Raw genomic sequence first — 144,179 nt, forward strand, 5'->3', positions numbered from 1 at the left:
TCGCATAAAGCTGGACGTGATAATGAAAACCAGTGATTGCGGTGCTCCAGCTGGAAGATGGGAGGCCGAAACGGGGAACTCCCCACAAGTTCACAGCCTCGTAGTCTGGAGTATTTGGAGGCAAACAAGAGACCCTGTCATAAGCTGGAAGACGGTGATCAACATGGAGGCTGTCTAGTAACCTCTCACACACTGTGGTACTGTAGTGTATACATACACATCACATCACACATATCACATCACATACAACACACATATCACACAGACACATACACATCACATGCACACACACATACACATCACATACATACACATCACACACAATACACACACATATCACACACAGACACACATCACACACACTACAGCACACCCCACACACCACACACATCACACACATCACACATACACACCACACACTCACAGACAGAGAAAAACACACACACAGAGACACACACAGAGACAGAGACAGAGAAACACAGAGAGAGACCAAGAAACAGAGAGACACAGAGACACACAGAGAGAGAGAGCAGGCTATCTTTAAGAGCCCTGGAGAGCTCCTTTCCCGCTCCTGCCCTGACGAGGCCACAGTGGAAGGACGGCCTTCAGTAGACCAGGCAGTAAATCTGCCAGCACTTGGTCTTCTCAGCTGTCAGAAGCGTGAGCTGTAAACTGGCTGGTCCATGGCGTTCCGCTGCAGAAGCCCATTCGGGACAGGAGTATCAGTTAAGAAACAAGCACTTCTCTCTGTGTCCCTTCCTGTTTTCTTAAATCCTCTTTTTTTTTAATTTAATCTCTCTGTTCTTCCCTTCTATTTAGGAATTTTTCTTAGATTACCTTCCCGCAGTTAAGGTCCCGTTTGCACAGCTCAGGCTGGCCTTGAGCATACAAGATATCCAAGGATGACCTTGAACTTCTGATTCTCCTGCCTAAGCCTTCTGAGCGTGGACATCACAGTGAGTGTCACAATGTCGTTTCTGTGGCACTGGAATGTAACCCAGGGCTTTGCCCGTGCTAGGCAAGCACTCTACCAACTGAGCCACAGGCACAGCCCTCACAGTAACCTCACAGTTCTGTTGAATTTCTGTTGAATATTTCTGCAATCATCTTTCAGTTTCAAGGGCATTTTTGGTTGTCTTAATTTCCCCTTATGCTGTTTCCATCTCACACATATACCTCTCATGTGTGTCTGATAGAGCAAACTTTAAACTAATAGCTTCTCTTGCCTTTATGCTCCTTTATTTATGCTTTAGTTTAGGTGTCTGTGTTTCTTACTGGAGGCTGTTCATGCTCAGAGTTGCTGGTGATTTGCTCATAGTTACAGACGAACACAGCACTTTGAGCGAGCTGGTGGGGATGCTGACTGTCACAGGCTCTGCAGTGTGGCTGATGGGCCCATGAGGGAATCTTTAACTGTCCTTCTGTGTTGCTGGATTTTCCAGAGAAATCGTATCTCCAGCATTCACCTTCCAGCTTGGTTGGAGGCATTCTGGAGCCTGAGGAAAGGACGCAGCTGAAGGTCACAGTACGCCAAAAAGAAATGTTCACTTTATGCTATTTGTATTTTGGCCATCTTCAACTCTGGCTGGTGTCTGTCACGTCAAATATCTTCTTGTCTTACTCCCTTCAGAGAGGAGCTCTTCAGACTTCTTCCTGAGCACGAGAGAGGCCACGCCCAGGTACTTGGGAGGAGAGAGTTGACTGTTTTGTAATTTCTGCAAGCTGCTTTCCACCCTAGTTAACAAACACCTGAGAAAAATCAACCTGAAAAGAGGGAAAACGTCTTCTGGTTCATTTTCAGAGGTTTCATTTCTTGGTCAACACTATAATGTGCTGCAGAGAGTGTGCTGTGGGTCACAGCCACTCACCTCATGAGCAGGCCATGAGGAAGAGAGAAAGGGGGCTTCAGAGCCTCTTTCTCTTTCAAGGGAATACCCCAGTGACTGGGAGACCCGTTGTTAGGCTCTGCCCCTTGGCTTTCATTTCCTCCTGTGCTGGTTAGTTTGGTAAACTTGGAGCAGGCTGGAGGCACCCTGGAGGAGGACAGCCACAGCTGAGGAGCTGTTTCTCTCAGATTGGCCCGTGGACCACGTGTGGGGCATCTTCTGCATTGGAGAAGGCCCAGCCCACTGTGGGTGAGCCAACTGTGGGCAGGTGCTCCCGGGTTCTCTAAGAAAGCAACCTGAGCAAGCCACGGGGAACAAGCCAATAAGCGCACTCCTCCGTGTCCTCTACTTCCGTTCCCACCTCAGGTCCCTCTGTGACAAACCACAATGTGTAAGCCAAATACAGCCTTTGTCTCCGAAGTTATCACAGAAATAGAGGGACAAACTAGGACACCTCACCACACCTTGCTGGGAACGAAGGCTTTGATCTGTGGAATTTTGGGAGGCTTTAAAGTTCCAAACTACAGCAATAATTTTGATACAAAGTACCATATACAATTATAATGTACAAAATTAAGTAACTCATATAAAACTTATAGCACTCACGACAGGAGGATCAGTCAAGAGCAAGCCTTCCTAATGTCCCTTGAGTCTGTTCGCTTTGCTCTTTCCCATTTCATTGTCTCCAGCACCCTCTTAACCACAGGTAATTTTCGTCTTCTATTTGATATTCACAATTTCCCTGTTAAAAAGATGGTTCAATCACATTTGTAGATCTCTACAAACAATGCTTGCTTTGGTTTTGATTGACATTTATGAGGATGCTATCACACAGTTGGTACACGTGTATGATTCACCCTTTCTGCTCTAATGTGCTTCTGACAGCAACTTGCTTGTGGGAAGGTGTTTGGGTCTCGCACAGGCTCACGTATTTGAACACTGAGTCCCCGGCTGGTGTTTTTCAGAGCCGCTTACGAGGTGGGTTTTAGCACGAGGAAGTGGGTACTGCATGGTGGGCCTGAGTTCACCCCCCCTCTCTGATCTATCTCCCTCTCTCCCTCTCTTCCCTCTCTCCTTCTCTCCCTTCCCTCCTGCTCTCCCTTTGTCCTTCCTTTCAAGCTGCTAAGACGCACAGTGTTCCAGTGGCCTCCCCCTGCCGCCATGAATGAAGTGTGAGCCAGACACCATCTTCTTCCTGCTCCTTTGGTCGGGCATCTTGCCTGGCTGAGGAAAGTAACCAGGACATGAGAGCTCAGTCAGACAGGACCTCCTGCCCTCAGTTCCAGCCTCCTTCCCACTTCCAGAGTGGTCTGCTCATCAGTCCCAAGCCTTGTAGGCTGTCAGCATCATCCGCCTGCCTTACCAGGTCTCCTGCTGCTGGCTTTGGGCTAACGTTTTGTTTGTTAAGTCACTGAGGTACGACTCTACCTGTTTTGCAGTTTCTAACATTTTTTTATTGTTTTGTTTTTACGTCTTTGGGAATCGGTGCCTTGACAACCCTTTTGCAGTGATATTAGCAAGGCTGGGAGAATGAGCAGAAGAGGAACTGTGTGTTTGATCACTCCTTATTTGGAATTCTTTATTCTCTTCCTTTGGATTAAACCACCCAGGATGATCTAATCATAGCAGGCTTTAGTCATCCCTCTACCATCTGCACTTTTAGAGCCTGCTCTGAAGATGGACGTGTGTGTGTGTGCATGCATACATTTAAGACAGTGCAGCCATATGCACGTACAAGCATGCCCGGAGACCTGAAAGCTACGGCTTTGCTGGGTTCCCTGAGAATTTATTGCAGCATAGCAAATTGGTGTCATGTGTCACACATAATATATGCACAGGGGTATAAAGCATAGCCATGGCTTTGCCTCCAAGAGTTCATTCCACAGAGCAAGAGGAAATTCAAACCTATAGGATCGCACATCGTGGAATGAAATGGCTGTGCACCAGGGCTGGGTAGCATGGGGTTGGGTGGGGGCCGTGGGGACACTAATTTGAAGCCTTTGTTACCTGTGTCATTTCACCTGTCTCGGCCTCCATTTCCCCACCTGTAAGGTGGGGTGGGGAACCTCCTGACTGTGACCCCAGGGTAGCCGTTTACACTACAGAATAAAGAGGGTCCAGGATAGGGGTATAAGAGATGGCTCTGGGGTTAAAAGCATTTGCAGCTCTCCCAGAGGTCCCAAGTTCAGTTTCCAGCACCCATGGTGAGTGATGAAAACTGCCTGTAACCCCAGCTTCACAGTGTCTACCTGTGTCTCTGGCCTCCTCTGACAGCTGTGCTCACATGTGTGTACGTATGTGGATGACAGAGGTCAGCCTTGGTGTGGTTCTTCGAGAGCCCTACTCTTGTTTTTTTTTTCTGAGGCAAGGTCTCTCAATAAACCTGAAACTCACAAATTAGGCTAAGCTAGTTGTCCAGCAAGCCCCAGGGATCCCATGCTGCCCTACCCCAATTCTGGGACCATGGGTCCACCATAACTGTCACCTCAGTGCTGGGACCACAGGCCCACCATAACTGTCACCTCAGTGCTGGAACCATGGGCCCACCATAACTGTCACCCCAATGCTGGGACCACAGGCCCACCATAACTGTCACCTCAGTGCTGGTACCAGAGGCTCACCGTAACTGTCACCTCAGTGCTGGGGTCATAGGCCCATCCTAACTGTTGTTCCTTCTCAGTGCTGGGACCACAGGCCCACCATAACTGTCACTTTACCTCAGTGCTGGGACCACAGGCCCGCCATAACTGTCACCCTACCTCAGTGCTGGGACCACAGGCCCATCACGATGCCTGCGCTTTTAGTTTTGTCAACTTACCCGAACCTAGTCATATCTGAGGAACCTCAATGGAGAAAGTGCCCCCATTGGGTTGGCCTGTGGGTGCGTTTGTAGGGCATTTTTCTGATTAATGACTGATGTGGGAGGTCAGTGCCACCCGAGGCAGGTGGGCCTGGGGTGTATAAGAAGATGAGCTACCGTGACCTGAGAGCCAGCCAGTAATGCTGAGAGCCAGGCATTGCTGCAGGGCTCCTGCCTCTGGCTGACTCCCTTCTGTGATAGGTGTGATAGATGCGTCAGCCAAACAAACCCTTCCCCCAAGCTCTGGTCATGGTGGTGAGCATGGCAGCAGAAAGCACGCTAGGACAATACGGCTTTTCCTGGGGTGATGGGGACCGAAGCAGTGTCTTTGTGCTTATGTGGCTTTGCTGGTATTTACGTGTCTTGCTGGTGGAGCCATCCCCCAGGCCTGACCAAACAGCCCTCCTGTGACTCAGTTTCCTCACTGCTAAGATGGGCTTGAGCATGCTGGCATTTTCAGATTGGTTCTGCAGAACAATACGCCAGAGTCAGAGCTGCTGCTTGAGATGCAGATGCCCGGGTGCTCCTACCCCAGAGGGAGTCTCTGGCAGGGAAGGAACGGCAGTCTGTGCTGCAGTGGCTTCCTGGAACTGTGCCAAAGCCTGCTGCTATCATGTGGCTAAGACAGGCTCAAGAGCCAGTTAGCTTGTCAGTGGAGACAGCTACTGGGGCCTGGAGCAAGGACTGGGGGTCCTGGGGGTTCTGGGGTGACGATGGCACAGCTTGTGGGGTCTTACTTCACCGGTTGTCCCATAGCCGATGAGGGAAAGGTCTGGCTTCCTTAACCATCTCAGGAGACACAGGTCGGCCAGGGGCATCATTTCCTCTTATGTCCACAAGGGGTCAGTAAAACATTAGGCCTGTCTTTGTTTAGATTTCAGAACAAAAGAATTTTGGCAGTGTTAGACTGGCCAGATAAGCCTTGTTTACTGCTGGCTTCCTGGCTTCTGAGAGCTTCCAAGAATCAGTCTTCATGGGAAAGTGCATTAGCCCACAGATCTGAAAACTTTCAACTTTGTCTAAAATCCCTGTCCTGGGGGCTCCAGGAGTCACTTTAAGATAGAGAAAATTCTCAGCCTTGTGTTTCCTGAAGGTGTCTCTAATTTAGAGGAGCTCAGGATGGCTGAGCAGCCACCGAGGGCCTGGGGCTGCCAGGAATTATTAGCCAGACTTTGAGATCCCTGGTGGAGGCCATAAGGGTCGCAGTACCTCGCTGAAGACACAAAGTCGGGAACAGAGCAGGACTCTCTCGGTACCTCATCGTCTGGGCCATCTTCCCAAGCTGGGCTTCAAGCAGCCTGGTCGGCCCCAGTGTTCCCTGAGTCTGCTACCCTCTTCATGCCACCTTGCTTATATATTTTTTAATTTTTATTTTTTAAAATTTATTCATTTTATATCCCAACTGTAGCCCCCTTCCTCATCCCCTCCCTGTCCCACCCTCTTATCCTCCTCCCCCCTCCATCCCCTTCCCCTAGTTCACTGAAAGGGGGAGTTCTCCTCCTCTGCCATCTGCCCATAGTTTATCCAGTCTCATCAGGACTGCCTGGATCCTCTTTCTCTGTGGCCTGGCAAGGCTACTTCATCAGGGGGAAGTAATCAAAGAGCAGGCATTTGAGCTCAGGTCAGAGACAGCTCCTGCTCCCTCTTTTTTATTTTTTTAATTTTGCTCACTTTCCCCTTCACTTAGAACTACAGCCACTGGGTGAACAGGGAAGAACCTGCTGGAGCGTTCCCTTCCCAGGCTTCTATGCCTCCCTGACAAGATCTGACCACACTGAGTGCACTTCAGGGGACTGCCTGGCTCCATGGAGTTCCAAAGTTCCCTCCTGCCCCTCCCCCTGTAAGCAGGAGCTCAGGACAGAGTCACTACAAACCAGCTGAGGGCCAGGCACTTGACTCCCAGAGCTCATAATGATCAACACTGGTGAATTCATCAATTAATTAATCAGCTTGTTCACCAGACCTCACAAGAGCAACTCCCACACACTGGGCATTTCCTGGGCACAAGTGTTCCAAAGATGAATATGATGTGGGCTTTGCTATGAAGGAAATCCATTTCAAGCAGAGTTTCCAGCAGAAAGGGTAAAAGATAAAATCGATGGCCCTGGTACACCGTGCAGAGGGCTCTGGTGGGAAGACAAAAGAACAGGCCAGGGAGCCTCTCCCACCTGCTGGCTGTTCCTAAGCGTCTCTGAGAGAATATGGTGGGGCTGGTCAGGGGGTGGGTTGAAAGACAAGGAAACTTCTGTGTGGGCACACCTTGGCCACACTCCCTCACAGAGTTCTGCAGCTAAGCAGAGCCATGGCCCAGCCCTGCTGGACAGGAGGGCGTGTGTGCGGGCTCAGTGAGATGGGCTGGAGCAAACCTTCCAGATGGCACAGTCTCTCATTGCCTGTTCCTGTCTCAAGGGCCCTGGAGGTTCTGAGGAATCCTGAGCAGCAGTGCCCCAGCATCCACTCCCAGCCCCTCCTGAGGATTCGGGAAGACCAGGTTTGGAAAGGTCTAGATTGGTCTAGGTCCCTTTAACAGAACATGTGCTGGGGCTGCCTCAGAGCTGCTCAAACCACGCAAACCTTTGTCTTTTTCTCTTTTACTTTCTTCTTAGGGAAGCAACTTATCCAGGCTTGCACAAGACCATGCTAGCACTAAAACGGAAACTCTTGAGTCTTAGGACGCCCTCAGTCTGAGCCAGCTGCCATGGCTAGGGATTCTTTAGTTCTCCCATTCCATGTGTCTCGGTTCACACCGCTTTCCTGTCTTTTTCCTTTGCTACAAGCAGAGATATCTTTGATCAGGATGAGGGTGAAGCTTTGCTCCCCAGGTCTGTTCTGCAGTGCTCACCTCTGCAACCCCCTTCTTGAGAGGGTCCCTGCTCATTCCCCCTGTGGCTTTGAATTCTCTGTTGTGATTCTTCCTCCGGTGACTGCAGTGTGGGTGGCATTGTAGAGTCTCTCTCTTCTTCTCTCTCTCTTCCTCCCTCCCCCTCTCATGGTTTCTGCAGAGAAATTGAGTACCGATAAAGGCTGCCTTAACACAGCCCCACAACCTGGAAGCTTAAACAAGAGTTTATTCTCTCACAGCTTGTGCCTAAATCAAGGCATCCCTGGGGTACCTCCCCAAGCTTCTGTGAGACTCCAGCTCTGCCAAAGCCACTAGGCCTGTCTCCTTGACCATTCCTTCTTTCTATGAGGACAACTGTCAGCAAAAGGCAGTTTTCCAGTTTACTCAAACGTGACTTCATCTCGGCTGATCTCATCGGCAATGGCCCAGTTCCCACAAAGGTCATGCTCTTTCTGAGGTGTCTGACTTTGATATATCTCTTGGGGGATACAAGTCAACTCATAACAAACAGCAAGCTACTTTTTGTTGTTGTTGTTTTAGGGTTTAGAACCCAGAGCTTTGCACTGCTTTGTTGAAGATGGTTGTGTGCGCTGTAGGAACAAATGTTCCCGAGTCTTCCTTTCTCTGACCACTTGGTATGCTTTTTGGGGGTCGGGGAGTAAGCTCTTTTTCTTATCTCTTAAATTATTTGTTTCTGTCCTTGTTTGCTTTCGTGAATTTGATCATGTGAATTTCTTTTCTCACACCCCACTCCTTTCAATCACTGTTAACTGTGCTCACGCACTTCTTGTCGGAAAGTCCTTTCTCCTGAAGCTCCAGGGCCTACCCAGTCTTTGTCTCAGACAGATGCCTCACCCGGGACTCACTCACCTCCTTGCCACACTCTGTCCTGGGGATCTGAGAAAGAATAGGGAGAGAAGGATGTGGTGATGAGGCCAGCCTCCACCTGAAGTGTGACCAAATAATGAAGAGTCTGTCTCCACAGAAATCTGTCTGTCTGGTTTCTTCAACTTGTTTTTTCTTTTTTTCCTATACGATTTCATGTGGGAAAGGCCTTCCACTAAAGAGTAAGGTGTCTGAGTTAGAATTTTGACGCCTCTTCCCGCCAGGCTGGACATCCATGCTGGCAGAGAAGTGAACCTGGAGGTCTCCAGTGAGGATCTGATTGAATGGCCGCTGTCAAGCTGGCCAGAGGCGTTTGCAGCCACCCTCTCTCCCCTTCACCACTTGGGAGCTAGCGGTGGGGAGAAACTCCTAGGTCACACGGGCAGTCCACGAAGCAGCAAGCAGGCTGACCAAAAAAGTAGCGGCAATTACTTTGAACAAGCCATGCCTGGAAGCACACGGGAGAAAATGAATGTGCAGAAAGATTCTATATAATTGGAACAAGCTCTTGCTGTATAGTCTATACCAGCCTTGAAGTCAGTAATCCTCCTGCCTTAGCCTCCTGAGTGCTGAGATTACAGTATGTGCCACCATAGCTGACTCACACATCACCTTAACCAGATAGGGAAGGGGTATAGGCCCTTATATAGAGAGAGTGATTTTGGGGAATGACGGAGAGGCCCTGAGAGTGGACTTACTGCACAGCTCCTTCCAGCACACCATCTTACGGAAGCTCATGTAACTTGTGCTTTGTGCTGGGTGAAGACGACCTTGAACTTGCTTTTTCTGCCTCTACCTCTCAGGTGTGTGAATCCAGCCATGCGTTTCTGCCTCTACCTCTCAAATGCAGGCATGCACCATCATGCCCTTCTTATGGTGCTGGGGACTGAACACAGGCCTCAAGCCTGCGCAGCAGGTACCACCTAAGCCACACCCCCAGCCCTTAGGATCGCATCTTGTGATGAACTGGATGCCTCCCTGCTGTGGAACTTAGGGACCAATGACAGTTGAGTCCCTTTTGGAAGATCTGCCACTCAATGGATGAGTTCAGAGACAGTCTCTCCCTGTCCTGGCTGTTTTTCATGTCTTAGGCTCAAAATAACTATTCTACTGAAGCCGTGCCTTTGGGGTAGACTGTCATGAATGCTTTCACAGCTCTGCTTTGGGGTTTTCAACACAGCCTTGTGGAATTTACTCCACATTCTCCTCCTCCTTTTAAAGCTAAGAAGATGCCCAACATGGAAAGCCAATCCACATGGTGGATCCTCTATTACCAGAAGTCCTGAGTCTGCCCTGGCTCCCTTTCCTCCAGCCATTGATGAAGACTGGGAGAAGAACTCTTTACATTTTGGTCCTGATCCAAGCCAGGCTCAAGATGAGATGAAGATGCCCAGCGAGGAGCAGCCTCTTGCCCAAACCCCACAGGGACTGTTGGCAGTGTTCCCAGAGGTCTAGCGCTTTCCCATGGTGAAGGCAGAGTTTGGGCTGCCAGCCAGGAGAAGACAGGCTTCCTCTTGCTTTTCTGTCTGTCATTCCTAACCCTCAGCCAGAAATTTCATCCTCTTGCTACTCCGCCCAGCCATCCTGTTCTTTCTTATTGTCCAGTATTTAGTGCAAACATTCTTTTCTCTGTGGCCTGTCATTCAAGAGCTCACACAAGCTTAACTCTTTCCCGGTCACACAGTCCTTTGACACCCACAGGTGAGTGGATCTCATGTTCTATCGTATGTAGTCTGCCTTATTCCAAGATCTCAGGCAGCTTTGGCTCCTGTATCCCAAGGGTTCTACGAAGCAGCTGCAACACCAAGCATGATGTCAGTGATAGTAGCCACTGCCTTTAGAAGAAAGGCAGATGTGCAGTTAGCTACAACTAAATGTGTATTCTAAGCCAGTATGTGCCAAATACTGGACATCAGCCAGGGATGGTGTGCAAGCGGAGTTCCTGATTTTGCGGGGCTGACGGAGCCTCGTGCTTCTGTACCAAGCAAGCATCAGCTCTACACCATGTCTACACAGCAATTTCCTGCTACTGTGCCCAGTGCCAGTGATGTCTGCCTGAGCTGTTTACAATCATACGTTTAGTACCTGGTAAGCTGTCTTGTGTGGGGAAGGCTCAGTGTGGATGATTTTATAGTTTAAGCCTAGTGTTCCCTGGAGGTGACATTGGAGGGCTCTTCAGAGGTAAGACTTTGGAACAGAACTGTATCCTGGGGGCTCTGACCTCATGAGTGGATTGATCCATATGGATTCATAACTTATGGGCTGTTGGGGGGCGGAGGAAACCTGAGGGGCTGATGTCACTGGAGGAAGTGGGCACTGAGGCTGTGTCTTTGAAGGGGATGTTGTGTTCTCTGTCCCTTTCTCCCTCTCTCTGCGTCCTGGCTTCTGTGAGGTGAGAAGCTTTCCTCCTCCACTTGCTTTCTGCCTGCCTCATCTCAGCCCCAGACACAAGCCACCACAAACAGAAATTGTGAGCCAAAAGGACCCTTTCTTTCTTCAGGTTGATTTTAGTAGCCACCTTGCAGTAACAGAAATCTGGCAAGCACAGATGCGCGGCCTGTCTCTGTTAAAGCACCAAGCAAACTTTCCTCCTGTCCCTGTCCCGGATTATCACACCTGTGCGTTAGCGTTAAGTTGATATCAGTAACAATAGCTAACATTTAATAAGTGTTTAGCAAGTGTTAGGCACCATCTGATCACTGACGGTGCATTATTTTACTAAACCTTTACAGTAATTTTCAGTAATTTCTTAAAACAGACACATCTTTTGTCTGCATTTTACACTCTGAGGCAGGCAGAAACGTGGAACAGGGCAAAGGGAGACAGCAAGTTGCTCCATGTCGGTCCTTTTGACTCCTGTATGACTGAACATTGCTTTGGTAATTAATCTTGGCTCCCACTTGCTGGAACTGCTATCTTTGCAGTGCCCTGCTTGGGGCCCCTCATTTCTCTTCTTTATCTTCCTACCAGTCTATCTGCAGCTCCCTCTCCAGTTGCAGCCTAGAGACCAGGCTGACCTCCAAACACTCAGTCCACTTCCCGTCTGTGAGGTTCCTCTTTATTTCTTCACCAGCCTTGACCGCCACAGCTACAATCTGCTGACCTGTTGGCCGTGGCCATTCTGCAGTATGCAGCATCTGGCCACTGCTTTTTCAGGGAGCTGTGTCTACCGTTGTCGAGACAGCAGCAGCATCCATGTTCCTGGTAGGTTTAACTCCGTGACCCAGAGCCTCTGCTTTCCCCACGGAAGCGCGGTTGGTCTCTCTCAATGGAGACACATGGGTCTCTCTGTCTGTCTTCATCGATGTCCTCACCAGAACCCCACTGCAGGCCTTGAAGAGCATAATCCCACTTGCCTAGGCTTTTGCTTCCTCTTCACCTCACTTCTCTTCCTATGAAGCCCATAATCCTCAAGAAACTATCTCACTGGTGCATCAACTATTATACGCGGTTTCTAGGCTCCAGAGACTGTGGAAGTGGAGGTGAGCGGCAGGGAGAGGAAGCGTCTTTGGCACTATATTGCTGAGGAACACCCCTGGTTCAGAATAAGAGCATGGGTTCTGTATATAGCAGGGCCCTAGCATTCCTCTGTCCAGGTGAAACGCTGCAGGAAGAGGCTCTCAAAGCCCAGGCCCCGGCTTGGTCCAGGACTCAAGTTGTTCACAAGATCGTGGGTATCTGTGGATCATATTATTTGCATAATGGGGAGGTCCTTGATAAAAATTCTCATGCCTCACTTCCTTCTTTGGAGATGAACTGAGGAACCTGAACTTGAAATAAAATTCTGAATGTTTATCTACATGGGGCTCAAGGACTCATTACTTTTGGCAGGCCAGCTATGTCTCCCCTACAAGGAATTAAATAATCACTTCCCACACCCACCCCATGACTCATCCCAACTTGGATGGAGTACCTTGTCAATCAGTCATAAGTTTTCTTTGAAGCCCCTTAGAAACCCTTTCTTCCCCAAAGGGCCCAGAGTGGGACAAGCATACTTGGCTCAGGAACAAACAGAAACTTTGCACCAAATCCCCATCTTCCCCCAGGTTAACTCCTCTTCACACTGAGAAATGGCACCAGTCCTGCCTCCCTCCATCCTCCTCCCTCTCCCTCCATCCCAGGGGCTGTTGGAGAAGTCAGAGCCATCAGGAAGCTGATTAATCTACAGAGCAGGCACCATGAGACAAAAATGCAGTCTTTTTTAACTTCTAAAGCCTGCCTCGGGGATGGTACAGTGACTGGGGACTCCTTTTACTGAGGAGAGCTTGGTAGTTCTACTTATGTTGAGATAAGTCAGATCAATTATCATCCCCTAGGAACACACAGTTTCTTTTTCTGCTTGGACTTCCTGATCACCTTCTCTGTCACCAGGGCCTCTGTCATCTCCTCTCAGGGCTCCAGAGAGAGATATTTGCTGTTAGTTTGGTGGAAACTGGTTGCTATTGTTTGAAATAGCATAGGGAAAACCAGACTCAAATCTAAGCTTACTCTTTCCTGGTATTTCCCTCAAGTCCTCAAATGTATGTATGTATGTATGTATATGTATGTATCTATCATTTATGCATGTGTATTTACAGGTGTGTATATGTACACGTGTAGGTAGAAATTAGAGGACAGCCCTCAGATGTCATTCCTTAGGTGCTATCCACAATTGTTTTTATGTGGCGAGGTCTCTCTCATTGGCTTGGACATGCCAAGTAGGCTATACAGGCTGGATAGCCAGCCCCAGAGACCTGCCTGTCTCTGCCTTCCCAACCCTGGGATTACAAGTGTATGTTTTCATTTCCAGCTTTTTAAACAAGGACCCTAGGGCTCAGATCTAGGCTGTCAGGCCAGTAAGGCAGGTGCTTTACCTACTGGGCTACCTTCTAGGTCCTCTGTCTACTTCTCTGTGTTCAAAATGAGGGGGTGTACTCTTCCTCCCCTTCCCTGGGGGCTTTTGAGGACTACAGACTCGTTTTGAGAAGGCCATGATGGTGACGAGTGTGACCTGTCAGTAATGTTGACCAAAGGGTCTCTCAGTGTGGTCTTCAGCAGGGGCTCCACCTGCTCACAGGGTCCTGGAGGGCCTCCTGCCACCTGCAGTGGCCACTGAGAGCAGAGTGTGGTCGTGCGCTTAGACACACATCCTCTGATTCTAGTGTAGACTCAGCAGTAGCCTCACAATTCCACTGTGGGTGGCCCAGGAATCCATGCATCATTTCTAAGCATGCTGAGGCAGCGAAATGGTGGGATACTTTTTGAGAGAGAAGGAGAAAAATGTCCCCTCTTGGGAGGCAGAGACACAGACTTTGAAGTTAGCAGCTCAGTTTGTATCAAGACAGCCATTGCTCCTCCACTTGTTGGTCTTCTGGAGCATGCTGGGGCTGTGTTTGGAGCCGGGCAGGTTGTCACAGATGTGGCTTGGGACTCAGCCCATCCTCCTCTGGGTCTTCCTCACCAGACCCTCCCCATTTTGGGTCTCAGGTCCACATACTGGGAATGACCACTCTCTTTGGTTAATTTCTTTGAGGTAGCAGGGCTGACCCTGGCCCACAGGGCCTGATGCTTCCTGCTTGCACTTTTAAAGGGTCCATAGTTTTCTTGCTGGCAAGAATTACAGGAGTCCAGAAGCCCAGGAAACCGGAAGAATTTGCGTTGCTTTCTCTCCCAGTCTCTATGGGCTAGTGGCCCTTGTGCAATTCAAAGCTTGTGTCTTTATGCCACTTGACGTGTTCTATGAATTTCCCATCAGACCTGAACACATTTCTGGCTAGGTGTGCCTCTTTCCTGTACTTCCCTCACATCCCTCTAGCCCCTTTCTTCCTAACACTGGTCATCTCTCTGTGTGTAAGACAGAGCCAGCAAAGCCTGTCCCTGGGCCTGTGCAACTATTCTCAAGCTTCTACGTTTCTCTCTCTGTTTACAGTGCCGGCTCCTTCTTGCCCTCTGACCTCTCCTGTTCTCCTCCTCCTCATCATCTTCCCTAAGGCCTCCCTGCAATATCGCTCTTTCTATCACTGGATCCTTAGTCTGTTCTCTGCCCAGTGCTCATCACTGGGGCATTCTTTCTTTCTTTTGTTCCTCTGTCCTTCAAAATGGAAACAGTTCATGCTTGGCACCGTGTCTGGCCCCAGCAGAAACTCTGCAAATACTTGCTGATTTTGTTTGTTTGAGACAGGACCTCACATGGTAGCTCAGGCTGGCCTCAGACTCTTGGTGATCCTCCTGCCTCAGCCAAGGATTGTAGGTATGAGGCACAATGCACAGCTCCCTTGCAGCCAATACTACCTTTAACAATGGGGAGACAGCTCAGCAAGTAAAGTGATTGCCACACGAGCATGAGGGCCTGACTTTGGTCCTAGAAACAACTTAGAAGTAAGGCATGGTGCTCCGAGATCACAGTCCTCAGCCGGGCAGGAAGAGGGGAGGATCCTTGAGACTTACTGGCCAGCCAGCCGAGCTGAGTGGGCAAGCTCCAGGACAGTGCTAAATCCTGTCTCAAAACACAAGGTGGGTGGCATTTGAGGAATGACAGCCAGCGTTGAACTCTGGCTTTCACATTTATGTATTATATCCACTTCTATACCCATAGGCACACGTACTGACAGACAGACAGACACATACACACACACTTACATAGACACACACACACACACCACACACGCACACAAACACACACAAACATGTCTTCCTAATCTCAGTACTGCCTTCACACCATGGCCTTGCACACTGCTTTTCATTCTCTGGGCCTCACAAGAGTTAGGGTCACCAGGTACTTGCACAGATGATTCTGTCCCATCTTATTCCTTCTTGGAAGTGAGCCAGACTTCTCCAGTCACACGGCTAGAAGGCTTCTCTGAGCCAGGGCGCAGATGCTGAGCATGGGCATAGAGGGCACTTCTAAAAGGCAGCCAGAGCGTGGGCCTAGCCTCTGAATCCTAAGCAGGAGCTGAGCGTCCCCTCGTACTGTCAGGCCCTATATTAAGGGAATGCAGTGGGCAGACACAGGGACTCCTGGATCGAGGCTGAGTTAAATGTAGCTGGAATTTACAGTGGAATAAAGGCTGCCACATTATTTGGGCTTTAGATTGGAATCTCTGATGTCTGCTGGAGATCTCCATCTCTAGCCCAGGACTCCCCGCTGGAGAACTGCGGGAGCATGAGTGACAGGCAGAGACTGACACAGGACCTCATCAGGGCCTTCACTCTGCTGGGCTGAAAGTCAAGGGTACCCCGTGCATTTATGTGCTGGCCCGGCTCGCCTCTGCTAGGACATGCCATACATCCCCACTCCCTCTCTGGAGGCCTGAGGAGCAGTGACAGACAAGCCTTCCAGCACGCTTTAGGAAGCTCCTCCTCTCTGCTCTCCTCTCTTCCCTTCACAGAAGAATGCCACAAACAGGCAGAATGGCTGGGGCTGGTGAGATCTCAGCCCACCCTGGGAGCCCTCTGGCATTGTTAAGGAACAAGGCATAAGGACAGTACACAGAACTGAGTTCCCGCCTGCTTGAAGATGGGGTATGGGCAGCGGTCCCTCCCCTTCTTCCTTGGGGGGAGGGCTCTCTCTAGCTCAGGAGTTCTAACACCTGAGACTGAGAGACAGATCTGCCCACTTCATCGTCACAGCCATCTTTAAGGCAGCAGGAGTGTGATTAACCTTAGGACTGAAACCGAAGTCTGCATGGGTGGGGGTAGCTCAGTTGGTACAGTATCTGACTGACACACACCAGGCCCCGCCTCCTTTCCCAAGTGCCACATACACTGAGCAAGGTGCCACACGCCTGTAATCTCAGGACTTGGGTCATGAAGATCGAAGTATCAGGAGTTTAAATTCATCCTCAGCCATAAAGAAAATTGGAGGGTAGCTTGTGCTATGTGGAACCATGTCTCAAGACCAAAACAACAAAGCGAAAGAAGCCGGTTTCCAGCATGGTTAGGAGGCACACCACAGTAGTCCCTGATGGCCAGGAACTCTGCCTTCCTTGCGGCCTCAGCCTCAAGCTGCTGCTGTGTGGAGGAACCAGTAGGCTGGAATGCTGACAATGCTGGGCTTTCCCTGCTGCTTCCAGCCCGCTGGCCGGGCAGGAGAAGCAGCGCTGGAGTTCAGAGGGATGGGCCAGCATGGTCCTGAGTGTGGTCAGGGGTTGCCAGTTTATCCTGCACTTTCACGAGGCCTAGAAATATGGCAGCCTTGGAGTTCCCGATTTGGTTTATTTAAAGCCAGGTGGTGTTTCTGCAGCAAGCAATACACGCGTCAGCACGCAGCTTCCTCCGTGATGGCAGGCACTGCCAGCTGTACCCTTTGTCCTCCCTCATGGCCCTTATGCAGCAGAATCTCAGAGGGATGCCAGTTCAGGACACCAGGAGAGGGCAGTGGAGGTTGGGACCCTGCGATGAGCGTCCAGTGCCAGGTGTGCTGGTCCCTTTATCATCTCCCTGGCACTCCTGCCGTCTTCCTGCCGTCTTCCTGTCCAGGCTTCCTGTCCAGGCTTGGAGCACTCTGGCCCTGCCTGAGCTAGCCTTCATTAAGCAGCTTTGGCTAGAGCCTTTGAAAACATGCAGAAGAATATTTATGTTCAACCTGTTAGTTTTTTTCCTAAATGTCAACAATTCAACTTATTTTTTGGCTTTTTCTTTGCTGCATGAGGAGAAATCAATTTTTCTTACAGACAGCAAGGTGACCTTCCCTGAGATGAAGCAGGAACATTTTTCCTTCCTGTTAGCCATTGTGCTTCTGATTGCTGAACTCTTACCCTAAAGTAAGAAGAAAACCCGACTGTGCACATTTATGCGTGTGCCCCTGTGTGTGCACATGTTTATGCGTGTTCCCCTGTGTGTGCACATGTTTATGCGTGTTCCCCTGTGTGTGCACATGTTTATGCGTGTGTCCCTGTGTGTGCACATGTTTATGCGTGTTTCCCTGTGTGTGCACATGTTTATGCATGTGTCCATGTGTGTGCACATGTTTATGCGTGTTCCCCTGTGTGTGCACATGTTTATGCATGTGCCCCTGTGTGTGCACATGTTTATGCGTGTTCCCCTGTGTGTGCACATGTTTATGCGTGTTCCCCTGTGTGTGCACATGTTTATGCGTGTGTCCCTGTGTGTGCACATGTTTATGTATGTGTCCCTGTGTGTGCACATGTTTATGCATGTATCCCTGTGTGTGCACATGTTTATGCGTGTTCCCCTGTGTGTGCACATGTTTATGCGTGTGTCCCTGTGTGTGCACATGTTTATGTATGTTCCCCTGTGTGTGCACATGTTTATGCATGTTCCCCTGTGTGTGCACATATTTATGCATGTGTCCCTGTGTGTGCACATGTTTATGCATGTGTCCCTGTGTGTGCACATGTTTATGCGTGTTCCCCTGTGTGTGCACATGTTTATGCGTGTTCCCCTGTGTGTGCACATGTTTATGCATGTGTCCCTGTGTGTGCACATGTTTATGCATGTGTCCCTGTGTGTGTACATGTTTATGTGTGTTCCCCTGTGTGTGCACATGTTTATGCATGTGTCCCTGTGTGTGCACATGTTTATGCATGTGTCCCTGTGTGTGCACATGTTTATGTGTGTTCCCTTGTGTGTGCACATGTTTATGCATGTGTCCCTGTGTGTGCACATGTTTATGTATGTGCCCCTGTGTGTGCACATGTTTATGCGTGTTCCCCTGTGTGTGTACATGTTTAGAAAAGCATTAAAATTGCATTCAGATATCTTATGAAAGAAAAGAATAAACATTTGGTATACAAGGCAGTGTAAAATGTGCTATAATTATGAAAAGAAAGGAAAGATGGGCAATTAGTGTTTTAAAATGTGTGTGTGTGTGTGTGTGTGTGTGTGTTCATACATGCCATCATGTGATCTGATTCAGTCTGTCACACTGGGCAGTAAGAGCCCTTACCTGTTGAGCTAGTTCCAAGACAGGACTCTTGGGTCAGTAATTCTTCTAAGCTGGCACATGGCTGAGTACCCAGGGTCTGGGCAAGGGGGAAGAGGAACAAATATGAGATGTGACTTAAGAATCTAGGAAATGGACTGGACCTGTCATTCCCTGTGGACTAAGTTCTCAGCAGCTGAAAGGACTAAGTGGATCCTACTGAGGTCAAGGTGTCTGAGCATTTGATTTCTCAGTTGTTTCTGCCTCATAGTGGATGGAAATAGTTTCAGTTCCTACTGTAGTGGCATAAAGAAAGCTTGCAAGTTGGAAGAACCTAATTACAGGTTATTTTATAATATAATCTTTTGTTCATGATCTGCAATTTGTCCACAACTTAAGTAAAAAGCTGCAAAGGTTCTTTGGTATGACTGAATAATAAAATGTTTGATTTGTGTGGAGCCCAGGGTTTGATTCCCAGCAGATAAACAAATCCCTAAACCAGTCAGCCAACTAGTCAACCACCAACCAGCCAACTAGCCAATCACCAACCAGCCAACCATCCAACCAGCCAATCACCAATTAGCCAACTAGCCAACTAGCCAACTAGCCAACCAGCCAACCAGCCAACCAGCCAACCACCAACCAGCCAACCAGCCAATCACCAACCAGCTAACCTGCCAACCAGACAACCAGCCAACCAGCCAACCAGCCAACCTGGTTTTTTCCTGTGTCCTAAATGCCGGTGCCCCTTCTCCCCCCATGAACATACACTAACGATTGGTCACCAGCCTGTGGTGCTACTTGGGTGTGATGGGAGTTGGAGTCTACTGGAGGGAAATTAATCACAGAAGTATGGCATTGGAGGGGGCATGGGGGCCTGGTCCTTTCTGTTTTTTTCTTTGCTTCTGCTTTATCATGAGAACAGCTGTCTCTCATATACCATGATATTCCATCTCATAACAGTCCCCAGAGCAACCATGACAAGGCATGTTCATGTGTATATAGACAGGTGTGTATGCTCGTGGATTCCTTGTCTCTCTCTGGGTGTATGTGTAGAACAGAAAACAACTTCACTTTTTCCCACTTATTGAGCCATGATCTCTCTTAGAACTCTCCAAGTGGGTTAGGCTAGCTGGCCAGAGAGTCCCAGGCATTTGCTCATCTCAGCCTTTCCAGTAGTATAAGCAGCACCTTAGATGTTTGTTTGTTCATTTGTTTTTTTTAGCCTGGGTTTGAGGGCTAGAACTCAGGTCTGATTTCAAGGCAAGCACCTCGTGACTTGAGTTATTTCCTTTCTCTGCCTTTCACCATGAACCGTTTCTTTAGGTGAGGGAAAGTGGTTGGGCTGAGCTTGTTAGGATGCCAGGGCAAGAGTCTGACCTTAGGAACTCTGGTAACAAGGCGTTCAACAGGGAGGAGGGAAAGAGAACTGATTGTAGAGGTACATGGATGCAGTCAAGGCTACAGCTCCTTCGAGGAGCATTTGGGTGACTGGGCAGCAGGAAAGGAGCAGTTGCTGAGGAAGAAGGCATGGATTAAAAATTACTCCAACAGTCACGTGCTATGAAAGAACACTCTATGTCAACTTCCAAAGCCCCATGACAAAGAAGGCCATACACATACATTCACCAAGCACACTGCTTGGGAACTGTGTGGACTGGCTGTAAGGGAGTACTGACTCTTCTCCAGAGGCTGCCGATGCTACCTCTGTTATCCTGAGGCTTAGGGTTGATGGAGTCTAAAGGTCCATGCAGGTTAGTGATATTTTCCCTTAATTCCCCAACAGCCACAGAGGTTGAAAGTGAATGATTAAGCCAGGGGTGGTGGCACACTGTGATCCCAGCACTCAGGGAGGCAGAAGTAAGAGGATCTCTGCAAGTTTGAGGCCAGCCTGGTCTACAAAAGTGAGTCCAGTACAGCCAAGTCTACACAGAGAAACCCTGTCTCAAAAAAAAAAATAAATAAAAGAAATAAAAGAAGGAAAGGAAGGAAGAAAGGAAGAAACAGCTGTTAAAGGCCCAAGATAAGTGTGGCTCTCAACTCCTCCATGACAGCACATTGTTCCACACTCACGATGTCCTGCAGCCACGGTCTGTCACACGGGGGGGGGGGGGGGGGGCGCGGCCTCTGGTTCTCAATGATAGATCTTCTAAGGCAGATGTTTAGAGCCACCTTGCCAAAGAAGCACTGAGTCCTCCCTTGGGCCCACAAGACTACCAAAGGCAGAGTAGAAGCCTGGCACCTGTACCTCCATTTTTATGTCTGTCTCCTGCAGACACTCGACTGTTGGATTGTAAAGCATTCTGTTCAGACCCCCAAAAGACACCTAAACCTGAGTCACCATGGATTCCAGGAACAACAGGCTGATTGAAAATCTTTTTGACGAAGACTGAAACTATTCCCAAGCACTGGTTACCTGACAGGCTACCCCCAAATGAGGGCTTTTATCTATATCAGTGAGGCTGAACCCTAAAACAGTAACAAGCTTATGGGAATCAAATTGCTCCCTCCAAGCAATAAGGATGTAGCTTTCCTGTTGCAATTCTTCCCGTGTTTAAACCCAAGGCTCAGGTCAGCACTCTACAGCACATGAATGTTTTCTCAGTGTGGTGAGCCCAGTTCTCAGGAAGGTTTTCTGGCCTGATGTCACTGTGCTCTTTAGTCCCCAGTGTCCTGTAGCATGGTGTCTTTCTGACTGACTGCTTTGTGAGTGGGATTACACAGATATTATTGTCTATGTGTCCGCTCAGGTGTGGGGTCATCCTCCATCCTCAAAATGGAGGAAAACTGGATAAAGTGGAGTTTCTCAGACAAGCCACAGTTTGAGAAAATACAATTTTACCCAATATGGAGTAATTAGGTCAGGGCACAACCTGATCTTAACAGTTACTACAGCACATGAAGTAACTAAGGCCCATCTCCTGCTCAGTCATACAAAATCAGTGAAGTTATGGCTGGGCTTTCCATACACATGTTCTCGACCCAGTCTTCCTGAGTATCCTGAGTCTGTTGTCTCATTGGAGAGTAGCTCCCATTGGGCCATTGGCAAGATAAAATGAACTGGCATAGCGGTAGCTCTTTGAGCCATGCTGGGTCCTTAAGGAGTACTACGGCTTGCTATTACTGTTTGTGGTGGTCTGATCTTCTCATCCCACATGATCTGTGGGGAAGGAGGCCTGATGGGAGTTGGGGCTGGAAGCAGCATGCCACCGTTACTAATCGATTGGGCGACTTGGCAACTTAACTTCTCTGAGCTTCAGTTTTCCTCCTGAAAATGCAGATGATAATCGCTCCCACTGCACAGTCTGATGGAGATCAAACGAGATAATGTGCGCAGAAGCACTCTTTCAAATTTCAGACTGTTGAAGACCAGTCACGGGGTTAACACCCTCTCCCAGGCCTCTCATACAGAGGGCAGGCATAGCTCTCTCTGCTTGACAGAGAACCCAGGGTAAAGGGACTCTGGTCCACCCCAGTTCTCCTGGGTGTCTGGGGTTGAGTCTAGCCTGGGATGCTGTTTCTGCCTCAGCAACTTCTTCAAACGGCCAGGTCAAATGTCCTGTCCTGTTGTGCTGGCTTTGAAGCCGCATAAATCAAAGCAAAATCCTCTTCCTGCCAGATTGCTGGGGTCTAATTGCCTCTTGTTTCAGAAGTACAAATAATTAAAGCAGGAGCTCTATTTTAACAGACCTCAGGTCAGGCTCAGCATTCTCATCCTTGGTCAATGTCCCCACCTCTTCTTAGCTAATCTTGGAAAGAGGAAACTGTCCTGGGGTGGCTCATTTGCATCAAGACCACTGTAATTTGTTAGCAAATGGCATTTCTTTTAATTGCAGAGAAACATCCTGAGTTGAGAGAGAAGACTGGCAAAAACCCTTTCCCTCTCTCCTCCCAGGAGGAGCCCTGCTCACACCTTTTCAAAATATAGTCATAAGAGTTTTCTCTAGTCAAGGGCATCTCTCCTTGCCTACAAGGCAAGGGGAGTTACTTGAGGAAGAATTCTCATCCAGCAGACAGGACAGTGCATTTGGGAAAGCTGGCCTGTCAGACCCCGTCCTGGCCATGAGCAAGTTCACTAGCCTGGAAGGAAGACAGCGTCGTCACGTGTGTGACAGAGCAGACAGGGTGTTGTAAGAAAGCTGCAAAGTTCTTCATGACCCATAGTCTGCACTGCTTGCCATGAGCATGCTGTGCCCAAAGCACAGAGGAACAAGTCTGTCTTTTCACAGTGTCAGAATTTATTGAATTATGATCAATTCATAATTAACTGTTTCTATGAGAGCAATTTGTCTAAAAGCCCCCCCTGTTCTGGTAGCCTGACCAAGGCAAATACAAGTTCTTTATTTCAATCTTAATTGATAATATTAATTCTCCTACCACAAAGCACACAGTGACTGTTTGTGTGTGGGTCACGGAATGAAGAGAAGTTAAAGGGGTTGGTGTGGAGACCAGGAGGTTTCTGAGAAGGCTGTGAAGAGTCCTGTTGATGAGATCAATAACCAGGCCAGTGCAGGAGCAAACTGCTGCCAGGACTCCTGGTGGGGTTGCTGGAGACAGGTGTGAGCGCCAAGTGGCACAGTTCAGTTGAAAGGTAAAAGGTCAAACCAGGCCTAGACTGGAGATGGGCCAGGAGTGAGAACGGAGGGTCAGGTCCAGGCAGGAGAATGGTGCACAGGCAGGAATTTGAGTGGTCTGCACCAACAGCCGGGACCATGACAAGTCCTTGTCACATGCACTGGGTATCAGATGATAGGTTGGTTTGAGCCACGCCATCACAGTGCTGGGTGCCTATCATGCCATGGGGTCCCAGGCAGGAGGTTAAATCCTTTCCTCAGTCTGGTGTGTTTGGTAAGTTCTTGAAACTCATTTTCCTGATATGATCTTAATGCACCCAATGCCCTTGCAGTTTCAGTTCTCCACAATAAACTTACAGGATGGCGCCTTTCTAGTCCCATGAATTAGCCACACATCAGTCTGCTGGATCAGTAGATCTCACCTGTGTACAGTTTGTGGGTCCACTCACAAGCTGCATTGACCTTTCTCCCCGAAAGTGGAATCAAAAGCTATTTGTAAAAGGAGTCTCCTCGTGTTAGACATAGACGGAGAAGCCACTGTTTCATACAACATGGGGTAGGTAACTCAGAGGAGGGCATAAGCTGTTCTCAGTGTAGTTGAAAGACAAGGAAAGAAATGGAGAGCAGACACAGGCTCCGCTGAACCTCAAAGGTTCACACGACTTCTCCACTGCTCCGCACCCCATCCTCATCCCACAGCCCACCTTCTGCTCCTCTGCTCACATCCTGGTCTTGTATTGCTGGGAGTGAGTAGCCAGTAGCTGTGAAGGTCACTGGGGATGGACCCTCCCTCATCAGTAGAGTGTATACTAGAGCTGGGCCATCAGGACTTTGATTATTGGCCAAGTAAAATGGGCTCTGAGTCATTTCTGGCCCTGGAGGGAGACATGGCATTCTTCCCCAAAGATCATAAGATTATTTTCCAGCCAAGGCCTTTCTGGTAAAAAGCAAAGATACAACATAGTCAGAGGTAGTCCAGGAGGGACTGTCAATCATCAGCACGGAAAGCTGACTGTTCCGGAAACTTTAAGACAGTATAAAGTCTACCTAAGCATTGGTAGGGCCTGGTGGCCCCTTGGCCATTGTGCATTCTCATTTCTTGAGGATGCTCTACTCTGCTGTGTAATAAGCTGTTTTCTATGTTAGTCTGTTGTCATTTGAATTCTTTTGGTAGAGAGACCAGGGGAAGGCAGGGATCCTGGTAACAGAATCTTTCAAACTAGATCCTTGCTTCTTCCGTGTTTCCTGGAGCTCTGCACTCTAAAGAGAGCAAATTCATTGCATCACCAGCTCCCACTCTCCCACTTGTTTGCTGTGTTCTCTCTGCTTCAGCTCTTCCCTGAATGACAAGGGTACACGATCTACTAGAAGGTTACAGCTTGGGGTGGGTTGGGAACCCTGTGATGTAGGAATGCCAGTAAAGCCTCACATATGTCATCTGCAAACTGTCAGTGCACTAGCCTGAAGGTGTGTGTCCCCCCCACGCTCACATGGTGATGACAGGAGTTGGGATGTTTAGGGGATGTCATGAGGGTTCTGCCTTCCTAGAGTAAATGCCCTTTGCAAAAGAGGCCTGCAGGACCTCAGGTTCAGGATGGGGAGGAGGAGCACTCATGTAGAGTCTGTTTTCTCCTCTACCTCTATGTGGGTTCCAGGGATCGAACACAGGCTTGGAGGAGTTTGGAGAGGAAAGGGTTTACTCGACTTACACTTCTGTATCCCTGTCTAAGGAAGGAAGTCACAACAGGAACTAAGCAGGGCAGGAAGCTGGAGGCAGGAGCTGATGCTCACTGGCTTGCTCCTCATGGCCTGCTCAGCCTGCTTTCTTATAGAACCCAGGGCCATCAGCACAGGGTGGCTCCTTTCCCGATGGGCTGAGCTCCCCTTCATTGGTCACTAATTAAGAAAATGCCCTCCCTGTTTGCCTACAGCCTGATCTTACGGAGGCATTTTCTCAGTGGAGGTTCCTTCCTTTCTGATGACTCTAGCTGTGTCAAGCTGACATGAAACTGGTTAGTACAACTGACCCCTTGTCAGCTTGACACACAAACACATCACGATTAAGTCACCTTTCTTTTTCATTCATCCCAGGAGCTCACATTAAAAACAAGTAACTTTAAAAGTTCCCCAGTCTTTACAAATTCAAACACATTAAAAATTCAGTCCAGTTTCTCTTCAAAATCCCAAAGTCTCTTTTTTAAAAGTTTGAAATCTCTCAACTATGGGTTCATGTAAAAATTCAAAATTAAGGTAAATACTCCTTACTTCATGAGGGAAGAACCAGGGCACAGTCACAGTCTGAACAAAACCAGACCAAACTCCAACTGTATAAATAACCCAGTGTCCAATGTCTGGAATCCACGCATGCTCTTCTGAGCTCCTCCCTCTGCAGCACACACCTTGTCTTCTAGGCTCTGGCTGGTTCCACTCCACTGCTGGTGTTGTCCTTGATGGTTGTCCTGTGGCACTGGCATCTCCAAAATACTGGCTCCTTTGCTGCAACTGGGCTGCACGTTTCATAGGCTCTCTTCAGGGTGCTTAGCCTCAACTCCTCTAAACTTTAAAATTTGGGACTTGGACTGCCTTTCCTGGCCTATCAGAGTGCTAAACCTCAGCTGCTCTCCATGACCCTTTCATGCTTTTAAAACCAGTACCCCCGGTTGACGTTTTAAAGACCAGAGTTTGGCTGCCATAGAATAACTGTGGCTGCCTCAGGAACACAGTTTCGGTGCTCCCAGGAAACACTTCCCAGAAGATTTTGTCTCAGTGATGCTGGTCTCTTCTTAATCACCAGCTTTAGCAGACTAGCATCAAGTATCCCAGTAAAGTAAAGGGTTCACTTTAGTGTTTGCTGCTCTGTTAATCACAGCTGATTCTTCAGCCCCAGCTAACCACAACAATTCTCTGAAACTTCATTAGTTTTATTGTCTGCATTGTCCTCAAAATTCTCATCTTCCAAGCTCCTACAGAACAGCTCACCAAACATTGAATACTCAGTGGCCTTTTTTGTATAAAATTCCAAAGTCCTTCCACAATCCTCCCCAAGACAACACAGTCATGTCTGTCAGAGCCATACCCCACTTCTGGTACCAACTTGTTCTGGTTGGGGTTTCTAATGTTACAAAGAAACACCATGACAAAAAATAGCAAGTTGGGGAGGAAAGGGTTTATTTGGCTTATATTTCCCTATCACTGTCAGAGGAAGTCAGGCCAGGATTACCAGCTCAGGGATGGCACTGCCCACAGGTGGGTGGGCTCTCCGCAATTGATCACTAAGTAAGAAATGCGCTACAAGCTTGTCCGTAGCCGGATCGTAGGAGGAATTTTCTCAGTTGAGGGTCCCTCCTCTCTGATGGCTCTAGCTTGTGTCAAGTTGACATAAAATCACCCAGAACATATTGTCTGTAATAAATAACACTTTTCGTTTTGCATATAATGTATGTGCTTCTCTCCCATTAAGCTTCCCTTCTTTGTTAGTTGTTTTTGCAGGTTCAGGTGCTGAGGAGCTTAAAGGGCAATATCTGTGCGCCAAGCCCACGCTATTTCCTGGGCTTGTGGGAAGACGTTTTTTCTAACATTTGGAACTTAGCCAATGATAAGGAATTACACTTGTCACCACTAAACATTGGCGTCCAGTTTCTCACATCCCCAAATAACCTGGTTATTATTTAAAAAGCCTTCCCAGGTTCCTCCCACAGGTTATAGAGTTCCAGTGACAGAACAGGGAAAGGAGGGATAAGAAGGAAGAGAAAGCTTGTTTTTCTGGAATATTAAGAGTAATCATTGTTTTTCTCTGGGAAAAATTATCCCTTCCTACCACATAGACTGGATGACAAGCCTTGCCCAAGGCTTCAGAGCACCAGGCATGAGCCTCTAGGCTACCACAGCAAGAACAATGCACTGGACAACATCCAAACAGCAGCTCTTGAAGCTGGGATGTCTCGGATCGAGTTCAGTCATCTTGGTAGTCTGGAGTTCCAACCTGTCTGGAAGCACCTTGTTGCTGTGTCCTCGTCCTCTGTGCCCCTTATCCGTAATGACGTAATCACTTCCATAGAAGGCTCATGGGAAAGGCATGGTTGCAGGTGTGTAGGGCATCCACAGGCAGGAGCAGAGATGAATGCGGCAACTTGGCTCTCTTTCTGCTTTTTATTCAGCGTGGGGCCACAGCCCACAACATGAAGACAAACATTCGGGGTTACTTTTCCCACCTCAATTAACCCAACCTAGAATGTCCCTCAAAGGGGTGCCCAGAGGCCTGTCTTCTACATGAGTCTGGATCCTGTTGACAATATTCATCAACTATGGAAAAAGTGACACAAATGTGATTAGCTTTCCCTGCTCCCGGTCCAGTATCATATTCCCTCCACTCCCCACCCCCAGCTCCATCCCACGTCTACACACAGCAGTGAGCACCCTGAGCTTGCAGGGTGGTGTTTGCTGTCCCCGGGCCTCTCAGTGAGAATGCCAACAGCATGGTTCACTCTTGCACTGAAGGACCAGGGTGGTAAGCATTTGTACCACTCAGACATATTTGGAGTCAGGTGTTGAGGTCGGTCCAGGATCCTGACACTGCGGGCATCCTCCAGAGGTAACACAGGCGTAGGGCTTGTCTTGATGTGGCTGCACATGCTTTGGGTTAGGCACATCATTCAGATGAGGTGCTGAGCATGCTCCAAAGGGAAGGGCACAGGCCTCATGCCTGTTTACTTGTGGTTTCATGAACTTTCCTTGTCTGGGTAGAGGCAGAACTGGTTAAAAGTAGTTCCTTCTAAAGTGGGGCCAGGGCCTAGTGACCAAGGTGAGCCTTCGCTGAGCATGCCTGCTAGACCTGACATTGTTCTAGACCCTTCAGTAGTTCAGAAACTCAGATACATTTCCCAATTTAAGCAGGTCTCCTGGCTCACGGGAGACAGCTGGAGGGAACCCAGGCAGTTGGATCACAGATCTGCACATACTGATGCTCAAGTCCCCACCTGTGTGTGCCTGGCCTATCTGTGTGTATCTATACTTGCGGTATAGCAGGGAAGGGCATGAAATAGAAGGAAAACCAAAAAGGTTTCAGTTTCCGTGCAGCTTTTCCTTCAGCTGGCTCTGCCTTTTAATCAGGGAACTTTGCCTTTCTATGAGGTTAGAGTAGCAACATGAGCCCCACTGGGGACTGAGTCACGAATGTAAAAAGCTACAAAGGCCCGTTGTTATTAAGCCTGTTTTCATTAAGATGATATTCCAGTTACTATGGATACCTAATAAATTAGTCTAAAACTTATGGACATCAAAGAATTATTTACTATGTTCTTACAACCCACAGGGCAGGAATCTCAGTAGGACATTTCCTAAGTTCAGGGTCTCAGCTGGAATAGTTGGTGAGTGGGAGCAGAAGTCATCCATGACCCACAAACAGTAAGGGGCAGAACCCTCTGAAGACCTGCCTCCCCGCAGTGAGAAGACCTGTCCTCTCAGTGAGGGCACAGTTATCGGAAACTCCCCATCTGTACCATGGGGCTGCTGCTGGCCCCGTAGAACCCAGCCAGACGAGAGGACCGAGATGAGTGTGTGTGTAGCCACTGCATACGGCTTGGGATCCTCATGACTTTATGGTAGAAAGAGAGACAGAGACAGGGAGAAGGAGGACAATAAAGCCCCCCTTTGTGGGAGAAATTTACTCTGTGAAATGGTCCCTGGTTATGAGGCTGCCTCTTCTCTATAGGAAGGAAGATAAGTCGAAATTATTGCAGACTTTCTTCTGTGGTGCTGGGGATGGAAGCTCCTGGGGCTTTCCACATGATGGGTGCACACTCTGCAGACAAGCTGCATTCAAACCTTCAATCTCTAGCATTCCTGATAGTAGAGCAATTGGCAGACTTGAATCTCCACAGTCCTGTTGACCTGGCTTTCTCTGGGTACTTACAGAAACAAAGGCGGCAAGAAGCCCAGGACCAAAGCACCATTCAGCAACTCATACTCCACGGGCCCTGCCACACTAACACCGACTTACTGTTCTGCAGAAACAACCTACTATGGAAAACAAGGAGGAAGCTACAGAATATGCTGAACTTTTGGCTAAGAGGATGAAGGAAGCCAAAGAAAAGCACTGAGAATAGATCACCAGGAGATGCGGGCTGTTCTCGGCGAGACCTTTCGCTTCTGAGTCCAGTCAAAGGTAAGTCTTTAAGAGTAACAAATAAATGATCATACCTTGAAAAAAAAAAAAAAGAAGAAGAAGCAGACTTCCCCTCACCTTCCTGCTTTGCTTCAGCAGACTGGTGTTTAAGGGAATTCAAAGCAAACTATGGGTTTTACGTGTTTCTCTAGGTATTTCCGTACATGTGTGTGTTTTAAACTTGTTTTCCCTTGTTAATCTGTCATTTGTCACCAGAGTCTGGTTCAAGTAAGATTTAAGCAGCGTAGAGAGAAGAGTAAGAGCCCTAGCTCATTAGTTTGACTCACATGTTTTTGGTGTTGTCATTGTGTAAAGGGTAACGTCTTTCCATTTCAATAGTATTCAGTAAATCACATGCACTGTGAAGCATCTTATCCTAGAGCAGGCTTTGTGTGAGCCGTGTCCCAGCTGAGCACCGTGTTGATGCTCTGATCACAGTCAAGGCTAAGCTCGGACATTTGGTAAACTAGATGTACTAAACTGCATTTTGCACTTAGTGATACTTGCAAGTTATGATGGATTTATTGGGATACAGCCACTGTAAACTAAGAGCTGCCTGTATTTTTCATGCATTACATTTTTCTGTTGTGAATTTGTCTTTTGCTGACCTGGTTCCTGGGGCCTTTGCGGGATGTGAGACAGGCAGAGGAAACCTTCCCTCCCTGGTGTTTTCTAGGTTTGTTTCACCTCTTACCATTGGACCTTGCTCACAGCCTTTCTCCTTTCCACTTCCAACTGTGTTCAGTTGCTGTGAAAAAACACCTGACAAAGCAGCTTAGTGGATGAGGCTGAGCCAGTGCTCACTTACGGGGGAGGGGAGGAGAGATGGGCTCTAGCTGTGGCGACAGGAGTGTGAGGCTCTGTTACCTCCACAGTCAGAAGCAGAGAGACGGATGCCGATGCCCAGCCCCTCACTTCGTATGTGGCCCAGGACCCCAGCCCAGGCATGTTCTCACCTCAGTGAAAGTTCTCTGGAAATGTCCGCACGGTCAGGCATAGGAGGGTACACCCTCGCGGTGATTCTAAGCTCTGTCATGTTGACAGAGAAGACCTTCACACTGTGACCAGCGTCCCTGTCCTCGCCAGTTTCTGACATTAAAGCTATGGTCACAAGCCTGTTTTTCAAGATGTTTATAAATCCCCACCCTTGCTTGTTAGATGGCTCTTCTGTGTGTAGCCACTGAACTGAGTGGCTCTCAATTCTTAAAAACCTCTCTTATTCACACAGCTGGGTGTTTGTTTGAACCAACTCTCCCTTCCAGGGCTCACTTCAGTATGTAATTATGGCCTTATCACTCCTGTTTTGGATAATCACAAATTTCCAAATGGAGCTAGACTTACAGACAGTTTTGAGCTGTCTAGTTATCAGCCCTAGAATGATGTAATTTAGATATCTGTAGGGGTCACTGGCTTCTTTGCAAACTGTTTGTATTCTTTTGTACTTGTTTTTCATATAATTTAAGAAATATGAGAACAAGTTCAAGAAATTTTCAAGTGAAAATTTGATTACTGCCCTTTAGAAAATTGAATCCCATTAAGTTTTACTCATCTCTGCACTCCCTTAATTTTTAATCCTTTTTCTTTTTCTTAGATTATACAATTTCCTTTATTAACTCACATCTCAGAGGTATAAACAAGAACATTTTGCAGATAAAAACTGAAGGTGTTGAGTTGCTAAAGCATTAGTGATTATTGCATGAGAGTTTCCCTGGGTTTCATGACAGTGAGATCATGATGAGTTGTGTGGCTAGGTGTTCCTAGCTGGGAATAAGGAATCATATTTCACCTTACTCCCATCAGAATGGCTAAGATAAAAAACTCAAGTGACAACACATGCTGGAGAGGATGTGGAGAAAGAGGAATCCTCCTCCACTGCTGGTGGGAATGTAAACTTGTACAACCACTTTGGAAATAAATCTGGCACTTTCTCAGACAATTAGGAATAGTGCTACCTCAAGATCCAGCTATACCACTCCCAGGCATATATCCAAAATATGCTCAAGTATACAACAAGGACATTTGCTCAACCATGGTCATAACAACTTTACTTGTAATAGCCAGAACCTGGAAACAACCCAGATGTCCCTCAGTTGAGGAATGGATACAGAAATTGTGGTACATTTACACAATGGAATACTTACTACTCAGCAATTAAAAAACAAGGAAATCATGAAATTTGCAGGCAAATGGTGACAACTAGAAAAGATCATTCTGAGTGAGGTATCCCAGAAACAGAAAGACACACATAGTATATACTCACTTATAAGTAGATATTAGACATACAATATAGGATAATCTGTACACCTAAAGAAGCTAAGTAAGAAGGAGGGCCCTGGGTAAGATGCTCAATCCTCATTCAGAAAGGCAAACAGGATGGGCATCAGAAAAGGGAGAAAACAAGGAACAGGACAGAAGCCTACCACAGAGGGCCTCTGAAAGACTCTGCCTTGCAGGGTATTAAAGCAGAGGCTGAGACTCATAGGCAAACTTTGGGCAGAGTGCAGGGAGTCTTATGAAAGAAGGGGTAGATAGAAAGACCTGGAGGGGACAGGAGCTCCACAAGGAGAGAAAAAAATATCTGGGCACAGGGGTCTTTTCTGAGACTGATACTCCAACCAATGACCAATCATGGAGATAACCTAGAACCCCTGCACAGATGTAGCCCAAGGCAGCTCAGTATCCAAGTGGCTACCCTAGTAAGGGGGAACAGGGACTGTCTCTGACATGAACTCAGTGGGTGGCTCTTTGATCACCTCCCCTGAGGGGGGAGCAGCCTTACCAGACCACAGAGGAAGATAATGCAGCCACTCCTGATGAGACCTGATAGGTTAGGGTCAGATGGAAGGGGAGGAGGACCTCCTGGATCAGTGGACTGGGGGAGGGGTATAGGAGAAGAAGGAGGGAGGGTGGGATTGGGAGAAGAGGAAGGAGGAGCTACAGTTGGGATACAAATTAATTGCATGAGAGTTTCCCTGGGTTTCATGATAGTGAGAATCAGGATGAGTTGTGTGTAATAAATAAATAAATAAATTTTAAAAAAATAAATCATTCCCAAGGGAAAATTCCTCAGCACTCAGCACGAAGAAAGCAAGAACTTTCATGGGTTTGAGAGGCGAGAGTAAGTAGACAGTGTTGGAAAAATCTCTGGCCTTCCTAGCTTGAGTCTGTCCGAAGTGACATTATCTCTCAGGGATCGGGGAAATGGATGTAATGCGACTTCGCCATCACATCCACATTGTGGGTCAGGATAGATCTGTGCCCACCTGTCTGACATGGTCCCCCATCCCTCACTCATATGAAGATTATCTGAAGCTTTGCTTTTGCATAGAGGAATCTGTGTAGTGCTCTGGAGAACATGTTTCTCCCCAACTTTCTACGCTTGTTCTCCACATCCTGATGTAGCCCACCTCCGTGGTGTGGGGGTACAGAGAACAAAGAACACCAGCGGCGCATGGGAGGTGGTCATGCAAGCATGTGTTCTAAATGGATTGTCCCAGATACCTGAGAGTCTGTGTGTGCTGCCTGTGTTCTCTCTCTTTCTTTCCTTCCCTTTCCCTCCCTTTATCCCTCCCTTCATCTCTTGCTTCCCCTCCCCTCTATATTTCTCCTGGAGACTGTGCAGTCCTACCTGACCTAGATCTCACACTGTAGACCAGTTTGGCTTCAAATTCAAACTCACTGGCAATCCTGCCACTCTCTCTCCAGTGCTGAAACTACAAGTGTGGGTCACTACCAGCTCAGTTACTTCTAACAGCTGTGTGCTGAGAAATGTGCCGTCCAGAGATCTCTAAGGAGCTCCATGAAGCAAACCCAGAGCTGAGCTGGATCACTCTCACTCTCCTAGCTGTGCCCCCAATGCCAGCAGGTGTCAAAGGGTCCATCGTGACTTAGGTCTGCAAAGGCCACCATCCATTAGCCACACTGTACTGAGCTCACATTTAATTCTGACAAAGAACAAATCGAAAGAATGGCGAGCTTGATGTTTTTTCTGCACTGCTGGAGAGGAGTGTTGAGCATACTGTTTTGACACAGCACCTCAATTAGGCCTTGAGGATAGGTAGTACATGCTCAATGAAACAGACCGTATGATGACGGGAAGAATTCGGCAGCATGGTTTGAGGTTTAGTTTGATGTTCCTCCACCAGGGATCCACCAGTCACAATAATTACATTGCTGTCTTTTCATAATATGATTTATTTAGATGTTGCTTTATGAATTAATTCCTTCTAATTGCTGCTCCCCTCGCTGTAAATCAAGGTTTCTTGCTTTCTGTAGTATGGCAAACATGATCCTACGGTGCAGTAATTAGTCCAATTAGGAGGCACGGCAGATGTGGAAAACCAATTAGTTTCAGGTCTATGTCCCTGTCTGTGCATCCCAAGCACTGTTCAATTGAAATTTAATAGCAACTTAATAAAACATTGTTTTAGTCACAAACTGTCTCCTCCTTCCAAGCTCTCATTTGTTTGTTTATCTGCTCATTTTAAAGAGAGACAGTGCCAACTTGCTTCATGCTTCACCAGTCTCTTTCTGTGTGAAGATTACTGTTATTGTTTTCTCCCTGTGATTGAAGTGGGGGGATCCAGGCTTGAAGAGGGAAGCAGACACTATTGGTCTTGAGGAAAGGATGAGGCTTGGTCATCTCTAACCTTCTTTTCCAAAACCCCTGGCTTGATCCAAAGACTTACACCATGAGAGTTGAATGTCATGTTTTATACAAACACACATAAATGAATGCATATAAATAAATGCAGATACAGACACATGTACACACTAACACAGACATGCCTATATCACACATGCATGTACACACAGCCTGTTTGCTGCCTATCTTAGACCATGCTTAGACTCCCAATGTTGTCTGCCAGTCCCACTAGGTCTTCTCTTGCACAAGCCTGAGCATGACACAAGGGACATCTCTAACACTGAACCTATCCAATTTGGAAATTGGCAGCAAGTGAACCATTAACCTTATAGGTTTCAAAGATAACAACTTATCATAGCAACTTTGAAAGTATTAACTCACAAATCACCAACAAAACAACATGGGTTACCAATCCAAATGTTTGTGTTGTAAAGTGAAATTTACTGTATATGACATCAGCCAGTGACATGAGGGTTATCTCAGGCCTCAGGCTGGCGTAGAACTTGTGATGGTCATCCATAAAGTATCCTGTGCCCTTTGATAGAGATCAAAAATGATCCAGGAATGGGAGAGGGGCTGACCGGCTGGTTAAGCCTTTAGTCCATCTCCCTTGCAAAGCATGAGGCAGAAGAAACACGTTTCATCTCGTGGAAGGGCTACAGAGAGCAGAGTCCAGGAGAAAGGCTCCTTCCACTTCCTTTCACTCCTCAGAGAAGGAGGAGCAGAGCTAAAATCAGCTTCTTTGGAGAATAAATCTCTAGCTCTGGGACATCTACATATGAGAATTATTCTTTAAAAATCTATCAGCAAACAATTACAGCAACCAAAAACCCCTCTTGTGGCTCGGTCTGATAGGTGAGTTACTGAACTTTTGATTTATGTAACTCATTATCATTGCGCAGTAGCTGCAGCGATACGCTCCATTTATCTCTTGGATCATTATGTGGCTGGCTTTCTCCGTGTTCTGGAAGCAAGACCTTGATAATAACCAGCAAGGGTAATGCAATTAGTAAGAAAGTGGCCTTACTGTGTTCAGTCAGCCCTTTGGGATGTGTGCATGTGCGTGTGTGCATATGTGCCTGTGTGTGTCTGTGCGTGCGTGTGCATGCTGAGCATAGGGCAGGCGTGAGGACGCAACATACAAGAGCTAACTAACCCTCTTTGGAGACTAGTGACTCCCTTCTCTCCTGAATCAGCAGGTTCTCTGTAGATGCTGGGAGAGTCCAATCAGATGCAGGCTGCAGTGTGGGGAGCAAAGGACAAGAAAAAGTGTCACCATGGAGAATGGATTGCCACAAATCCATGGTGGGTTTTAGAGGATGGCTGCCCCTGTGACCTGGAAGATGAAGCTATTCATCCCAGCTCACAGGACACGATTATTGCTCTTCTGATTGTCTCTGTTCCTTGGGGACACTGTGACAGCGCTCAGGTTATAAACAGCCGGCCACCGGGGGTGGCTGGTGTACCAGCCTCAGGTGATGGAGAAACACGAAAGCTGGAGCTGAAATTGGACAGCAGCTTCCACTGTCCTGAGCTACTCAGGCAGACATACTTTACAGGGCTGTGGAAAAGACAATTGCTAATCAAAGCAACGAAATTTTAAAATTAGACTGTCAAAAAATTCAATGAAGTTGAATTTGAGAAATATTTATTGACAGACTCCAAATAGTTTCAGATAGTGTTGTTCAGACAAATAAGCATACATTGTACTCGAGTGTGTGAATTACTTCAGAATGGCCCACAGTTACAATCTCCCTGGGCCTAAGTGGGGGTTCTAACCGCCTGGAAGACAGAATGGATGAGGGACTCGAAAGGAGCTTTGTGAAGGACAAATGCATGGGCTCTTTCTGGAACATGGTGGGCAGAGGACAGACCCGTAGGGCAGGCACGAGGGGAGACAGAAAGTGCAGGGAGGCCGCTGAGTGGTGAGGTTGCTCTGGACAGCTGGGTCTCCAGCTTGAGTCTCAGCACATCAGGGGGCTGTGAAAGCAGCTGTCCTAGCACGAGGGCACTGGGGTCTGTCTGGGTAGAGCCAGGGCAGTGCCAGAAGCCTCAGCCAGCACTGTAGTCCTATAGGGGGCATTTTCTTTTCTTCTTTAAAAATATGTGTGTGAAGATGTGTGTGTCTGAGTGTCTGTGTGGGTGGGTGTTCATGTTGAGGCCCAAGGCCAACATCAGGTGCCCTCTGAAATTGCTCTTCATTTACTTAGTTAATTGTTAATTGTCTCTCACTGCACCTGGAGCTCACTGTTAGTCTAGGCTGCTGAGACCTGCAGGTATCTGCCAGGTCCTAAGGAAACTTGGGACAAATGGCTCTTTGTGGTGCTTGTTAGCGGAGCAGAGGCTGGCCCTCACACCAGCTCTCCCAGCAACATGGGTGTGTGGCATGGAGGCCTCGCTGGCACCCCATCTCTTCTCAGCCCTTCTCACCCTGCCTCCTGCCCTGAACGTCTTTGCTTGCAGGCTTCCCTCTGCCAGCTTCTCATTCTCCATAACCCTGATACTTTGACTGCCGCCCCTAACCCCCTCTCTCTTGTCGTCTTTGCCTGTTCTCTGTCTATGCCTCCACCCCACTCCATGGCCCAGTCCATGTTCAGTCTGCTGCTTTCTCTGCTCTGGACTCGTCCAGACGCCTCTGGCTGGACTCTCCCTTGTATCTACAGTTAAAAGTTTCCCCTTAGCTGTTACTTGGCGAGGTCATGTGGTCAGCTCATACAGCATCCTCCTGTCTCTACCTCCCCAGTCCTTACCTGTGCCTCCAGCTTTTATGTGGGTGCTGGGGACCCGAACTCAGGTCCTCACCTTTGTGAGCGGACACTTCCCTACTTACCCACCTCCCAACGCCTGTTGCTATGTCTTCACCTAGACCGCCTTCTTGACCCTCTGGTGTGCTAAGCGATTGCTCTGGAAATGAAATAAGTCACCTCTCTTAAGAGCCATTTATTAGCATCTATCTACTAAGATAGACGGGCCCAGGAGCACACACCCTGTGCAGTCTTATCTACAGCAGCAACGCTGAATTATCCCGAGTCCAAAGACTTGCAGGCTATTGCTATAAGGTAAGTTTTGTAATAACAGAACAGTGTGTTTTTTCTCAGTTGCTAACAGGGGAGGGGAGGATAATAAAAATAGCAGTGATTTAGGTTTTCTTCAGGGGGCCCCCGGGGAATAAGGTGTCCACACTTCCCCACTGATCTATTACCTGGGAAGAATGGGGGCCAGGACAAAGGCTGGGAGGCTCTTTTGCTGCTTTCCCCAAGGGCTTTCTCCGAGAACCGCCTCTGGGGCATCTGCTTTCCCAAGCAATCAATGCAGCCATGAGAGTGAGAAATGAGTAACAGCAACTGCTTAGCACCCATTCTTCCTTGTAATTAATACCACGTGGCTCTGCAGCCAGCCCAAGCTGTCTGCCGGAGAGATGCTCAGACAGGGAATCAGGCAACAAACAAACAAGCAGAAAAAGGCTGTGTGCGCATAATCTTGCAAAATCCGAAAAGGCAATAGTTTACCTCCAAGTTGTCTGTACCCAAAAGTTACCACTGGGGGCTTAGTTTGATCTTTTCTTCTGAAAAATCATCTTAGATATTTTTTGCAACCAGGAGGAACACACTCTTAATTGTTCCATTAAAAGAAGTGTTGAGATGTTACTAATTGCCAAATGCAATTAAGTGTGGCAACATGTCACAGGTAAATTAATGAGAAGAGGCCAGGTGCGTGGTGGGGGTGGGTTCAGTGCTCATGAGGTGGGAATAATTGTGACTCTTCCTGGGGGCACTCCTGCTTGTCTGACTGTGCTGTCACCCATGCCCTGCACTGGGCCCGTTTTAGCTTTGAAAAATGCCTCCCCCCTTTTTTTCTTTATTGTGTGTGTGCATGTGTGTGCAAGCACATGTGCAATTGTGCACATGCGGAGGTCAGAGGTCGGGAGACTGGATCTGGCCCTGTCCTGACTTAAGTGAGATCACACGGGCTGTAGGGCTTGGCAGCAGATACCTTGGGTCCGCCCCTCTGCCTTCCTCTCAGTTTCTAAGGACTTCTGATTCACCAGTGACAGTGGCTAGGGCTGGTTTTAGCTGCTCCCCTCAGAGCTTCACAGTGATGTGAAAGGAGTTGAGGATGTGAAAAGGAAAAGACAATTATTACAGCCCAGAAAAGGGGGATAGTATTATGGTCACAGATGAAACCAAATGCAACCTTGTCAACAGTTCAATGCCATGGCAGAGGAAGAGCCACCATGCCTGAGTGTCTTGGGGGGATACTCTGTGAGACTAGATGTCTTTCAAGATGATCGCCAATGAGCTCAGTGGCTGAACTGGTGTCGCAGGTTAGCTATGATTTACATAGCTTCTTTGGTTTTACATCTCTCTGTCTGCTCTTCTTCCATGCTATGCGTAGCATAGGGTATGATGAAGACCGTTTCCACTTAGCTAAATCAGACTGTGTGCCTGGTTTTAATGAGAACATCTCCCACAGGTTCTGGCATTTGAGTATTTGGTCCCTCGTTGGTGGAGCTGCCTGGGGAGGCTTAGGGGCTGTGCCCTTGCTTGAGAAAGTGGGGGAGGGGTTGAAAGTTTAAAGACTCAGGCCATTTATGTTGCCTGTCTTGGCTTCCTATATGTGGTTCAAACTTATAGATACCCTGTCCCCAAGTCTGTTGCCCGATGCCATACTTTCTTATATGATAGGCTCTTATCCCTCTAGAACTGTAAGCCCAGGGGTGCTGGATAGTTTTATGTTAATTTGACACAAGCTAAGTCATCTGAGAGAGGGAACCTCAGTTAAGAAAATGCCTCTATAAGCTGGGGTTGTAGAAAGGCCTGTAGGACATTTTTAAAATTAGGGTAGATGGAAGAAGCCCAGCCTGTTATCTGCGGTGCCATCCCTGGGCTGGTGGTCCTGGGTAAGGGAACATTAGCCAGCCCAGGCAGGCTAAACATGGATCTGGAAGGACTTGTCTTTCTCTCTGATTGCTGAAAACTATTAGATTACATATCTAAAGCCAGCCTCAGGTCTGTTCTCTGATTTGGCCACTTCCTTCTCTTGAGGCTGACTACCAAGGTCCAGCTATCAAAAGCCCCCTTTTGGCCACCCTAATTAACATGCCTAGTCAAAATTAAGTACTTAATCCTAATATGGGGGTTCCCCCTTTACCTTTATAAATTACCATTTGCCTATGGGTCATGTCTGTCTCCTCTCTCCAAAGGCTGTCCTTTGTCCCTCCAGGACAAATACCCCTTCCCCAATCCCTTGTTCCTTTCCCCCTTCTCTCTCATTTTCTATCTCCTGTCTTTCTCTCTTATTTCCTCTACTTTGTCCCTCTAGGGCAAATAAATCTCCTTTGTGCTGAGAACTTGGTCTTGGGGTGTCTTGTGCTGAGTATCAGTCCTTTCACTGGGTTCTGTAAGAAAGCAGGCTAAGCAAGCCATGGGGAGCAAGCCAGTGAGCAGCACCCTCCATTGCCTCTGCCTCAGCTCCTGCCTCCAGGTTTCTGCCCTGTTTGAGTTTCTCTTCTGACTTTCTTCAATGATGAACAATGATATGGAAGTTTAAGCCAAATAAACCCTTTCCTCCCCAACTTGCTTTTTGGTTACGATGTTTTATTACAGTAATAGGAACCCTAACGGAGACACCAAATAAACCCTTCCTTCTATAAGTTGCCTTGGTTGTACTGTTTTATTAAAGAAATGTAACCAATTCAGAGCCTTCTGGCAATGGGGATAGAATCCTGTTTTTATCCTTTTTTCCTCTCCTTTTCTTTGCATCTCCAACACCTCACACAGTTCCTGGCACATGTTCAGAACTCAGTATTTAATGAGTGAACAAAACACGATAACTTAAGTGGAGAAAGGGAACTGCTTTGTGGGAGGAGAAATGCTGGAATTGCTTGCAGGAAGTAGAGAGGTGAGTTAAAGACTCTGAGAAGTAAGCATGTTAAAATGGATATTAGAGCCATGATGGAAAATGCACCAGACAGCATGTTCTATGGAAGGTTCTAGAGACAGCAGAGTTACACACATTTTCAACAGCAGTTCATGGGGGTTCCTAACCGGGGTAGAAAGCCTGGCTACCAGCCATTACATCACCATGCACCTGGACTCCCCTTGAGAGCTTGGACTGTTAGATTCGCTCAGGCAAGAAGGCTCAGCTTTCTGCTGATAAGAAGAAAGATCTAGAACCAGATGGACTAGAGAAGACAGTCTACTCAAGGACCTACACTCCTGGCCTCTGACACAATGGCACCAAAACATTTTCCAGCTCACACATGGACTCCCTGTGGCATGCTGGTAAAGGAAAGCAAAGCAAAGTGAAACGAAACGAAATGAAATGAAATGAAACAAGACAAAATAAAACAAAACAAAACAAACCCCCTTGTTTTGGTCTAGATTTGGGCGCTTGGGGAGTGAGACAGCAGAGCTACTGAGTGACCAAAAAGATTAAAAATTAGCAGCTATTATTAAGGCCTGAACTATGTGGGTGGAGAAGTCTAGTAATGCCCTGAGGGGAAGGACCGCCTCGCTGCGTTCTTTCCCCACCCACTAGAGATACAGTTGCTAGGAAACTGGACCCTCCCCCTAGGGAGGGACACCTGGGCATTAATGGTCTGGAAACCTTCCTATAGCCAATTGATTCAAAATGTAACACCTTGACCAATAGATGCGTGCCAGGCAGGAATCGCCCCTGCCTTGGGCATGCTGGAATGGACCAGAATCTATAAATCACCCCACTAACCTGGGTGCGGCGGGCTCAGCTCCCACCGCTTTGGCGGTGGGGCTGTGTAGGCCCAGGCTGCAGCTTGTAATTAACAATAAAAAGACCCTCATGTGTTTTGCAACGGAGTTGATTCCTGGAGATCTTTTGGGGGTTCGCGAACTGGGTATAACACTACAGCTCTCCCCAGGGGTGAACTTGCAGGCCAGCAATGAGGGAGATGTTTCGGTGGAAACGGCTCTGGAATTCTACCTAGACATTTACTTACTGTGTAAAAATGACATGAGGTTGGGTTGTGTACATCATGGACCATGGAGATTGAATGGATCAGTTGGCGCACGAGGAGCCCTGTAGAGAAAGAAAGGAAGGTTTGAGGACAAGGGGGTATGGGCTAGCAGCATGAGACGGGGCATTGGAGAGGAAGGTCTGTGGTGTGAGGATCTTTGTATCTCTTTTATCCTGGGAGGGAGAGATTCTATAGGACCAGGTCTGAAAGGCTTGTTTAGGGTCTCTTACCAGCTGACCCTGTGTTGGTGCAATCAATAAGTGCATTTGACCACACTGTTGATGATAAAGGCTGTGACTAGGCACAGAGCATGGATCCCCAAGGTGGATTCATCTATTGTCACTGCCAAACAATAGTCTGTTAGCGCCTGGGCTCACAATTCATTAGCTTCCTCAAGGAAACCAATCAAACACTGTCTGGCAAGCTGACTTTCATTTTGGAGAAGGCAACATTTTATATGTTAACCGGCATAGACTTAAATTCCAGATGTGGATTTGCCTTTCCTGTCCACAGGACTGCCACCAGCATCACCTGCTGAGGAGCCTGTCAGGCATCCAGTCCTCGGGGGTAGACTCCCCCATAACATGGCATCCATCCGAGAACCATCATTTATGGAAGAGGTGAACTGCTGAGGCTTTGACTACCACACATGCGGTCATACCACACATGGCACCAGCCACACAGTCGATCTGGTAGAGTGGAATGGCCTGTCCTTTCAAGGGATGGGGCACTATTGCTCAGGAAACAGTGCATACTTTAAATAAAAAATGTATATACGCCTGTGTACCTAGTGGGTGGAATGCATAAGTGCAGAAGCCAAATGGTGGAAACTAGAGCCTTGCTCTTAGTGAACCACATGGGGAACATGTTTATTACACACACAACTTAGGGTTCCCATAGGCCTGACTTCCCAGAGAGGAAATGCTACTGCCGAAGGGCCCAACAGGAGCCTGTGACTTTTAAGCTGTGACTCTATATACTCAAAACCTCTTGTGCTTGAGGACCAGGAGGAGGCAGGAACAGGAACCTCCATTTTGGCCGAAGTGAAGTGATTTACCCAAGGCTATTGCAGGTTTGACACTCATGCAATTCACACTGCCTTGCTAGATGCCTTCTGGGCTGGTTTTAATAGGAAATGGATGGGTACAGCAACCCTGCATAGCAAGCAGGAACACAAACCTTTCAGATGTAGGGTTTGGCTCATGCCACAAAGTAAGAATGGCACCAAGAACAGCGAGGGTATCAGGGGAGGGAGCTCCTGACACCAGCTGTCACACAAACGCCAGCTGCAGAGCATGGGGGGGGGGGCTGCAGCTGTTATCATTCTACCGAGTCCTCCCCTGAGAAAGAAGGTCTCTACAAGTGTGGAGAACCTTCTCCTAGAACTTGGATGAAGATCAGATCAAAGTGGCCCAAGAGGGGATGTATGAATGGACTGATGCACCCCCCATGTGGTCATCCAGTCTCTCAGGGGAAACTGTCTGCTAAAGAGAATATGGTTCCACATTAAGCACTTAGCCTCAGCCAAGGAACAGAGCCTTGCTAGTGGTACCCATAAAAGATGTACTACCCTGAGGGATGGAGGCCCCACCTACCTATCCCTAACTCACCATACCCCTAAAGGGCCATCCAAACCCCAGGATGGGTTTCTGGCTCCAATGAGGCTTTCATTGCACCAGTATTCATTTCAGTTCCTCCTTCCACCCAAGTTTGTCTTTTTCCTCTCTCTTCTACAGGAGAGCAATCCTTCAGTGATATCTAGGTATTCTGCTTAGCTTGCTGGGGAATTCTACTCCTTGATAAGTCTTCCAATTGTTACCACAATTACTCCTCCTATCAATTATACCTCCTGTATTAGTAGACGCTTTAGTCTCCTAGTTTGTTGTATGGCTTACCCTGTACTTTCAGGCTTTCTTCACAATGCCATTACCTGGGAAGCTTCCTTGCTTCTGATTCATTCTGCCATGAGTTCAAGGCCCCTCCTTACCATCTTTCCACATCTCTGCGTTGGCCTCATTGCATCTTGGTGGCTGTCAGTGGGTTTATATTTCTCCCTCTAGTGAGCACCCAGGTGTTAGGGACAGGGTCCTGCCATTTTTCCCCAGCTGTACTATCAATACCACTCTTGGCTTATCTTCAGCTCTCCATCCTCCCCTGCTTGCTGAAGAATAGAACACGTTTAGTTTTACTGCTGGGAAAATGTGCACAGGTAATCTGAGATGAGCTGTCATCATTGTCTGATTATTCTGGAGTATGCCCTTGTCTGCCCCACGTAAGAGAAACCTTCTCGGCACTGCAGAGCAGGCAGTTTTTTGTTTAAAGTTTATGTTTCCATCTTTCTGTAGAGCCTGATATTCTAACCATCGCTTCCCTCTGAAGGAACTTGGTGAAGTGTTGTGTAACAGTTTCCTCCAAGATTAAAATATAGAAGGAACTTTTTAAACAGGAAGGTAAACAGCTCAAATTATCTTCAGGAACCCCCTAAAACTGACCAGATTCACTGGGCCTTTCTTGCCTGAGTAAATAATAAAAACAGCTAAGAGTCACTTTTGGAGGAGGAAAGCTGAGTTACATAAAACACTCTCAGGTAAATCACCCATGCTGGAAAGACTGAGAAACAAATCATCTGCCTGGAAGAGGCAGAAATGGACTGCCTGGAAGAGAGTTAGACCAACTAAGGCACATGAAAAGGGCACTCTCCAGCCTGCTGAGCTGCCAGTGGGCTCCTAGCTTTGTGAGCTGTCACCCACATTGATACGGCTTTGCTGTTTATGAGTCATTTCTGCGCCTGTAAGTAATTCCAATGAAACTCATTGGTTCACCAGGCTGGGCCGGCTGATATCTGTTCTTGCTCTGTGTGGGCTCGCCTGGAGTAAATAGACATGTTCAGTTACACAGCAGTGAGCACTGCAGCTGCCACCGCACAGAACAGGGGACTGGCCTGCGCGGTCCTGGGAAGGGGCCACCAAAGCTAACACACCTCCTTGGTTTTTTACCACCATTAATCTTAATTTGTAGAAAGTTTATTTAGCTTTAAAGTTTTACTGCAAGTATATGTTCCGTGTTAAACATATCTGCCCAGGGCTGCCCTGCTTTGCCTTCCCCACAGTTTCCCCTCCTGTTAGTGTTTTCTCTTTAGACTGTTTTGTATCTCCTTCCATGTCATATATGAATACATGCTTTAATGTCTCTATATAAAATCTGGGAACCACAAATGAAATAAACCATCTGATATTTGGGGTTTTCTTCAGATTGGCTTAATTAATTTACTACAGTTATTACTAGTTGTAACCATTTTCTTACAAATGACATAGCTTTGCTAATTTTTTAATGGATGAGAAAAATTCCATTGTATATATGCCCCATTTTGCTTAAGCGTCCCTTTGTTGCTGGATGCCCATGTCAGTTTTATAGTTTAGTGGTTGCAAACAGCCTTGCAGTAAACTCTGGTACGCAGGGGTCTGTGAGGTGTCAGCTGGGAGCCCCCAGGTGACACCCAGGAATATGGCCACCCTTTACTCCACAAAGTCAGCTCTGGGAAAGAAGGCTGAGCTGGCCACAGTGTGTGTGACTACCACAGTGTTCTCTTCCTGGAGGGTTGCTCTTTGACTCTCATTTTTAAAGTAAGACAATGGAAGGTTCTATAGAAGGTCCAAGAAACTATGCGCCTACTGTAAAGACTCTATTTTCGAAAAGATCTTCAAGAATCCTGCATCTGACAGAGGGCTAATATGCAAAATATATAAAGAACTCAAGAAACTAAACACCAACAAACCAAATAATCCAATTAAAAATGGGTACAGTGCTAAATAGAGAATTCTCAAGAGGAATCTTTAATGGCTGAGAAGCACTTAAAGAAATGTTCAGCATCCTTAGTCGTCAGGGAAATGAAAATCAAAACGACCCTGAGATTCCATCTTACACCCATCAGAATGGCTAAGATAAAAAACTCAAGGAACGGCACATGATGGAGAGGCCGTGGAGAAAGAGGAACCCTCTTCCCCTGCTAGTGGAAGTTTTTGTTCAACAACTTTGGAAATCAATCTGGTGCTTTCTCAGAAAATTGGGAATTGTTCTACCTCAAGACCCAGCTATCTCATTCCTGGGCACAAACCCAAAATATGTTTCACCAAACCACAAGGACATTTGCTTACAAGGACATACCAGCTTTATTTGTAATAGCCAGAAACTGGAAACAACCCAGATGCCCCTCAACTGAAGACTGGATAATAAAAAAGAAAAGTGGTGCATTTACACAATGGAATACTACCCAGAAATTAAAAACAAGGGCATCATGACATTTGCAGGCAAATGGATGGAACTAGAACAAAGACCCAGAAGGGCTCACATGGTATGTGCTCACTTATAAGTGGATATTAGCCACAGAGTACAGGATAGACATCTTACAAACCACAGACCCAAAGAAACTAAGTAACGGGGAGTAGGGTGGGGATCGGGTGTGGGGAACGTGGGGATGGAGGGTGAGAATGCTAGGAGAGAGGAGGGACATTGGTGTTGAGCATCTCTGGGACAAGTTGAAGACCTGGGGGAGGCTCCTGGGAAGATATGGGGGTGACTCTAGCTGAGACTCCTAGCAGTGTGTGTGGGGGATCCTGAGACTGAAATGGCTACAAACTGTAGCTAGGCAGGACTTCTAGTAGAGGGGAGAGGATGCCAACCCACCCCCCAAACCCTCAACCCAAAATTTGTCCTGCCTACAAGATGTGCAGAGACAAAAGAGTTTGAGGAAATGGCCAGCCAATGACCAGCCCAACTTGAGAACCACTGCATGGGAGAGAGCCAACCCCTGACATTATTAATGACACTCTGCTATCCTTGCAGACAGGAGCCTAGCATAGGTGTCATCTGAGAGGCTCCATCCAGAAGCTGATAGAAACACAGAGACCCACAGCCAAACATTAGGCAGAACCCAGGAAGTCTTGTGGAAGAGTGGGGGGAAGGATTGAGGGAGCTAGAAGAGTCAAGGATACCACAAGATGACCTACAGAGTCAGCCAACCTGGGCCCATGGGGCTCACAGAGACTGAACCACCAACCAAAGAGCTTGCATGGGATGGACCTAGAACCCTACACATGAATCTGATGGGCTGCTTGGTCCTCTAGTGGGTGTCCTACCAATCGGAGCAGGGGCTGTCTCTGACCTGGACCCTGTTGCCTCCCTTTGGATCCCATTCTTAGCAGGGCTGCCTTATCTTGCCTCAGGGAAAGAGGAGACACTTAGTCCTGGTGGAATTTGATGTACCAGTGTGGGTTGGCACCAGGAGGAGAGGAGGGTGTGGTGTTGGGATTGGGATGTAAAATGAACAATAAATAAATTTAATGAAGACTCTTTTTGTTTTAAATTACATATTTAATAATTTCGTGATTGTTCTCTCTGAACTTTATTCTTAAGGAGACTAGGATTTTGGCTTTTGTTATTAGGATTGTTTCTCAGCACCAAGCACTGAGTCTTCAGTTTATCAACAGTGCTGAATACATGTTTATACCTCATTAAACATGGCAGATATAAACCTGCTTATAAATAATCATCTGGTGGTTGGACGTGTGTCTTAGGGAGGAGAGGAGCGTGACCCCTCCATTCTCGCTCTATGTCTGCTCTAGGCTTCACCCCTGTAGTTCCAATCAACAGAGGAAAGGGTGAGAAGGAAGGGAGGGACACACCATGAGGCGAAAGAGAGGCCAGGGAAGAGCGTGTGTGCGCTGCTGCAGATACTTGGTGGGAAGAATGCTAGAGACGGCAAGCACAAGCCTTGGATGGCAACTGGGAGGCCCACAGACACTGTGGCTCAAGGCCAGAGCTATTCTCTCAGCCAGGGCTGGGAGTCTAGGGTCAAGGTGCTGTCATTGTCATGGCTGGTTTTCTTGAGGCCCCCCTTTTGGCTTTGGATGGCTCCTTTTCTTTGCTCTCATGTGGCTTTCTCTTCTTGTGTGTTTCTGTACCGATCCTTCTTTTGAACGGATGCCAATTATTGGTGGCTTAGACATTATTAGACTCTGTGTGTGTGTATGTGTATGAGTGTGTGTGTGTGTGTGGTGTGGAGTGCATGAATGTATGAATGTGTGGGGGTGGAGGTTGGTACCAGGTGTTTCTTTGGTTACCCTTTACATCACTGCTGAGGGAGAGTGCCCAGTGATTCTACGGGCCTTACTGCCCAGAGATCCCGTCCATCATTTTTGAGCTGGGATGATTGGCAGTCCACCACTCCAGCTCAACATTTCCATGGGTGCTGGGACTGCAGCCCTCACATTTGCATGGTAAGCGCTTGATCCACAGCATCTCCCTAGCCCTGACTACATTAAATATAGTTACCTCTCCATAGGCCTAATCTTCCATGGTCTGATGAACCGGGTGCCAATACCATAGGAGCCTGCGGGGAGGGACAACACATTCATCTGTAGTGTCCACTCAGACCAGCTGAGGCCTCCAAACGTGAACCCCGCAGGAGAAGACAGTAGGGTCTCAGAATTGTTCAAGCAATTGTGGTTACAGAAGCAAAACGGAGCAGTTAGGAAAGCCCCTTCTTGAACAATGGTGGGACATTTCCTTGAACATTCCCAAGGAACAGGTGGCTGGTTTGTAATGGAGATTTGGGGTCAATCTTTTTAGATCACAAAACAAAAACTCAAATTTCACAGTGGACAGAAACATAACTTAGCCACAGACTGAAAATGACTGGTTATTAAATGGAGACAGGCTGGTTCTTCAGATCCTGGAGCTGCTGGGGATGTCATGATTTAGGCAGGATGAACAGTCTGTACCCTGAACAGCAAGAGTGATTGTGTCTGTCTTCATGGGACAAGAGCCCCATGTTCTAAGACCTTGTGACTTCCCTTTTTATGACTGAGTAGGATCCAGTGCAGCAAAATGGCCTCGTGCTTAGTAAGATGTCTGTTTGCTTATTGGGATAGTTGAAGATAGAAAGACATTCTTATTATGCAGAAGTTACTATTCTAATTATTAAGACCCAAAATAAAGCAACACAAAAGAACATACAGTTTATAAAACTGTGCCAAAGGGAGGAAGGTCTGTGTTCAGAAATGTTCAGATTCAGCCTGGGTGATTAACCCTTTGGTACCTTGTCAGGCTTTGAGGGGTTTTTCTTCTATTTTTCCCTCTCCCTTCCTTCCTTCCTTCCTTCCTTCCTTCCTTCCTTCCTTCCTTCCTTCCTTCTTTCTTTCTTTCTTTCTTTCTTTCTTTCTATACTCCTCATCTGTCTTCTGTAATTAAGGAATGGTGGTTCAGTTCTTGTCACCCACCATTAAGAAATAGTAGCAGATAGTTTCATAACATCATCTTCTTGCAAACCTTTTAATTATACATAAAAAATCTGGCAGAGAACCTGACAGTTCGTTTGGAACATGGGATGTGGCTACTGACAGGGCACTTGGCTTCAGGACAGAGAGGGAAGGTATAAGACTGGGGTGGGCACTCTTGGCCCTCTTCATCTGGGTGTGACTGTGTTGTGCTCAAAGCAAGGTCAGGTCCATGTCTTCTTGATAATGACTAATTCTTAGGTGCATCCTCTGATGAAAAGAACGTGGGTCAGATGTATTCTGTGTTAGAGTCTGCTGTTAGTGTCTGCCCTGCAACATTTCTCATATCCTATCCAGATATCCGAGTCCTGGTAGAGAAACCGAGGTCCTCCTGACTGAGGCACACATTTGCCTTTAGCAAGGTCATTTCATAGTCCTATGGTGATTTGTGACTGATGCCCTTTGCCCACCAACCTGCCTGGCTCCCTGAGCTTTGGTCTTCTGGGAAGTGTGTCTTCTTGCTCTTCATTCTCTGTTTTTAGCTGTTGACCTAGTATGTTCTAACTTGTGGTCACAGTGTGCCTTTCTTCCAAGAAGTGTCTGGTTCAGTGATGATTCTGCCCTGTGGCATCCTCCACAGATGCCTGTGTGGGTGGGACACCTCTACTCTGTTGAGATCTGGTACTTTGCATCTCTTGGATCTGACCTCACAGTCTTGCTTCTGTTTCCCTGGTGCTGTTGTTCCTCATCTTGCTGTGTCCTCCTCCCTCTCAGGGTCAGTGGGAGGGACCTGTAAATGGGAGTGATAAAAAGCAAATTATCAGGATGAAAATCAGATTTATAAAACAGGTCCACACAGGAGTTCACTCAAGCAGAGATTAGATCCCAGGCCTATGTATCATCTTAACAAAGGGTGCTGATGTGCAGAAAGGAGGCTGGGTGGGCTCCTGCAGGGGAAGTGGTACAGGAAGGCTGCGAGTATGTATGGAATTAGTAAATGCTGTTCTTTAGTGTAGATAAGGGGTCATCGCTGGAATGACTCTCTTCCTAGAACAGAGAAGGAGATGCTTTTATAAGTGGAATTTTCTGTTATCTTAGAAAGAGAAACTTAGGTCTAGTTTTTAGAAATTTATGGGATGGGGAGCGTTTCTCCCACACCTAATCTTTATCAGCTGCTTTCAACTCAAAATGATCCCTTTGTCATTGGCCTATGTGGGGTGCATTGCTGCCCTCCACTACTCTCAGAGAAGTGAATGAGAAATGGTTTTGAGTCTTAAAAACTTAAAAAAAATGCATCAATTTAATTTATTTATGTAGACTTGAGGGGGTCAGAGAACAACGTTCAGGAGTCAGTTCTCTCTAGCTTGGTGGGGTTTGAACTCACATCATCAGGCTTGGTGGTAGATGCCTTTACCCTGAGTGGTGTCCCTGACCCTGGCTTTGAGCCCAAAGAGCTCTTGTTTGTAGCCAGCATTTGCTACTTTGTGGGTTCCTTTTTCTCTCTTCCATTCTTCTTAGCCCCTAACACTAGGTAGGAGAGAAGAAAGGATGGAGAGGAAAGGGGCAACGTTATCATTAGACTATTTCCTGTGATTAGGGGTGTCAGGCTCCTTGGGGCAAGTTTGACCTTCAACATCAGGATATCAAATTTCTTCTCTTTGTTTGTTTGCACACAACTGCTTGACAAACTGCAGCCAACACCAACGGCATCCAACCACCAACCAGCCAACAACAGCTCACCTCTCATGGTTTTAGCATTTATATACCCTCTGAAAAGTTCCCAGAATTCCAAACATCACACACTTGTGGAAACTATCTGCAGCTAGAATAAGCACACCTCTGCTAGAGCACAAGTCAAATCATAGTCATCTGCTGTGAAGCAGCCCCATATCCCCACACCTGGGATTAAAAGAAAACATATTCCCATAATAGTTTTGTATTTCTTTTAAAACCAAAGTTCATAATTCTCACCACACTTGTTTTTATTATACTGAGAAGCATCACTTAGAAACTGATGTTAAAATGCTTGTCCTCAGGCCCTGCCCTGCTTCTTCTGAGTCAGAGTCTGCATTTTACAAAATTCTCAGGCAGGTAGCAGGTACATACTACCATCTGGGGCATGGCAATATTCAGAATCAGCTTTTGGATGGCACAGTCACCTGTCAAGCCCCTTGTGGTGGGTGTAGTTAAGTTGCTGCCATTGCTGGCATAGGCTTGACTCAGGGCAGGAGCCTGTATCTAATTGCAACAGATAAAGCAACTTGGGTTAAAGCCAGGCCTTCAAGGAGGACAAAGGGGAGTGATGTGAGCATCTGAGGTGAGGCTATTAGCAGTTGGATTATAATACAATGTGCTGTAATGGAGCAGTAATGAAATGCAATTGATACAGTTCTGCTATAAAAGGGGCACTGTCTTCATTCAAGCATCCATCCTTCTTCACAGACAGTGATGTGGGAGTCAGGCAGTCGGAAAATCAGCTCTGCTGTAAATGTCGTAGTTTTGCCTTTGGCTGTTTTTTTCATTCTTCAGTTGGGTATGTCCTGGCATACAGAACTCTTACTAGCCACAGCTCCCACATGCTACATCAGCTGGACATTTATGCTCCTGGAAGAGATATGTGGGTAATGAGGAACCAAGTGTTGTCCTGCTGGCCCCTCTGGAAGGTCTTGGAAACAAACTACATGAACTGCTGCTGTTAGAGCCACCAGCCACTGAAAACCTTTTTAAAGAATCCATGTCTCTTCAGTGAAGCTGATCCTTTGTCACAGATCTGCTGGGCACATTGCTCTTCAGGAGGAACAAAAAGGTTTAATAGCTTCACACAGGAGTTCACTAAACAAACAAGTACATAACTCAAGCAAGAGGTTAGATACCAGACTTATATATTATCTTAAAGAATGCTGAAGTGAGGAGGTCAGCATCAACACCAACAGCATCAGCACCAACAGCACCAACAGCATCAGCACCAACAGCATCAGCATCAACAGCATCAGCATCAACAGCATCAGCACCAACAGCATCAGCACCAACAGCATCAACACCAACAGCATCAGCACCAACAGCATCAGCACCAACAGCATCAACAGCATCAGCACCAACAGCATCAACAGCATCAGCACCAACAGCATCAGCACCAACAGCATCAACAGCATCAGCACCAACAGCATCAGCACCAACATCATCAGCACCAACAGCATCAGCATCAACACCAACAGCATCAGCACCAACAGCATCAACGGCATCAGCACCAACGGCATCAGCACCAACGGCATCAGCACCAATAGCATCAACACCAACAGCGTCAACACTATCCCTCCTTAATTTCAATTGCTATCTCATCTCTTCATCATTTTTCTTGATCATTCTTGTGTGCTCAAAACTTATTTTTTTTACTTGCTCATCACCTGAAGTTTATTTTTAAAGAGATTTGTTTATTTATATTTTATGTATATAAATGTTTTGCCTGTGTGTGCATGTGAACACTTGATTATTGTGGAAGTTAAAAGTGGGCACTGCATCCCCAGGAAATGAAATCACAGATGGTTGTAAGCTACCATATATGTGCTGGGAACTAAGCCTGAATCCTTTGCAATAGCACTACGTGCTTTTAACTCTGGCCCTGCAAAATTTCCTTTTTCCCAGTATTTTCACTTGTTCCAAAAGAAGTGGTATGGAAATTTAATTAGCTTTCACCCTGGAAAGGATATTGTTAATTTTTTATTTTTATAATGTTTATTTTGAAAAAAAAAAAAAACATAATAAAAACTCTCAAGTGGTTTAGGCTGAAATCAGAAATGATTCCAGCCCAGTGCAGCCTGGAGACCAGGGAATTTATAGAGTTACTTCCAGAAGCATGGGCAACATCTCTCCTCCATAAGCTCTTACCTGCCTGTAAACTCTTGCCAAGGGGTGAGATCCCATGAGCTCCCAACTCTAGCAACTATTAAGTATCTATAAATAATTGATAGAAAGTAGTGCAGCAGTTTTGTGTGGTTTCCTTCAGATAATCACAGGCTCGGACAGTTCAGGGGGTCAGTGGGCACATCACGCTGAGCTCATGGTGTCCCAAAGCAGCTGGGGCTCCAGTGGGGTGCCTCTGTTAACTGTTCCATGTAAGAGTGGGGAACCAGGTGATGGAGAGGTGCTAGAGAAGCTTATCCAAGGCCTTTTTGCTTGATACTGAGATGAAAGTAGGGAATAGCCTTCTTGGGTGTGAAGACTCTGCAGATACTTGCTGGCTCTTCTGTGTGTGTTAATCCTCTATGCCAGCCTTCCATCATTGAGATAAAAAGCTGGAGAAAATCAACCTAAAACGGGGAAATGGTTTCAGAGGGGTTCACTCCATTGTCACTGCTTCCTTGTTCTGTAGCTTGTGGTGAAGGGAGGAGGGTGCAGTGGGACAAAGCCACCTACTTTAGAAGAGCCAGGAAATGGGGAGGTAGAATGCAGGGTCTAGCCTCTAGCTGCCTGAATTTCCGTTATTAGGCCTCATCCTGAAAAATTGTAGCATCTTCTGCAGGCTAGAAGCTGAGGATCACATTTGTCCTCTGGCCTGTGGGGATGCTCTAGATCCAAACCCCAGCATATTGTCTGGCCCTCACACCAGCAGGAACTGAGGGGATGGGGTGAAGGTCCCAGTGCCAACTCCAGAGCAGAGAGCCAGGCCTGCCTCCCAGCTCCACTGTTTACAGGCTGGTCCCTCACCCTCTGTCACCTAATCACCTGAAATGTCAATTGCATCTGCTAATGGCTGGGAGCATTAAATTATTCTGTAGTCAGGAAGCATGCAGCGTCTGGCTCTTCAGAAGCCCTTGACATTAGTGTCGTTATTCCTGCTTGACAGATAAGGAAATTAGGGCTCAGAGAGGTTAAGTGGCTGGCCCAGAGTCTGGTGGCCAGATCAAGTTGGCACCAGATCTAATCTGACCCCTGTTAACTACACACATGCTGACTCAGAGGCTTTTGGGCGGCTGCTGGCTACCACCATTGCTTTGGTGGGGACTCTTCCCAGATCTCCAGCTTGGTGAGTCCTTTGAGTAGCACCTGCTTTCAACATGATGAGGCAGCCATGTATTTGTTTCATCACCCATGTATGTGTTTATCTACGTGCTTACTACAGTTATTCTTAGCTACCTATGTCTCAGATACAGGTGAACACAGCAACACTGAAGTCACTTTCTGCCAAAGTTTTTCAGTGTTGCGTCAGCGCCAGGGTGCCTGTACCTCTCTATGGGGCTTCTCTCACCTCAGAGGGTTCCCCGATGTAATTTCCCCGTTTCCCACCAGGTGTCCCACCCTCCCCCGGAATCTGACAACCAGCATGGAAAACTTGGAGAGATGGAAGGTAGGGATGGAGGAGGGGGGTGGGGAAGATGAGGATGCCGCTTGTTATCTCCAGACAAAAGGAGCTGTTTGCCACCTTCTTCTTCTTTGACGCATTGTTGGCTCTGTCCAGAAAGCCCGAGAAATCACCACGATTCAGGAAGCTTCTGTTTCTGTTAGGGAGCTAGTGTGTGTCTGACCAGTCCCTTTCATCTCTGAGTGGAGACTGTGGCAGCATTCTTCTTCAGAGTCCCTCACAGCCTCCCTCCTTTCCTATGCACTCCTTTCAGAGTCTGATTTTAAGAGAGAGAGAGAGAGAGAGAGAGAGAGAGAGAGAGAAGAAGAAGAAGAAGAAGAAGAAGAAGAAGAAGAAGAAGAAGAAGAAGAAGTCTCTCACTATTCTTTGAATCAGGGAAGGTCAGAGACCAGTATGTGACAGTGGCAGCAACAAGAGTTCCTGCATCATTAGCCTAATTCGTCCTCGTTTTTCATGTTAGTATGGCAGAAATACTCTCCCGTTCTGAAGCAAGACTGTCACATGCTTCTGCAAGCAGCAGAGCTGGGATTTGGATGAGCTGCCGAGCTGCCGTGGCTGGAACATTCGCAGTTCTAAACCTCCTGCTCATCCCAGGCAGGTCAGGAAAAGGATAGCCTGTGGTCTTTCTCTGGAATGGTACTGTTTGTCCTGGGGCTCTCTGGAGCTGTTCTAGCCTCACAGCTGACACTGGAGACCTCCGTGGCTTAAAACAAGCAAATAGAACAGCAACAACAAAGAAAACAGTGGGTCCTGCAAGCTGGCAGGTTATCTCTGAGCTGGTGATCTGCTGAGGGTGTGCTGGGTATCTTCCTTTAGTGCCGGCTGCAGAGGTGGCGGCATGGCCTGTTCCCGCCATTGAAAACCTGGATGTCCAGGACGCGGTGCTAAGGGAGTCCCCAGCTCCTGTGTCCTGCACCTCATTATATGCACAGCTTTTAATATTCACGGAGTTTTTGCCAATACACATTTTCATGTGTGCTGGGAACCCAGAGCCCAGACACAATGTATTATTGATAGGATTGTAATTTACTTCTCTTGGGTTGTATCTACAGGGTTCGCCATTAGCACAAAATATTAAATTACCAGTGGTTGTATATATTTGTCTACTTGGGTTTGGCTCAATGATATTTGCTTTTCCCCTCGCTAAAAGATCGTGAATACAGAATGCTGGGTGATATTATTTTTTTGCTGCTGCTGTTTCAAGGGTGTTGTGATTAAACTGTTTCCTCAATAGTTTGTGCTGAGCCATACTTTGCAGGCAGGACAGGAGACACAGAAGGTCAGGGGCCTGGAGGGGAGGTGGACGGGCAGTTCTCTCCAGTTCTCGGCTCACACTGCTTCTCTGGAAGCTGCTCTGGGCTAAGAGCAGGGGCTTGTGCTTCTGCACAGGGGACCAGCAATCTGTGCTGCCAGAGGGAGGATGTTTCAGACCTCGGCGCCAGGCACGCAGTGCCCTGTGTCTCAGCTGAAACGTGACATGGGGCTGGAGTGGTGTTCAGGGTGTTGGGGCAGAGACCTTGCAGCTTCATGCCCTAGATGGCTCTGCAGTCTTCTCTAGTCATCACTGGCCGCTTTGGTTCTTGTCCCTTCCTGAGCTTGGTTACATAGAAACACACAGCCATGTTTCCTTCTCTAGAAAAGAACCCAGGTTATGGAGTTCAAGCAACACCACCCATGGAAATATCGCATCATGTCTGCCTGGTGCTTTCTTTGTTCTAGCCTATGAATTTCTTGTGGAGCTCAGGACAGAAGGCGTTTACTAGTTAGCTAGCTCAGTACCCAGACCAACATGGTCCCTCAGTCAGATCCACTATGTAATTTTTATGAGTAAACATGTCTCATTTCTAAGTGCCTGTGGCCTGGTCTCCTCACCCCTTTGTGGGACTCAGTATGCAGAGGTGTGGGGGATGGGCTGAGTTTGACATTCATGTTAACAGAAGCAGGAGGAGAAGACATTACAGATAAATGCTTTTTCCTATATTCAGTGGGAGGCCCTCATGATTCCCTGGGTCATGTGTTTCTGGGGAGGTGAAGAGGCCACTTGGGGCATTCAGTGGCCCAGGACTCAGGGTCAAGGATACCAAAGTGGTCTGCGTGCCCAGTTCCTAGGAAAACCTGCAGTGTGGGCTCTTCTGAGCCTGGCCACACAGGGTGTCTTGCAGAGGTGGGCTTTGTTTAGTGTCTGCCTTTGTTTCTAGCCAGGGTGGCTCCTCGGGCAGACCCCTCCACTGAAGAAGGCGGCTTTCTCTGGGCAGAGCCTTCAGACTAAAGGACTTCTTTTGGACTTCTGCCTCCTGCCACAACCATACATCTTCTTCCCTGAAGGAGAGATGTGGTGTTTAAAAACAAAACAACAGTCACTCAGGGTGCACAGCCAATGAATTCAGTGCCAAATCTATCAAAGCAAATCATAGACCATGACAACCAAGAAATATTTGTCCCTGTCCCACGCCAGATTTCTACAGAGCCTAAGTGCAGAGGGACCATGGAAAGGCAATTACACTTGGTGAGTGATTAAAGTCGGATCTGGCAGCTTTATGGGTCAAATATGTTTAAATGCATTAACCTTTATGGAATTTACACTTCCTGCTGAGTTATATCCTGCAGAGTGTCAGAAAGATCTGAATCTGCCTTCATTTAAGTCTTTTTTACATTTATTTTATTACAATATAAATAGACTTAAATAATTTTAATAGAGATTTCCTCCCCAGTTCTGCAGGTCTCTCTGGCACTGTGGAGCATCAGAGGGCAACAGGGTCCCTAGATGGTTGCAAACAGTTTCACCTACCAGCCCAGAAACCCTAGAGAGAGAGGGAGTCAGGGAGCTGGCAGACTCCTTGAGCTCCTGTGTGGGACTTGAGCCAGCAGGGGAGCAGACCTGGGAGATGGACAGCACAGGCCATGGATGCAGGAAGGCTGGTCAGCAGGTGGCAATGTTTAATGTTTGCAGGTTTCGGAAGAGAGGCCATACAGCTCTCATCGGCAGTGTTTCTGTGTCTGCACGCCTTTGCAGAAGGGCTCGCTGTAGATACCCTGGTGACTGGATTTTCACAGAATGCCTGTGTTCAGATGCTGTGCTTTGGTCCACTGCTGGCAGCTCCATGCCTCCTGAGCTTCACTCCACTGAAATCTGGTTGGCATAAGACAGACTCCGGTGGAATGAAGGACAAGAGGACCCATGGATCGTCTGGGGCTGTTAGTCTACCAGGTTTCCTCTTGTAGTGCTGTGTGTGATCTGGACGAGAGCTGCAGGATCTGCAGCCATACTCTCATAGGACGGGGAGGACCTGAAAACCCTCCCCAGGCAGGCATCCTTGCTCCAACCTCAGAGCTAGACTGTGCTCGGTGGAACAGCCAGTGTCATGGAGCTGGACTCTGGGATGTTTCTTGCCAATAAAGGCATACATCCAAGTGCAGTCTCCTCACTGTATACCTACGTAGGATGTGGGCTGTCCTCCTCAGTGCGTAAGCCATATCAGAGCTAGGTGTGTTTCGTGATGTCTAGGGAAAGCAGGTGCTCTGCCATTGCTTACCACAGGGTGAAACGCAGGTGTTCTTCTGAAAAAGCCACTGGGTGAGAGCATGAGCAGCCCAGTCCAGGCCTGTGTGCTGGTATGAGCAGGATGGGCTGAGGAGGAATGGAGGAAGGACAGGGACTCTGCAGGAACAGGGCCATTTATGGGGCGGTGGATGGTGGAAGAAAGAGCTCTTAGTCCTCTTCCCACAGACTTGTCTGGGAAAATCAGCCTCCAGCGGCCGACACCTTTCCCAGGTCTGCACAGAATCCATAAATGGCTTCTCCTGGAAGCCTGGGGTAGGGATCAGGAGAGGGAGCAGAGTGTATACTCGCTTTCAGAGATTGAGCTACATTGGGAGGCCATGTAGTACCTATGGACTTTGTCCCTGCTCCAAAGAAAATGCCCAGCCAGCAGGAACTTTACAGGGACTGCCCTGGCCTCTTCTTTGCTGTGTTCAGGCATGTCTGCTGCTCAGGTTAAGCCTCATAAAAGGCTGCTCTAAGCAGAGACATGCAGACTGGGTGGGAAGGGCTGGTCTGCCTTGTTTGGAATACTTTCTTCTTCCTGGGCCTGTTCTGACCTGACAGAGAAGCCCCACCTCTCCCATCCAGGCCCCAGGGCACCAGGCCTCTGAGAAAGGCTCTCACACAAAAGCAGGGGATTTTAGTATGGTTAGGGAAGAATCTCACTTTCCTGGGTCCAAACTAAAGCATATTCCTCAGGGTGTGTACACACCAGAAGGCAAGGCGCTGTGTGCTGAGGGCAAGAGGCCCAGTGAATCTTCTACCACTCGGCCTTCGAGTGAATACTTACATCTCAGTAGTAGGAGGTGTGCTTTGCTTGTGAGAGAGCGTGAATACTTAAGCCCCCGCATTACCTCTGACCCCCTTCGGAGGCTGCTGACTCTGACCACGGAAGGCAGGAGGCTGTGGGAGGTAGTTCTGGAATGGAAGGAGTCTTGCTTCTTTTTGGACTTCAGCTTAGATCTGAAAGCAAAGGGGTCATGGTCAGCTCTCCACCCAGGCCCTCCTTACCCAGTGTTTAAGATAGCCCATGAGATTCCTCGAGTCTACAACTGGACTTATCCTCCTTTGAGATCCTGACCCTCCCAGCGTAATCCAGGAATGAATGAAAGGCTTGATAATGGTGACTGGACGTATGAACATGGGGGGGGCACTCAGGAGAGTCTCCCCTTCCATCGTGCTCCTCTGTAGATCGTTGCTCAAGACCCTGGACCCTGAGACCTGGTCCACCCTGAGCACCATGTCTAGTTTTCAAGTTCTCCCAGTCTCCACCAGTGCAATCCCAGTGGCTTCTGTCTTGGCCAGTTGCAGTGTTGAGTTGGGTCAGAGAACCAACAAGACTCATGTTTTAGCCAGTGACTGCTTTTCCAGCTGTCTTCAGGACTGTTCCCTAAATGTCTTAAAAACCAACTCGGACTTGAATACCATAGAATGGAAGCAGATCTTACATTTCCTATGAGGGCTGCACTCAGCACCCAGCGCTAGGCAGCTCAGCTCACATTCCTCTGGTCAAACCAGACCCCAGGGAGTTAGAACTGCAGTTGTGCAGCATTTCCATTACTACCGAGATTTACTATCCACCACCTCAAAATCATTAGAAAAACAAAGAAGGAAACTGAGGATTGACTTCTAGCAAAGACTGCCCTTCCCCTTCTGGCCCTAGGAAGGATCCCAGGGCCTAGGCACTCACCCACCAAATCAGGAGGTTTCAGACTCACCTGCAATTACAGAGGAGTACCTATACTTTCCAATATCAGCTTTGACTTTGATGCAAAATAAGACTTTGTTTTCTGTCCTAAAGGAAGTATCAAGCTGGAAGATGGTTAAAGAATCCTGGGTTAAAAAAAAAAAAAAAGGAATTTGAAGTCATGGGAGTTCTTTTGTGCTCAAGAATTGAGGACTGGAAGAAGAGAGGCACAAGGTACCTAGGAAGCAGGCAGAGCAGAAGTCGCTCCAGGAGAAAGAGACACGTGGTCCTCTCTTCGGCAAAAGACAATAGAAAAGTAGGAGAAAGTGGAGAAGGGGCTAAAGGAAGCTGGAAAGGAGAGGGGGTGGAGTGCAGTCAGAGGCTCCAGAGCCACAGACAACAAAAGAACTGGTTCTTCCGAGGCAGGATGAGGAGGCGGCACCAGGCTTACTATTTATGCACCTCTCAGCCGAGCTTCTAGTTACCTGCTGAGCCCAACCAATAGGGAGAGGACCTGGTGGCTGGCTCAGCCTCCCAAAACCACACCTCTGGAGGTGGGGGCAGGTGTGCTTGCTGAGGCCTTTCTGCCTTCTAACCATCTTCTCTCACCATTCTGTAGGTAGGCAGGGGTCTCTGTCTGCTCTGGGGGGCCTGCAGGTTATCTCAGCCTTGTGCTGAGAGCTCCAGTCCCTGCAAAATCAGAGAGAGAGGGTCTGTTCAGATCTTATCTTACCTTGGGTCATGGAGGCTGTGCATACATGTGTGTCCACATGCCTATACCAAACAGAGCTGTGTACAGAGCAGGAATCAAAGTTCTTTCGCACCGTTAGCAGAGTGCCAGGCCACCCATCTATGTGGAGCTGCAGGGAGAGGTCTGAGGGTCAGAGACTCAGGGACCTGTGGCTTGTCCTGGTTTATAACCCAGGAGGCCCCCTGACCTGCTTTCCTTTCTTTCCTAGTGGGATGTGGGAAGGAGGGCTCTGCTGTATACAGAGAGGAAGTTGGGAAGACAGAAGGAACTGGGGAAGGACCTGGTAAACTGTTAGGTTGGTTTGTAAGCCATTGTTGGTTCTACCTCCCCATCTTGCTTCACTTCCATTGACCCATCCCTCTATCTCTACCTCCTTCTCCTCTCTTGCTTCCTTCTTCCTAGTTTTCCTAGAGGGCAAGGGATATGGAGGTCTCTCTGAATGAATCCTACAGGTCTGATGTCTTCTGTTTGTTCTCAAAGTAGACTCTTGCCGGGCAAAGGCAGAGTCCTCCCCTCTCAGTGGGGAAATGCAGAATTCAGCGTGCAGAGCACGTTGGTCCTGCCCTGTTCCAGAGCCCCTCACAGGACCAGCTCTAAATCTTCTTTGCCATCTGCTAACTCCTACCTCTTCCCACTGCTGGGAAAAGAGGCGTTTGAGGCACAGTTCTATAGCCGATGCTTAGTCAAGATGTGTGTCTGCCCAGATCTGTCTGCTTTCACTGCCTTCACTGAGCCCTCACTGTCTTTCTTGGCAGTTCCTGCAGACTGTGTGTGGGAGGGCCTGAACCCCTCCCCTCATGGCCTCACCCCATGAGTGGGGTGCTCTGCATCCTTTGTTTTTATCTTTGAGGCTCTCCCATGTAGCTATCCCACGTGAACAGTCATAGAATCAGAGCGGGAAGACGTGATGAATGCCCTCTGAAAGGACAGTCAGCTTCCATTCTGAGGTCTGGGAAGGGTCCACAGAGAAGGTTCCTTTGGGATGAATCTGAGAGGGTAGACAGAAGAGGTTGGGAGCTGTTTGAATGAAGCCCTCAAGGAAGCAGACCTCTTAAGTGTTTAGAGCTACCCTGGGGTACTGTATGGAGAGGCAGTGGAGGTGGAGCACGGACTTTCTGGGCGGGGCCTGTGGAGTGTCCCAAGTCTTGAAGCAGAGAAATTAATGGCCAGAGTTGTTTCTCAGATGCGTAAGACTTGGAGGCAGTGAAGGAATGCTGAAGAATGTGACTGGCCCCATAATATGGGGGATGAGGGGTGGGAGACGCTAGGGGGAGAAACCAAGCACAAACCCTGCAGGCCTCAAATCTTTCCTTTCCAAGTGTCATCTGGGACCCTGAGCATGGTGAGAACACAGACTAAGTCTGCACGTGGCAGGCCCTCAAGCATTCTTTGTTGACTTCCAGCACCTGGAGAGGCAGGACCCGCGCGTGCGGGAAGCCATCTGCCTTCCACTCCTCAGTCCAGCTCCTTGCCCCAGAGTCCCTGAGTGCCCCCCTCCCCTAGGTCTCTAAGGGGCATTGCTTTCCCAGATGCTTCAGGGCCACACTGGCTGGGGAGAAAAGAGAAAGGAATTTCGGGGGGGGGGTGAGTGGGAGGGGTTCAGGGCTCCCTCCCACCTCCAGTTCAGTGTTTCCATAGTAACAATGATTTTCACCCCAGTCTTGTACCTCACTTTTTGTTTCATGTGCTGTCTGTCTTTCTTTGGCCCTCATTTCTCTTTTTCCTGAACACATCCAAGCCTGAGGTTCTTCGCAGTTAGAAATCTTTGGTCTCCTGTGTGCCTGGTTTCCAGGAAGATGCTGCAATTTTCTGCTGGTTCTTCCAGGTCCGTGCCTTGCTCAAAGTAAAGTTTGTAACAGGTCTTTCTGTATTAGTGAATACTGGTGATAAACCCATTTTTTTTTTTTGAGACAGGGTTTCTCTGGGTAGCCTTGGCTGTCCTGAACTACCTTTGTAGACCAGGCTGGCCTCCAACTCACATCACTCCAGCTGCCCCTGCCTCCTGAGTGCTGGGAGAAGCCATCAAACTTCCTCAGCCTGCTGTAACCAGCATCTGAAGTTCTGCTAATCTGTGAGGCCTCTGAGGCCCAGGGGCTGCCTCTGTGCCACACGAGGAGTGGGCCAGCAGGGTTAGGGTGACAGGTTGTGCTCTCAGGAAGCTGCCGCAGACAGCAGGCTGGAAGACTTCTCTCAGATAGCCCCTGCGTGCTCCGAGTTGAAAGGTAGGCACACTCATGCTTCTTTCAACCCTGACTATGTTCCGTGCTGGGACCCCGGAGGAAATGTGGAAGTGTAAAGCCAGGAAGATGTGGCTCTTCTGCAGAGTGTGAATGCAGAAAGACAAGATGCCTTTTGAGCTTGCACAGGACTTCAGAGAACTGAGGATTGTGACGTGGCTGTGAGAAGCACAAGCTCTTTCTTAGATTGCACTCTCAGAAGTATGCGGCAGGGGCCAGGGTGTGGCTCAGTGACAGAGTGCTTCCTTGCACGCACAAGACCTGACTTCTATTCACTGTACTGTGAAAACAAAATGAAAAAAAAAAAGAAAGGAGGAAAAGAGGAGGAAAAAAAGAAGGGCTAGGGATGTAGTTCACTTGGTAGACTAACATGTACAAGGCCTTTAGTCCAAAGCCCGACACACAGACAGACAGACAGACACACACACACGTGCACACTGCTCTAGGGATGTAGCTCAGTATGTGGAAAGGAAGAAGATGAGACCATGAAATAAAAGTGATGGCAGCCCTCCACATTTTAAGAGCAGAATCTATCAAACTGGAAAATGAGATTCAAGTGGGTAGTGAGGTGAGGGGTCTGGGAACAGGCCACCTTTGGGGGGCGAATAAGAAGCTGGGTGTTCAGTCAGCAGGAGTGGTGACTTGGGGAGAGGTGACGTAGAACATGATGGACATTTTCAAGTCATAGCCACATGCCACATTTGTCCTTTGCAGCCTGGTGGGTAGCAATAGGGCAGTTCATCACATGCTACCAGATGCTCAGGTGTAAGCACAGCGACAACCATAGCAACAGGTGATGCTGAAGCCCACTCATTGTCCCTGAGGGCTGTGTCTCTGGAGCTGGCAAAAGGACAGCAGTGTCGTGAGCACTCACCCTGCCCTTGTGGGCTGTAGGACACCAGAGCGTGGCCAAGGGCCTGCCCCTCCTCAGCACATCCAGCTAGTTCCTTCCCCTTCCTTGAGGAGTCTCTGCCTGGCGCCTTAGTTGCCTAGCCTGTGTAAGACCGTGCAAACAGAAATGGAGGTGGGTGACTCTCCAGCAATCCAGCCTTCACCCACCCTGCAGTGACCTCTGTGACTTCTATGAGCCAGTATCCCACATCAGACGGCAGTTCCCCATCACTGCTCGGTGGGCTGCTGCTTTGAAGAAAAGGCTCCATACGCCAGCACCTCTGAGGTGCTAAGAAACAAAAGGGTCAGAGTCCACAGAGGAGCGGGAGTACTTGGAGTCTCCCTGACTGCTCTGCCCTGGATCCCCCTACTCTAGCTGAGCCAGAAGCCAAGATGCTTAGGAGTTATGGCCCATGCATTCTTGCTCTGAGGACCCCCAGCCATTCCACCCACCCCTGCCTCCAGGGTGCAGCTATAGGCCCTTCCTGAGAAGAGTGCAGAGGGAGGTAAGCAGGCTGCAGCCTGCCCTGTTTACACTTTCCTTTGCTGGCCCTTTTTTTCAGAGGCTGTGCTCCCTCTGCTGCTTAGAAGGACCCAAAAGACCACCCAGCCTTGCTGATGACAGAGAGAGGCCTAGAGGGCCTCGAGGACTTGAAGGCAGAGCCAGCTGGGGTTACCCGGTTCTGGATGCTCTGCGTTTTCTTGCTCCTCTTTTGCGGTAGAGCGGAGTGCACCGAGCTGCTTTCCAGGGAGCTTTGTGCTTCTCGCTCTGAGACAGGGGCTTGCACTTCTCCTGGCGCAGCCCATGTGTGGATTACAGATCTGCACACCACAGTGGCTCTGTTTCAGCATTCACAAAATCCTAAAAAGCAACGTCTTCAGTTGCTCATCGGCCTGGAAGTGGGAGGTTTCACCTTCATGCAGAATGTTTGTTTGGGATTTTATTTTTCTAAATCAACATGAAAATATTGCAGGACTGCTAAGTGTGTAGACATCCCAACAGAGGCTGTTTATGTGCTGAGACCAGATGGAGACCAAAATGCTGGACACATTTGCACCTCTGGCCTTGACCTAGGTCTCAGGATTTGGAAAATCAGAAAAAATAACAAATACTAGGGAGGAAAGACTAGCATGGTCTGTGCCTTCCTAGGGTCACCTAATACTTACTGAGCAAAGTCTGTGAGCCAGGTGCAAAGTGTTAGGGACGGGCAGTAATCAAGTCCCAGCCCTTGGGCCCAAAGACTTTATAGTGGACCCGGTGAGGAAGGCGCCAGAGTGACACACGAAGCCAAAAATGAAGGTGAATCCAGTGGCCCTTGAGTTGCTCCTCAGGGAGCAAGAGAAGATGGCATTGGCCTGTAGGTAAATCTGCTGGACGTCTTTGATCAGTGATTAACGTGGGAGGGCCCACACACGCCACGGTGAATGTTGCCACCCTGGGTAGATGGTCCTGGGTTATGTAAGAAAGTAAGCTGGTTAGCCAGGGAGTACAAGCCAGAAAGCTACCCTCCTCCACAGTCTCCGCTTCAGTTCTTGCCCTTTGTGTCTGCCTGACTTCTTTTCATGAGGGACTGTCAGCTGAAAGAGCAAATGAATCCACTCTGCCCCAAGCTGCTTTTGGTTTAATAGCAACAATGCCAATACAAACAAACAAACAAACAAACAACAATAAATAATAAAGAGAGAGCTAAGAGGGAGGTGGTAGGATACATGGAACTTTCAAAGAATAAAAGATTTTACTAGAAAAGAAAAGCAAACAAGGGTGTGTGCTGAGAAGGCTGGTCAGAGTGGATCCTAGAGAAATACAAAAAGGTACGTGTTCCACTTCGGGCCTCAGATACTGCCTACGGGGTCCAGAGCGAGGGGAAGGAAGCCAGGAGCCCACCCCGCCTGGGTGAAGAGCCTACGCCAAGTCTCCCCTCCGCAGAGGAGCTGCAGGGCGGGTCTGCCCAGAGTTTGGCAGTCTCTGTTGGCTGCCGCGCAGCGTTCTTTATGTGTTTCATGAGAAGCCAGTTAAAATTTGCTAAATAAAGAGGGAAGGTTGGCAAGAGGGGCAAGTTTTAATGGGGAGAACATGACCGGTGAGTCGGCTGAGGGAGGCGAAGGGCTCTAACGCCATGGTGGCTTAGCTCAGCACCTCAGGGCCACTAGCAGTGCTCAGAGTCGGCTCCTGTGTGTCCACGTGTCTCTCTGTGTGTGCACACAGCCAATACCCAGTTAGCTGAGGGAGGGGAACCTGGGTGCATAAAATGGATGAGGTAGAGAAGAGGGAAAGATTGGTGCAACATCTCTGTGTAAAGGCTCTGTGGAGCACTTTCTGAGATCCGGGGTAAGGAAGCCATGTTTGGGTCTCCCTTCTCCTACCTTCGTCCTTCAGACAATAAACAAGCAAACAAACACCACCCACCTTTGCAAATCTTCACTGGCAGATGCATCCTCAGACCCTGAGCATTGGCTTCTTGTCTCAGACCATGCTTGTGGCTGCCAGCTCATCCGTCTCAGCAGAGTGTGGAGAAGCTTAAGTGCTGAGGTCGCAGTTCTGAGCAGCTAAGCAATAAGCAGTGGAGGAGGTCTGTTGCTGCAGCAGAGGGAGATGAGCCTGCAGCTTAATAATGGCCTGGGTGGGCTGCAAGCAAGGAGATAGCCTGACTGGAAGGTGTCTGGGGGTTTAGGACACTCCATGGCCCGGGATGCGGCAGAAGAGAGCTTAAGTCCGCGATGCTTCTCCAAGCTTAGAGGGCTGTGATCGTCTGTGGCATCATTTGAAACTTGGGGTTTGGAGAGCCAGGGAGAACCCGTCATGTTTGCTGAGCAGGAATGAACTAGGAGACAGACCCTCTGGGAGCACAAGGAGAGACTGGGATTAGGCTAGAGGCTGCTGACACTGGTTTGAGCCCAGGCTCCACTATTTGTTGACTATACTACACTGTGATCGTCACATGGACATTGTGGGTTGTTTTTTGGTTGTTTTGCTGCTGCTTATTGTTTTGAGACAGAGTCTAACTGTGTAGCCCAGGCTGTTTTCAAACTTGAGAGTCCCTTTCCTCAGTCTGAACAGTGCTCAGACTGCGTGGGTCACCGTGTGTGCAATCTACGGACTTCTCACCGGAGCACTATGCAAAGCTTCACACTTGCTATTCATTTTTAGCACAATGTTTTGGGTGTAAGAACTTCTGGGTGCCTGGTTTCTGGTCTCTTTGTTGGATCTGAGGACTCAGCTGGCATTCCTGGTTTTCCTCAGCCCCTCTCCTGAGATGGATAGCAGCTGGCTACTTTGTGCTTATAAGACCTAACAACTAACATGTAAGCAAACAATTTGTGGCTTAAACCTGGCCCTGAGGGGACCCGCTTTGTCAGCCACAAAGCAGAGCCGGTTGTTAAGCGTTTACTAGCAGAGCTGCTTCTCCTTTGCTTCTGTGTTAGTTCTGCATGTTATGTGAGGCAACCAGGCCTCCCTTGGCCAGGTCCTCTGCTCAGTACACTGAGGCATGGATTGCTGAGGGCCTCAGAAGGCCTCTGGGGCTGGCCAGTACCCCAAGTCACTCGTGACTGCCTTATGAAACCCAGGATACAGTTTATGTGGTTTTCTCTTCTGCTCTTGCTTATACTCTGCATGCATGCGCTCTTCAGCCTGACCGCGTCTGTCTTCTGCGGTAGCTTCTCTTCCTGGTCTCTGCCTGTTCTCTCATTATGAAACATCTTTCCTGTGTGTGGACAAGCAAGGTACTCTTTCGCTGTCACTGAACAGAACTGCCTCGGAGGCTTGGGGCCCTCTGACAAGCTTGTGCCAGGCTCTCCTCTTTTTTGTCCTGTAATTCCCATAGCATGGAGTCTTTACAGAGAAGCGGGTGGAGTTTGCTTTGTGTGTGTGGTTGATGGACCTAAGGTGTTAATTTCCACGTGAGGACATTTTCTGGGTATGCAGACCCAGGCTCCCATCCTCTTTCCTGGGCACCACCCCGCCCCTGAATGCTGTACTATGTATGCCCTGTCAAGTTAATACCTGTTTGGTGAATTGACTCAAACTTCCCTTCCTGCAGTCACATATTTTGTCACAAAAATGTGAAGAGGATTAAGGAGGAATTAGAGTACGATATTGCTGCTATGAAGTCAACCTGCCCTTAGTGAAGCCTGAGTGAGTGTCTAAGGCAGGCAGGCACAGTGCCCGAGTCTTCCTAGGGGCGGAGTGAAGAGAGAGCCCTGCCTGAGATGAACAGGAAAGAGTGTCAGCTAACACTGTGCACAGCTCCAGGCTGCGGGACCTCGCCCAAACTTTAGAAAACCGTCCTCCTCCTCCTCTATCCAGAAACAACCTTCTGTTTCCTCAGTTTGAGAACTGCTTCTAGAAATTCCCCTTCTGGTCTCGAACTTACCTATTCTATGGTGGCAGGGGTGGGGAAATAATAAAGAATTGGGGATAGTAAGGCTTTCCTCTCAACAAACTCAGGACTTGCTTTCACAGGACTGTACTCCTAGTTTCTGGCCAGTTTGGAAGGAGGACACCCCTCCTCCTGTGCTCTCTGATGCAGTGGCCAGGAAGCGTGTGACTCCACCTTGCTGCCCGTGGCCAGCAGGATCTCCACTGCACCTTTCTTTTTCCCAGGGAGTTTCTGCCAGGACAACACAGGTAAATTACAGGTTTCCTTCTGGCCAGTGTTTTGAAGACCTATGGCATTTCTCTTCTTTTCCAGCTAAGCTCTGATGTATGTAGACTCCCTGTAATTATGGTATAATTGGATTTAACTATTGGGGTAGAACCAGTTTTCAACACAGTCCCTTCAAATAATTTGTTGCTGGTAAAAAAAAAAAATAAAAAAGACAGTCTTGATGGTTCTAGGAGCACACATGTCTGGCCCCTCACTTTTTTTATCCCAAGACAGGAGAGTTGCCAGAACAAACACCAGCCTGCTGGCTGATTTATAGCATCTCATGCTAGGAGATTCGTTCTTCCTAAAAAGGACATGAGATGAGGCTTTCTAGGGTCCCAGTGTGGAGTGCCCCAGCCCTCTTCATCCTATAGTCGGGCAGACCTTTGAAATATCTAGAGTTTGTAAATTGGAAGTTCAGCCTGGCTTCTGGCTTCTAGCTTCTGTAATGTTTACATTTGTGTATCCAGTTCCCAAGTTGGGTCACTTCACACAAAACATTGGATTTCAGTCTCTATTCAAAAAAGAAAAACAAAACAAAACATATCAGATCTTCATTACAGCAACGATGCTAAAGTTTCTCCTTTGGGGGGGCAACTGTCTCTGATCTAGCAGCTGGTCCTAGTCTCTCATCCATTTAAACTTCTTGACTCTGAGGGCTTTGAATTTATATCTCCATTCTTCTGCCTCAAATGAGAACTCATTTTTACTGAGTGTGGTGTGACATACTACAAAGATGCTATCTTCCACTAGTCACAAACTTTGGATGAGCAGCTTTGATGACTGTTTCCAAATCCAGTGGGTCAAACAGTCATTTGTTGTGGGCTGGTGTGAGTCTCACATAGCAAATACTCTAAAATTGTTGGTTCGTCATTCTCTCGTTCAGCTCCAAATGAAGCTAAAAAACGACCTTGGCATCAATTAAGACAGCGATTTCTTTCATGGAAAGGCAGCTAGAGAGTTTATTTTTTGGCTTTTTTTTTTTATCTCAACTTACCTCCCACATAGGCAATTGCAGAGATGCAAACCTACTTGCTAAATGTCACTCCATGAATCAAAAATTCACGCAGGTATCGGCAGCTCTCAGCCCTGTGTTCATCTCAGTATGAGCAGATCGCCAGACCCAAACCCTTCAGCTGGCTGGAGATGGAGAGAGAGTGGGATTTTTATTGCTTTGAGTTTGAAAAAGGTTACAGACAATGTGAAGTTTGCATGTCTAAGACAAAGCATTGGGGAGTGACTTGAATTAATCATACAGTTATCATAAGGTAGGACCCAGGAGTTAATGAGCTCTGCTTACTGTTTCACTCTTTAATAGGGTGGTTTATGCAGGCTTCCCTTCAATACACCTCACCTTCCTTTGTGAGGTGACTGTGTTGTATGGGCGTGCCATCTGTATGCAATCATCTTGTTCTCAAAATGAAAGAACAGCTGGCCTTATTGGGACTCATTTCCTTCCCACCACCATGGTCCTTTGTGGAAACCCATGTGGCCATCAGCTGTATGTCTTCACTTGCAAATGGCTCAAGGGTGATGGTTTTAGGACATAGTTACGCTTTCTCCCAAGGTGATTCAAGCTGTATATGACTTGGGAGTTTGGACTTTAGCCCGCTATCAAGGACCTTATATGACCTTGGGTAGGTCACTTGGCACCTCTTTTGTCTTTATGACAAGGCTAGAGAGCTACCTTCAAAGGCTCCTTCCATCTCAAAGTCTTAGATGACATTTTGTTTTGGAGATATGGTCTAGCCCAAGTTGACTTCAAACTTGCAATCCTCCTGCCTCATCTTCTTGACTGATGAACTTAAGATTTCAGATGTTTTTAGAAGTAGGACTTGAATTTCTTAGATGGTTATAGGCTCTGGAAAGACCCATATCTGACTGCTATGAGATGGGAGGAACATTTTTGATGCTGGCATGGTAGAGCTCAAGGATATATGGCATGTGGTGGCAACTTTTGGAGTCCCAGTGGGCTTGAAGAATGCCAGTCTGCTAAGCCGGTGTGAGTGTAGTTTGGGAGTTGAGGACTGTTCCCAGGAGGCCTTGGCAACTCCACTCTGAGGTTTGCCAGTCAAAAAAGGCATCTTTAAAAAATAGGTTTCATTCAGACTTACCTACCTCAGAGACTTGTGTGTGGGAAGAATAAGTCAGGCAGGATGAGATTTTAAAGAGGGTCATTCTTACCTGGTAGTTGAGGTCAGACCAGAGGGGTGGTGAATATGGTTGTGAAGTTCTCCTTCAAGATGCACTGAAAGATTTGTACGAAAGCCTTTATCCCCCTTGGAGCTCTGCAGTTAGTGTCTATCTCTGGGCTCATCACATTCTATTCTTGCATAATTCCAAGTTTTTAGAGAGGAAGGTGTTTTCTAGATGCAAAAATTTCGACATTTAAAGACAGTGCTGGCTCAGGACTATGACAGGGTAGGAATCAGAGTTGATCTTGCTTATATCCTAGCAGGATTCTTAGACTTGCTTGATTGAAAACTCAAGAAAGGAGCAAATCTGTTTGGAAAGCAAAACAGTTGAGGATTGGGCTAGGCTGTATTGGCTTGGTCAGAGCTCTTCAAAGGGGAAGCTGAGCTCATCGGCCCACCTGTCTTGCTTTCTTGAAGGTTTAGCTCATGGAGCACCCCAGGGATCCTTAGAACACATGAGTCACCTATTGTTTTCTGTCTTTAGCTGGCATAGCATGTGGGATTTCTTCCTGCTGTCTTCCCTATATGCCTTAGCCCAAGAGGATGTCTTAGGTTCTGATCTGTGGCTGTGGCAATTTGAGCCCCTCAGTTTTGTTCTTAATTACACATATGTGTGTAGGGGCGGGGGAGTAATGTGTGCATGTATGCATGAAGGTGGAAACCAAAGGTTATTGGATGTCTTCATCTATTGCTTTACACTTTATTTTTGAGACAATGTCTCTCACTGAATCTAGAGCTTGCCAGTTAGGTGAGGCTGGCTGGCTGGATTGTCTACCCATGAGCCCCGATGTCTGCTCAGTCTGTGACAACATGAGGGCAAACCTCTGTTAACAGGGTTTTTATGTGGCTGCTGGCATCTGAACACAGGTCCTCTTGTTTGCATTAAGAGCACTGTGCCCTTTGAGCCCTCTCCCCAGCTCCCTACACACTGTTTTTTTATTGACTGCTACCTGTTTCCTGTGCCTTACTTGCCTCTTTACAACCTCTGCACATTACAGAGTCCCCAGGGTCATGGATCATGTCTTCTGTCTTTTTCAAATAGCCCCGGCTCCATCTTCTGGCATCACAAACAGCATAGTCTCTCACGTTCACGTCTTTGCGTTAGATGTGTTTCTTATGGCGAGTTTCCCCTTCTACACTCTCCCTAGCTCCTGCTTTGTTGCTGAGATGAACCTCTCTGCACACCAGGGGCCCTGCAGTTGCCCTGGCATGTTACCCACATCAGCTTGAAGAAAGCTGTCTGTAAGTGCCCTGGTGAGTCAGAGGGCCCCTCCTCAGACACAGGAATTCCAAGGCCTTGCAAGCACACACTTGCCCATCAGAGGAACCATTCCAGAGCCACCCCCAGCCCTGTCTCTGGCTGGGAAGGGTCCTCGCTCTTACCTCATTTGGGTAGCTTCTTCCATCATACCCTGGTTGCCCTGACTTGTCAGGAGGAGATGGCAGAGCAGAGAGGCAGCCCTGGGGCAGGGGCAGGACAAGATGTCACCTGCAGAGCTGGAGTGCTGCTGGACTCTGGCGAGCTTAATTTGGTAAATGCATAGGAAGAGAGAACTATCACTGATTCTCTGTTTTTCTGAGGGGAGATCAGGGCCGTGGCCTGGCTGCTAACTACTTTGCCATCTCCTGTGAATACCCCCAAGCTCTCCTAGAAGTGAGGCTGTTAGATTTAAGTGGCAGTTCTTAAACTCGGAGAACAAAGAACACTTTATCAAGTGAACTGTGATGGATTCTGATTTCTAAGGAAGAGATGGCTGTTCCAGGTTCTGAAGCTGGGGGCAGGAGCATTTCTGTTCTCATTGTCTTTCACATTTCCCCCTGAAATCTTTCCAGGTCTGCCCAGGAACACAGCTTGAAAGCACTAAGAGTGAATGAAGCTCTCTGTAGCCAGTTCTAATGTGTTCAGTGGCTACACTCCTGCTCATTGTGGCCCTCACCAGCAGCAGGCACCAGGACCCTGTTAGGTGCCATCACATCAGGCTCCGTTTGAGACCTACTGACTCAGAATCTGTATTTTAAAAGGCCGACCAGATGATTCCTTCAAATGATCCAGAGACTAGGTGACCTTAAGACCTAGGGGCCATTGTGCCTGTGATTTAAGCTTATAGGCATAGCCATTTCCTGTGCTTTGGCATATTTCTTGTTTGCTGGGGGAAACCAGGAACAGGAGCAATAGGGTTCTTCCTGTTGCTCTGAGGAATGGGTGTTGGTAAATGTTAGAGACACAGCTTGTGTGGGGCAGAATGAAAGCATCAGAGACTCTCCTGGGCTCTTCTGCTGCTCCATTTTCACTTCAGCATTAGGGCCTGGGAGCTGGCTTAGACTGCCAAGACCCTGTATGTTGGTCTTAAACCTGGCCTTCTCTGTTATTACAGTGTGTTTCTTTGACTCTGCCAGTCTGGGATGTAGCAGAACTTTGAAGGTGCACTAGAATATACGAAAATGGGACCAAGCAGGCAAGTGGACAGGAGCCTACTGAGGATCACTGCAGCTGTGTCCTCTGGCCATCATGTGTCCCTTTACATTCAGACATCCTTGAAGCTGCAGTCAGGTTGTTCCTACTATGCAAGGAACAAAAGAACAAAGGAATGTTCCCACACGTGTGTAACTCAGGGGCTACATCCTCAGGAGGTGTGACATCACTACAACATCACTTACACTGGGGTTTTGACATACTTTTTAAGAGGGATTTTGTGGAAGATCATGGGAAGAAGTGCTCTAAAACAGAGACCTGGTCCACTATGATTTAGGTTGGGAAAGGGACCATCTTACCATCAATATGCTACTACTTCATAGTTACAAAAGCCTCTTCAAAATCCACAGTGTAGAATTCCCTTCACTTCCCACCTTGAAGCAGCCCACTCCAAGTTCACTGGAGTATTTGTTTTGTTTAGCTTTGTTGAATAAAATTCTGCTCAAATTATGTCTTCTTACTGGATTCTTTCCTTTAAGGAGAGGAAAGGAAGAGAGAAGAGAGAAGATGAGGGGAAAGGAGAGGGAGGGAGGAAAGCAAAGACACAGAGGTGGAGAGCAGTAACAAGAGCTCTCTGCAAACTAGACAATTCTAAACTCAGGACATGTTTGTTTAAATTCTAGTCTTAAACTCCCAGAGTTTAGCTTCATCTAGACTTAGTGCTCAGTGCTTGTTTGTGGCTGACAGACAGCTTTTGGAGTTAGCCTATACATTTTCTGATGTAAGGGTTTCTGTAGGGTCACCAGAACTTGGTCAGTCAAGTGCTGGTTTGTTAAAAAGTGTTTTGGGAAACTAAAGAGATGAAAAAGGAAAATCTAAAAGAATTTTTAGAATTAAAAAATGAAAAGACAATTGGCCCATTACTATTACATCTCTGTACTTAGGAAGTTCTGGGAGTGCCTTCTTGGCTAGGTTTTCTTTTTTTCAGAAGCTGGGATGAGGCAGGCTTTGAGTCAGCTCCCACAAGGAACCTGATGTTTCTCTCCAATTAGTGTCTTCATGGCCATTTCTGGGAAAAGTACTTCCTGATATTCTGAAATCATGCTTAGGCTATGGGGGAGGATGAAAATTCATATTTTTCAGTACATTTATACTGTTAGATACATTTAAAATTCAGACTTTGGCGATTTTCTTCTGACTTATTAATTTTTCCTTTTCAAAATTTGAAATCTTCCTCAGCCAAAAACGTCTTTAACTAACTTTCCCCTTCTCTCCTTCTTCCCTCCCTCTTTTCTTCTCTCTTTCCCCGACTCCTTTCTTCCTTCTCCCCTTCTCCCTTCCTCCTTTGCTCCCTTCCTTCTACCTTAAATTTAATTTTTTCCTGCCTCAGACTCCTTAGGGCTAGAATTGTAGGTGTGTAACACCACACCTGGTTTAAGGACAAGTGTTTACCATCAAGAATGTGCTTGATCTGACATCTGAAGGTCTGGAACTTAAGCAGGTTTGGCTCTAGAGGGGCAGCCCAGTGCTCTGGCTTGCACAGCACTCTACCCTCCTCCCTCCTGCCTGTTCAGCCCAGCCCTCGCCTTTATCCCTTTGCTGCACAAAGGGAGGTGCTCTTTGCCAGCTGTACGGACACACGGACTTCGGTTTGAATGGAGGAATCAGAGGAGGTTTGAGAGGAGGTTAGAGCTGTGGGGATGGAGCCCAGAAGTTCCCTTAAACGCTTTTGAGGCCTTCCCTGCATGGTGGTGCAGGCTCTCTATTCCATTTCTGGGGAGGCAGACACAGAAGGATCCCTGGGGCTCACTGGCCAACTAGCCTAGCGTAAGTGGGGAGACTTAGCCTAGTGAAAGGGTCTGTCTCAAAAACCAAAGTGAATGACACCTGAAGCTGACCCCTGGCCTCCACATTCATATTGTGTGTGTGTGTGTGTGTGTGTGTGTGTGTGTGTGTGTGCAAGAGCTCGCACAGAAACTGGGTTTGGCTTTGATGTTCAGTGTAGTCTAAGAGTCTAAGACTTCGGCATACAAACCTGCCTCTTCCATCCATTGGAGGAGGATCGGTCTGTAAGATCCTGCTTAACGGTCAGGACTGACAGAGCAGAGAACAAGGCTGCTCCAGCCAGGTCTCCTCAGGGCCATCCAGCTACCCCTGAGAGGTGCTGGCTCTTGGGCTGCTGAGGCGTGATAGGTGGCTCCCACTAGTGCAATCTCTTTCTTGGACAGCCAGGGTGATGGTCAATTCTAAAAGCACTCTGGGAGTTTTATTTGGGAATTCTCTCAGGAGGGGTTGGAGAATTTCAGACTTCTCTGTATCCCAGATATCTTCTCAAGAAACTTCCATATCCAGTGCTTCCCAGAGCCATGCTCTTACTCCATGTCTTTGTCCTACACTAAGACCCTTTCCTCTCAGAGCCTCACCATCTCTATAAAACTATTCCACAGGACTCACGCCCAGTCTATATAAAGCTGAGTTCATCTCCCCTCCACAGCTGCTCTCTTGGATCCTGCTGCACTCTCATTCCATCAGCAGTCACTTGTGATTCTTCTAGATGCTTTGTTTTCTGTATGCAAATCGTTATGACAACCCATCAATTCTAATGTCTTAACATGACTTGAGTCTAATCATTTCCATCCACTGTGATTTCTCTTCCTCTGGACTGTGCATCTAAGTCACCTGCCTTAGACTCAGCCACTAAGATGGCAGAGTGAGCTGTTTTAAAGTAGCCTTTGCTGTGGAACCCCTGCTGGTGACATTGAGTCCCAATAGCTATACTATGTGTCACCTTTTGTTGGCTTTTTCCTTAACACAGAATAGCTAGTCCCGCTTATTCTGTTATGTCAGAAGACTCTATGAGAATATAGCCTTTGTGCAATGCTAGGTACTGATCAAGGTTAGATACCTTGATCCATTTCCTGAGAAAGCAGCTGACCAGGGAAGGCTGGCTGTGTCAGATATTTAGCAGAAAAACAAAATGAATTTGAGTTTTGGGCTCAACTTTCCAATTTCTTCATCTAACTATGCAGATCTCTCCTCAGGTTTCCTTTCCTGTCACTCCTTCCTGTGTAGATCCCAAATTCTTGGCAGTCTTTCTCCTTTCTCCAGAGATGGTTGAGGAAGGCGAGGGCTAGCTGTAAGGGAGCAGGCATTTAAGGCTCCACCTTTGCAGAGCCAGTGTGAGCACTTTCACTTCTCATTGTGGCATTGAAACATGACTTGACATGTTTTGCCGATGCTCCATCCTAGACCTGTTGGAGATGAAAAGAAGCCTGACATGGTTCATTGTTTCAGGAGAACTCCTCGTTTTTTTTTTTTTTTCTCACTACCAAGGGGGTGGGGTGGGGAAGAGGAGACCTCATTTAATTTCACAACCGTCCCTTGCTGTCTAGACTTGCTCAGAAGCCTTGAAGGGGCCAGATATTTTTGTGGGAGGGTGACCTTCTGTTTTGAGAAGAAAATGTTTTCTGAATCTGTGGTTGTAGAGATCCTCACACAGCACTTGAGTAGTTACACTGTTTTTACTGAGGGGGAGCAAGCTGCTTGGCTCTGGCTTGCCTGGGTAGAGGTGTAGGGAGGAAATAAGCCGATGGACAGAGGGCAGGAAAGTATTGTAATGGGGAAGGATAAGAAATAAGCTTTCTTAGAAGAATCAGAGTTGATGGACTAGGTTGTTTGTTCGGAAAGAAGCAAATACATGATTCTGAGCAGGCAGGCAATTCTCTGGATTTGAGGACAGTCTTTTGATCTGCAAGAGAAGTTCAAGGCGCAGCAGCGCATGAGAGACATTCCAGGCGTTCACTTTTAAAAGTAAAAAGCACAGGTTTTGTAGCTGGCTGGCTTTGTTGTGATGCTTTGATAAGAATTTGTCAACATTTGTTATTTATCTCGGCTCTTCCTCTGATTGACTTAAATGATTAATTATGTACCATTTTTTCTTGCTGTCTAGATTTGCAATTATTTGCTCCTGCTAATTTTAAAGAAATTGATAAAAAACATTGCATGTCTGCTGAAATTGAACAGACTGCCTGCCTCTGTTTCATCTAAAAATGAGCTCCAGCAACGTAACGTGTTATTGACTAAAATTTAATGTAAAGTTACTAATGATTAGAAATTCCAAAACATCTGTCTGCTGGAATTAGAGACTGAGAAATCCAGGGACAAAGGGTGACTAATGGTCTCCCAGAGGGCCTCCGTCAGGGATTCTGGGAACACATACTGTTGTTCTGGATTTTTGTAGTGAGGAGACTAGGGGGCACAGTTTCATTTAGTGTTGGACATCACAGGGTCATGTGCTCATACACAGCAGGGGACTACTCCTGCCTAAGCGACAGCTCTGCTTCTGGTTAGCAGTTCAGCCCACGTCTCCTTTCAGATATGAGAACACCAAGATATGAAATTCCCCAGGCCGGTGGCATAGCAACAAGTGACTCAGTTTCTTTACTCCCATATGCTAGTTTCTCCCATAGCTCTCTGCCTGGTAAGAAGAGACTCTCCATTCTACAGGGAAAGAACCAACCAAATCCGGTGTTGGTCACAGGACCTGGGTACCTTTTCCTTCTTATCCTCTGGGGGCCACATATTGTTCCACAACAATGCATAAAATAGTAAGAAAAATAATGAAAATTACCAGCTGTGGAAAGGCCAGTGGCTTGAGGAAAGTGATGAGTCAGCCAGCAAAGCTGGAAGCTCAGGAGATTTCAAGTAGTTTCCATCAAGACAGGGACAATCAAATAAGGGCTTTGCAAGCATGAGCTCAGAATTGCAGTTTTCCAGATCAGGTGGTCCGTCCTCATATATTAAAGACAGATGCAAGGAAACTCCAAAACTCTTGTTTTTCATAGTGATAAAGAATGAAAGTTTCCAGAATAAAAGAAGTAGAAAAGTGTCCTGCTTCAGAGGTTAACTGTATGGGAATGTGGGCCTACTAAGATGGTTCAACTGTGAATGAAACAGACATTATGCATGTTCAGGAAAGAGTGAGATAATCTGTGTCCACCTGCCTGCTACAGCACCATGATCTGACCCTTCATGGGCTTCTGTATGAGAAAAACATACACAGCTCTGTAGCCCTACAGTATGACTATTTCCACAGCGAACTCATCTGTGCTGTGCTAGTATGCAGCACAGATTTGCCTTTTGCGCAATGCTGTGGAGGACTGAGTGAAGAAACGCAGTAAGAGATGTGACTTCTAATTTTTGGTAGTGTACAGTCATATGGGGTAGTGTTTAAAATAATCTCTAGGGCCTGGAAGGATTAAGTTAAATGCCCACTCCAAAAGCATGCGAACCTGAGTTTCCAGCACTCACAGAAAAGCTACTGTTGCATTTTCTGCTTATGGTCCAGTGGCAAACTCAGCTTCACGTTTCCAGTGGCATGAGGTGGGGTAGGGCTATGGTGCTCAGGAGAGAGGCAGATTGCTAGAGCTCAGTGGCCAGTCAGCCTAGCCCAACAGTTGATGAGCTGTGCACCTATACACACAACTACAGGCAAACATGTACATAAGCCACACACATATGCATACATACATACCACCACCATCATTAGTATGCATTGGAAGACTAGGTCAAATATCAAGGTGATATTTAGGACCTATAAATGGTAACTTACTTCACTGAAGCCCAAAAATGAATTATGCAACCACAGGCAGGGAGACCTTATTTTGATGATGTTAATTTTGAAAAGTGAAGGACCCCTCACTTGACATAAGCAAAGAATGAAACAATAGCATGTGGTTTTCACAAAAGTTAGTGTAATATAAGGTGTCTACAGAGAACTGTTAGGTTGCTGAGGTATTTGGGAAACATATTGTAAAGGACTGACAAAAGACTCAAAGGTCTTCTAGAGCCTGAACTGAAAAAGAAACAACTAAAAGGTTTCCTTGTGATGAAGAGGAAGATAGTTTGCCTAGCAAGGACTTAAGGTGATAGACTATCTGGAAGAGGTTAAAAGGAGAAATAATTTAGCTAGGTTTAAAAAGTTAGCTGTAGTCAGGAAGAAATAACCTCATATTCATGCTCGCAGTAGCATTTCTCACCAAAGCTGGGAAACAGGAGCAACTGAAATGCCTGTAAGTAGAGAAATGGTAAAACAAAATTCCATCTAGACACAGTGGACTAGAGTAGCATACAGTGGAGGGAGATCATGGCTTACACTACGGGGAAAAGCGGGGGCACTACACCGAATAAGCTAAGCCGGCCCTAGAAGGATAAGCATTCTGCAACCCCCAAGACAGAACTGTGCTAGAACTGTCACACTCACAGACAGAAAGTACCGCTTGGAAGAAGGCGGCAAGGGGCTATTGTTGAATGAGGCATCCAGTGTGAAAAGTGGGAAGTGTGCCGGAGATGGGAGGTAGTAGTGTAAAATACTACAGGGGTACTCAGTGGCACTGACCCCTGTACTCAAATCAACAGTGTCTAAAGTGGAAAAATATAAATCATGTATATTCTACCATTAAAGGATACATCAAGGACTTCACTGCCTGTACTAGAAGCCCTGAACTAGAAAAAGCTGGGGTTCCCGGACAGATATTGCGTGTCCTGTGCTGCAGCTCTCTAGATGGGTGGTAAATCGTTTCTTGTGCTGTGCTCTAAAAGGAATTTCATGGTGAGAATGGATTTCAGAGCGTCAACTCCGCATGAAAACAGACTTGGTCTGTGCTACAGACTGAACAGGCCCAGGCCTTCTTGATATTGGCGTTTTCATGTATAATATGTCACACACACAGAAGACAACGTTGTCAAACCAACACGTTGTTATCCAGTACACATTACCCTTGGAACCCCTCCAGGCCCTGTAAGGAGACATCACAGTCTCTCTTTGACGTGGACCTCTGCCCCAGGCTGTACCTGTCACGTTGTCACCTGCCTCCCAGACAGCCACTCTCCAGACTTCTGTGAGAGCTCACCGTTTGCTTTTTAAAAGTCTTCCTTTGACCTAATATGCATCTGTAAACCACATCACTTGCTTTTCCCATTTTGGACACTGTGCATATCATATGTTAAGTTTTTGTCCACTGCTGTTGCCTTCAGCCCATTTTGCTTTCACCCCCAGCCTTGCAGATACGTGAATGCAGAAGATCAGAGTGTTCCCCTGTGAGCATATGTCACTGTTTATCCATCATTTCTCCTGTTGATGGACATCTGGGCTGTTTTCAGATTTTGGTTTTTGTAGACACTGCTGTCTACCAGGGATGTTTGAGTGTTTGATTTCTGATGCTCATGCACAAAACTATCTCTAGGGAATGTACTAGGACTGGAAGTCCTGGGTCGCAGGGTTTGTTTATCTCCCCAGTTTGAAATATACCAACGACTGGCAGCTTCCATCCTAGCAGGTGCGTAGAGCTCTCGTTGCTTTTCAGGTTGTTAGGTCCAGGCTATTCTTTACAGAGGAACTGGAGAAGGGAAGGGGGTTGGTAACACAGCTCCGACACCCTCCTAGAGTGGAGAAGTGTGCTTGAATAGCACAAGAAAAAATACATCTTGACTCAGTGCATGTGCAGTCTGTGGGTTAAGTGGCTCCGTGGAGATGGGCTTCCACTCATATCCTAAGTGTATTTAATTGGGACAGAGTCAGTCTGAGATGGTGAAAAGCTCTGGAGATAGATAGTGGTGTCAAGAATCCTTCAGCTGAAATCGCCTTCTTTGTTCCTCAGCCCCCAGGGCTATAGTACCTGCTCACCAAACTCCGGCTGTGTTTGCAATGCAATGGTTTTGAAGGGACTCTACAGTTAAAACGACAACAACAACAACAAAAAACACAAGACGAACCTTTGCCGTAAGGTGCTGTCCTCTGCGTTGAACTGCCCAGCATGAGATGACCCAGCGGTGAAGATGGGCATTTCCTAAGAGAATGCTACTGGGTGCTCAGCGTTGCAAAGAGGGTTCTAGAGCTGACTCCTTGGAAGTCACTGTCAGTGAGGCACTTTCGACCTTTTCCTGGTCTGGAGGCTTTAGTAAGCTGTTTGCCTTTTTAGTTGTCCCACCTGAAAAGTGGGAAGTTATTGGGTCCACTCAGTAATTGTGTACACATGGACACACCGACACAGAGAGCTAATGATTAATCCCTTCTGGGGTGAGAGGCCGTTAGGCACGTGTGAAAGCAAGCTGTGCACATAGGCATGGCAGAGGTGGAACTGAAGAGGCCCCAGCTGGGTGTCATAGAAAGAATCAGAGAGACTTAATGGTCTGAGAGTCTCAAACGTCAGAAAAGAAAGTGTGTGTTACTGGGCAACAAAATAAAAAGGGGCAGGTTTAAACTTTAGTCTGAGATTTGAATGTGTTGCGGTCAAAGTTAGAACTGTGCGCATGTGGTTTACAGGGCTGGTAAGAGGACAAAGGTGTCAGGGCGAGGATGAGGCAATGTAGTTAGGGCCCTGAGGCCCCACAGGCTGAGGTTTGGGTCGGAAGGAAGGAAGGGTAGGCACCACACGCTGCTCTTATGAACAGACAGTGTTGGATGGTGGCAGGGAGCAGAGGGCACAGAGATTACCCCTCATGAAGACCACACCAGACCAGAAGCTGGCTTTACTGGCTGCCTTGTGAGAGATTACTATCTACCATTTCAAAGCAAGGAGATTTGGTATCCCATTCAGACTGTCTGGAGGGCTGTTCTCAGGAAGGGAACAACAGCCTGCGTTCATCTCCACACCTCATCCCCAGTCCTGCCCCTGTGCTCTTGTGGGCATCTCAGGACTGTGCTCAGGCTCCTGGGGTGGTGCCAGCCCTCTGCTGACGCTGAGGCATGGTGGTGAAGGTTGGTCTTCCTTTGGAAACTGTGGAGAAAGCGGCAGGGCAGCCAGCGTGTGTTGAGGTCCAGGTTCAGGTGACAAGCTGAAGAGTCTAAGGTTAGGAAGGAGTTTGATGACTGACACAGGAGTTCTGGCAGGACCTGACCTGAGAGCAGAAGATAAGCGTGAGAGGTGAAGCTCAGTCCACTCAGCTGCGGATGCTCAGTCAGCATGCACAAACCTTGGGTTCTAGTCCCAGAACTACGTGAACCTAGCATGTGGAAAACATTTGTAATCCCAGTGCTCAGGCAGTGGAGGATCAAAGGTGTTCAAGGTCATTCTCGACTACAGCGAGTTTTTAGGCCAGCTTGGCCTACGGGACACCTTGTCTAAAAACAAGACCAGAAGCCCAGCTCACTGCAGTCCTGTGGCTGGGTGCAGTCACTGACATGGGATAGGACAAGCACCACATGATGGGATGCCATAGGAGACCCAGCTGTGATGGTAGCTCCGAGTCACAGGGAACAGGAGCAGACAGACTACATCACCTGGGCCTGCAACGTGCCCACAGACACTAGCATCAGGAAGGCCAGGCGCTTACAAACTGGGATCCCTCTCTCTGGTAGGCCCTGTCTCCTAGGAGGCTGTGACAACCAGGGAGGAGAAATGCCTGTCAAATTTCCACAGGATTCCACCCCCCCCCAAGCTCCTGCCCCATCGCAATGAAACTATCTCGCTCATTTCTGCTAACACAGTACGAAATGGACTTTAAAGAGGCATCTTCAGCTAAACTGGGCTCCCAGTTCTGTGAAAGCACTTGCAAACTTGGCCCCAGAGCTCCTGGTAGAGTAAAGACTGCTATATGTTGTTAGGCATACCTCACTCAAGCCAAGGCGTTGCTCTTCCACCTTTACATTGAGGCTGGATCTCTCGTCTAACCCTGGTTTCACCGGTGGAGTCTGGCTGTCACACTTACTGCTCTGAGCCTGGAATTGCAGGCTGTGGAAGCGACTACAAGTGTTAGCCCCTCACAGTGGCTATTGAGTTAAGTTGGTGAACTTGAGAATCAATATGGAGAGACCAACATCCGGTCATTAGCTCCTTCTATAGCTTTATAAACCTTCTCAATGCCCTACTACCGATCTCAAAATCGAAAAGACCTGTGACCTCACTGTGACTTCCCGTCAACCCGACTGCAGGATGTCATCGCCTGTCCCCTCCTGTGGCCCCTGTGAGATGCCCACAGGGGCAGAGAGCCAGAGGGGGGTGTGGTGTGAAGAATGCTGCAGGCTGCTCCATCTTCATCCTTTTTAATCTGACGTGCTGTGAACTTCCTTCGCCATGTTTCTGTTCTCTCCTTGTCAAAAGGCAATAATAAGAGGGATCAGAAAAACCAGCTTCTGACCTTGTCTTTCTTCAACCTAAACAAAAAAGTCTATTAAAAAAAGAGGGGGATATTTAATTTTATTGGGGAGAAGGAATCATTGCCAGAGAGGGCTCAAGGCTAAATGAGGCCATCAAGGGACCCGAGCATGCACAAATATGAAGTAATATCTCTCCGCTCTGAGAGAAGCTGACACCCAATTTCCGAAGCTCCAGGCAGGCAGCTCCGAGGCTGGGGGTATCAGAGCCGCCTTCTCTGAAGCATTTCTAAGTCTTCAACTCTGCTGTGAAAGCTTAAAAATGCAAATGAAATGGGGCCATTTACAGAAAACTATCCCTGCTAACTGTGCTTCCGGAGAGAAAAAAAATCTCCAGCTCCGAGGGCAATCTTAGAGGACGCTTTACTCTGACAGATAGTGCGTGCAGCACGGCTCCCGCGTGAGCTGAGAAGTATTTAAAGAAAAAGGAAAATCACCCTGTTAGACTCATTACTCTTTTGAAAAACTATCTGGTGCTGTTCCCACTTCTGGTCTGATGGAGAGTTCTTCTAAATGGACGTTGCATTGTGCAAGGGTGCCTGGGTGTGCTGGGAGGGAATGAAACTTTTCCTGACTCCCAGGAAAAGCGTGCTTCTGTGGTGCTAGAAGCCAGGCTGAAATTAGTTTTCAGGAAAGAAAGTGTCAGTGGTGTGTGTCCTGAAGAAGCCCACCTACCCTGAGGGTGGGTTTCCCTACAGCCAACTGGCCCACCGGTCCTCATGGTTCCCAAGTGAGTTCTTACACAGCCCTCTCCCACTTTCTCAGGCCACCTCTCTCCCTTCCCCTTGAATGTCTGACTCTCACAGGTAAGCTTTAGCCATTATTCCTTCTTCACAGAGGGTGCAGAAGCCAAGGACAGGATATCCTCTCCCCTTAACCCACTGCTACAAAACTCGGAAATGATCTCTGTGTCTGTGTGCGTCCCCTCTCTGCCTCTCGTCTTACAGAAGTGGCAACCCTGCCCTGGTCACCCAGCCTTCTGCTTGCTCTCAGGGATTTGCCTTCTCAGCTCCTTCAGCAGCTTGCTGGATCAATTCCTGGCCTCCCCTCCCCATTGCTGGCTCCTCCCCAGTCTCCTCCTCTTCTCAATTATCTCTTTTTTATGAGCTTCATTTTCTCTCTGCTTCTTCCTGTCGGCACTTAGCTACAGCTTCTGTCTTCTCTCTGATACCTCTGATTCTCTGCTCCCCCAGATACTGCTTTTCCTTCAAGGACACAGCAGACTCTCTGCTTCTTTCTCCCAGTTATATTCTACCCCGTGATCTGACTTCTGCTTTCTCTACTCAAATGGTCCCCAGCATGCCATCAGTGAAGGGACGACTTCCCCACTCCAAGACAGCTTGTGAGCCATACTGAAAATTCTTTTTTTCTTTGGCTCCTCATGGCCATAGGCTGGGTCTTCATTCCTCTTCAGACTGCTAAGGGACCTCTAGCTCTGCTCTGGATTCTGGATGGGATCTGTCTACCTGATCTTACCTGGGCATGCTCCTCAGGGTCCTTGAGCTACGTGTTAGCAAAGGCCCACGCTGACCATGTGAGCAGAAGGCAGAGTTCATGGGAAGCAGTTGAAATCAAGGTTGGCCAGCCACAGCAGTGAAGGAGATGGAAATGGAGAAGTCAGCAGGACCTTGTCTCAGAGAGGCCGGCAGTAGCCAGTAGTCCTGGGTCCACACGGCTGGGATCAGTGACAGCAAGTCCTGAGCTTTCCTCTTGCTGTGGAACAAAGTGCAACTGCCCGCCCCCACCCCATAATGATTCTACATCCACGGGTACAGCTGTGGACCAAAATTATTCATCAGATCACCCGAACTGGACATATACATGCTTTTCCAGGCTTTCCTAGACAATACAGCACAGCGTTTGTCTTGCACTATAATTTATGGATGAGTCACTATACAGGAAACTTGAGCAGATGATAAAAAATGCTGTGCCATTTCAGATAAAAGATTCAAGTGTCAACAGATTTTGTTATCCGTGAGAAGGGAGACCCTAGAACTGATGCTCTGCTGATGCTAACGATTTGTCACATCTTTCTCCTGGGTTTCAGAGATGCAGGCTAAACAAGCCTTTGGAATTCCCCAGGTGACGAGGGCATCTTTACCATCCAGGGTGAGCCTTGGGACAGGTGCCTGAGTTATGCTGAGATGATTTCTGAGGACCTGGAGATAGTTATAGGATGCTGTGGCCAGAGACTAAGCTAGTTCACCTGATATGGTGCAGCTTCCAGCAGGAGAGGGGGCTGCAGGCTGAGTCAGATCTCACAGCCAGTGACTCAGTGATGTCTACATAAGCCCCAGGAGGAAGCCTTGAACACGAGGTCATCAGCCTTGGTGCTGAGTGCATTAATACGCTGGGCAGGGGCGGCCCTTCCTGAAGAGATGGCTTGGAAGGGGCAGGTCCCCCAAACCCTGCCCTGTCTGGTCCTGATTTGTGTCCTTTAGGATGAAACTTCTTAAGTTCTGTGAACCATTGCAGTGGGTTGCTGAGCCTGAAGAGGCCACAGAGACCCCTGAGTTTGGAGCCGAGTGATCACCAAGATAGCAGGGGACCCTGGGACCCTGGTTGGCGGCTAAAGGTGGCAGTGTTGTCAGAGATTGTGCCCTTCACCTGTGAAGTCTGAAATAGCCTGGGAAGCTAATCCCAGGGTCACAAAGAACAGAGCAGACCAAGAATAGTGGGGGTTAGGACAGAGTAGACTTCATCTGGAAATGGTGTCTCTAGGCTTTAGGTAGGATGATAACCAGGAGATTGAAGCACAGTGTTCACTTTTAATTCTGTTTCCTTCTCCGGTGACCATTTTTGTGCTTCTGAGTTCCTGAACCTGTCCCTTAAAATTCTGGAACATTGCATATGTTTGAGCCAAAAAAAAAAAAAAAAAAAAGACATTTTCTGTTGTCCGCTAGAAAAGACAGTACACAGCTCTTGGGGGATAATAATGACACCATTTACTCTGTGCTCTCTCATAGTTAAAATTGTGTCAGCCATTCTGACCCCAACAGGATTTATAGTGGCTTAGATCACAGCTGGAGAAATGAGTTTTGGGCTGCAGACAGGAGGGAAAAGGTCTTGGGCTCAGAGCATATTATTTTATCGAAATGGAGAGAAAATTCATTTGAAAGCCCCCTCCTCTTTTTCTCCTCTAGCCGTAGGGTCTAACTGTGTATTTGCCCCTGGCTGCACTGTGACATTAACAGGCTTTCCTAAGAAGACTGCAAGCCCCCATGAGGCACCGCTGTCTTCCTGCGTGACAGGTCACCAGCACCAGCACCAGCTCCTCCTAAACCTACTGCTCCTCTGCAAAGTGGGGATACAGACAGAAGAGCGAGGGAGGCTTAGGCAGGTGGCATCTGTCATCCAGGTGGGCTGGCACCTGCAGGCTCACTCTGCTGCCAGAAGCACCTGGTCGGGGTAGGTGCTGACTGTTGCTGGAGAGATGTAAGGAATAATGACTCATCCTCATCGCTCCTGGAGCCTGCAGTTAATAGGGCAGCCGACTTTCCTTTTTTGATCAGGGGCTGGTTTGAAGCTAGTATTAGTGACAGGAAGACTTGACTTTGAAGGAGCTGGCAAGAACTGCAGAGCACTCTGGGTGGAGATGCCTTCCTACTCTCCTTGGGATTTCTTGCCTTTGCACCTGAGTACCTCACACAGTGTGTACACAGTGGACATAAAATGATTATTTCTAGAACAGCAGAAAAGGGTCATTGCCTAAATACCTACATTCTTCATATTTGAATTCAAGCCAGGCTTTTCCTCTCTGTGGGCACAATAGGCCCCAATAACAAGACTCAGAAAACCAAGTCTCTAGGACATTTTGCTGGCTTCCCAAATTATCTGGCTCCCCAAATCTATGAGTTTTAAGTCTTCTTTTACAAAATGGGGAACATATCTTAGCCCACAGTGTTGGCTATGTAACTAGGTAATACGTAGCTTTTCTTCCCATGAGGGTAGCCATCGGACAGGTGAGGCGTATGTGGAAACAAAGCACATGGACTCAGAGGTCACACACATTTTTTACTAAGAATGTGTAAGGCTACCATGGTTTCCATGAGTTTGTTTGGCCCCAGGCTCTGGAAAAGCCCCAGCTGCTTCTGTTCTGAAGCAAAGGGATGAAGCAGGGCATGGAGGGGAGGGATGTGGGGGTGGAGACAGTGCAGGGTCCTGGTTAAGCCCATCCTAGTGATCCGGGTCATATCTGCACTCAGAAATGCCTTGAGAGCATTCTGGAGTCTCAGCAATGCCGACTGCATCGTGACTCAAAAGCCTAAAGACAGACACGTGTGGGGTGTCAGCTCACAGGACAGAGGCCAGGCACAGAGTTTGGTAAAGGCCGCACCTGTCTGCTCACAGATTCGTGACTAGTGACTGTAGATGTACGCACCCTCCTAAGGGGGTTTGCTGTTGTCACTGCCATTCATGGTCTCAGAGAAATTAAATGACAGTACCCAGGTAGTAGGCGTTTGGCTCCATTGTCACCCCATCTTGTCCTCCATCCAGGGATCTCTTCACACCCATGCAGGTTGAGTCTTCAGGCTGGAGTACACACTAGCCCACGAGATGCAAGCGGAGGCCCTGGAGACAAGAAGCTGGGTTTCAGGGCTCCTCAAACAGGCTGTGATGATGCAGGAGGCCTGTCAGTGCCCCCAGTGGACACAGACATGGGCCCTGCTCGCTGAACACCATGCTGGCTTTATTCTACCCTGGGGGACTGAGCAGATAAGCCTGAGGTGCTTCTCTCTACTTGGAGTTTGGGGAAAACTCAGCACACACAGGCACATAAAACCTCCCCAGGCTTGTCAGCCAGGCCCCATAAAAGGTTAAGAAAGTGCGGCTGGGCAGGAAGCGGGGCAGCAGGATTGCTGGGTGGCGGACTTGGACTTGTTTACAGCCCGGTTCTTATTTATCAGGCTGTGCGTTCTATTTGTCAGGCGGCAATGGTAGTGGCTTTTATGAGTAAGCACATTTTTAATGAACTTGTTTCGGATGTATTTCCCATTCTTGGAACGCTCTGCTCTGAGGCAGTGCTGTAATTATTGCCCTGAGTGGAACAGCCAGGCTCTATCTGGTGTTTATGTAAGCAATTTCCTTTTCTCAGCTTTAAATAAGTAAGGTGAAGAGGTGAAAAAAAAAAAAAAAAAACCCTACTGGTAGCTTTTGTTTAGCTTGTCATATGGTACTAGAAGCTATATTTTTATTCTCTGTGTATGTGTGTGAGCAGCCGTGTGTGTCTGCATGTTCAGGAGGGCACATATGTGTGTCTATAAACCCACATGGAGGCCAGCGAATAACTTCACATATTCTTCCGTGGTTGCTGTCAACCTTTTTTTTTTTTTTTTTTTTTTTGAGACAGAGTCTCTGACTGGCCTGGAGCTTGCCAAGCAGGCTAGGCTGGCTGGTTATCCAGGCTCAGGGATCTGCTTGTCTATACTCCTCCTCTCCCCCAAGCACAAGCTGTGGTTACAAGCACATACCACCACGCCAACCTTTTGTTTCATTTTTACATGGCTTCCAAAGACTAAACTCAGGACCTCATGCTTACAGGGTGAGCACTTGACTGAGCTATGTCACCCGCCCACGTGTCTTTTAATGTTGTCCTAACAGCTCCCGTTTTATGGACAAAGAAGCTCCTGAAAGACATTAACAGGTATAAGTGGCGGGCAGCCTTGAATGCTGCGTGGGTTCTGACCCTTCCGTGCAGAGTGCAGAGTACAGGGGACCGTTCAAGCTAGCTAGTCCTGGGAGAGCTGCTGTTGGCCAGCGGGCAGCCGCTCATGGTGGTGAGTCATTTGCCAAGTGTTGGTCCACATGAGAGGTGCTGTCATTATGCGCTGATGGGGCACCCCATTTCCTGCCCTTTTGCTTTTGTAAAGGGAAAGCAAAATGCAAGTCATGCCTTTCACCTTTCACCTTTCACCATGCTGTCTTAAGAAACTGTTGCACTGCTGTCCCAAAGCTCACAACTCATTGTCTAAGGAGCCTCCGTCGTGCGGTCGTGCGACCTGAATCTGCTCCTGCCCTGTTCAAGCTGAGCCCTTCCCAGCTTGGACCCAGGCCTGTCCCTTCCTCCCTCTCCTGCATGCTGCTCACAAGTAGAGTCAGGGCTGGGAAGCTCTTCCTCTGTGCAACTGCTGCCGGAGGAATGGGCATGGCGCAGCTTACGCTGGCCCCTGGACAGCGACAGCGGCAGCCCAGGCGTCGATCCTCCAGACTGCTCTGTGGCTTTAGGCCAGTGACTTAGCCTCTGAGCCTGTGTCTCCCCACTAGTGAGTAGGAAAAATAAGAAGAATGTGACTTTTTCTGAGGACTAATAAAATGATACATGTAAAGTGGTGGGCGTGGTTGTTGCTCCCTTGGCTTTCATTGAACACCCTCCTCCCCAGTTTTAATACTGAGAGCCGCTATCAAGCTGCTCCTAGCATTTTGCCTTAGTTTTAGCCAGTTTTGCCACCTCCAGAATGCTGCTTCTGACAGAAGTGCTATTTTCAGACATTTTCTATGTTTATTTGTTTGACCACTGGTTTATTTGTATGTTCAAGTGCATATTTGCAACTCTGTGAGTGCAAGTGTGCCCAGGCCAAGGAGCTGGTGCAGAGATCGGGGACAAATTTCAGGAGCGGATTCTCTTCACACACGGAGTCTCTCTTGTTCTGTCACGCTTCATTCTTTCCCCACGCTAGCATGCCAGAGAGCTCCAAGGCAGTTCTCCTGCCCCAGTCTTCCTGCTCCTTGCTAAGCGCTGGTGTTACCCTGTGTATCACCTCAGCCTGCTTAGGTTATTTGTGAGCTAAGTTTGCTTTGGAGGAAGCCCCTCCCCTCCCCTTCCTCTCAGTGTTTCTTAGTGCATAGCCCCTCCCCCCACCGAATGGATCTGGGGGCACTGGGCTCCCCAAAGCCTCACAGTACTTAGATATCCAAACTGCTCCTTTTTTTTTGTGACAAAGCCAGGTCCTTTACAGAAATGGGGATGTTTGCTCAGTTTGACCCACAAATGAGTTGTTTCCCTCCAATTAGTTGGAAAATCAAACTTGATCTAGTAAGGCAGATTTATGGCCTCAGCTGATACGGTAATGCTTGACCTCTGTGTAATAGAAGGGGAGTCTCTCTGGAGAGATCTGGGCTGTATCTGGCTTCTAATGAATGACAAGGCCCTCTACTTGAGCCACAGTGGAATGGCCGAGGATGATTAGACAGTCCCTTCCCAGAGGTAAGCATCACTTGGGGAGGCAGTGCCTCAGCCTGCTAGGGCATTTGCTTCTCCTGGGCACCGCCTTTCCCTCTGTGCAGAGCTAAGCTGCCCCAGTTGAATTCCAAGGCCGCTCCTGCTGACCATGTCCTCAGGGTGGCAGCTGCTGTGGGCTGTACCCCACCCCCACCTGCAAAGCCCTTTCTCTGTTCCTGCTTCTGGCCTGCCCTTGCTGGCCTGCCTTGCCTTGCTGGAAGGCTTTCACACCATCCATTCTGCCTCTCTCTTCTACCCAGTCTCCTGTCCTCCTGCGTCCCTCTTCTTTCCCATTTTTTTTCTTTCTTCCTTTCTCCTCCTTTGCATCCTCTCTGGCCTGTGTTCTCTCTAGACTTTGGTGTCTCTCTTCTCCTCACCATCTTATTTATGGTGTTCCAGTCCTTGCCTCCTTTTCTGCCTATGATTCTAGTTTCTAATATCTTGAAAGCGTCTGATAAGGTCGCCTGACCCTGCCTGATGCACAGCCAGTGCCTCTCAGGCAGTGTTTGATGTGGTCTGTGTGTGGCTGATGAAAGCTTCTCAATCTGCTCTTCAAAGCTGTGCTGATGGAGAGCTGGGGTGCATAGCCTCCCTGGAATGAGGCTCTTTTTCTTTCTTTTCATCAGAAACAAATCCAAATTACGGGATAAAACCAGGCCTTTCTCATTTCTTCTCCAAGCTCATAGACCCCTAACTGCCTATGAAAGGAGAATCATGTCGTAGAATCCTCCTCTTTTCAGAAATTCTCCATCCCAGAATCCTCATGTCAAGGACCTGATCCAACAGAGGAAGTGCCCTGGGACAGCCTGGCCAAGCCAAGAGGAGACATATGGATTGGAATCTGTGTATGACAATGCAAAACAGCCAGAGACTCAGAATGTGGTGGTTGGATCCCAGAGACCCAGGTTCCTGACCCTGCAAAAGGAAGGTTCTGGGAGGAATGTGACACTCCCACCCCGGAACCCCCACTGCGCATTAGGAGACAGCACGCCTCTACCCAGCCTTCTGCTTCTGTTTCTCAGCCCAAGACGACAGTTCATGATGCTGAACCACGTGGTTGCCGCATTCAGCTGCTTGAAGTGGTGATGGTAGAATCACCTATAAATTCTTTTAAGTTCTTGGACTGCCTGACTCTGAAAGTGTAAACCTTAGTTACAACGAGGATACCTGGGCGGAAAGACAGACTTTCACACTAGAGCACACATGAGCGTAAATGCAGATTTGGACAATTCTAAGTTGAATGATCTCCAATAAATCTTTAAAATTTGTATTTCTACCTTCAACAGCTTTGCTAAGAGATAATTTTTATCTCATAGGATCTGACATTGTAAGAGTACAGTTCAATGATTTTTAGTGAATTTATAGTCTTGCCCCACTGCTGTAATCAGTTTTAGCTATTTTCTTCCTCCATATTAAAATTGGAATTACATGGCAGATGGATTGTAAAACTGAGCACAGTCCTGTGAGCCCCTGTGGCTTCTTCGGTACAGATCTGGAATTGATTTCCCTGGCTCTTGAGCTTGGGTTTGGTCTAAAGGTCATGGGTGTTTTGCTCTTCCTTGGAGCCCCCTTGTCTCCACTGTATAAAGTTGCAGAAACTAGAAAACAGGCAGCAGTGTGGGCGTAGGTTGCCCGGGGTTAGGCTGTCTCTCAACCGTGGTCCCTCCTCTCTACCTGACCGCTGCGGGACATCCTTAGAAGTGAACCCACAAGCAATTTTAGAAGGTGATTTCTCTGGTCCCTAAGTTTTAGCATGGTTTGTAAAACATTGTCGTGACAATAACTGATAATGGGTCATCAATAGGATTGAGTCTTTGAAAAGCCATGAAAACATTTAGTGCTCCCTTTCCTACAGGAGGCATTCACAGTATTCAGAAGTGCAATTTGAACACTGTTTGGGCTTGCGAGGGTTTCAGTGTTGAAACAGAGATTGAAGAAACCATTAGGTCATTTGCTCTGGGAAGAGTGGGCACACAAACTGTAATACAGGACATCCAATTCCTGGATGGATAATATTTATGTTGGAGTAGGTTCTCCATTGTTTGCCAATAGTCACATTCTTTTCTTAGCATGCTCCAAAATGTGTTCCAGGGCTATTGCCCTCCCCACACACAGCACATTGACTAAAGTCTCAGATTATCAGCTTGCTGTAGTACTATGTTATTTATACAGAATCGTCTGGTATTTGGCCAAGGGCAATGCTCCAAAGATACAGAAATGCAGACAGGATGCAGATCTGTTGTTGGGAGCATGAAGCAGGGCAGGGACAGGCGATGGGAAGTCATAACTTCAGAACCAACTTCAAGCCTTAATTCCAAAGATGTTTGAAGATTCTGGAGACCTGAGAGGTGGTAGCAGGGCTGACAGAAAAGGAGGAAGTGGTGGGTGAGCAGGAGCCCCTGGCCGCAGGAGCTTTGTGATAGTTGATTTCAAGCTGGTTCTTCTAACAAACCATCTTCCCCAGGAAGCATGCCTCCTGGGGAGTCTAACTGCACCATGCCAAGGGCTTGAGGTCACCAGATTTGTAGAACCCATGCTATGTGACCATGACCTTGACCTTGGTAATTTGTAAGCTTTCTCTAAGAGCTTTCCCATTCCCCTCCTGACCCTGTCTGAACAGGGTTTCACTCTAAGACTCACTGTGTAGCCCAGGCAGACCTCAAACTTGCAGCCACCTGCTGTTTACTTTCTGAGTCCTGGGCTTATAGGTATGCTCCACAAAGCCGAGTTTCTAACATCTCTCTTAATTCAAGTGTCTTATAACCCTGCTGAAGGAGGAGGCAGAACCAGAGCAAACCAAAGTAGAAGCAAAGGCGCTCAGCCCACGCAGATCCCCGGAATATTAAGCTGTGTTCAGAAACAAAACAGAGAACACTGGGTAGGGCCTGTAGGTGAGGGAGCCCTCTCCATTTCCCCACTGTATGAACACTCATGGCCTGTTCCCAGGACCCTTGCAGTCCCCTGTCCCAGCTCCTGGGCTCCTGGCCAGCGCCAGCTGACCACAGTCCTGGCTGTTCCTACTCTCCTTAACGTAATCTTGGGCTCCATGAGGGGCTGCTGGGAGGAGAAGCATTCCTAGAGGCCTGTTGGGAGGGACTGCCCTTTGTTCCCTGAAGAAGTGGAAAGCCACTCTTTTTGGTGAGCCACTCTCTGAAGCAGCCTTAGATGCCGGTGCTGACTCCTGTTTCTTATACAGGGACAGTTTTCAACAGTCTCAGGAAAATGTCTGGGACACCTTTTGGGTAGGTGCATCCTTGTAACCCCCTAAGGAACTCCTGGGAGATGGGGTAGAAGTAGCCGTGCCTCCCAGCACCTGCCCAGTTCACCTACCTCTCCCGACTTACAGCTTTTAGATCAGGCCTGGGGCTGCACTTTGCAGGGAGTATTACACCCCTGTTGCGGAGTCTCCAGGGCGGGGGCTTCTGTTCTCTGTGAGTAGAATGGGAGTAAAGGAGGAGCCCCATGTGAGGGCAATGGCTGCCATCCCCATACCAGGCCCAAGCCCTGAGCTCACAGTGACAAGAGAGAGCATTCTCCTTCTTTAGGAAAACGACATTGCTCTTCAGGCAGCGCTGGTGACTGCCACCTGCGTCTACTCCTTTCTTGTTGGTGTCTTTAGATTGTGGACGACTAAGCCTTGCAGTCACCACAGATTGTCCCTACTAAGCAGCTGATCAAACCCCACGGGAGGCCACACTGGCAAATCTAAACAGAACCCTGGAATTTCCTCCTGTTTCTCTCGAGGGCTTCTGTTCTTCTGACCTCTCACATCTGAAGCTACTTTGGGAGTGGCGACAGGGCAGTCAGGGAAGTGCTGCTCATTTCTTTGGCCATAGTTGAAGTAACTTCAGCAGCTGAATATCAGGCCAGTGGTTACCCAGCTGCTTAGCACACAAGAGAACTGGGGTTTGTCTCCAGCATTAAAAAACAAAATGGCAGCCTTCTGGGAAAATAATTTCTGTTTACTCTGCTGTCATCCCATCTCCCAGCACCTGCCTTGCAAGACTGTTCCATGGTGCCAGAGTATGTAGTACTTTCCTTTCTCTGTTCTTGATGGATGAATTAGATGCTAATGGCCCATACCCAGGCTCAGAACAGTCCCCCTTCTTGGCCATCCCTCCATGCCAAGCTTTGACTCTCCATTCTTGCCTCAAACAGTTTTCCCTCCATGGATGATTTGGGAAGAATGGTGGCTCTGTAGTATGTTTTAGAAGGCATCAGCTTGCTGCCCTAGTGTGGGATCTGGCATTGGGTATGTGCTCAGTTAATGGTTGTCAAGCAAGTTAGCCCTGAGTGGTGTGTGTTCTGGACCACTCATGGCCCTGGTGCAGACTTGTTTACTAAGGATCTGGGAGCTTTGGCCACTGGAGAAATTGGCATGTTCCAGACCATGTGGGCAGCATGTGAGGGACATGTGCACCCATGTGCTCATGTTGTCTACATGCAGGACTGAGCTTGGTGAAGGTGGCCCATGACCTACATTCGTGGGTGAGGCCGTCGGCACAGCTAATGTGACAAGTGAGCCTGCTGTCAATCCCCCCCTTTCCTTCTGGCACTGTGAACTTACTAGACACCTTAGGCAAAATACTTGAATGTCAGGCAGCTCATTCAGTTCCCAGCAGCCTCTTTTCTTTCCAGAGTATATGGCTAAACTCTCCCAGAGATTCTTTTTTTAACAATAGGGACAGACCAGGCTTATAGGGTCAATGACCTATCAACCTAGCTAGAGATGCTGTGTTTCCAGAAAACATCTGGGGACTGACTTGCCTATGTTTTTCATATAGGACAGAAGGACTGAGAGTATAGTTCAGTGCTGTATTGCCTGCTGTGTTATACGCAGGGCCTATATTCCATTTCTAGCCCTTTGAACAGCAGCAGCAGCAGCAACAACAACAGTAGCCAAAGCACCTCTTTAAACTCTCTTAAAGCAAAGACCCTGCTGGAACTGCCACCACCCAGCAGATTACAGTGTCCAGGAGACATCAGGGGCATGAAGAGGAAACCTGCTGCTGATGGAGAGAATCGGCCACAGCTTTGTAGAGGAAGTGGCATGTGAGCTGGGCATAAGAGGTATATAAAGATGCCTTATGAAGATGGGCTGTGGAGTGTGAGAGGGCATTTCAGAGAGTGGGAGAGATGTTGTAAAGGTACAGAATCAAAGTGTTGACTGGGGCTGGACTAGTTTTATTTAGTTTAACTTTTTCCCTAAGATAGGGCTTATAGCCAAGCCGGTCCTGTAACTCACTATGTAGCTAAGTCTGGCCTTGACCTCTGACCTCAGCCTGGTAGGACACCTGGAGCAAGCCACTGTGTTGGGCTGCTATTTGATTGTAACCTGCAAGCCCTCTTCTCTCCTTGCTGGTCCTGGATGGCACGGGCGGGGCTCTTTCAGACCTCACTCTGTGACGTCCTCTGTTGAGTAGGAGGACCTGGGTAACTTTTACTGGAACTTCTATGATGTGGCCTCTTAGGAGGGGTCTGTGAGAGATCAGGAAGCAGCACTGGAGGTAAATCCACCCATCCAACATGCCTTGCAGAGTCAGGGAAAAGTGGGCCAGAGATCAGCAGGCCCCGGGTTCAGTGTCACAGGTGAGACATGACTAGTCAGAATGAAGTAACAGTTACAGACACCAACAGGCCCAGCTGGAAGTGCATGCAGCTGTTGCCTCAGAGAAGACCAGGGCTGGGGATGGTCTTATTGCATCAAACATCTGTTCTTCTGTTCTGGTGGCAGCAGGGGCCTTGGAGGGACACGTGGTGCATGAGTTTAGGTTTCTAGTTCCGAAGTAAGCAGCTCCTTCTCTTAAAGGAAATCCCCCAAATTCGCTCAGGTGGCCTAGGCTGTCATTGAGCTTACTGTGCAGTAGAAGGCAACCTTGAATTCCTGCCTCTCCCTCCCGAGTGCTGGGAGTACAAGGCTGCAGCACCACACCTGGTTTCCCTTGCACTGGGGTAGAGCCCTGGGCTTTGTACATCCCAGTGCTCTACCAGCTCAGCTACCTCCCAGCCCAACCTCCCCCTAGGCAGTAGTTCGGGGGAGCCCTGTGGGTAGAGGATGCTGGGGCCCACCAGCCATAAGGAGACTCATGTAACCAGACAAGGCTGGGAAAACATTATAAGAAATCCGTGCTGATATCTGGCCTGGAATCACAGAACTACAAGCTGGAAGTAACCTCGCTCATGTACCAGGTCAGAAAACTGAACTGAAGATAAGAAGGAAGTAATTTGTCAAAGGTAAGACCTGAATTAGACATCAAACCAGGAGAGCAATTGACACCAATCCCACTTTCCACACATCAGCCTCCTCTATGCTCCCATTCTGCCCATTGTCCCAGGCTTAACAACAGAAGATAGCCGAAGGGACTGTATCATCAGGAGTCATAGCTTGGTGTCCATCAGATTGTTCAATACAGAGTTAACACAAATCCAGGAAATGCCCTGGTGTTTTAACCCCTGAGAATGCATACAGAGAGCCTGGGGGCTGAGACTGCTTTATCCCCTTTAATTAGATGGGACTTCATGGTTAGCAGACTTCTCTTGCTTGGCCCCTGTTCAAATACAGCTACATTTTTGGAGATTTTTGCTTCCATAATTCTTGACAGGTAAATCCACCTGTCTAATCTTTGCTTCAGAAGATTACCTGAATATCCAATAGGGCAACAAGGCCCGTTCTATAGCTCCAGGCCTGCTGCTCCACAGTACAACAAGTTAACCACAGCTCCTGCTTCAGCCTCGCCCGTGGCAAGGATGTAGGATTCCACCTGGAGAGATGGAGAGCACCAAATAGGATATTCTTCCTGCTTCTTCCAGGGTTCCCCAAGATGCCCTAGGTGGGTGGAAGGGAGCTAACTTCCAATGAAACACAAACAGCTGAGACCGGGGAGAATTGTCCACCCAGTGGTGGACTGTGGTGGGGTGGACTGTTGTTAACTTGGTCAGCTGATGTGAAAAGACATTTCTTCAGGATGGTTTAGAGAGGTGGTATCCAAACCTTGTAGTGTGGAGAACACATCTGAAATCTAAAACATACTGTAGATAAAAGCATTTTAAGATAAAAGCTCTTACAATATATGTGCAGTTTCTCATATATGAACAAACACACGCCTTCTGTGCTCATTCTCCTCTCTCTGTTTCTGTCTCTCTTTCTCTGTCTCTCTTTCTCTGTATCAGTCTTTCTCCTCCCTGTCTCTCTGTGTCTCTCTCTTTTACACACACACACACACACACACACACACACACACACACACACACACAGAAAATATCATGCTCATAGGAGTTTGAAGACGATTAGGCATAGACTTCCCTTCTCAGTGCTCGGGCCTACAGCAAGCTCCCCCATGCTGTTTCTGCAGCTGTCTGCACTGTCTCCATTGCAGGGATAAGCAGGATAGGCTTGACTTCCTCACTGTCTGTTGGCTACTCAGCACCTAGCCTGGCTCCTGGCACATAGCAGGCAGTTTGTATATAATGAATAAGTATAAACATATCAGAGCTGTTGATGGCATGGTTATGAATCATCTCTTTAATAAATCTATAAACATTTATTTATGCAAATACAATGCTATCATGGGATCCAATTGGCCTGGATTTAAAGACTGAAAGCATGGACGAGGCTATACATTCTGGTGACCACTATTGTGTTTTGTTTTCCTCCCAGAGTTGAGCACTCTGTAGATTATAAACTTTGGTGTTTAATGTAGAGACAAATGAGAGCAAGAGCCTGGGCCAAATGATCCCTTAAAGTGCTTTCCAAAATGCAAAGTCCAGAAAGGGCATGGAATGTCTTCCGAGACTTCCTGACACCTACAGGGACAGGCGTGTTAATGACAGCTTCTCTCAAGAGCTGGCACCTAACATTTGTAGGAACAAAATGTGAGCCAATCTCCGGGAGCCCGCAGGCCACGGGGTTGTTATTTCAACCCTACACAGGCCTGCAGAGCTACTTTGCTGGTTTCCTCTGTCAACCCATTTGTGCAGAGTGGTGATAGCTAGTGTGTCACATAGCAAAGACTCTTTGTCTTGGTAGACACTTGCTGGGAGTGGAGATGAGCAGAGAAATACGGGCGCTGAAAGAAAGACTGTTTGGTTCAGAACATGTGCGTGGGTGCCCGCCTTTGCGAACATTAGCTGGCATCCCTTTTCTCTCTTAGACAGCAGCTTCTTCCTCTCATTTTGCTTGCTCCTTTTTACAGTCTCCAAACAAAGAGAATGGTATTCCAGCTGTGAACAACTCAGGAGGCTTTCTGCTTGAGATTTGGAATTCATAGCCTTGAGGAAATGAGTTAAAAAGAGGAGAGGACAGAGCAAGAGATGAAAACCAGAATCCTGAAAGCCACCTGCTATTTAGTGATTAGCTCCCAGATAAGAAGGCACAGATGCATTCCAGAAGCTCAGGACTTGTCTGGGCAGAGCAAACCCAGGAGGGCTGAGGAGGGCTTGCAGACAAGAAACAGATAGCGAAGGGGAAAATCAGGGCTGCTCCAAGCTCACCTACCAGCTTCCTTCCTGCTTCTGTTCCACAGAACTTTTCTTTCCTTTCTAAGGGGCCACGGTTGAACTTAGGTCCCTGAATGTGAGACGAGCGCTCTAGTCCTGAGTGGCAGCCCATCCAGAGTTCTTAAGCACAGTCTTTTCTTCTTGGGTGCCCAGTCTGTGTGCTTCAGTTCATGGAGAGGAATCTTATGAGGACTTGATCTACCAATTGGCTATATGGCCTGGGCAGATCACATACCTTTCTGAGACCCAAGTCTCAGGCTGCTTTCTTTTTGTTGTTTCCTATTTTGCTCTTGAGATAGGATCTTCCTATATAGCCCAAGCTGACCTTGAGCTTGTTGGCCAACATCAAGCTCTCAATCCTCCTGCCTCCTTCTCTAAGAGATGAGGTACCTGTGTGTGCCACCATGACCAGCTCTGGGTACTATCTGTTGAGTGTGATCTCTTGAGCGTAAACAGCTTTATCCAAAAGCATATGAGCATAATGTGAGAGCCCCAAAGGCATCCCCTAACACAGCTCGGCTCTCTGCTTAAATGTGTACACACAGCTACCATCCTGTTTGATGAACTCACAAAGCAAGTGCTCATTCAGTCACAGAGAAGCAGGCTGCTCAGAGAGTTTTCCTTCTCCATGGAAGGGGTTGGAAATAATTTCTCTACACTCTGCTCTTCCACTTGTGGCACCTGTGGCCTCAGCGTGACCCCAGATCTTGAACAGAAGGGGCAGGAGTCTATGTGCCTGGCAGGGTCACATGACCGCTTTAATCATTAGCCTTTCTGTTCCTTTTGTTCTTAGGATAAGAGTGTTGTGTCCTTGATAACAGCAGCATGTTCAGATTTTCCAACATGGTGAAGTCTGCACAAGCCTCCTGGACTTGAGGCCGTGTATGCATCACCACACCTCAACAGATACAAGATCAGTTTACTGATTTGCTCTGGTTTTCATTTTGCATTGCCTCCCATAAAAAATAAATGTGGAGCCATGAACAATTATGCCAGAGTACAAAATAAATATTTCCTGTGATTAAAAACTGGAAGTCACTAGCTTTGAAACTTCTCCAAAAATACAGCCACAAATGTCATGCAATGCCAATCAAATAATGACTATAAAACTCAACTCTGGACATTGTTTTTCGAGGCAGTCAGAAATGTGGCTGTGACAGGAACTCTCACAGCAGAGGCGCACTTGCTGCTTTTCTCCTTCCTCTCTGTCTTTTTTTTTTTTTAACTTGGAGGGGGGCAAAAGGGTTATGCATCAAACTGTTCATTTCAATATGCAATTTGCCCTAAAGAATTCCTGACTTAATTCATTTTCTCACCCACCCAAATCCAATTCAAAAAAATATTTCTTGAAACCGGAACAATCTACTTTCTGTTGAGGAGTGCTAATAGGTGAAATGTTACCCTGTCAACTTAGGAGGCACCAGCTGAGCTCAGAGCCACACAGCAAAAAGTTTTATTTGCTTCCTTCTGAATTCTTAGCTAGAGCTGGAGGAGCAGGAGAGTAAATGAAAAGCAAGCTGCACTACTGGCTTTTCTTTACCTATAAAAATTCAAGTTGGAAGATGTTTACATCCTAATATTGGGTGTACCTCTAGTAAGAAAGAAATTTATGTGGGTGAAAAAAGTGAGCTCAAAACTCTCTTTTAAAATGCAACTCTGCTAGTTTTTGCAGTGCACTAATATTTCTATTGAGATATGTTAATTAATTATTTGACTTGGTCACACTTTCTGGAAGAGGAGCCTTTTATTGTCTTTGGGTTCTATAGCTGGGCGGATTCCTGAAGAAACTCAACAGCGTGACGCTTACTTTGAAGGTTTTGGTTGTGGTTTTCTAACAGGTAGGAGGCAAAGGTGTGTGCGAATGCGTGAGTGCTCACTGGGCACATGTGATAGATCATTGCACTCTGCTGTTCTTTCAGCGCTGGAAATGAATGGACACTGCACATAAGTTCTCCTGGTTAGTCATATCTCAACCCTGCATAATTCAGATGTGAAAAAGTGACTGGCTCATCTTCATTTTCATCATCTTCAGTTTGTAGTTAATAAAAGTAGGAGTTTGGGCCTTCAAGTCTCAGCCATCTGGACTTCATTGTTTTTTTTATATCAAAAGTCATATTTCCATTTGATGCCTTTGTGCAGATGACTGATATAAAGTCATAAGGCACAGATTTGAATGCCTTTCTGTTTGTCCGCCCATCCACCCACTCACCCACCCACTCACCCACCCATTCATGTACGTAATCAGAATAGCCAAGTCTTCCAGATGCTAGAGATACTACAGAAAGTGGGGCAGAGGGGTCCATAGGCTCAGAGGCTCACATTCTGCTCTGGAAAGATAGCACATAACAAAATAGTGTGTTTTTTTTTTTTTTTAAGGCAATAGTTATCATAGGGATGAAAAGTAGCGATGACCATCCATGGTGTGTGTTTGGGGTATCTGCAATGTTTTCTCTGCACAGGTGAGGGTTACAGCCAGGATGACATGTGGGAAGAAAGCTGCAGGCAGAAGATCCAGGAGGACACCTGAGAGGGACTGGGCTCCTCAGAGGAGGAAGTTCACGGACCCTTTTAAGCCAAGTGGGAAGTTGTTCCCTGCTAGCAGTGTGTGTGAGGCTTTACTAAGAAAAGTGCAAGTGTTGCTCTCTGCAGAATGAGGGATTTGCTGCACAGGTTGAGAAACCCCAACTCTTTGGTGTCCCTGGCTAGGAACACGCTTTGTACCGTGGGAGGTGTGTCCTCTCTGACAGTAGTTCTGGGTTCTTCTTGAAACATGGATGTTGGGTTAAGTGTTATTTAAATCTAGGTAGGTATGTTTGCACTCTCTATGAACAGATTCTGGGGCTGCACATAGGATGAAGAACCATCACCCACATATGTTTTGAGTATCCTTTCCAGAGAAAAGAACTAATCTAGAGGGAATGGTTCTTGGCCTCTAAAACCTGCTAGTCTCTGGCAGTGTAGTGCAATGTGCAAACACCTAGCATACGTCAGAACGAGGGCATGATGGATGTGATGAGGGGAGTGGTAGTATCCAAGGTGACATCTGGAATCAGCTTTTGATTCCTAGGGATGAGTGAGACATCAAGCAATGGCAATGAGAAAAAGCTGGGCATATCACAGAGAGTGCAGGAAAAGCAAGATCATAGCTAGTCTGTAAGGGGAGGACCCCTAAGGAGTTCAAGACGAAGCTCCACGCGCCTGGCACAGTGGCTCCAGAGCTTTGCCCCTTTGGAATGCAGCTGCTTTGGGCACCGAGGCTTCAGCTGCCATGTAGGAAAGCATCAACCTCTGCCCGTTTACACACACAAGGGGTGGACTGGAGAGGGCAGGGCAGGGCTTTCCAGTTACTGACTCAGTTTCTGGGTTAGTGTCCTTGTTGCTTTGGTAACTTGCTTGGGAGTTAGAAATCCACTCCAGTCTCAGTATGCCTGTTTGCTGTGACCCACACATGCCACATCAGCTTGACCTTTTCTTGCTGGCCACGCTTCTTCATGGCAGGCACAGCAAGTTGGCATCTTCCTTTTACTCCCTAATATTGTTCCCTTCTCTCTCTCTCTCTCTCTCTCTCTCTCTCTCTCTCTCTCTCTCTCTTTGTTGTCGAATATAATATTGTCCCTAAGGCTTCTAGAAACAGAAGCTTAGAGGTCTGTATTGCCCCTCAACAGTCCTAATCTGGATTCTCTGAGATACAAAGCTGATTTCCTACCAGCTATTCAGACAGAAGTTCAGCTTTGTCCAAGCTCAGTCCTACCTCACTGTCCCTACCCATCTCCTTGTCATCCCAGCCAACCAATTGCCTTACATTTACTTTCATCACTCCTACTAGCTGCTTGTTATGTTATTTGTTCGTTAGTCATTTGCACTTTAATGTCCACAGTGTATTTTGGTTATTTTCATTCTCTATTATCTTCTCTCTTGCCTCTTCTATTCCTGCTAGCCCTCACCCCAAAAGCCTGCCTTCCATTTTCTTTCCTATTTTGTATATTTGTGACCAAATTTAATTAAGTTTGTTTATTAGATAGATAGATAGGTAAACTGATAGAGAGATAGATAGAAAGTATGCATTTGTGTGTTTACTGACTGTGAGCAACTAACAAGCTCACCACTTAAGAAAATGACTCTCCTACTCTAAACAATCACTCCCCTATTCCAAACAACCATTAAGGACCAGTATGTCCTTAGAGAGGGGTCTTGTGACCCTCCTCCATCCATGATGGACCCTTGACAGCCTTCTTTTTACATTTACTCTTGATCCACATTTGGACCTGGAGAGAGAGAGAGAGAGAGAGAGAGAGAGAGAGAGAGAGAGAGAGAGGCATAGATTTCAGAGAAAGCCTCATTGTTGTCCTTCAGTTGCTTGTTTCATTGTGTGTTGAGACAGGATCTTTCACTGAACCTGACTCTTGCTAGGCTAGGCTGTCTGGCCAGAGAGCCCTGTGGATCCACCCACAGTCATCTTTCCAGACAGGGGTTGCAGGAGTTGGCCAGCACACCTAGCCTTTCTGTGGGTTCTGGGGATGTAACTTGGGTCCTTTGCTTGCCATCTTCCTATCCTGTAGCTCTGTATTTAGATGATTGCTGGCTTGCTTAGTTTGTGAGCTCTGCGTTCCCGTCATTGACTGTGGTCATATTACCCTCAATTTTCTTTCTTTTAGTCACAGTGATGAACACAAATTAACAGCAGTGAAGCAGTTTTGATCTTGGACGTCTTAATCAGGAACCCACCGCTGCTTCATCACTTCAGGAAGCCAGGGAAACAACCGAGGCTCCAGGGACTGTTTAGGGTCATTCCTGTGAGCAAGCCCGCAGATAGCCTCCGCCCAGAGCTCTGAGTGGAGCTGGTGGGAGTGAGTATCTTCCTATACCCTTCTTCATCTACCTGCTGTTCCCAGGAATCCATCAAACCACATCCTCAAACAACCGGGGGCTTTAAAATGTGGAACCCCACTCCATGCAGCCTGGCTCAAATGAGGGGCCCTGGGCTATAGAATGAGCACATTTGCATTGCTGCTGGGCTTGTGTTGAGAAACCCCCAAGAAAAATGGACTGAAAAAATGTCTCTTTTCAGTGTCTGCTCACCAAATGGAAATTTTCATTTAGGGAGTGATAGTTTGACTCTGCCTTAGTTCTTATACAATATCACTTTAATCTTATTTTAGATGGCTAGGTTCTGGAGGAGGCTTTCATCCCACAGAAAATTTCATTTCTGATCATTTCAGATAGGTCTCTTATTTAAATTATCTTTTCCTTCCTTTAATATGGTACCATAGTCCTTCCACATCTAGATTTTGTAATGTAAATGCATTTTCCTGGTGGAATGTTGTCACAGTGGGCATTAATGATGAGGATGTCAGAATTGTATTTTAAATGATAGTAAAATTCAAATAATGACTCCAGTAGAAAACACGCCTATAAATATTTTAAAAAACCTCTTTTGGGGAGGCATTATTTTTTCTCTCAGCAGAAGGAAGTGTTGATTGATATGGATGCCTTAGGAGATGTATTTCCTTGTTGAACACACCGTAATAAGAAAGAGTCAGAACTCCCAAGGAGGTCAGCACGCTGGAAAAAAAGCACATTCAGCTCTGCTTTCCCACGTGGATGTTTTCTCTAGGTCTGCCCACCGTGGTGAACAGTCTGTCTCATCTGTCTCAATTTCTGTCTCCTCATCAAAAACTCTAAACTGACCATGGAAGACAGAGATTAGCTATGTTTCCACCACAGGAAGTGAGGAAGGGATCAGAGAGGTGGGATCTGAGTCAGAGCTTCAATACTGACCTCATCTCCTCTAAGTTTCATCTTGTGGACAGGGCAGGAGTGAGATTTGATATGAAAATGTGCTTCTGTGAGGCCCACAGAAACTGGAGCAAACCATCCATATTCATCCTTCCTGTGGGGGACGTTCCTGCTCAGCGTGTTCAAACATTCGGGATCAATGTAAAGATTTGAGCTCAGTTATCAAGAGACTCCAGGTCATTGCTTCAGAGCTGTGTTTTCTTAGGATGAGGCTCTGCCTCTGTACACACTGAGATAAGATATTGTATTTGACATAAATATCTTTTTTCCCTGGAATAAAATATAAACCTTGTCATTATCTATTTAGTCATTTTTTGGGGGGTGGAAACGGAGAAAATGAATTTTGGATATTGCATCCAACCTACTGGAATGAAAAACATTCTTTGATTCTTCACTGTCCAGCTCCCTCATTCCAGCTCTGAGAACACCTGTCAGACTTGAAGGAGGCGCTCTTCCTCCACCCCTTGACTTGAGTCCACTTCCGAGCTGGGCTTGTCTGTTTCGAGTCCTTTGGGAACAGTACTCTTTAAGCAAAGGAGGGTTTGCGGGAGGCGGACTGAGGAGCGCAGGGCCGGCTTCTTCCTCTCATCGTCCAGACAATACTCTGGTCAGAGAAAATGAATTCAACTGTATACTCTGTCCTCATTGAGCTCTTACGGACTGTTGACTGAAATTAATTTTTAAATCAATTTTTCCAAATACAATTGTCTTTACAGCAGTCCTGTGAGCTCAATGCCTCTATTTTCATTTGTTTTTAAGGTGGGAAATATGGGTTTCTAGTTTCTTCAGCCTCTAGTTGAGTTCAGAGCCAACATTTGAATCCTGATCTGTCTGACGCTAGTATCTCTTCACTACACGCTACACTGGCTGAAAATATAAATAACAACTGATGACTGGAGGCCTGAAAAAGTCAACAGAAAACGAGATTCATCTCTAGGGTCAGAGGGATTAAACCAGAAACTGGAAGGCTTTATCCGCTCCAGTGTGGCAGGGCCTCCTTTTAATGACTTCCCCTTGCAGGCGAAATTCTCCGGGAGAAGGCTGCTGACAGCCTTCCTGCACCGTAAATAACACCCAGGTGCTCTGGAGGACCCTCTGCTCATCCTCTTCTGGGAGCTTTGCAGAAGCCTCACAATTAACCCTCTCAAAACTACGCCCATGCTCCCCTTCCCCCAAACTTAGTGGTTCACAGTGGGTGGCTGCTTTGCAAGTTCCCTAGATGTGTTTGTAAAAAATGTCGGCTCAGGCATGTGCCGGCCACACAGTTAAGATTTAGGGTCTCTATGTAGTTGGAATCTAAGAATTCTGCCAGCTTGTTATTTGTTAATTTGGGGTAGAGAAAAGTCACCTTGAATTAGGGCATGTTTTAGGCTCAGCCAGGCTTTGATTTTGCATCCTTGGCCTTGATTGAAAAGTGCTCAAGACAAGTCCTCAGAAAAGCCTAATGAATAAAACAAAATATGGAGTAAGCTCTCCTAAGCTCTGCGATGGGAAAATACGTAGCCCATAAGCGAGTATCATTTTAGACGGGAGAATCTTGGATGTAGAGATCACAGTCTACAACACTGGGTGCGTCAGAGTTTGGAGAATTCTGCTCAGTTACCTAAGTGGGTATCTGATGGCTCTAGGTACCGATGACCAATGACAACAAATAGAAACCTTGGCACCTGGGAGGTACTTGTTCTCAGAAACAGAGGTAGGAAGTAAGACCAGAGATTATACTTTTCTAGTTTAACAGTGTGTATTTAATAATATATTCAGTCATCACAAAATTAAAACAGAATGAGGAAGAGAAATGGAGAAGGGGAAGGAGGAAGACAGGAAGGAGGGGGACAGGGAGGAGGAGAAGGTGGAAGAGGGGAAGGAGGAGGAAATTCATGGGGAAGCCAGCTTGTGCCTGAGTTTAGAGGTCTCCACCCATCAGGCTGGCTACAGACACATTGCCATACCAAGCTTCCCTCCAGCTTTAGCCTGGTGAGCCGCCTGAGGATTTTGGAACTGCCAGTTGCCAGGATAGAATGAATCAGATCCTCCAAGTTGAAGGGCAGGGAGAAAAATTCCAAATAGAGGACACAGCCCAGGGATCGGATAACCTTGAAGGTTTGGAGAGACAGACTGAGAAGGATGGGCCCTGGTTGCTGGGCCTGGGCAAGTACAGAGCAGTGACTGAAGCTAGCAAGAAAGTTAGGGCAGACCTGTGAGTGTGGAAAAGAGTCTCTCTCACTGAGTTCATTAGCAGAGCCACTTGTACTTCTGTGCTGAGGAAGTCACCACCGTGGCTGTGCCTGAGAGGAGACAGCGAGGCTCGGGTTCTGGTCGTGTGTGTAAGGCATTGACTAATCTGAGGGCTTAGTTGTTTTCTTTCTACTGCTGAGCCCAATGGCTGAGAGATCCTAAGCCAAGGGTACCCTCTGCTTTCTGCATTTGTCAGCTCTGTACTAGGCAGAATCCAGAATAGGTGCACAGAAAAGATTATGCCACATTCGGAGCCAGGTGTTCAAAGCTCAGTGCTGCTAGACTGAAGGAAACACTCACAGTGGGACTTCCAAGAGAGGACCAGAAGCAAAGGGGCCACATCTCAATCCCCTGGCAGGTCTCTGCCTGGCCTCAAAGCTCTAATCTCAACGTTACATTTTTATGTTTTACATTTTGTTTTAAAAAAAAATCCACAAGCTTACCCTGCCCTCCCCAAATTCATTTATTTCCATTTAAATATGCTCAAATACAAGTGTGCACTTTCACACTTATGCATTTAATGTAAGCTCCCTTCTCCTTGCATCTCTGGTTCTGTTAGGAAGAAATTAGGGCCCAAACTCAATTTCAGTGAAAACCTATCCACTTCCCCAGGCACTAACAGCGTGTCCCGGCTGCTCTGGCCTTTATCAACCCTCTCTGATGCTTCAGTCACTTCCTGTCTTAGTTGTATTCTGTGCTGTGTGGTCCAATCCACCCTGCTCTGTTTTTATTCTTAATTTCTCTTGACTCTGAAGTGGAAATCCATTGTTTGCTCTGTGAAACTAAGTCTTTCTCTGATGTACTTTCATATTTCAAACATTTCTTTGAGTAACATGTTTATTTTTCTCACAAAAGACATTCTGAGCAAGATACATTTCCTAGGGGCATCGACACTATCGAGTGACATAACCCAAAGGTCTTTTTGATGGTGTGTTAGTTGTGTGTCTTGTTGCTGTGGCAAAACTGCCCAGAAAAATAACTTAAAGGGAGGAATGGTTTGTTTTGGATCACAGTCTAAGGGTACAGTCCATCAGGAGCTCAGGACGGCGGGTCACATTGCAAGCAGAGCCAGGAAACAGAGAGATGAATGCTGGTACTCAGCTTTATTTTTCCTCTATATTCAGTCCAGGACTTCAGCCCTGGGAAGGGGGCTGACTACACTCAGGATGGATCTTCCTGCCTCAGTTAAACAATTCTAGATAATCTCCCAAGGACCAGCGTTTGTCTCTTCAGTGATTCTGGATTCTGATGATTAATTTCATATGCCAGCTTGGCTAGAGCACAGTATCCAGGTAGTTGGCTAAATGTGTCTTTATGGTCTTGAGAAGGCATTTTGAGATAAATACTGTTCCTTATCATATGGTGGGCCTTATACAGCCAACTGAAAACCTTTAGAAGACAGACCTTTCCAAGGAATTCTGCTGGCAGGAAGCTGGCTTTATGCTTGCCTTGCTATACCATCGTCTCCCCTGTCTCTGGCCTGTGCATCTAGCCTCAAGATTTTAAACTTGCCAATTTCCAGAGTCTCATGAGTCAGTTCCTTCTGTCTGTCTGCTTGTCTCTATCATCCCATTATTTCACTTTTCCCAGAAAGTCATGATTAATTACACACCCATGGCTAGAGGTCTTTATGTCTGTATTTTCTTTTTCTAGAATTATTACAGCTTAAAAAATCCACTCCATAAGTACCCACTGGACAGCCCTTAGGTGCCAGATACCAGTGAAACAGCATTTTGTGAACTGATGTCTCTGCTACTCTCTTCCCTGCGTAGTGGCCCTGACATCGCTCAACTCTCATCCTGTTTCCTGTCTTGTTTCTTTGCCTTTTGAGGAGGTAAGTACAGCTCACTACCACCATTGATAAACAGATACTCACACTTTGAAATAGCTCTAGCCACTCTTTGAAAGTTTCCTAGAGTCTTCAGTCTTTGTCCCCAGTCCTACTTTTCAGTGTATTGTGAACCTTCTTGTCCTTTGAGGCCTCTCCACATTCACTATTGAACTTTGCTGTACCTTTACCTTGAGCCCAGAGACACATTTCATAGATTTTACCATGTCAGCATGAAGTTATGCACTGGGCACTATCAAGCTTTCCAAAGACATGTCTTGTTGGTGGAAAGGCATGTATCAGATACAGACATGCTATCTATCCTTATGGTCACGTGGGACAGTCTGATTGACTCCAACATCATCCCTCTCTTTGATAAGCAACGAAACCATACAGGTTCATCTTGGTATATGGTCCCTGAGTAGAAGGGACACTACCAGTTCCCCTTACATAGAAATGTGATCATTTCAGAAAAAATAAATCTGGCCAGTAGAACACAAAAGGAAAAGTTATGCAGCATTTCTCCAAAGTATAGCATGGAAACAAAGGTTGGGATGGTAGCAAGGTCAGCCTGGGTGTTGCTGAGATCGGGACAATATGCCCAGAGTTTTCTGTGACTGTGGCATAGGTGCATTGAGGGGCAAGAAGGAGCAAGTGAACAAAAAGAGCCTGTGCCCTTGATCACCTGAGGAGAGAGCACATTGCTTCAGAAATACTTGCAGTAATCTCAGTTTTATTCTTTTAGCTCTAAAGACTTTTCTGAGAGGTTTGGTCACTGCTGTGAACATTGTTCCAAGCAAACTGAACTCCTGACTAATCACAGACATGGATAAACATATCCCTCAATTACCCAACATATTTTCCATGTAATTCCTCCTTACAATGCAAGGCAGGGTGGATGTCTTGCACACCCTGTCAGCTTGCTGAGCCTGCCTGTCCGAACAGAGCTCTGTGTGACTTTACTCCCCTGGCGTGTTGATACACATGCTCCCCCCACCAGCGTTCAGGGCTCGAGTGTGTGGGAGAGATGAATGCTGCAAGATTTCCTACCCACAGCAAATCAGACAACCCTGTGAATGAGGACAGTGTGACTCCCACGTGGAACGTTTGGCTTCTGTGTGGATCTTCTGCAGGGGATTTCAGAATCTCCTTTCAGCCGCAGATTCAAGTTCCTTCAAATGCTGCACGGTAGTCCATGTCACAGTGACAAACAATCCCAGCAGGCAAAAGCAGTGCTTGGGTTTTTCTTACGAATAATTTCTAGGTTCTGTATGCTGAGTATGATCTATGTCACTGGTGATCTTGAAGGACAATACCATGTTCCCTTGAAAGACCAAAGGATTCATGTTCTGACAGCTTAGATACTGGTTACAGTTTCAGTGCTGTGTACTTCAAGTCAAATTGTATTTCTCAGAGCCTTGTAACTGTGAGATTAATTAATTAACTAATTAATTAATTAACCCATCCATGCATCTCTCATTTATACATTCAACATCCATCAATCATCTATTCATTCATCAGTCAACCACTTAGAATACATCCTTCACTCAGCCATCCAGTTATCGTCCACCCATCCACCATCTACCTATCTATTATCCACTACCAACCATCCACTGTCCATCCATTCACAACCTAGCCACTGTGCATACATTATCCTTCCATTGATTCATATATCAACCCATCCACCATCTATCATCTATCAATCACCCATCATCCATCTATCCACTACCTATCCACAATCTATCTATCATATATCATCATTTATTATTTATCTACCATCTATCAAACATTCACACATCCATCCCCTATCTATTCATTAGTCATCCATACATGTACTATCCATCCACCATCCTCCAATCCATCATTCATCCATTACCCATCCAGCCATCCATCTGTCATCCATGCATCCATCCATCTGGCCAGCCAGCCATCTACCCACCCATCACCATCACAATCCATCTATCTGTCATTCATTTATCAACAACCCATCTATTATTCATCCATCCATCCATCCATCCATCCATCATCTATCATCTATCCATCACTCATTGATCCTTGTACTAGGTATCACTATCCATCCATTCATCATCCTTTGACCCATCCACCCCTCATTCATCCAGGTCAAGATGTATTAAGCATGAACTTTTGCAGGTTCTGTCCACAAGAAGATGCACAAGACATATCTTCCCTGTTAGACAGCTCACCACCTACCTGAGAGCTCATGGTAAATGGATGGAATAGTACCTGCAAATGTCTGAGAGCATAAAGTGGATACATATAACTAATGGGTTATCTTTAAGTCATGCCTTGTAAACCTTGTTTTCCTTTCTCTAAGCATGCTATTAGAAAGCAGTGGAGAAACAGGCATGAGATTTGTCAACTGGTTACTCTGGCCACTGGCAATAGCTACAGAGTCATAGATAGGCATTACCATGAGGATAGAGAGGCACCCTCAGGAGGTTAGCTGCCAAGAAGGATCTTGAATCTTATATCTTACAAGGCCCTTTATAGCTAAAGGGACCTCAAGCCACAGACACCTGTCTTTATGGTTGGAGATGCCTCTGTCAACCAGGAGAGAAATTTCAATATTTTATTGAAAGCATTTTGCAGCAGGAAATCCTTCTCTCTCTTTTTTTCCTAGCTGGTGCCAGCATAATTTAACTGTGATTTAATAGCTCCTTTCATTTACTTGCTAAATTATGCCTTTCCATCACCTTCCCTTTGGGTTTTCCCTCCTTTTGGTCCTACAACCGCCCATTATTTATTAATGTCCCATAATACATGATGGAGGCAGGCAGAACACAGTCGTTTCATGGTGATTTAGGGCTCCTGGCAGTCAGACAGCAAGAACGGGTACATGTGCTTGAAGAGGATCCCTGAACTTGCCTTTTTAGAGCAGGGTCAGACAGCTCCAAGCCAACCTCCATATGAGCCCTCCCCTCCATTCCCATCCCAACCCCCTGGCCATTTTCCTGCTTGGAGGAAATTCAAACACTTGGCTCAGAATGATGGATGAGTCACAGTTTATGTTTTTTTTTTTTTTTTTTTTTTCAGATTCAACTGCTAGAATGAGCATGCTTCTCAAAGCATGCTTAACTGAAGGAGAGCCAAGAGGTAACTCAGCTTCCCTTCAAGGAAGGAACCATTGGGAGGGCCTGGGGGGTATCAGACAATCCGAATTTTGAGGAAGTCAGTTCTTAAAAGATAAGCTGGGGAGATGGTTCTGTGAGTCTCTTTTGGAGTGGCTTGGGACATTGGCTGCCGGCTGAGCTGCACAGGAGAGGGCGCACTTGGGAATGTAGTGTCTCATGGCCCACTCGAGAGTCTAGAGCTGTCACACCAGGGCTTCCAGGCACCCCAGGAATCGGCAAGAGGCACATTCAGCATTCCCCACCTGGTTTCGTTGCTCATCTCTTCAGGTATGCTTTGAACTACGTTCACACACGTTCCCTTACCGATAAAGTAGGGAGACCCTGCAGGTGATGAGCAGAAGGGCCTGCTCAGTAGCACACAAAAAAGGACCGAGCTTCCTTTGTGACTACACATTTATAGAACAGATTAATATTTCATGATTTGGAGATGATAATGCAGTCAAGCTCTCAGCATAGTGCCTAGCATTTAAAGTGCTTGTCTTCCTCGCACTATGGGCCTCCAAACTAAAACAGATCTTATGAGGCAAGGCTGGGTTGCATGCACAGAGTAGCCTTATGAGGCTTGATTTCCCAGGTAGGCTATCCAATAATATCCCATATCTAATTGATCTGAAGACCCCGAAGGAGCCACTGAGCTTCTCTGGGCCTCAGTCTTCTCTGCAAGTGTAGATAGTCTCTGTGATAACTTTCTGTTATGATTTTGCTCCTGAGACTGCTTTAGTGGAGTTTGGAAGTGTAGTAGTCATTTAAGGAAGGGTTACTGGCATTATAAGCTTATGTTGCCAGGGTTTTGTGATTATTCTATTAGGTAACAATACCAAATAGGAGCCTTTCTTCTGGCTTTTGGGCAGTTCAGTTGTTAGCTCCTCTCTGCAGAGCCTTGATGTCTTTGGCTCATACCGTGCTGGGCCTAACTGTGCAGCAACACAGTTTTACCAGAGCCTCTTCTACTTTCCTTCATCTCGGACTATGTGCACCTGTTTCATGGATGTGAATGGTGGCAAGAGCCTTGGAGCATGAACATTGCCCCCTGGAGACCTGTCCTGAGGGTCCCCGGGGGGTCTCTGCAGCCATTCTCCATCTGTTGAGCTGGAGTGAAAGCTCAAATTCAGAGGAAAAGGGCTGAGACAAACGGCATCTGTAATGGTTATTTTGGTTCTTTGTCCTTCCAGGTGACATCCTGCCTATAGCTCTGGCTGGCAGAGGTAGCAAAGAGAGGGAGTCTCTGCAGAGGCATTCCCTTGCTCACCTTCAGCACACTTCTCTACCACAAACTGACTTTGTGGTGACCTCTGCAGCTCCCCATTCACACCTCGCAGGGTCTGGGTTTGCAATGACACGCTCATAGTTTCCTTCAGAAGCCTGGTTTATATAGCTCCCAGGCTAGGGAACTTCAGAGGGCCAGGCTGCTCTGTAACTAACGGGAATGTGTAATCTGCCTAAGCCTTGACTAATGTGTTCCTTGCATTATTAAACACAGATTAAATATATATAGATATTTAAATGTAATGTGTTATTTCCCCAAATCTGGCTTCTTGGTGTTCCTGACTTATGCCTTTTCAGTGCTCATAATTGTCTCAGGGATCATGAATTACAGGCAGGAGATGCAGCTCCCTTGGCTCTGAAGTCTTTGCCATCCCATTACATTTGTTGAAGAGATGCATCCATAGTCCTTTCCGCCCATAAAATTACTGTGGGGCTGCTTCTCATGAGGATGTACTTTTCCCCTTCTCAGACAGTTTACTCCCTGCCAACAAGTAAAGGCTGAGCTAGATGGAGGCTTGCGAACCTGTGGGTTTGTGTCTGCTCAGCAGGAAAGCTTGTATCCCTGGTAAATCACCCAATAGTAAGCACAGCTAAGCTTGTAGCTCTGTGCCTCGGCCCCTCTCCCTACTGCCCACTAGTCGGGCAGTCACATGTCCTGGATGGGTGCTCGCAGGACCCTAGGGAAGTCTGATTGCCTTTTTTGTGTGTTTGTGTGTGTGTGTGTGTGTGTGTGTGTGTGTGTGCGTGCACGCTCGAGAGAGAGAGAGAGAGAGAGAGAGAGAGACAGAGACAGAGACAGAGACAGAGACAGAGACAGAGACAGAGATACACACATACACACAGAGATGGAGAGAGAGATAGAGAGAGAAAGGCAACCTTGGATGCCAGTCTTCAGGAGTTCTTAACCTTCATTTTGGGAACTCAGCCTTTCATTGCCCAGAGCTCCCCTATTAGGCTAAAGTGGCTAGTTAGCAAGCTCCAGGGATTTGCCAGTCCCTGCCTCCCCTGTTGTAAGGGTTACATGAACACACCATGCCTTGCTCTTTTATGTGTATTCTGGGGATCAAACTCAGGTCTTCATGCTTGCCAGATAAACACCATTGATTGCTGTTTCTCCAGCCCCCATTTTTCTTTTTTTTTTTTTTTTAGTATTTGAATATCTTTGGAAGGGAATTGCCGAAGACCTTAGCATAATGGCATATTTCAACCTATGGAAGGGAGCAGCTTGAAGCCAAGACTATCCAAATCACTCCACTCTTGCCTGACCCAGATTCCTCTTCGGTGCAGGACAGGCTAGGTGACGGTTACCTTCAAAGTCTTTGCCGGCTGCCCCGGGGAACCAGGAGCTATGGATGGCTTTGTGCTTCCCCACTTGGCAGCTGACTCCCCACGTGTACTCTGTAGGAATAGGCCACAGAAAAGGCAGCTCAGTTGTTTCCCCTCGGAGAACTGATTCTTAAAATTGACCATCTGGGCATGGTGAGGCTCAAATCTAGCCCGAGCTGTAGGTAGAAATCCTGCCTCAATCCCCACTTTAGGCCCTCCCCTCAAAAGAGACCCACAATGCACTGTTGTAAGTCTCTCAGGTGGCTCTTTAAATATTTACTATGAGTAAACACATGGAGTTTGAGGCTGGTGAGCCCTGTGGCTGAGCACAGCCAGCTCTGAGCATCTCAGTTTGCCTGTGAAGTTCAAGTTCGTGCCAAGTATCACAGATTTTCACACTTGCCTCTCTTCTATAATCTTGCACAACTGCTGTTATTTATTCTCATGGCTAAGAGGTGCTCTGCCACAGGCCCAGGATTCCCTGAATTGGGAGTCATAGGTGTTCTTTAAGGAAGGACACTTGTTTTTCAGCTTCCCAGGACAATTACGGACATTTGGCCTCTTCCACTAGGAGAGTCAGCAGAGGCCAGCAGCGACCTAAGGCTTGCCTAGGAAGTGGTGGACCTGGGGACTGTGGGTTTGGAGGAACGATACTTGGCTGGGCCAACTTCAGCAGCAGCCCACTTCACAGCTGGATTCTGAAAAACCCGCAGGAAAGGAAGAGGCCATGACATACAGCATTGCATGTACCTGCTCACAAGCCCGTGGCATCTGCTGTTTCTGTTCCCGCAGGGTTGGTGCGGACTTCACACCAGCTTGCTCTTAATGGTCCTCGGAAATACACAGTGCAGAGCCTGGGACCTGCCAGGGTTTTAGAAAGTAAGCTCAGGGGAGGTCCTTGATGGCACCCATAGTTGTGGCGTATGACCGCAGGATGCAGGGGTGTTTGCTCTCCCTTTCACCCTGAACTCTGTCTTATTCTGTGATCTTCAAAGTGCTGACCAGAAAGGCGGGGATGTGAGGATGCCAACAAAGAGGCTGAGGGACGAGGGATCCAGCCTCTGTGCCTTGCAGTTCCAGCTCCCCAGGGGCTGCTCAGCTCAGGCAGGCAGGGAGTTAAGTTCTGAAGGGAATGGAATTTTCCCTGTGGCCGCACAGACTTGTTCTAACCACAGGAATGCACGCAAGATGCGACTTGCTCCCTCTGCTCTTGTCTGGACTCCCCCTCCTGCAGCGGGCAGCCAGCTAGTGTGTGACATTTCTCCAGGCATCCAGAGTGCTGCCTGCCCTTCGTGACAGCAGCCTTCCTCTCAGACTCTCACCAACCTCACCTTAAAGGCTGTTCAGGAAGCCAGCGCCGTCCTCTGTGGTCCAGGCAGGGAAGACACGCAGATTTGGGTTATTTATTAATTTTAAAAATGTGTGCTTCCCGTTCTTTCTGTGCCACCTCTGACTCTTGCATTTCTTTTGGCAACCTGAGAATCGCACCATTATCTCCTCCCCAGGTAGGCTGATGAGCACCAGGCGCAGGAGCCGTCCATACTGGCTGGGACTGCTAGTGGTCTCCCAGCACAGTGAGAGGGCGGCACTTTTCCTCTCAATTCATTCTTGTTGCCAGCCCCCAAGCTCTAAGTCCTCCCAAGCCTTCGTTAGAGGTCTTATTTTATGGACATGGCAGCTGTGTAGTCTGCACAGCTCAGAGGAAGCCTCCACCCAACTCCAGCACATTTCCATCATCAACCTTGAGCACTGGAGAACTCAGCTTTATTCCCGGATGGTGAGGCAGCCCGAGGGTGTAGCTGGGGGGTTATGTCACATACAGGCCTCTCCCTTGATTTCTTCACATGCCTGCTGTACCTTTTCACCTTTTGCCTGGTCAAATGACAACAGAAAAGTTGGAATCTCAGGTAAGCCTGGAGCTGGAAACACATTCTCCCTGCCAGTACCACAATGAAAAAGCCCTCCTACAGACAATTTTTCTTTAAAAATTTGCTTTAAAGTAGCACTAGAAAAATCAAAATATATTTCTTCCAAAGCATACCCCTTGGATAAAGTGCAAAGAAAGTTCAACAAGAAGCCAAACTTTGCTTTCAAATATAAGACACCTTTATTCAAATTATAATCACAATGTGTTTGGGATTTAATTATTTGGAATTAAAGTGAAGAAAGACATCCTGTAATTATCATTGAACTTATCTGGAGGCATAAATCTAATAATTAACCGCTTTCAGATATTGTTTGGTAAGTAATAAAATAGCAAAAACCCTGTGGATTCTCTTTCACCTTTGTAAAGGAGGTTCTAGAACCATCAGTGGACCACAGTGGAAATACCTCAGAACCATTGTGTGTAAAAGCACACTTGTCAACAAAATTAAAATCTTACAAGCAGGGCGTGTGAGCAGTTGATAGCAATTGGGTGTGAATGACAAATGATTCCTTCCAGAGAAAGGGAGAGAGGAGAGGAGGGGGAGGGGGAGGGAGAAGGGAAAAGAGAAGGGAGAGGGAAAAGGGAGAAAAGAGGGGCGATGAGGAGGCCATTTACAGTTGGGAAGTAAACAGCTCTCAAGTCTCAGAAAGTCTCTAAAGCTGACCACATGCACAAGGCTCCTTTGCCAAGATTATAAAAGCAGCAAAGAACGATGAGAAGTTCTCCAGTTGGTCAGGCTGCATACACGTCATTAGCAAACCAAGGTCATGAGCCATGACCCATGCTGGGTGGTCTTTTCATCATGCGGCGGCTGTTTAGTTTCCCTGCTCCTGTAAGGAACCCTCTACCCAGGCTCCTATAACCCCCATAAGCCACTGGTTCAGCAAGTTAAACGCTGGTGATATCATTTATTTGGTCTGTCTTTGGTTTCTTATCTGCAGTAAGCAGATATTTGTTTATGTCTTCCTCAGGAACACTCATCTATAAAACAGAAATGATGAATACACAAAGTCACACAGGAGGGAGAGGATACAGAATGCTCTCTAAGCGTGGTGCCTAACGCTCTTGCGCCATTTACAACTGTCCCTGTGAGGCTCCAGTTAGACCGTAGAATGACACTCTCCATAGAAGTGAAGGGACTCTCAGAGAGCATAGCACATGAAATGTGGCCGCACTTTCTGTTGCCACTTCGGAGCTGTGGACGTTCCTTAAGGATTCATTGTTTTTCCTGTCCGCACAATGTTACTCTCTAATTCATGTGACTAGACTCTAAAGTTTTATCTTGGGAGCCAACAGTTCCTCTAGCACCAGTGCCCTCTTCCAATTCACTCTGCTCACAGGGTTCCCCAGCCTGAGTGCCCCGGCTTATAGAACATTCCCCAAAGGTTTTAGTTTCCTTGGGCAGTGGAGCACACTCCAGGGCTCAAGGACTGCGTGCCTCAGTGTTTCCACCTTCTTTCTCACGTCCAGTCACCATGTAGTCTGTGTCCATTTTATTGTCCCCAGAACTGCTCTTTTAATGTGGGCGACCGCATCACCTTGTAATCCATCCATAAACACCATTGACATTGTGCTGCATACAGCCTTCATGCTGAACTTCCAGAAAATAATTCTACAAGTTCATCCTCAGAGAGCTGTGAAATGAAAAGGGAGGAAGGCCGGTTTTGTGCATTGCTCTGCTTTTCTCTGGGCACAGGCTGCTTTCCCTTCATTTGCTCTTAGCTCTCCGTATTCCCTCCCCAACAGTGGTCCTTCCCAAAACTTCACCCACTGGACCTTTATCTCCTCAGGTGGCTTCCTGCTTGCTCTTCAGTCACCATTTCTGGTCACCTTTGGTGGACAGAGCCTGATTTTTTTTCTGTCATGTTATCTTCATCAGTCTGAAAAGGGATGCCCTTATGTATCCCATGTACGCTTACATGCCCTACATCTTCCAGATGAGGAAAACTGAGGCTTACAATGGTTACGTCAATTGCCAAAATGTACAGAAGAATTGGGCAGAAGAATCAGTGTGAATTCAAGTCTCTCCTGTACCCAAAGCTGCCCCCAAATGTTGGTACGTGGCTGGAGTCAAAACAGAAGGAAAAGGCAGTTGAAAGATGGAGAAGGTTTCGAGGAAAACTTTACATGGAAGGAGATGACAAGTTGAACTATGGCATATACTTGAAGGCAGGTGCAGAGGAGGGCACACTGGGCAGGAGGGCAGAGCACTCTCAGTGAACATTAAAGTCAGCGGACTGGAAGCAGGCTGCCCCTTCCCTGCCTTGAGCTGCACCCTTTGCAAGGACCTCCCAGGCCTCTGTCCTGCCTGTATTTTTAGACCAGGGAGGAGAGGGCTGTTCAGCACAGGGCTTTTCTACTCCAGGAAAAGCCAGGGATTCAGGTTTTCAGCCACTTTTAATTCTGGTCTTCCTTCTGGGCTTGGCTGTCACACACCTGCCCAGACTCTGCAGGCAGCTCTCTCTGAGAAAGTCCACAGCTACCTCTCAAGGCAACATCAGGGTGGGCAAGCACCTCCCTAGGAAGCAGGCCATGCACCAGGGGTCGTTGTCAGAGCCTGCTCTTCTCCTACGTTCCTGAGCTTCGCTTCCAGATCCACCTGGCCTTACAGGTGGAACCTCTATGCTAAGACCTCCCTGGGCCTGGGTTCTGTCAATGAGAATCACAGCTCCAAAGAACGGAGAAGGGACAGGGGGAGCTCAATTAAACTATTTTCCCAGGAGAAGCAGAACATCTTGGCATCTTGGCAGAACAGGAAGAAGTAGGAGCCCTCGTAAAGGCACCTCCATCTGCTTAAAAAGCCAGTGACTTAAGACCTGACTCACAGCCCCAATTACAGATGACTGCCAAGGTTCTGGACACAGCCACATGAAGTCATTGCTATTAAGGTCTGATATCAAGCCCATTTGGCATGGTCCTCTTGTTTGAGCAAATGTCACTAATATATATAATAATATATTAATATATAATATGTACTATATAATATATTTGTTATAATATATTATATATATATTATATATATATTATTTAGACAGTCAAGATGGATTCATAAACCCTAACTAGAAAGCTAGGTGTGGTAGTACAGGCCTATAATCTCAGTAATTGAAAGCTGAAGCAGGAAGATTACTGCAAATTATTACAGTCTCAAGAAATATCAGACAAATATACAAATATGCATGAGAAACTATATCAAGAGCAGATTGGTGTGTGCTGGAAGAGCTTTCTGGGTGAGCAGGGTACCAGGCTAGAACTCAGCCTGGCCTCATGCTGAGGTGCTGAGCTGCATCTGTGGGTGGGCACAAGGAGCAGCTTCTACTGCAGAGCCAGGAGACTGCAGCAGAGGACACTCAGCCAGGTTTTCTGTTTAAAGAGGAAAATAAAAACTCCTATGGTTTAATACTTTTGGTGCTTCCCAATTTTTCTGTAGTAAGCATAAATTATTAATATTAAAATGACACTGAATAGGTTAGTAGCCTCTCTCCAAAATGTCCACATCCAATTTCCTGAACCCGAGACTATTGGAGGCCAGATGGTAGAAGGACTTCACACACGTGCTTAAACCAAGGGTCCCAGAGAGTGTGGTCATCTTGTCCTTTGCACAGACTGGAAGGGGCTGCTCTGCTGACTGAAGGAGGAAAACCAGCCTCGGAGAGTCTCACTTGGCGTCTCAAGAAATGACACAGCGCTGCCTTGATTCTCGGCCTGGTGAGACCCAGGGCCTTAGAACTGGGAGACAGCTTTTCTTGGGTCAAGTTTTTGGTAATATTTTTGCTGATAACCATGGTAAACGGATACGGCGTATTTTCAGAGCTGAAAAGCAACACCCATGAACCTGGTCTGGTGCCTCTTATTTACAAGCATTCTCCGGAAGGCAGAGGCAGAAAGAGGGGTTGAAGACGCAGTGAGCTCTAAAGTGAGGTCTTATCTTAGAAACAAACAATAGTAACAAAGCCCATTGGCCAAGGTGGGCTGGTGGGTAGAAGGCAGAAGAGAGATGGGAAGGGCTCTAGTTCAGGGACAGTCCTTCTGAGACCAGTCAGGTCATAGAATGTTCTGGGCCACTAGCTGACTGGTAGAGTCTCCATAAGATGACTTAAGCTACTTAAACATTGCTCCCAGAATACTTTTAGATGTTAAACATTCTCCTTTTAAATCTGGACAGCCAGGAATCTGTATTTGCTCTGCTCACTTCTCTATCTCACTGCTCAGTAGTGGCCATCCCATAGCCCCACATGCTTTGAGTGGACAAATGCATGACAAGAATTCCAGAAGCTTCCATGAACCTCTGAGGACACTTCCTCAGCTGTGGGGACTTAGGGACGATTTCCTCATTGCCTTCTGCAGGGGGTACCTGCTTAGGCCTCCAAAGAACCCCAGTTCCACATGCTCTGGTCATGCCATTGGCATGCTCTGGTAATGCCACTGGGTGCTCTAAGATGATATTTAGGGTCATGGGACATGATTGAGCAAGAAGGGGTTACCACAGTGTTTTCTGAGTTCAACTGTCCTCAGACAGTTGCTTTCCCAAGCATGGAGTCCAGGAGGCTTTGGAGGGGAGCGCATAGGCTGGCTTTGTTTGCACTTTCTCTGTACAGTGTATCAGCACGTCCCTGTGGTGTCTCCCACGGTGCCCTCATTGCTTGTGTTTCTGCTGTGACCAACTATCATGCAGAAAAAACCTAGCAGAAAGAAAGAAAGAAAGAAAGAAAGAAAGAAAGAAAGAAAGAAAGAAAGAAAGAAAAAGAAAGAGAGAGAGAAAGAAACAACCTAGCAGGGTAGGAGATTAGTTTTTGGCTGATTTCCAGAAGTTTCCGTCCATTCGTGGTCAGTTGTCTCTGTGCTCCTGGACCCCTCTGTGAGGCAGAACGTGTGTGTGGAAGAGCAGACTGTCGGTCACAGCAAGCAGGACTCACGCTGAGGATGAACCAGGCTTTAGAAGCCACACCCCCAATGACTGACTTCTCCCAGCGTGACCCTACTGTCTGAAGTGGCCAGAACCTTCCAAAACAGCACTAGCTGATGGGGATTAAGCATTCATCACAAAAGCCTGTGGAAGCCAGTTCACAGCTAACCATACAGCTGTGTGAGACTCCAGCTGCTGACCTGCGGCAGAGGGGATGGGTATTTTCCCAACTGTGACATCACACTCTGGCCCTGACATGAAAGACAACCTTTCTGTTTGGTGTGCTGTGTAACTAAAAGAATGTAAGCTGCCCCAGGGTTCAGACGTGAGTGTGGAAACAGTATGAAAGCCTTACGGGGAGGAAGAAAGCTTGGCAAGCAGCTGGGCCACTCACAAAGGCATTGCCAGTTCCGCCTGCACCATCCCAGCATCCCTGATCTGAAACTGCACCAGAGGGGCATATGGTAAAACGTGGCCACAGACACTCAGCAGGAGAAGCAGAGTCCTGGCCAGTGTAGAGATGAAATTAAAGTGCTGAAGGAGAATATCGTAACAGGGGATTAAGGAAGGCCAGTTGGCAGCACAAAATCTCCTGCATCCTAAATCTACAGAAATCCTGACTACAAGGCAAAGCGCAGAAGAACTAGTCGCCAAGTAGCAAGGTATCCAAAGAGATTTGCCTCTCATGCCAGGGAGCAGGGGATAGACTAAGCGCACTCTGGAATGTCTCCCAGCGTGAACTTGGCTCTTCTTTTCTCATTCTCTCTATGCTGCTTTTTTCTGGGAGGAGAGATAGACCTACTGCCCCTCCCCCCATCAGTGAGAAAAGCAGGGACCTGGTTCTCAGGTAGCATCTCTGTCTAGGTGTGTGGTGCAAAGGGCTCTAGTGTTCACTGTCATGCACTTACCAGTCCCTGGCTATACCTTCCTCTTTTCATCTCCAGGAGGGACTCAGGGGACAGGGGCAGCAGGCTTGGTGTTAGATCCTTGCAGACTGATGACCCATGGCTGTCAGAGACCCAGACCCAAGGTACTAGACCGTCTGCCTGACTGGGAGCTTTCATTTTGTTATTTAAAAAGGAAATCTTGGTTCTAAGGACCTCATAGGCCTGTGGCTTTTCAAAATAAGTTAAGCATCTAGAAATTCCTAAAGGACTAACACATGGGGCTCTCTGATGGCCAAAGGGAGCAGACTCCAGCCTCTGTGATTTTTCTTGCTCCATGCTTCTGTTTTGCCTTCCTCCAAAGGGCACTGAGCACAGAGCCTAGAAGCTTGCCGTGCGCTTCCTACTTAGGGAAATACTAACAAGCCTTCTTTCCTGAAGAATCACAACTGGTCTGAGATGTGGGAAAGCTTCCCGTGAGCTCTGCAGCCCAGGGAAGGACAGACATCCCCTCCACAGCTGCCTGCCAGCCCACCAAGCCCTTAGCGCTTGCGGCTGCATTCTGAACACTGGGTGGCAGCACGGACCTTCCTAAGCCTCCAGAAGAGGCAAAGCTCAGACCTGAGCAGTTCCCCCTTAAGAAGCGCACACACAGAACCATGCAAAATGGGAGCAGTAATTCTGGGACATGGCTAATCTCTGTAAGTCACCCGATTGTAGATACAAGTGACAGCTGCAATAGGGGTGATGCTCTCTCATTCGCTGTGTCACTAGGATGCTATTTTGAATCTTCTTGAGATTAAAAAGAGGATTACAATTACCCCCAGAGCATTGGTATGTAATTTTTATCAGCCTTGATCTGTGAGTTTCCCCAGGCAGTGTGTGTGTGTGTGTGTGTGTGTGTATGTATTCATGCACATGAGTCTATACACACACAATGAACAGGCTCATCGTATGATTTAAGGCTTTTATAAACTATGTGGGTTTGCCATTAGGTCTATATTTCCTGGCTGGTTCCTAACTTCAAGACATTCGGCTTTTCATTTGTGCTCATTCCCTTGGATTCTGTGGCACAGCGTAAATCTCATAGCCGTGCAGTTGATGTAGAATCACAGAACAAAGTGGTGTTAAGATTCTCAATCTTTATTTTAATGTGTTCCTCCATCACTGTTTAAAAACATTTAGCGTTTTTTGAACAAGGGCTCTTAGATTTTGTATAGATATTGTGGCTAAGTTAGCACATTCTCCTAAAGCTCAGGAGGTGAAACACACAAGTCTCAGAAAGCTCTTGTAACTTAACAAGATTCACAGGTCCCACCTCAAAGTTGAATAAGTGGAACCATCTCCAAGTTGAACAGGAAGCTTCATGCGAGCATCTTTGTAAGTTGTTGCCCAGGCTGAGGTGGGCTTCTGAGAGATGCAGCTGCCTTTGAGTCATTAGTGCTCCTGAAAGCTACTTAGTAGACACACTGGTTCATTAGGCCAGACATGGGCAGGGCTGTTTTCTTGTCAGTGCCTCTCTGGGATGAATAGATATTTGCTCACAACTCCTCAGCAAGACTCCCACATTTTTGCTGTGTCTGGGCTCCACATATCACAGTTAGCCCTACTGTAGGGGGTACCACATACCTCTGCATGGTCAGAGGTAAATCCTGATCAGAATCTTGACTGTTCTTGTCTTTCTCAGCCCATTTTCAGCTCAGCGTAGGACCAAGCTACACAGCGTGGGCTTTTGGTCAGATGGACTTGTGCTACTTGTGGCATGTTCTTGGGGTCCTTGGTGAGGCCTCTTCCTCACTGGGAGTGCAAAGTGGCTCCTATATTATGGACTACAGGAACGGTTACATGTCAAGAGGCACACGTCACTGCCTAGCGCTTTGTAGACACCCCGCAATGCAGCTCGCTGTGCACCCCCTGTTCTGATATCAGCACCGATTCTACGCCATCTCCCCTGCCTAGCAGGGAGACCCAGTTGGAGCTAAATCTTGGTTTCATTTGCGGTGAAGCAGCATTACGGCTCATGTTCATTCTATATTCCAACTTCCTGTGTATTGAAAGAGTTCCTTTGTTTTTAGACAGGCCTTGCCCAAGCTAGTTTGGAATACTCTACGTAACCCAGGCTGGCCTGGAATTCATCATTCTCCTGCCTCAGCCTGCCCAGTTCTGGGATTATAGACTCGTGTCAGCTACACTTGGCCTTTAAAATCAACTTATTTTGTAAAAAGTCTGTTTAGGACAACAGATGCATGCATGACCATGGAGTTCTAGCTTCTGTACCTTGGGAAAGCTGCCTGTGTGGAACTCCTTACAGATTCTAGAACCTCTAAAAGGAGTTTCCGATGGAGAAGACCCTTTCAGGGACATTCCTAATTATCTTGATATGCTGTACTGCTGTATGGCCTTCTCTTTCAAAGACCCATGGACACCTGGCAAACTTCCATTAATTCTGGCCTCCCAGCTTCATGTCACATCTTGGCCTATGACAGATAGATCTCCTGCCTGGGAATGTTGGGAAAGCTTGGGGTCCAGTGTCTGCCTCTGCTCAGTACTCTTGTGTGGTCTTCAACAGCTCTTCTGAACCTCAATTCCTCATGTGCAAACTGTGGTTAATAAGTTATGGATGGAAATTACTCCTGTGAACAAATGCTATGAAAGTGAACCAACATGGTCACATGCTGTCAGAAGCAGTGATTTCCCAGAGGGAAGACCTGCAATATTGCATTTTTACATTATGCTCAGGCCCAACATTCAAGGCTACGCTGAACAATGTGCTTTTATAGGCACGAAATGTCCTGTTGTTGAGCCTGAGGTGGAAGTGTTTAAGGGAAAGATGGAAAAATTCCTTTAAACCCCAATATGTTCACAGGCCATTTACTCTCAACTCCACATATTAAGGAGCATAAGAGGCCAAGTGAGTTCTCCATAGCCTCTTCAGGGCTTCCTTAATCATGCCTACATCTGTGGGAACTTGCCACCCTCTGGATCTTTATAGCTTTTAATATCTGTCGTACCCACAAGCCACTGAGGTAGGGCAGATGTGAGATTCCTCTGTGATGTGAAACAAGACCCTGCCTTCTCATTTGCGGGAAGGAGGGGGCTAATAACTGTCTGTCCCGCCTGGCAGGCATCATGCTCTGCCTTTGGGAATCTCTGTGGCAAGCGTCAGTCTAAGAGGGTGGCCTAGCCAGTTTGCTGCTTTGGGAGACAGGCTCCACAGCACAGTGAGAAGACTCTGGGGTGCCCTGTCTGGTCTGTACTGACCGCTGTGCTTTGAATCTGGAATGTTACTCAAAAGTCCATGTGTTAAGAGCATGGATCCTATTTGGGAGCTATCAGAAGGTACTGGAATCTTCAAAAGTGGGGTGCTATGGCCATTTGGGGCATGCCTCCCTCTCCTCTGTTTTGCTTTCAGGCAATTTGGTGAGCATCTTTGCCAAATGACCCTGTTGTGATGTGATCTTTTTTCCTGGCAGAGTGCTGAAAGCAATGAGCTTGCACAAATCATGGACTGGAACTCTTTCTCTCTCTCCTCTCTCTCTCTTTCACTGACCAGCTCGGGCCCTTGTCACACTCACATAGAACAAGCACACTGCTTTACAGTCTTTCCTACAGAGACCAGGAATGAACGCGCTTGTTCAAGTCTGGCGCTGCGGCTGAGGATGTGGCTCAGTAAAGTGCTTGATCTGTAAATAGGAGGATTGAGTTTGATACCCCTAACTCACATGGAAGAAGGGAGTCATGGTAACACATGCTTGTTACCCCAGTGTTGGGGACGTGGAGTCAGGCGGATCCCAGGGGTTTGTAGCGCTTGGTCTATTTGGGGGTTTCTAGGCCAGTGAGAGACTCTGCTTTACAAGCACAAGGCAGAGGATAAATGAGACTGACACCCAAGGTTGTCTTCTGGCCTCTACCCCCATCTACATGTAAATCCCATGCACGCGTGTGCGCGCGCGCGCGCGCGCGCGCGCACACACACACACACACACACACACACACACACACACCTCACACAAGAACTGATGAAGTCTCTTATTTACTGAAAGAACACAGCTATTTGCAACAACGATGAAAAGATGAATTGGGTGTGTCCCTATGAGCTGTGGGAAGAATAGGGAAGAGGCCTTAAGCCTCTGCCTGTACGTAACCGTCTGTCCTAATAACTACAGACACAAGTGTAGCGTTCTCAAGTTGGCCCCTGAACAGCACCCATGGAATCTGTGGTAAACAGTCTCTGAGACAGAACAGTTTCTTCCCCATCCTCAGTGCTGAGCCCCCTTCAGCATTGTGACCCCCTCCTCATCCTCACTGGGCCTTCACAGTGGAAGGCTGGCTGGGACCTACTCTCTAGCCACCAAACTGGAAGTGGAGCTGCTTTCTGAAATCTTTCCCTGGGGACAGGATGGGCAGGAGAACTCTGTTTTAGGCTGAGGCTTTTCTGAAACCTCTAAAGCTGGTGGTCCCCAGAAGCAGCTGACTTCACTCCCCAGCTTCGAAGAATCTACTTATGGTGATAAAATGCTGCTGCTGTCAGTCATTCTATCCCTCACTCCATCCCTGGACTGTCTAATACACAGCAAATTCTAGGAAGATGGGCTAGTCATCCATGCTCGGGCATCTTAGTGTTTACCAAGCACTTTATTTACACGTTCCCCAGGTATTTCAGGCTAGTGGTTACTGTCTTCAGTTTCCTAAGCAAATGGGAGGCCAGCGAGGTTGCAGCACACTTCAAACCACACTGCATGTACCAGTGCCCGGATAACGGGTGCCTTATCATGTACCCTTTCTCCAGCGGGTCTGCTGTGATCCAGTCAGCTTCTGAGGGGAGGGATTTCTACCACTTCCTCCTAGCCAGATAGTTCTCAGAACCATGAGATGTCCTGCAAACTCCCACCTTCTGCACATGAGCCCGAGTGTTATGTCCTCTGGTCCACTGAGATCAACGTCATGCCTGCATATCTAGGCCAGCCTGGCCTCACAGGCCCAGAGCAGACACCCTACACCTTAGTTTTCCCTTTTCCAACTCTGGAGTCAACTGTTTCCACCACTGGGCGAGCCATTTCTGACATACACCTTCTCACTACAAGGAGAAGATGGTGCATCCCACAGTGGGCTGCTGAAATATCAGAAAACGCGTGTGACACACACAGGGAATGTGCAGCAGGCCACACACGGGATGTGCCTTTACTATCTTCTCTCTGCTGGGCTTTGGGCTTTTTGTTTTAGAAGATCCTGAGAGAGGGCATAGGCTCACACAGGTGTCTGAGCTGCAGCTAGCATTTTCCTAGGAAACACTCTCTTCCTGAGATCCTCAACAAATCATAGAAAGAATCTTAGAAAAATACTCCAAAAGGTGGAGGAGGGGTGCTGTGGGCTCCTCAGAGGGTGATGGGAGATGGACACTCAGGGTCTTTTTGGGGGTGGTGGAGGGATGCAAGCAAGTATCTCAGGGTAGTGAATGTAAACTCTAGGCAGTTACAGGGTAGCGGAGGGATCCTGGGGAAGAGGGATCAGAGTCCAGTAGAGGGAAACTCACGGTCCATCAGCTGTGGGCTGCTGTGCCTCTGACATTAAACCTTTTATTCTTGTTTACTCCATGCAAGACCTCTCATAAGCCTAAAATGTAGCCATAAGGCTCTGCCCATGGCACTGATTAGTCTAGAAGTGCAGAAGCCTTTAATGTGGGCAGCTTGTGTGTTTCCAGCCACTTGTGCGTCTATCGGCTGGTGTACGAATTAGCTTCAAAAGGCACTTTTTCCTTTTATCACTTTTTTTTTGTCCAGCTACCAAGGAAGAGGGCGTGCAGGAGGCACATTCTTTCATGGCAAGACAGTGGCCTGTGGATCAAATGTGTTTGTTCTGGAGAGACAAAGCAGGCAGCCTGGGCCTGGGGGAGGAACCATAGCTCTCAGAAATCCTCATCAGATGTCACCCCATGGGACCCACGAGAGAAGGATATGTGTGGTGGGAGGGGGAAGGGAGAGCTGGGGCAGAGATTCCAGAAGAGGCCTCAGGGCTCAGGGCGAATTGGCTCTATGGTGGCAGGATTTTAGATTCTGTGACCTGAGAGACAGTTGTTATGTTCCCTTTGAGTTTGGTGTGTGTGTGTGTGTGTGTGTGTGTGTGTGTGTGTGTGTTTGTGTTACAGGTCATTGAACACAGGGTCTTTTTAAAAAATTTATTTATTGTTTTATTAATTACAGTTTATTCACTTTGTATCCCATCTGTAGCTCCCTCCCTCAAACCCTCCCAATCCCATCCTTCTTCCCTCTTCTCCCATGCCCCTCCCCCAGTCCCTTGATAGGGGAGGACCTCCCCTTCCCTCTGACTCTAGCCTATCAGGTCTCATTAGGACTGGCTACATTGTCTTCCTCTGTGCCCTTGTAAAGCTGCACCCTCTCAGGGGGAGGTGAGCAAAGAGCCAGCCACTGAGTTCATGTCCGAGACAGTCCCTTTCCCTTTACTAGGGAACCCACCTGGACACTGAGCTGCCATGGGCTACATCTGTGCAGGGGTTCTTTTTTTAATATTTTTTAATTTTTAAATAATTTTATACATTCACTTGTATCCCAGCTGTAGCCCTCTCCCTCTTTCCCTCCCAATCCTCCCCTCCCTCCCTCATCTCTTCCCTGCCCCCTTTTGAGTCCACTGAGAAGGGGTGTCCTCCTCTCTTTCCATCTGGCCCTAGCTTATCAGGTATCTTCAGGATGGTCTGTGCAGGGGCTCTAGGTTATCTCCATGCATGGTCGTTGGTTAGAGTATCAGTCTCAGAAAAGACCCCTTTGTGCCCAGATATTTTTTTTCTCTCCTTGTGGAGCTCCTGTCCCCTCCAGATCTTTCTATCTCCCCCTTCTTTCATAAGATTCCCTGCATTCTGCCCAAAGTTTGCCTAAGAGTCTCAGCCCCTGCTTTGATACCCTGAGGATAGAGTCTTTCAGAGGCACTCTGTGGCAGGCTCCTGTCCTGTTTCCTGTTTCCTTCCTCTTCTGACATCCATCCCATTTGCCTTTCTGAATGAGGATTGAGCATTTTACCCAGGGTCCTCCTTCTTGCTTAGCTTCTTTAGGTGTAAAGATTTTAGTATGATTATCCTACATTATATGTCTAATATCTGCTTATAAGTGAGTATATACCATGTGTGTCTTTCTGCTTCTGGGATACTTCACTCAGGATGATCTTTTCTAGATCCCACCATTTGCCTGCAAACTTCATGATTTCCTTATTTTTAATTGCTTAGTTATTTTTAATTTCATTGTGTAAATGTATCACAATTTCTGTATCCATTCCTCAAATGAGGGGCATCTAGGTTGTTTCCAGCTTCTGGATATTACAAATAAAGTTGCTACAAACATGGTTGAGCAAATATCCTTGTGTACTTGAGTATTTTTTGGATATATGCCTAGGAGTGATATGGCTGGATCTTGAGGAAGCCCTATTCCTAATTGTCTGAGAAAGTGCCAGATTGATTTCCAAAGTGGTTGTACAAGTTTACATTCCCACCAGCAGTGGAGGAGGATTCCCCTTTCTCCCACAACTCCAGCATGTGTTGTCACTTGAGTTTTTGATCTTAGCCATTCTGAACCCAGGGTCTTACAGATATTAGGCATTCTACCACTGAAGCACCTCTCCAGACCCCTTTTAGCTTTTCATTGTGACGTAGGATCTTATTAAGCTTTTTAAGTTAGACTTGAGCATGCTCAGGGCTCACACTCTTCTCTCATCAGTGTCTTGAGCTGACAGAGTTGCAGCTGTGTATGGCCAGGAATGGCCAGATTCTTAAAGTGAGGTTAATATTGTGTTCTTCCTAGACCACTAACTGGGGGAGTGGCACACCTCTCCCCATCCCGGTCACCAGCTCATTGTAGCCTCTGCTGAGCTCATAACCAGGAAGGTCGGTTCCATTAGGGGAAGAATGGTGGTGGGAGGCCTTCTCTTCACTGCAGATAGGAACTTGTGTGAAATCCTTAAGAAAATTAAGATGAAATGTATTTCCTGCAACTTTGTCAATATTCAGACTGAATTCGTTGTTTCCCTGTTGCATGTTGTCCTTGTTTGCTTCTCTTTCACTGTGATAAAACGCTGACCAACAGCAACTCAGGAGAAGAAAGGATTTAGTTGGTTTACAGGCATCACAGTGGGATGCAAAGGCAGGAACTCAGGGCAGGAGCTTGAGGCAGAGACTGCGGAGGAATGCTGGCGACTGGCTTGTCCAGGCTCACTTTCAGCTACTTTAAAAAAATACTGCCCAGGTCCACCTGCCTCAGGATGGCACTCTCCCGCACTAGTTAGCAAGTGAGTTTTTCTCTCCTCTTCCTGTGTGACTCTCGGTTTGTGTCAAGTTGACTGTGGAAGCTGAATATAAAACACACTGATCTAAACAGTATCCTGGTTTAATTCATTCTGAACTTGCCTACAGCAGCTGGCACACAAGATAAAAGATCAGAAAGTATTTTGGAGTCAAAGTGAACTAGACCCTTTCATGCTTCCATGATTGATGTGTTTTGCTTCTCTCTGGCCCAGAAGACCAGGGAGGAAGGCCTGTAGGTTATTGGCTGCTACGATTAGGGTTCGAGTTCTAGGCTATAGCTTCTATTTTGTAAAAAACATCAACTGAGTGGTGAATCAAGAGTGCAAGGGCTTTTATGAGCCAACTTGAGCTCTGCTTCTGGGTGAACTTAGGAACAGTTGCTGTCCTTTTCCAAGCCTCTATTATCTCATCCATAAGACAAGGCTGAGGAGACTCGTCTGCCCACTAGGGTAGTGGTGGTCCAGGTCTACTGTGCTGGTTACCATGTTTAAAGCTGCCCCACGCTGCCTGCCCATAGGGAATGCCTTAGTGTTCGCTGCTGGCCCTGCTGCTGCTCTGTATATCTGCTTGCATGATGGGTAGCTCCTTGGGCTGGACACTCCTCTTCTAGCTATAATATTTGGTGAGTTTAATGCATGTAAAGCAGCAGTTCTCAGCTTGCAGGCTGTGATCCCTTTGGGGGTGTTGTCCATCATATAATCTGCATATCACATATTTACACAATGATTCATAACAATAGTAAAATTACAGTTATGAAGAAGCAGTGGAAATAATTTTATAGTTGAGGGTCTCCACAAGATGAAGAACTGTATTAAAGGGTCACAGCATCAGGAAGGTTGAGAACTGCTGTTCTAAAGAAATAAAAAGAAGAATGAAATGCGCACGAGAGAATCAAGGTAACTTAGAGTGCTTGCCCCAGGGGTTGTCCCGTGTCTGTCAGTTTTGGTCCTGGTCCCATGGTATGTCAGTGAGTTCCTGATGATGCTGTGACCAAGCCTTTGTGTCTCTGTAACATGGCTGTCCGGTAGCTGCTTTTCCTTTGGTGTAAAATTGGAAGCTTGAAGTTTATAAGTTGAACCCCAAATTACTCATAGCAGACTGTTGGGTAGGAATCTAACTTCATAAATATTGGGGAATAGTCCAATTCCTAGAAGCTATGATACACTTCAAAGCTGGGATCAAGGTGGAAGCCTTTCCTTTGGAAATGTTCCAGAAAGTACCAGGTCTAGATGGGTCCTGGAATTCCAACCATCTTGTATATTAAGGGGGTGGAGCTGAAGGAGAAGTGCAGGGTGGCTATTCTGGGCATTTGGCACATTTGTCATCACAATTATTAAACACTGGATGTGATGCCCGGCGACCGGGGGAGCAGGTGACACTTCAAGCAGGCCCTGACTATGGGAGGAACTTCCTCTCGAAGAAGCAGCAGAGTGCAGCTACAGAGAACACCGGGAAAGGGGCGGTATCTGTAGCTGTGTGGTGTGGGGTGGAGGACTCTGCAGCTGACAAGGAGATACCTTTCTCTAGAAGCCAGCAGTGCTGTCTGTTGACAGTGCTGCATCCGAATTGGACAGCGTTCTGTTGGAGACACTTTGAAGCATTCACTGCAGACACTGGGACTGTTCAAAATATTAAGATAAACACTGTTTCCTTGCAGCAAAAACAGACTGAAACAGAAAATGCATACACAGAAACACGAGGAATGATTGATGGCTCTCACAATCCAGAGAGGACCAATTAGGCCTTTGCGGCTCTAATTCCATGTTGTTCCGTTTTGAAACACGGTTCAGAATGGCATACAAACAACTTAATTCTCACTTTTAAATATAACAATTAGGCATCAGCATTTCCACACGGTTTAAAATGTTCATAAAACAACAGGGATGGCATCATAATGTCCTGTTTACTTCTGTTCTTGGCCTCACTAAACTACCGCAGCATCGGCACACCAATTCTTCAGCCTCTGTGTGTGTCAGACAGCGCGACAGGGACGAGATTTGAACCCATGCAGTTGGTGCTTCAAGGGCTTTTGGGGGGCAACCCTCCACTACTCAGGTGCCCTACCCTCACAGATGGTCAGAGTACTCCTTAGTCTTTACAGAGAGTTTCCGTGAAGGAGGTCTCCCCTCTTTGTTACATTTGGGGGTAGTGCCTTGAGCCTGGGCTGCCTCCTGGAGGCTGGTTATAGTGGCTGCTTATAAGGAAAGTCTCAGGATTCTGGGCCAATGCTGATTTGAAAATCCCTGCTGTAGGTAACAGAACCAACATTAGGATCTCCTTCTCTTTCTCTTTTCATGCAAACACACGCACATGCGCGCACACACACATCTTCCTAATGAAGAAAGACAATGCAATCTTTTGAAAGGCCAGTGTCTAGACAGTCATTGCAGGCAGAGATGGGACTTATTAATTACAGCCGATTATTTTCTGCCTATTATCATATTTATGACCTGGCTTAGAAAGCCTTGGGTTTTTCAGAAGCTTTTTAAGTGTCGGGAAGGGACTCTGCCTTCTTATATTGAACCTTAAGAGGGGGGTTCCGCGTGTGAAGGGTGAGGGGTGTGGGGGCCTGCCACTTTCCGGGCTTCGCATCCGTGGGGCTCTGCCCCTCTGAATTCGATCTTGACCTAATAGGAAATACCCTCCCCACTCCCACACACTCACGAGACAGGTTCGGCATGCTCAACCCATCCTCACTCTTATTTCCAGAACTCCGAGCTCACAGGCAAACTGCTAGGTCTCTCTGAGGCTCTGGTGGGTTTCCATGAGTATCCATCTGGCAATGATGTGGGAAAGTAGAGGTGAGGGTACAGGCTCTGTAGACAAGGGCTGAGTCTCTCACAGGGGGGCAGGATGTGAGAGCTGCGTGAGGAAACCTAACCAGAGTGCCTCGTGTAAGACTTCAGATATGAAACGTCCCGAGACTCACATGAATAGGCCTGGTTCTCAGATGGCAGTGCTGGGAGAGGTGATTAGGTTCTAAGGGCCTGAGCTCACCAATAAATTAATTCATTGATAGCTTCATAGCCAAGTGACTATTGGTGGGGACTTCACCGGATGAAGCAGGTCACTGAGAAGCACACCTTTAAAGACCCTCCTTGTTCTTAGCCCCTTTTGTCTGGGTTCAGCTCTCTCCTTCTGAGCCACTGTGGGGAGAGTTGTTTTCTTTCATCACAAGCCCCTCAGATGGTCAACCTCACCTTGTGTCTGGAAACACATGGTGGGCTGAGCAGAGACCTCTAAAGCCATGAGACATACGGCCTTTCCTCTGCCAGCTGTTTTCCTCAAGCATTTTGTTACAGTGAAGGAAAGGCGGCTAAGACCATGGCAGAAGAATCCCAATCACTTAGGGTATATGAGAGTCACAGGAACAGGGAAGGGCAGCCATTGATAACCATTGTTGTCTGATCAAAATAAGATTCTCTGAGAGACAGCATGAGCTGGATTTCTTATATGTGAGATGTGGTGGTGGGGATGAAGGTCTCAGATGAAGCCAAGACTTATTTCCCTAAACATGAGAGTCTATAGATGTGATGTGATGGGACTAGAAGGAGTTCTCTTCAGCGTCCCAACTCTGGGACAGGTAGGGACAGGTCTGTGCAGCTGCAGGGGTCAGCTACCCCTGGAATCTACTTCTGTGCTACATCCATGTTGGACCCTGAGGGCTTCCCGCTGGCCTTTCTGGGGCCTGGGTCCTCTAGTGTCTGGGTCCTCTAGTGTCCAGTTTGCGACACTGCACGTCTGGGGAAGATCAAGCCCTGTGGCTTGGCCAGCTCGGCGGAGGAGAGCAGCCCACGATCGAGGAAGGAAGAATCTGATGTCTGCCTTTCGGAACTAGCCCTGCGAAAAGTGTGCACTCTGGGGCGAGAGGCTCCCAGGAAAGAATCACAACAAAGTAATTGGATTGTCTTTGGCTCAAGTGGAGCCAGGATCTCTGCAGGCAGGTGGTCAGCTCTGGTGAGGGCCCACAAACACTCTGCAAATGCCAGGCCCTCTTCCTCTCTCTGTGGCACACAGGCCTTGGCGGAGCACTGCAGATACCACCGGGGCTAGGGAAAAGCTGTGGTCATGTGAGGACAGAGGCACAGACAGCCGCTGAGTGAGCTAAAGAAGTTTGGGCAACACAGTTGATTCTATTTCTGGGTTTCCTTTTCACACGGCTCGGGAAAAGCTGTCGCTATTTCACTGCGTAAGATGAGAAACAAGTGTCAGCTGCACGGCAGCCTTGAGGAAGGCTGGCAGGAGCCGGCGCCCGTCCCAGCTGCACCACTGACACTCCACTTCTCCCGTTTGGGTTCAGGCTTCGGCAGCGCTCGCCACGTGCCCGCTTTTCCTGGCTCACGTTTTCCAACAGCCACAGACACTTGGATGAAGTCATAAATGGGTCTGATTGTCTGCCCTCAACACTGTGCATAAACAGGCATGTTTATCCGTGTGGCTTTTTTGTCTACCATTCTAAGGACAGGTAGAGACATCTTTATTTGCTAGCCAAGTGTGGCATCCTGATGTCTGTTTGAAACTCTGTGGCTTTGAGTTGGGGCTGTTGGCAGGAATTCTTCACAGGATTTCAGATATATCAAATATCTGTGGCAGATTTGGGAGCTGGAGACTAAGTCAGACGTCTATGCCCTGACTGCTAAGGGAAACAGGAGAATGATTACTAAGACTACAAGCTCATTGCCAAAGCTGTAAGCTGTGGGGTCTCAGGTAGAGGGCATGCACGCTCTGTTAGGGGGACCTTGTCCCAAGGAGCTGGGAGCATGATTTAAGGCTGGGGCGGGGTCTGCACAGACACCATGCTTGTATAAGCTCAGCCTCCATCAGAACTTTCAGAAAGGCCTCACGGCAGGCTCCTTGGCACTTTGGTGTTTCCATGCTGATGTTTGGTCCTGGGTGTGAGGTGCAAATCTGTCCTACAAAGGCCATGTTTTTGCCAGCTCATGTGAGAGCCCAGCATGCCCCATTTGAGACGGGTAATTACGGAGACTCGCAGGAGCCCAGGCAGGCTCTTCGTCTCCTGTGCTTTCATGTGCATTTGAAGGAGAAACCTCAAGTTGCATAGCAACAGACATTTCTGGATGGTGAGGGGCTCTCCAAGGCACTGATGACAGACTGCCGATGGCAGCTAGGCTGAGACAGGAGGACGTCACTCTCCTGAATGCTTGAGGCAGGTGCTGGACATCTGTGTGTCTGCTGGATTCCGCATCTCCCATGGGCTTCAAGCAGAAGCTTAAAACCTTACCCCCAGTCAGCGTAATTATCAGGTATGCTTCTGTGCTGGGAGCAGGAGAACGGGGTTTCGAGAGGGAATGAGATTTTCTCATCTTACCTGAAATACAGAGTGAAGAGTTCCAGATTCTAAAATAGAGAGCACCTGATGTTTGGCTTCAGTAGAGGAGACCATGCGGCTTTCTTGGTCTCTAAAAAGAATAAATAAAACCCTCTCTCTGACGCCCATCAGCCACCTTCATAGCAACATTTGGAGTTGCGAGGATGAGTCAGCGGCAGGGATGGTACATTTCTGGAATGCAGGGGCTGGAAGCCGAGCTGTGAACTGTTCCTTGGTTGAGACTGTAGAATATTTTCAGCGCCTTCCTACCCCAGTCCCACAGCAACTGACGGTCTGTGTGCAGCCGCTTGCCTCTGAAACAATGGGCTGTGAGCCTGCACACATCCTCAGAGGCTTTGCTTTCTTCTGAAAAGAATACGTTTTCCCCTTTGTGCCGAGTAAATCAGATGGGGGTTCGACCACGTGATGTGGGATTTTGATTTAAAATAATTTCTGACATAGTTCCAAGATAAAAGCTCCCAAGAAAGGGACCCTTGCCGTGAGGCGCAACCTTACTGCCTGGCAGCAGCACTAGAATAAAAACCGGGAAGAAAGCCTTGGAGCCTTTCCAGTCTCCGCTTTGCTGTTCGTATGGGTGGCTGTGGGTTCCCCAGAAGAGGACGGAATCTGGGCAGCCAGGAACCTATGCTTATGTTAATATCTGCGCTTGGTAGCTCTGCACTGAAAGCAACGAGGAGCACTTAACCAGGAGAAGACCACACACCTGTATTAGTTGGGCTGGTTACAAAGACAGTCGAGTTTGAGTCCAGTGCAAACGGAGAAACTGAGACTTGGGTTCCTCACGTTGGGGCGCAAATCACTCAGGACTGATCTGTCTGTACCTGGTGCGTTAATGTAATGGATGCTGTTGGCTCAGGTGCGCCACCTAGTGCTAGGGCTCCGCTATCACTTCTGGCTTTCCGAGCGAGGGCCTGGGGTTGTTAACCTTGAGTGGGTTAGCAGGGAGAAGAGAAGGGTAGTAGTGAGGGGGGCGGGGGAAGGGTGAAGAAGAGGTGAGAGGGAGGTTGCAGTGGGGGATCATATCGAGAGAGGTGCAGTGTGGCACGGTTGTGGGAGATGGGAGGGGGTGGCACTGTGGGGCAGGGAGTAAGCCATTGATACGTTTTTTTCCTCTTTCATTTTCTCTTCCTTTCTGTTTCCCTGTCTCGGCTGCCCATGTTCCTCTCTTCCCACCTGTCTTTTTGGACCTAAATAGATTTCTCTTTTCTGTTTGGAAACCACACATTACAGCTATCTACACATTGTCACCAAAACCAATTTGTGCAAACTAACAGGCTTATCAGTGCCACCGAAATGAGATTAAAACTGCTTCCAATGTAACAGATAAAACCAGATGAACAAAGCCTGCTAATAAGACATTAAAGATAATGACGAGAATGACTAGCAGTTGATACAGTGAGCAGTTATGAGAGCCGGGTGCACAGGATCAGTAAACTAATAAAAAGAATCCACCTTTAATTCCCTCTTGTCATGGAGATATAATCACATCAGCAGCATCGCAGTTTGGTTATTATTTATCTGCGAGGGCAACATCACACCTTTCTCCAATGTGCTGAGGGGTGGGGGAAAGTAGGAGAGAGAAGAGAGTATCACTTTGGGGACAAAGCTCTCATTCCTGCTTGTTTTTGAGAATAAAGGCGGATGTTTAATAGCCGGCCTGTGTTTGCACGTCCATTGTACAGCACTCTTTCATTTGTTTCACCCCTGAGAGGGGCCTGCTCATTGCCACACTGCCTCACATACAGTCAGTCAGCTAATTACCACATTAACAAGTCACATGAAGGCAATCTGAAAATTGCATTTCTGCTGGTAACATCTTGAGGATTGGCTATGGTCACTGCCACCTTGTGTCTGGCTTTTTGCTGCCACCAGATAGCCGAGTGGCTGGATAGTCCCGCCTCATTGGGTGTGAGTTAATGGGGAAGGAGCATGGAAGAGAGAGCAGCCATTTACTATCCAGTTAGAGTTTCCCAGCTATGTCATATGCAGGCTCAGTGTTGTGCTTCCAGAAGGCAGGTGAGTGAGAACTCCTCTCTGCCCTCGGGGCCAGGAAGAGGAATAAACAAAGATTAGATGACAGGTGGACAAGTCCAGCGACTGGATGATCATACAGCGTACCACAGATGCCTGGAGGACGGAGCTGTTCTCTGGAGAAGCCAGAGATGGCTGCTCAAAGGAAGAACCCTTTGAAGTGGGTATGAAAAGGAGAATGGGCTTTTGCTAGAGGGAGAAATGGCGTAGGGCAGAGATGGTGTAATTGCACAAACAGCCATGAAAGGCCCTGCTGTGTTGTGGGAGGAAGTGCTTGGAGGGAGGGAGAACCTGGGAACAGCCGGGAAGGGAGGCTGGGGACAAGGCCAGAGGCCCCTGTTCCACGCTGAGCTGTCCACATTTATTCTTAACAGTTTGTCAGGGTTACCCTGTGATCAAACCTGTTGTGAATGGATTAAAGGCAGAGATGAGTGGAGTGAGAAGGAAACCCTGCCTGGGGCCTGAGGGAGCATGAAGTTCCCCACCTGACTTTTGACCTTTTGACTGGCTGCACCACCTCTTCTCCCCCGTGCCTTGAGTAATGGTTAGCGTCTGCAAGCCCAGGAGACCCACAAACATCTGGGGTGGTTGGGAAGATTAAAAATCACATGGCAAGCCCAGGTGCCCAGTCCCTGTGGTGACAGTTCTCCAGCAGTTCTCTGTGGGCAGGGATTAGGGTAGGGTTCTGGTGGCCACAGGCTGGTGTGATAGTGTGTGCTCCAGCCTAGGGAAGCTGGGGAGTCACTGCAGTATGCAGGGGACAGAGGGAACATAGACTGAAAACATGTTGCAGGAGACACTTTCTGTCTTTGAGGTGCTTTACTGAATGAGATGTAACTGGATGAAACAGAGACACTTGCTTATATAAAAGAGACACAAATTATGGGTAACACCCATCTCAGCCACCTTACAACAGCCATAGGGACTCAAAACTGACGAAGAGACTACATTCCCAATGTTGGCCCCATGAAGATGGAGACACATCCACTGTTGCCCAGAAGGCAGCAAAATAAATATGCATTGAATAAACCAATTAGACATGACGTGAGCCAAGAAAACAGTGAAAATGTTAGCGCTGGTGGTAGATCTGAGAAAATTTTGTAGATATTGTCTTTCTTTCCAGTCCAATCAGCTAATATTTCTCTCATTCAACATTTAACAGAAAATATTATACAAAAACTTCTAACTATGCCTGGCCTCTGATTGTCACAGTCAGAACATGACTTAGTATGCTGTGGAAAATAATTAGAATGAACCTTGTTCCAAGCTACCACCCTGGTAACTGCAGGCAACCAAGTATAAGCACCCTGTTTCGGTTGTACCCCATGGCATTCCAGCCGAAACACGAATGGTGGGCAGATGTGCAAAGATGTGTGCTAGAAGCAAAAGCAGTGTGGTGAAGTAAGGGAAAAGGGCATGCCTGGGGTCCCCTGGGGGGGGGGTCTCCTGGCTCTGCTTCTATTTAGATTAGGAGTCTTGGCAGCTTTCGTAAGCTAAGCTATCCTCATTTATAAAATGGGCGTCTGCATGAGAGTGAGTAATATGAAATAGGCAAATCATTTGGTGCCTTACAGGCTCTATTTTTTCCTCACAAGTAGTTTTTTAATAGGTTGTATTGATAACCATGAGAAAAGGATTGTTTTTCAAGGAATTTAGGACTTAGCTATCCCTAGAAGACAGTCAACTAACTCAACCTTAATCAGGAAATCGGAGAATTGCTTTCTAATAGCTCTTGAAAATAGGACTGTATCTGGAATTTATTAACTCGCAATCAAGCTCAGTGCAAGGCCCTCAGATGTTCAGAGGGCAGTCCTTTAAGAACTGATTGCCAAAATACGCTTTAACAAGAACAATCCAAAAACAGTTTCAAAGCATGTCTCTGTTGCATAACACAATTTCACTGCTTAAGATACTAGGCTAAAAAATTAGAAATGCCAGTTCTTTATTTTTATAGTCACTGTTAAAGTTTACAAACAAGTTCAAAATGTCATTGTTTTTAAGTGGGGATTTCAGAGAGTTTTTTGAGTGTTTTAGAGGTCTAAATCAAGATCCTCTTCCTTAGCATCAACCCCACTCCAGGTGTCCTACTAATTCTCCTGACTATAAAGAAGATGGATTCCCATAGAAGGTAAATATGGTGACAGAGTATAACTTTATAATTAATATGTTTGATTGGGAAGCTACATATACAGCTGTTTATAAACATACTTCTGTCCTATAATTGGCTGTATTTAAAACTACATTCACTTTACAGAAATCGGCATGGCTGCAGAATGTTCACATATGTGTGTTCTGAGACAGGGTTTACTGTGGCCTAGGCTGGTCTCAAATTATAAACCCCATTGCTTCAGCCACGTGAGTCACCATGCCGAACTGGACCCTGTGCTTTTTAGGTGGATTATTGGTGTTTCAGTGAAGGCCTGGCCTCTCTAAAGCACGTCTTCCCACTCTGCTCTAGGAAGATGTCGCCCCTACTTCCCAAGAGGGGTGGCTGGGGGAAGAGATGGGTGCTATTTCCCGGCATTCAGGGACATCTCCGGGGACATAATGACATCACCTCTTTTCCCTCTAACGCAAATGTGTATGTCTCCACGGTCATGTCTCAGGTTAAGGGGCAGGTGAGCCAGAATCCGTTTCTCACCTGAGGGCAGTTCCCAAAGCAAGAAGCCAGCACCGGGGGCTCGAGTCTGCCGCACAGACGCCTCTTGCTGCTTTGGGGAGAAGTGTTCGCCTCTCTGGTGTGGGTCACAACCCCTGCTCAGAAGCTGAGGCAAAACCCTATGTTGAAAGGCAGCTCTGAAGTAACAAGATTCAGCTTTGTGAAGATGTATGTAATCGCTTAAAATGAGTTTATCTGTGGGAGAAGTAAGAATTACTATTTTAAAACCAGAATTAATTAAAAATAAAAGCAAATACATTAAAGTATACCAAGTACATTAAAGTAAACAAAACATTGTTATGTTGACTCTGTAAGCACTGAAAAGAAGACACACGAGTAATTCTTCTTCATTTCTTGTGTGTCAGCCTTCTCTGAATGTGGTGACAGCATCCCCTGATCACACAAGAGGATAAAGCTCATGAAGCATGAGACCTCATCTCTGTTTGCTTTTTGAGTGTGGTTCCATGTGACCAGCTGCCTCCTGCCATCATGCCTCCCCTGACACAACACAGTGGCATGTACCCTCAAACTGTGAGCCACAGCAAACAGTTCCTTCCTACACTGCTCTTGTCAGGGTGCTTTAATACAGCAACGGGCAAATACCTACGACACTATGACACTCTCATTTCTCTAAATAAGGATTTTTTCCACTATGGATTTTTATTCATTTTCCTCATAAAATGGCAGTCTTCTTCAAAGCTATCTTTTATGATTAATAAGTCTCACATGTCTTATATTTTGTCTCTATTTCCTAAAAATAAAGAGCTACAAAAGCAAAAATTTATAGATCAAAATAAGTTCTCTTGTAGGTGTGAAGGCTCTAGCACAGGGCAGCATGTTTATTGAAGGGCAGTGACTTCATTACAGGTGCGCTCAGAGGTCAGGTAGTCCAGAGCATGCCTGCTGAGTCCCAAATTAAGTCAGACTTTATCTCTCACCATCTCTGTTCAGTTCCTGCTTTCATTTCAGAGGGTTAAATCTCATCATTTTTCTGTTTTCAAGATTTTCATTTAATAATTACGGCTTGCTTTGTGTTTCTGAAGCTGGGGGCACTCTCTCATCGGCTGACTGGTTTGATTAAAGATTTGCAACTTCTTTCAAACAAATGCACATTACCTTAGAGAACTCCATCACTCACTGTTGTCCTGTGATGCTTGATGAAGTAGTTCTTCTAAGTTGAAGTAGTTCAGCTCTCTGCGTCCTGTGCCTGCCACCATTCTGGATGATGCTCTGCTTCTCCATCATTACAGACTGTTATCCGCCTGCAACCAGAAGTCCAAAGAAACTTTCTTCTGTAAGATGCTTTGGTCATGGTGCTTCATCGCAGCAACAGAAAAGTAACTAATGCTTTTCCATAGCTATAGCTGCACATGTTGCATTATTCAAGAGAATCGTGGAGTGAGGAGTAGAGTTTAGAAAGACACTCATAGGTTAACTGGGAAGTCTTCCTATCATGGCGAATGAAAGCGCTGTAGCTGAACTTGCTAAAGCCACAGCACTGGGAACAGCCTTCAGTCAGTGACAGGCTGAAGCAGATGGTGACCCAGTAGGTCAGAAGATGAGTAACCACCCCCTCAAAAGTGTCACAGGTATCTTTACCATTACGTTTCTTAAAGTATATGAACTCAGTGTTTAATATCTTACTGAATGCTTTTTGGATGAGGTGTTTCAATGGGACAATAAAAAAGTGTCACATAGTAATAATGTACACACATACAGTCCAAGTCAGTTGTGATTTATCTTACACAGTGACTGTAGCTTCATATCATAAACTCCAAAGCAGTGTTCAGAAGACAGCATAGCCTGGGGTTACTATCACATCCCACAGCTGTGTGACTGGCTGAGGACGTCCCCACTTCACCCTCGTCCTGGTCTCAGTGAACCCGGCTGCTGATATTGAAAGCAGACAGGGCAGCAGGGCTGAGCGAGCACCACGCCGAAGCCGAGGAGACAGCAGGGCTCATTGCCACCCGCTGGAGCCCGCTTCTCTCAGTCAGTGGGTTCATGCTGTCCTGGAGAGTAATGCGGGCTCACGTTGGCACGGGTTGGGCTGCCACTTGTCAGCTGTCCCTTTTTGCCACCTGTTAATCAGATTTCTGTCCATCACAGCTTGTTAAACGAGATCCTGACAGATGCTAGAGTTGTAAAGCAGAAGTTACCAAAATCTGTTTGTCTTAATGTTTTGTATTTTAACAAATGATTTCGGGATGACTGTTGCACAGTGCCGACTCTGAAGTAGAAGACACAAACTGGGGATGTTCCAAGTATGGTAGGACATACGATCACCATAATAATAGCTATTGTTTCCAGTTGTATTTCTCTCATAATTGTTCCATGCTGGTAGTTAAATAAAGGGTTAGAAGCTTAAACACACATTTTATCTGCACAGATGAAAAATGAACAGAAAACTACAAAAATTAGATTATCCTGGGGAATTCCACAGTTCTCAAGCAGGTGTGTGTGAGCGTGTTGGGAAGGGGAGGGTGCTGTGTGTGGGGAGATACTGATTGCATCCTGAGCCGGCCATCATTGTCAGGGCACGGTGGTCAGCCTCAGGGGCACACTGCCATTCACAGCTCTGTCCCAGGGGCCTTGCAGCCTGGTTCTGCCAGGCTCTGCCCGTGCACTGTATGCTGGCGTCTGACTGACTGTGCTGTGGCTTTGATCTGTTACTCTCTTACCTCACTTGTGCCAAAGCTGGCATGTAGCCTCTTAAAAAATAGTTGTATTATTTATTTTTACTTTTAAATTTAACACTTAATTTATATGTTGGGTATTTTGCCTGCACATATAGTACATTGCTTTCATGTCCGGTGTTATTAAAGATCAGAAGAGGGTGCCAAATCTTCTGGAACAGGAGTAGTTATAGATGCTTACGGGATGGCATGTGGGTGCTGGGAACAGAACCTGGGTCATTTGGAAGAGCAATCAGTGCCCTCAATCTCTGAGCCGTATCTTCAGCCCTATTTATTTTTGAGAACTTCATACATGGCCTCTATGTACACATCACTCCTCCTTTACCCTCTCCCTCCTCCCATGTCACCTCCCAAATTTATGGCCTCTTCTTTATTAGAGTTACATACAACACACACACACACACACACACACACACACACACACACACACACACTGTACATATGTCTAACTTACTGAGCCCACTCAGCTTTGCTCATGGAGTTTGTCCCTGGAGGAAACTATTTTCTTCTCTCAGCAGATATGAGCAACTGTAGCTCCTCCTCTAGGGGGGACCATGTGTGATCTCCTCTGTCCACAGTGGCATGACAGGCACCCTCTTAACACCACACACACTCATGGCACCAACACTGACCTTCCCATTGGTGACTGCTGGCAGTGAGAAGAGTGTGTACTTTGGTGTAAATCGGCTGGAACAACCCCAGCCCTCAGGGTCCTGTCTCCTAGGTACCACATAAGGAAGTTCATTTCATTGTCAGGGGTCACATGCACTTCTCCAAGGAATTTATCCTTTCTTAGTCACTGTGCTGCTATTTTTTGTCACAAACTAGTGTCACCAGGGAAGAGAGGCACTAAATTGAGGCCGTACCTGCACAGATTGGCCTGTAGACATCTTTACACATCTTCTTGCTTAAGTATTGATGTGGGAGGACGAAGCTCACTGTGGACCATGTCACTGCCAGACGGGTGGTCCTGGGAGGTATGGGGAAGTAGCTGAACACGAGCCTTAGAGCAAGACACAGTTCCACCCTCTGTTCCTGCTCGAGTTCCTGCCTTGACTGCTCTCACGGGTTTACTGTGATGGGACCTGTAAGCCAAATAAACTCTTTTCTCCCCAGTTGCTTTTGGTCATGGTGTTCATCACAGCAATGGGATGCAAAGTAGAACAGACGCCCACTTAGCCTGCAGGTCAGTAGGGAGGTAAAGAAGAGCATGTGTAGATTACGTTCTGATAAAATCTTTCCTGGATCTTGCTAATTCACAGCAGAATTTCAGCACTAGCTGGTGTCTGCTTCCCTGTGTCACTGTGGGTGGCAGCAGTTTGGAGAGTTCCACATACTTTTTACATTAACAACAATTTTTTATATTATTTTATACACATGCTTACATCAACAGAAGTGAACAGATGATTCAGGGTTACGCCCAACTTTTGGTTGTGAAATCACACTGTATTTGTATATAACTGACAGTAATCTCTATGGTTTCATAATTCTGCCTCTTCACTCACTGAATTCATCCATCTTTCAGAGGGTGTGAATTGTCTACCTGACTCATTCCAGTTGCTATGTTAGAGCAAGGAGCCTCTGCCTGGCCCCTAGGGGTATAGATGTGAGGAGAGGCTTATACACTTTGCCAAAACGTGCCCACTGCGCTAACCATAGAGCAGAAGGACACAGATGGAGGGAAATATCTGGATCTAGGAGTGTGTCCATGCACCCTGAAGAATGGGCCCATGCCTTAGTCAAGGCTCTGCTATACTTGGAGGGTAGTCCGCACAGTCAACACCATCAGTTAGACACACGGACAGTGCGGCCACTTGTAAGCTCTGATGTTCTGCTTTCTCAGTTGCAGGAGATAGAATAGCCCATTCATTGCCACCCAATTTTGTGCCACACAGGGGAGAGGTGATCTTACTGCTCAGGCTTCTTCACTGAGTACCCTCTGTGACATATGAAGTCTGCATTCGATGCCTTTTTATGGGCTTCCATAGTGTCCCGAATTTCTTCTAACAGCACAAACATAAATTCAAGTTTCAAGTTTTAAATGCTAATTTCACCCATAAATTCTAAGTTCCTTGAGGACAGGGACTAGAAGAGCATTTCCTTCACGGTTATTGCTCTGCTACCTGGCACAGCCTGTGCAATATAATAAGCTCTCCGTATTTATTGAAAGAAAGAATGAATAAATAAATGTATAGAGTCGGGCTATGTAAACCGAGACATAATTTTCTCTTGAAGCTGACCAGGGTTC

At 47.3% G+C, this 144,179-nt stretch overlaps 2 long non-coding RNA genes across 2 annotated transcripts; one reads left to right on the plus strand and one right to left on the minus strand.

Annotated features, from left to right (window-relative positions):
- Window positions 1-10,237: 10,237 nt before the first annotated feature.
- LOC132646517 (uncharacterized) lies at window positions 10,238-107,473 on the plus strand. The gene is made up of 3 exons (XR_009584816.1): window positions 10,238-10,561; window positions 28,918-29,072; window positions 107,258-107,473. It is a non-coding gene; the product is annotated as an uncharacterized LOC132646517 (long non-coding RNA).
- LOC132646436 (uncharacterized) lies at window positions 47,702-58,985 on the minus strand. The gene is made up of 3 exons (XR_009584711.1): window positions 58,811-58,985; window positions 58,604-58,718; window positions 47,702-57,848 (listed from the first exon to the last, which is right to left on the minus strand). It is a non-coding gene; the product is annotated as an uncharacterized LOC132646436 (long non-coding RNA).
- Window positions 107,474-144,179: the final 36,706 nt, after the last annotated feature.

This window comes from Meriones unguiculatus, chromosome 11, assembly GCF_030254825.1.
Source record: "Meriones unguiculatus strain TT.TT164.6M chromosome 11, Bangor_MerUng_6.1, whole genome shotgun sequence".
NCBI lineage: Eukaryota > Metazoa > Chordata > Mammalia > Rodentia > Muridae > Meriones > Meriones unguiculatus.